The following is a 113721-nucleotide window of genomic DNA, read 5'->3' as shown; positions in this document are numbered from 1 at the left end:
CGTGTGTGAGAAGGGATTCACTAATTCCTCTGACCTTCTGAGACACCAGCGCATTCACACTGGGGAGAGGCCGTTCACCTGCCCCGTGTGTGAGAAGGGATTCACTAATTCCTCTGACCTTCTGAGACACCAGCGCATTCACACTGGGGAGAGGCCATTCACCTGCTCAGTGTGTGGGAAGGGATTCAATCAGTCATCCAACCTGCTGAGACACCAGCAAGTTCACAAGTGACTGCAGAGGTTTGATTCTGCTGTTATTGCTGCTGTTAATCACATCCAGGACTGAACCATGTTCATTCTGACAGTTGGGGTTTGTTTCTGCTGATGTTAATAACCCCTATAACTGGGCTGGATTTTAATATTCTGGATATATAGCTGATAGTTGTTGGGGCTGCAGAGTCCCTTTAAGTACTGCTGTCTGATCTTTCCCCTTAATTTCTGATGTGTGTTCCTGAAATATTTTACAATAAAATTATGAACTTTTACTTCAATCGTATATTAATCTTTGCTATAAAATCTACAATTCATTGTCTGAAAGATTCCATTGATTATCATCTCCAATTAGAAAGTGCTGATTAATCCTCGCTGACAATTCTTACTGACTTACACATTACACACAGTGGCACCTCCATTATCCACCAGAAAGAGGAATGGGAATTGGTGGAGAATCGAGAGTCCCCAAATGTTGCCCCTCCCGTGTGGTACAGCAATCCCCTCGGCACGGGAATGGAGACAAGTCCAGTTATAGTGATGGGATGAGTTAAAGGTATTTACTCAGACGGGCGGAAGGTGGGAAGTGGTGTTCCACGGGGATTGGTGCTGGGACCACTGTTGTTCACCATTTTCATGAATGATTTGGACTTGGGAATCAGAAGTACAATTTCAAAATTTGCTGATGACACTAAATTGGGGGGTGTAGTTAATACTGAGGAAGACTGCGATAGCATCCTTGTAGAATTATTCAGTTGTGTTCAGTAAATAGCAGCATCTGTTAATTTGCTTTGACTGATCACATCACTATATAGTTATGTGAAAAACAGAAATCATTAAAAGCTCCCAATTTCAGAATTGTTAGATTCAAACTCAACTTCTTCCAAGTACAATCTAACATTTCAAAAATTGTAATGGATGTAGGCGAGATATTAGGACTGTTGTCTAACACAATCCAAACACAGTGACACACAGACAGATGGGCAGGTGTAGCTTCACAGCGAATCCTTTCAAGCCTCACTAAAAAGTGGCAGACTGGCAATCCATTGTTCACTAATGGAGTTGTGATCTTTGTAAATTAAGAAATGGAAATGTGTCAAAGAGTTGATTAACAGAGTGGGGCATCATATTCCTTTGATTTCTATTTCTGACACCAGGCAGCAGAAAAAGGTCATTACAACACGACATAAACAGACTCTTCAGGTGTGAGACATCAGACTTCAGAACAACACGTCTGCCAGCTCTGGCCACAAACCTCAGTACAGTCAACCTTTCAGCAGCTGCAGCCCTGATTAAATAACTAGTAGTTTAACATGTCTAGTAGAACTTTTGTATCAAAATAGAAGAAATGTATTTGTGACACACACACAATTAATAATTAAATCACAATGTGATTGTGAGGATCAATTATCGCATCTTGATACCTTCCTCGACTGGTGGACACGGAAGGTATCAAGTGAACCGGTGGACACCGCCTGCTCCCTCTCCAGGGCCACCCGGGCAGGGACAAGACCGCGGGAGAGAGGCAGGCAGCCAGAGTGACACCCCCATGGGCCCTGCCCATCCTGGGCCTACAAATTGCTGTTTTTGCCAGGCCCAAGAGCAGGTCCAGGAGAAGATCCTCCGACTTGCCCACCCCCACTCCGCACCGGGCGGCCAAAGATTAGGAGCGTGGGGCTAAAGTGTAACCAAGAGTTGAGGAGCAGCCCCTTCAGGGAACTATACAGGGGCTGCAACCTCTCACACTGACTATATACACGGCCCATGGACTCCTCTAGGCCACAGAAAACACATCTGACCTTGGAGTCCGGAAAGGAGTTTAAAAACTGTTGCACATGACAGCTCCCTGCAACAGTCTCCACCCCAGATCCCCAATGGTGCTGGGAAGGACTCCCGCATAGAGAGCCCTCCATTGGGGAACCTCGCCTCCGTCAGACAGCAAGATGACCCGCCAGTCTGATTGAGATTCGACAATAAACAAAATGAATCAATAAATGATACAGAAACCCGAGTCCCTGGGTCCTCAGCCCTGGTGTGAAGTACGCTGGCCACCAATTTTCTGTTACTGACTCGCACCTCAGGCCCCACCCAGTCTGGTTTAATTACTGAATGTTTTCTAACTCGGGTTCAGGCCTGTCATTCTGAGGGAAACAAGGCCTCATTTATTGGTGTGTCCCACCCGAGTGTCTGTTAATGGCTTTAATAAACTGGCAGCAAGGTTGTTTTTAAAGGTGGAAAGAGGTGAAAAACACAACGAGCGATGCCTCAAAGCTCGCAGACAGAAAAATCCACTTCATCAGTGCCCCTGCCACAGGACTCAATATCCACCCCCTCCACCACTGGTGCACTGTGTCTGCGGTATGTACGGTCTACAAGATGACCACGGTCAGGCCGTGTGGAGTCAAGGGCCAGGCAGCAGAATGGATGGAAAGATCACAACAAACTTCCCTTAACTCCAATCCTCTGACGTCTGTTTTGTAGCCAGCTTTCCATCCATTCTGCTGCCTGGCCCTTCACTCCACACGGCCTGACCTGGGTCATCTTGTCGATCTTACATACTGTTTATGGATAGCAAGCTGGTCACAAAACAGAAAACAGAGAGTAGGGGTTAAGAGTAGCTACTCAGACTGGCAAAAGGTGGGACGTGGTGTTCCACAGGGATCGGCGCTGGGATCACTATTGTTCACCATTTACAGAAACGATTTGGACACGTGAAGCAGAAGAACAATTTCAAAGTTTGTCGATAACACCAAATTGGGAGGTAGAGTTAATACTGAGGAAGACAAAATGCAAGAAGACATCAATAAATTTCAGAATGGGCGTGTAATTGGCAAATGAATTTCACTGTAGATCAGTGTGAGGTGGTGTGTTAATGAATTTCACTATAGATCAGTGTGAGGTGGTGTGTTAATGAATTTCACTATAGATCAGTGCGAGGTGGTGTGTTAATGAATTTCACTGTAGATCGGTGTGAGTCGGTGTGTTAATGAATTTCACTATAGATCAGTGTGAAGGGGTGTGTTAATGAATTTCACTATAGGTCAGTGTGAGGTGGTGTGTTAATGAATTTCACTGTAGATCAGTGTGGGGGGTGTGTTAATGAATTTCACTATAGATCTGTGTGAAGTGGTGTGTTAATGAATTTCACTATAGATCAGTGTGAGGTGGTGTGTTAATGAATTTCACTGTAGATCAGTGTGAGGTGGTGTGCTAATGAATTTCACTATAGATCAGTGTGAGGTGGTGTGTTAATGAATTTCACGATAGATCAGTGTGAAGGGGTGTGTTAATGAATTTCACTATAGGTCAGTGTGAGGTGCTGTGTTAATGAATTTCACTATAGATCAGTGTGAGGGGCTGTGTTAATGAATTTCACCATAGATCAGTGTGAGGTGGTGTGTTAATGAATTTCACTGTAGATCAGTGTGAGGTGGTGTGTTTTGGTGGGAAGAATAAGGAGGCCACTCACTACTTGGACAAGGGGGTGAAATTGGGTTGCTTTGTGCCTCCCGCGATATTCAGCAGGAGGTTAGCGGCGGATGTTGTCGGTAGCTCCTCGCGGCACTGCACCGCCGGCAATGACGTCATCGCCACGCGCAGCACCCCGGCTGCAACCTTGGGTTGCGACCCCTGACCTATCGCCGGACGATATGTCCAACAGGGTCAGGGGTTGTTTCTGCAGCCGTGGCGACGCCACTTAAAGGGCAGGTGTCGGGCGGCAACTTTTTATTTTGGCCGACAGCCAGCACCTGCCCCCTTCCCCTTTCTTCTTCGGGGTGTCGGCCGCGATCGCACAGCCCGGCGCTCCTCTTGATCTGACACCCCACTCCCTCATGGTCCAGCAGGGCCCCGGTGTGCGCAGTGCTAGGCCCCTCCCCTTTAATCAGGGAGCGAGGTCTGCTATGACATGGTGCTATGTGCCGACGGGCGTGGTGCTGTTACACGAAGCGGCATGAAATTCACTGGTAGCGCCTCAAGAGGGAGGGGAGCGCTTCCAGTAGCACCCTGCCTCCTGCCTGGGGCGCTACCACTGAATTTAATGCGCAGGGGCGCTAACTTTTTCGGGGCGCTAAAATTAGCCCCGGCGCCACCAAATTTCTCCCTAAGAGTCTAAATGGGCTGGAGGAGCAGAGTGATCCAGGGATACAGATACACAAATCACTAAAAGTAGCAACACAGGTTAATAAGGCCATTAAAAAAAAAGCACTGGGGTACATTCCTAAAGGAGCCTTCTGTTCCGTGCCTCGGAGCTCTGAACCATGGCAGAGAGCGGCTGGGACACGTTTCTCACACGCCTCGAGATTAACCCGCACGGCAACTTTGCTGTCAGTGAAGAGAGACAAGAAAGACCAAGGTGCCGTTTGCCTCTCTGTGTGGCCCTGAAGGACTGTGTCCAGGCTGGAGTTCTGTTCCCGCCGTACGATCCTCCCCCAGATTGCCCTTTCTGAGCTCCAGCCAGGTGATGCTAAACACTTAGGTGGGAAAGAAGAAAATCTACAATAATGTGTTTAAAACAAAGCTCGTTTATTTGACATCTATCCAGAATATTAAACTCCAGCCCAGTTATAGGGGTTATTAACATCAGCAGAAACAAACCCCAACTGTCAGAATGAACATGGTTCAGTCCTGAATGTGATTAACAGCAGCAATAACAGCAGAATCCAACCCCTGCAGTCACTTGTGAAATCGCTGGTGATTCAGCAGGTGGGATGAATTAATGAATCCCTTCCCACACTCAGAGCAGGTGAACTCCCTCTCCCCAGTGTGAACTCGCTGGTGATTCAGCAGCTTGGATGAATTCGTGAATCCCTTCCCACACTCAGAGCAGGTGAACAGCCTCTCCCGAGTGTGAACTCGCTGGTGATTCAGCAGGTGGGATGAATTAATGAATCCCTTCCCACACTCAGAGCAGGTGAACGGCCTCTCCCCAGTGTGAACTCGCTGGTGATTCAGCAGGTTGGATGAATTAATGAATCCCTTCCCACACTCAGAGCAGGTGAACGGCCTCTCCCCACTGTGAACTCGCTGGTGTGTCAGCAGGTGGGATGAATTAGTGAATCCCTTCCCACACTCAGAGCAGGTGAACGGCCTCTCCCCACTGTGAACTCGCTGATGTATCAGCAGATTGGATGAATTAGTGAATCTCTTCCCACACTCAGAGCAGGTGAACGGTCTCGCTCCAGTGTGAACTCGCTGGTGTCTCAGCAGGTTGGATGAATTAGTGAATCCCTTCCCACACTCAGAGCAGGTGAACGGTCTCTCCCCGGTGTGAACACGCTGGTGTATCTGAAGTTCAGATGACTGAGTGAATCCCTTCCCACACTCAGAGCAGGTGAATGGCCACTCCCCGGTGTGAACTCGCTGGTGTGTCAGTAGGTGGGATGACTGAGTGAATCCCTTCCCACACTCAGAGCAGGTGAATGGCCTCTCCCCAGTGTGAACTCGCTGGTGTCTCAGTAGGTGGGATGACTGAGTGAATCCCTTCCCACACTCAGAGCAGGTGAACGGCCACTCCCCGGTGTGACTGTGCTTGTGTCTCGATAGGCCAGAGGATCGGCTGAAGCCTCGTCCACACACAGAACATGTGTACGGTTTCTCCCCGCTGTGAACGGTGCTTTTTGCTTCCATGTTCAGAGGCCGATGATATTCAGATCCGATGAGTCGAGTGACTCTGTCAGATCTTGAAGTGATGTTTGGTTTGAGCTTACCGTCTGTAAATCCTCCCCTTCCAGTGCCCTGTAAAATTAATTTAAAACAGGGAGCGTGAGAGACAACCCACAAGAAAACAAAGGCAGGTTGTGAAATTGAGCTCAGTGAATCTGGTCAATTGTGGGGCCGGCACGAGAAAAAAGTGACCACGAAAGCTACCGGATTGTCATAAAAACCCAACTGGTTCACTGATGTCCTTCAGGGAAGGGAATCCACCACCTGGTCTGGGCCTACACAAGACTCTGGCCTCTATGGGAGGAGAGAGAGAGAGAGAGAGGTGGGAGGGGGAGGGGGAGGGGCGAAGGAAAGGAACTTTATACATCTGCAACTCGACCAGAACTTTGATAGAACCTCCAAAACCCACAACCTCCACCACCTAGAAGGACAAGGGCAGCTGTTGTATGGGAACACCATCACATCCAAGTTCCCCGCCAAGTCACACGTCATCCTGACTCAGATATATTCATCATTGCTGGATCATAATCCTGGAACTCCTTACCGAACAACATTGTGGGAATACCTTCACCACACGGACTGCAGTAGTTCAAGAAGGTGACTCACCACCCCCTTCTCAACGGGAAACTGGGGATTGGCAATATTTGCTGCTCTTGTGAGCTACGCCCACATCCCAAGAATGATTAAAACAAATCTGTAGATGTAAACTGGATTAGAAGCCTGTACAGAAATACTTGTTCCTAAAACAATACTCTTTTACATTGTACGGACAGTGTCTGTGTAACAACCTAATCTCCCCCAGAATCCACCTCCCTTGACAGTCTCACATTGGAAATTGTTGGGTCCTCCTGGGCTCAGAAGTACTGGGGGTTAAACCCAGCAGCTTCTCCTCCATCTCCACTCCAGCTCAAACTGAAACATAGAAACACAGAAGATAGGAGCAGGAGTAGGCCATTCGGCCCCTTGAGCCTGCTCCGCCATTCAATGAGATCATGGCTGATCATCCAAATTCAGTACCCTGTTCCCGCCTTCTCCCCATATCCCTTGATCCCTTTAGCCTTAAGAAATATATCCAACTCCTTCTTGAATATATTTAATGAATTGGCCTCTACTGCCTTCTGTGGTAGAGAATTCCACAGGTTCACCACTCTCTGGGTGAAGAAATTCCTCCTCATCTCTGTCCTAAATGGCTTACCCCTTATCCTTAGACTGTGACCCCTGGTTCTGGACACCCCGACCATCGGGAACATCCTTCCCGCATCTAGTCTGTCTAGTCCTGTTAGAATTTTATAAGTTTCAATGAGCTCCCCTCTCATTCTTCTAAACTCCAGCGAGTATAAGCCCAATCGACCCAATCTCTCCTCATACGTCATTCCTGCCATCCCAGGTATCAGTCTGGTGAATCTTCGCTGCACTCCTTCCATGGCAAGAACATCTTTCCTCAGATAAGGCGACCAAAACTGCACACAATACTCATGATGTGGTCTCACCAAGGCCCTGTACAACTGCAACAAGACATCCTTGTTCCTGTACTCAAACCCTCTCACTGTGAAGGCCAACATACCATTTGCCTTCTTAACTGCCTGTTGCACCTGCATGCTTACCTTCAGTGACTGGTGCACAAGGACACCCAGGTCTCGTTGCACTTCCCCTTCTCCCAATCTATTGCCATTCAGATAATAATCTGCCTTCCTGTTTTTGACACCAAAGTGGATGACCTCGCATTTATCCACGTTATATTGCATCTGCCATGCTTCTGCCCAATCACCCAACTTGTCCCAATCATACTGGAGTTTCTCGGCATCCTCCTCACAAAACACACACGCCCACCCAGCTTTGTGTCATCTGCAAACTTGGAGATATTACATCTAGTTCCCTCGTCTAGATCATTAATATATATTGTGAATAGCTGGGGTCCAAGGGCCGATCCCTGCGGTACCCCACTAGTCACTGCCTGCCACTGATTTTAAGGTGATGTCCCCTTGTCCTCGACTCCCCCACCGGCAGAAAAAGTTTCTCTCCATCTACTCTACCAATTCCTTTCAAAATCCTAAAATCCTCAATCACTCCTTAACCTTCTAGATTCCAGGGAATACAAGCCTAGTTTATGTAATCTCTCCCTCATAATCTAACCCTTGGAGCCCGGGTAACATTCTGGTGAATCTGTGCTGCACTCCTTCCAAGGCCAATATATCCTTTCTGAGGTGCAGTGCCCAGAACTGTACACAGTGCTCCAGGGAGTTCCTGGGAGTTAATGTGCGTAGGTCCCTGAAGGTGGCAGGACATATTGAGAGAGTGGTTAACAAAGCATATGGGATCTTGGGCTTCATAAATAGAGGTACAGGAAACTGTTTTTTTATCCGGCACGGACGGGACCGACGTGGTGCCGGTTCATCAAAAATTCCGGATAACCGAACTGCGGTAAATACCTGCGGTACCCCACTAGACACTGCCTGCCACTCGGAAAAAGAGCCGGTTATTCCAACTCTTTGCTTCCTGTCTGCCAACCAGTTCTCTATCCAAGTCAATACCTTGCCCCCAATCCCATGTGCCTTAACTTTACACGCTAATCTCTTATGCGGGACCTTATCGAAAGCCTTTTGAAAGTTCAAATACACCACATCCACTGGTTCTCCCTTATCTATTTTACCAGTTACATCCTCAAAAAATTCCAATAGATTAGTCAAGCATGATTTACCTTTTGTAAATACATGTTGACTTTGTCCGATCCGGTCACTTTTTTCCAAGTTCTCTGCTATTACATCCTTTATAATGGACTCTATTTCTCGCACTACCGATGTCAGGCTTACCAGTCTATAATTCCCTGTTTTCTCTCTACCACCTTTTTTAAACAGTGGGGTAACATTAGCTACCCTCCAATCCATGGGAACTGTTCCAGAGTCTATCGAATTTTGGAAGATGATCAGCAATGCATCTACTATTTCTAGGGCCACTTCCTTAAGTACCCTAGGATGTAGATTATCAGGCCCTGGGGATTTATCGGCCTTCAATCCCATCAATTTCCCCAACACCATTTCCCTACAAATACTGATTTCATTCAGTTCCTCCCTCTCATCAGACCCTATGTTCCCCGACATCTTTGGGAGGTTACTTGTGTCCTCCTTTGTGAAGACAGAACCAAAGAATGTATTTAAGTCCAGGACCAGTGCAAGATAGATTAAGGCGATACTTAGTACAACTAAATCAGGAGGTACAAGCACTAAATAAAGTAGTAAGGAACCAACAACAGATTAAAGATCTAGAAAGGCAGAATGCTGGACTTAAACCCGACGAGTTGCCCAGAATCAGTCAACAAGTAATGACGCAAGTTATCAGAAGAAAGGGAATGGGGCCCGTTGGATGGGGCCATGTACTGTATTAATGACAAGTGATACGTGTGTTTGTCTACAGGAACCGATGGGTATGCGATGGAAGCAATGGACCCAGGTGAAACCATTTAACACTAAAGGCCCCCATTCTACCCTCTCCTCTAGGGGAAAGAGCTCGGAAGACGACCAGACCTCTGTTTAAATTGCAGATAAACATGGATCCAGTCGACCCTTTATATCAGAGGGTCCGTCTCGGGGAGAAGAAGCTCTCCCGGTTTACCCTTACACCTGAGAACTCATGTTTAATGTGGAAGCAAGTCATCCTCGGTTCTGAGGGACTGCCTAAGAAGAAAGAAGAAGATATAATTGGAGTAAGACTTCTTTACTCCTGTACTCAAATCCTCTTGTAATGAAGGCCAGCACACCATTTGCCTTCTTAACTGCCTTTCACGACCACCGGACGTCCCAAAGCGCTTTACAGCCAATGAAGTACTTTTGAAGGGTATTCACTGTTGTAATGTGGGAAACGCGGCAGCCAATTTGCGCACAGCAATCTTCCACAAACAGCAATGTGATAATGACCAGATAATCTGTTTTTTCGTCATGTTGATTGAGGGATAAATATTGGGCTCAAAACACCGGGGATAACTTCTTCAAAATAGCACCACGGGATCTTTTACGTCCACCTGAGGGGGCAGACGGGGGCCTCGGTTTAACGTCTCATCCGTAAGACGGCACCTCCGACACTGCAGCGCTCCTTCATTACTGCCCCTCCGACAATGCGGCTCTCCCGCAGTACTGCCCCTCCGACAGTGCAGCACTCCCTCAGTACTGCCCCTCCGATGGAGCAGCGCTCCCTCAGCACCGCCCCTCCGACAGTGTGGCGCTCCCTGAGTACTGCCCCTCCGACAGTGCGGCGCTCCCTCAGTACTGACCCTCCGACATTATGGTGCTCCCTCAGCACTGCCCCTCTGACAGTGCGGCGCTCCCTCAGCACTGCCCCTCCGACGGTGCGGCATTCCCTCAGTACTGCCGGCCGACAGTGCAGCGCTCCCTCAGTACTGCCCCTCCGACAGTGCGGCACTCCCTCAGTACTGCCCCTCCGAAAGTGCGGAGCTCCCTCAGTACTGCCCCTCCGACAGTGTGGATCTCCCTCAGTACTGCCCCTCCGACAGTGCGGCGCTCCCTCAGTACTGCCCCTCCGACAGTGTGGTGCACCCTCAGTACTGACCCTCTGACAGTGCGGCGCTCCCGCAGTACTGCCCCTCCGACAATGCGGCGCTCCCTCAGTACCGCCCCTCTGACGGCCGTGCCCCCGGAAGCGCCGCCCCTCCGACAGTGCGTCGCTTCTTCGGCGCTGCCCCGGCGCGTCAGCCTAGGTTTATGCACTCGAGTCCCTGGAGTGGGGACTATGTACCCACAACTTTCTGACTCAGAGACGAGGGTGCTCCCAACTGAGCCACTGGCTGGCTCTCAAGGTCTTTCAGATCCTTGCTAAAGTGCGATGGCCGGGGGAATTGTCACCGACCCTTTAATCAGAAGAACACACGAGAGAGGGGAGGGAGTCACTTTAAATGTGGAGGGGGTGGGTGTCCCTTTAAATGTGGAGTGGGTGGGTGTCACTTTAAACGTGGAGAGGCGGGGCCGCACATGCTCATTCGGCCCCCTCCCCACAAATGCGAGGTTATCCACTTTGGTGGCAAAAACAGGAAGGCAGATTATTATCTGAATGGTAATAGATTGGGAGAAGGGGAAGTGCAATGAGAACTGGGTGTCCTTGTGCACCAGTCGCTGAAGGTAAGCATGCAGGTGCAGCAGGCGGTTAAGACGGCAAATGGTATGTTGGCCTTCATAGCGAGAGGATTCGAGTACAGGAGCAAGGATGTCTGCCCTAAATGGCTTACCCCTTATCCTTAGACTTAGAGATGAGGAGGAATTACTTCACCCAGAGAGTGGTGAACCTGTAGAATTCTCTACCACACAAGGCAGTAGAGACCAATTCATTAAATATATTCAAGAAGGAGTTAGATATATTTCTTAAGGCTAAAGGGATATGGGGAGAAAGCAGGGACCGGGTACTGAATTTGGATGATCAGCCATGATCTCACTGAATGGCGGAGCAGGCTCGAGGGGCCAAATGGCCGACTCCTGTTCCTATCTTCTATGTTTTTTCTTTGTTTAATCTGAAGAACACATGAGAGGAGGGGAGGGAGTCCCATTAAATGTGGAGGAAGTGGGTGTTCCTTTAAATGTGGCGGGGGTGGGTGTCCCTTTAAATGTGGAGGGGGTGGGTGTCCCTTTAAATGTGGAGGGGTGGGTGTCCCTTTAAATGTGGAGGGGGTGGGTGTCCCTTTAAATGTGGAGGGTGTGGGTGTCCCTTTAAATATGGAGGGGGGGAGCGAGTCCCATTAAATGTGGAGAGGCGGGGACACGCATGCTCATTCGGCCCCCTCACCACAACACGAGGCTGCCACTGCGCCTGCGCGGGGCCTTGGGCAGCAGATGGAGGGCCGGGCCCGGGGAAGAGGCGGAAGCAGCGGCCGGGGTAAAGTAAAGTGTTTGGGGAATTGATTTAAATCGAGGTGAGGGGGGAGCGGAGAGCGAGGTTATAAAGTAAAAGACGAGAAAACCAAACCTGAGAGGCGGACGGGCGGGACCTCCGCGGACGCCGGACGGAGCGGACGGAGCGGATTCATCCGCGCGGGGTGGCGGAGTGAGCCGGAGCAATGTGATTCTGACTGACGGGAGCGCTGACCAATAGGAAGAGGGCTGAGCTGGGAGGACTCAACTGGGCAGCCTGGTCCCCCAAGCAATGGCGGCGCGGCAAGGGGGCGGGAAATTCCTCAGGGCGCTGAGGCTGGGGCCCGATTGTGACGTCATCAGAGGAAGAGGCCCAATCAGGTGGATGGAGGCCCGGCACCAGCCTGTGACTGACGGGAGCTCTGACCAATAGGACGAGGGCTGAGGTGGGAGGACTGAACTGGGCGGACTGATCCTCCAATCAATGGCGGTGCGGTAAGGGGGCGGGGCCTCCTCTCCAGCTCAGGTGCGCTGGGGCCGATTGTGATGCGCTGCCCCAGGTGAGAGCAGCTCAGTCAGCACAGAGCTGGGGCTGGAATCTGGGAGAGGGACCGCAGGCAGCGGGCCTGGCAAAGGGGCACAAGCTTTACAATACAGGCTTCTTTCAAATGCAAAATTGTTTCCTACAGACAGCCTTGGTCACTCTGCAAAAAAAACTTTAACTTCATCATAACTCCCTTCCTTTAGGAGAGGGGTAGAGTGCAAAAGCAAGAAAGTTATGATGAAACTGTGTAAAAGACTGGAGTCGGCTGTGGCTCAGTGGATAGCAGAGTCAGAAGGTTGTGGGTTCAAATCCCGCTCCAGGGACTTGAGCACATAAAGCGAGGCTGACACTCCAGTGCGGTGCTGAGGGAGCGCCGCACTGTCGGAGGGGCAGGAGTGAGGAAGCGCCGCACTGTCGGAGGGTCGGTACTGAGGGAGTGCTGCACTGTCGGAGGGGCAGTACTGAGGGAGCGCCGCACTGTCGGAGGGGCAGTGCTGAGGGAGCGCCGCACTGTCGGAGGGGCAGTGCTGAGGGAGTGCTGCACTGTCGGAGGGGCAGTACTGAGGGAGCGCCGCACTGACGGAGGGGCAGTACTGAGGGAGCGCCGCACTGTTGGAGGGGCAGTACTGAGGGAGCGCCGCACTGTCGGAGGGGCAGTGCTGAGGGAGTGCCGCACTGTCGGAGGGGCAGTGCTGAGGGAGCGCCGCACTGACGGAGGGGCAGTACTGAGGGAGCTCCGCACTGTCAGAGGGGCCGTCCTACGGATGAGACATAAAACCGAGGCCCCTGTCTGCCCCCTCAAGTGGATGTAAAAGATCCCGTGGTGCTATTTCGAAGAAGTTATCCCCGGTGTTTTGAGCCCAATATTTATCCCTCAATCAACATGACGAAAAAACAGATTATCTGGTTATTATCACATTGCTGTTTGTGGGAGCTTGCTGTGCGCAAATTGGCTGCCGCGTTTCCCACATTACAACAGTGACTACACTTCAAAAGTACCTCATTGGCTGTAAAGTGCTTTGGGACGTCCGGAGGTCGTGAAAGGCAGTTAAGAAGTCAAATGGTATGCCGGCCTTCATTACAAGGGGATTTGAGTACAGGAGTAAAGAAGTCTTTCTCCAATTATATCTTCTTCTTTCTTCTTAGGCAGTCCCTCGGAACCGAGGATGACTTGCTTCCACATTAAAAATGAGTTCTCAGGTGTAAGGGTAAACCGGGAGAGCTTCTTCTCCCCGAGACGGACCCTCTGATGTAAAGGGTCGACTGGATCCATGTTTATCTGTAATTTAAGCAGAGGTCTGGTCGTCTTCCGAGCTCTTTCCCCTAGAGGAGAGGGTAGAATGGGGGTCTTTAGTGTTAAATGGTTTCACCTGGGTCCATTGCTTCCATCGCATACCCGTCAGTTCTTGTAGACAAACACACGTATCACTTGTCATTAATACAGTACATGGCCCCATCCCCTTTCTTCTGATAACTTGCGTCATTACTTGTTGACCTATTCTGGACAACTTGTCTGGTTTAAGTCCAGCATTCTGCCTTTCTAGATCTTTAATCTGTTGTTGGTTCCTTACTTCTTTATTTAGTGCTTCTACCTCCTGATTTAGTTGTACTAAGTATCGCCTTAATCTATCTTGTACTGGTCCTGGTTCTCCCACCCCTCCAGCCAAATCCTCTGGTAGTCTCATAGCTCGTCCTGTCATTAATTCATAGGGGGTCAGTCCGGTCGTTCGTCCTGGGGTGGCTCGCAGCCTCATTAGTATGCTTGGTAATAATTCCGACCATCCCTTCCCTGTTTCTTGGATGGCTTTTGTCAGCACGTTTTTCAGTGTCCTATTCATTCTTTCTACCATCCCCGAGCTCTGGGGGTGATATAGTATGTGGTATTTTTGTGTCACATGTTGCAGCTTACAGATTTCTTTCATTATTTTGCTGGTGAAATGAGTGCCGTTGTCTGAGTCAATTTGCAGAGGCACTCCCCAATCGGGTATAACCTCGGTAGCCAATATTAGTGCAACTGTTTTTGCAGAGCAGTCTCGGGTGGCAAAGGCTTCCACCCACCTGGTAAATTGGTCAAGCATTACCAGGCAATATTTCTTCCCCTGGTCCTGCACTAAGGGGCCGGTAAAGTCAATTTGTAAGTTTTCCCAGGTGTAGTGTCCGAGTATCAATAATACACGGACTGCAGGAGAACAATAATAACAGGTATTTACTGAACAGAGGGTAAGCTTAAACTGAAAGTGCAGAAGCCTGCTATGGCTTTATATACAGGTGTGGTCACTGCCGGTACTACAGTATAAAATCAGTTCTCTCTTAAAGGTACATACACAACAATTCCTCCCCTTTTAGATAAACAGTACATAACATTAATTTAACAATTAAATAATAACTAATTACAATTACAATTTTCTCTGTACTATATACATCAACTGAAATAATCATGTATAAGTTCAGTCTTTGAGGAGGCTTCCTGATCCTGACTGGATAGCACCTTTCTCGAGTATCCTGTTCTTACGGCGGAGTCGATTCTGGCTCATTGTCATTGGTTGGTTCGTCAGCTTCCAATACAACTGATTCTGAGGTAGACGCAATCTGTACTTCGGGTTCATTACCAGGTGCACATGCTCGTGGTATGGGTTTGGCTTGTTCCTGTGACTCTAGAATCTGGTCAGCATGGCGTCTCACGATGCTCTCTCCAACATCCACTGTGTACATTAGTGGTCCCTGCTGTGTGCATATCATTCCTGGCTGCCATTTTTGTGTTCGGTAGTCGCGGGCCAAGACTGGTTGCCCTATCTTGAAGCTCCTGGTTGGCTTCTCATTGATGTGCTGGAATTGCTTATCCTCAACATCTCGTCTTATGTTTGGTTTGAGCAAATCCAGGCGACATCTTAGCCTTTGGTTGAAGAACATTATGGCTGGAGCTTGGTTGGTGACTGCATGTGTCGCATTCCGGTAAGCAAACAAGAACTTATCCACCTTGTGTTGTAGTGGTATGTCGTCGTTATACATCGCCTTTATTGCCTTTTTAAAGGTCTGAACAAACCTCTAAGCCAATCCATTTGTGGCTGGATGATATGGGGCAGATGTGTAATGTTTCACCCCATTATTCCTCAGGAACCTCCGGAAATCCTCGGACACAAACTGTGGTCCATTGTTGGAGCAAATCTGTTCTGGCAAGCCATTCCTGGCGAAGATGGTCCGTAGGATTGCAATAGTTTTCTCCGTGGTGGTGGAGGACATTTTGACGACCTCTGGCCATTTCGAATGGGCATCCACGGCGATTAAAAATATTGAGTCCATAAATGGACCAGCAAAATCTATGTGTACCCGTTGCCATGGAGATGAGGGCCACTCCCATGGGTGTAGCAGGGCCTGTGGTGGAGCGTTTTGGACCTTCTGGCTTCCTGTGCATCTCTTGGTCATATCCTCGATTTCTTTATTGATTCCCGGCCACCACACAAACGCCCTGGCTAGGCTCTTCATTTTTACCCCACCCAGATGACCCTCATGAAGCTCATTGAGCACTCTATCTCTCAACTTGGGTGGAATTACCACTCGGGATCCACACATCAGGGTCACCCGGCACACTGACAGCTGTTCCCTCCTTGGCGAGAATGCTGGCAACAGTGAGTCGCCATGTGCTGGCCATCCCTTCACCGTCAAATCATAGACCCGAGAATGTGTCGGGTCATTTCAGGTTTATTCGACTATGGTCGAATGGAATATCTCAACAGGGTCCACTGCAGGTGCTTCCTCCACCGTAGGCAACGGTAGGCGCGACAGCCCACCAGTGTTTCCATGCTGTTTCGTACCCTTGTACTCTATGTCGTACTGATGTGCCCCTAGAAAAAGTGACCATCTTTGCAGCCGTTGCGCCGTCATCACCGGAACGCCCTTCTTTGGGTTAAAAATGGAGACCAGAGGCTGATGATCAGTCAGTAGGGTGAATTTCTGCCCGTGCAGATAGTGATTGAACTTCTTCACCCCCCACACCAGGCTGAGGGCCTCCCTGTCAATCTGGGCGTAGTTACACTCGGCTGAGATTAACGAGCGCGACGCAAAGGCTATTGGCCTCTCTGAACCATCAAGGAATTTGTGTGACAGCACCGCTCCAATGCCGTAGGGAGACGCATCACATGCCAACCGAATCGGTAGTGTTGGATTGTAGTGGGCCAATACTTCTTTTGAAGTGATTAGGCATTTACATTTCTGAAAGGCACGCTTACACTCATCACTCCATTTCCATGTTACTCCAGTTTGCAGCAGGGCGTTCAGTTGGTGCAGAATTGTAGATAAATTCGGCAAGAACTTATGGTAGTAGTTCACCAAGCCGAGGAACGACCTCAGTTGCGACACATTTTCCGGTGCTGGAGCCTTGACTACTGCCTCAATCTTGTCTGGGGACTTATGCAACCCTTCCTCATCAATCATGTGGCCACAATACGAGATTTGTCTCCTGAAGAACTCGCATTTGGGGCGGTTGGCTCGTAGCCCATATTCTTGTAATCTAGTGAGCACCTGCTCCAGGTTGGCAAGGTGTTCACTGTCATTTTCGCCCGTAACCAGGATGTCATCCAAATAACACTGGGTCCCCGGGATCCCTTGCAGGACTTGTTCCATCGCCCTCTGCCAAATAGCCGGGGCTGATGCTACCCCGAATACCAGTCGGTTGTACTGGTAAAGACCTTTGTGAGTGTTTATCGTGAGGTATTTCCTAGATGCTTCTTCCACCTCCATTTGTAGATACGCTTGGGCCAGATCAATCTTCGTAAAGCGTTTCCCTCCAGACAGTGAGGCGAAAATATCTTCTATCCGTGGCAGTGGATATCGTGTGCAGGACTGGGTTCACAGTTACCTTGAAGTCCCCACAGATGCGAACCTTCTTCGGCTCCCCAGGCGTGCTGCTCAATGATTTCTTCATTACAGGAATGATGGGTGTGGCCCACTCGCTCCAGTCCACCTTGGACAGCACACCCGAACGCTCCAGACTCTCCAGCTCTGCTTCAACGGCTGGGCGGATCGCGTACGGTACCGGTCTGGCCTTAAAACATTTTGGGTTTGCGTTATCTTCGATTTTTATCATTGCCGTTACTCCTTTTAGAGTCCCAAGTCCTTGTTGGAACACCTCTTTCACGTCAGTTGGAATTTTTGACAGTCGTTCAGGTGTGACGTCGTCATCCTTTTTGTCAGTCACAGTTGGTGCCTGAATGGAATGCCAATCCAATTGTATTTTTCGGATCCATTCACGTCCCAATAATGGTGGGCCTCCATCTTGTAGTATATATAGATACAGTTTCTGTGTTTCCTTGCCGTTGTATTTAACTGGCACCCTTATTTTTCCTCTGGGGTAGACTTTTTGCCCCGTGTATGTCTTCAATACAATGGACGTGTCCTTCAAGGGTATGTGGTCACACCTATGAAGTTAATTAATTCAGATGTAGCCCATGGTCAGGGACAGGACGTTGTGACTACGAGTGAGGCAGGTACGGGGATCCAGGAGGTAGAGCTGGAGGAACCGCAGCCTTTGCTCTTGTCCAACAGGTTTGAGGTTCTTACTCCCTGTGGGGACAGGAGCAGGGACTGCAGGGAGGATGAGCAACCTGGCCACAGCACCGTGGAATGGGGTCCATTCAAGAGGGGGGAGTAAATAGGAATGTTGTAGTGGTAGGGGATAGTATTATTAGGGGGATAGATAGAGTTCTCTGCAGCCGAGAGCGAGAGTCCCGAAGGCTGTGTTGCCTACCCGGTGCCAGGGTTAAGGACATCTCCTCTGGGCTGGAAAGAAACTTGCAGTGGGAGGGGGTGGATCCAGTTGTCGTGGTCCATGTTGGTACAAACGACGTAGATAGGACTAGGAAGCCAGTTCTGTTAAAGGAGTATGAGCAGCTAGGGGTCAAATTAAAAAACAGAACCTCAAGGGTAATAATCTCTGGATTATTACCTGAGCCACGAGCGAATTTCGCTAGGACAAATAAAATTAGAGAGTTAAATGCGTGGCTCAAAGACTGGTGTGGGAGAAATGGGTTTTGCTTCCTGGGACACTGGCACCAGTACTGGGGCAGGAGGGAGCTGTTCTGTTGGGATGGGCTTCACTTGGCCAGTGCTGGGACTAGAGTCCTGGCGGATCATATAACTAGGGCTGTAGAGAGGGCTTTAAACTAACTAGTGGGGGGGAGGTTCCTAGAGAGCAAATAATAAAAATGACAATAGAGAAGGTCATAGACTTAGGTAGCAGTGGGGAAATTAAAAACCAGAGCGTGTCAGGAAGGGGCAGAAGGTATGGAGTAAAAGGTAAAGTAATAAAAAGGGCAAAAGCAGGAACTAAGTGTCACAAAACATATTTGAAAGTTCTCTATCTGAATGCACGTAGCATTCGTAACAAAATAGACGAGTTAATGGCACAAATAACTACATATGGGTATGATCTTGTGGCCATTACAGAAACATGGCTGCAGGGTGACAATGCCTGGGAATTAAACATACCAGGTTATTTAACGATCAGGAAGGACAGGCAGGAAGGAAGGGGAGATGGGGTGGCTATGTTAATAAAGGAAGGAATCACTGTAATACAGAAAAATGATATTGGGTCAAAAGATCAGGATAATGAAACAGTTTGGGTGGAGGTAAGGAATAATAAGGGGAAAAAAACACTAGTGGGCGTAGTCTATAGGCCTCCGAACAGTGGCAACTCTGTTGGACGGAGTATCAATCAGGAAATAGTTGAGGCTTGTAATAAGGGAACATCTATAATTATGGGGGATTTTAACTATCATATTAATTGGACAAATCAAATTGGGCAGGGCTGCCTTGAGGATGAGTTCATTGAGTGTATTAGGGATGGGTTTCTTGAGCAGTATGTGTTGTGTATGTACCTTTAAGGGAATAACTGGTCTTAGACTGCAGTACCGGCAGTGACCACCCCTGTATAAAAGGCCCAAGCAGGCTTCTGTAGTTTCAGTTCCAGGTTGTCTCCATTCAGCAAAGACCTGTTATAATCAACTCCTGCAGTCCGTGTCTCAATTATACACGGACATAATAGTATGTAACTGAACCGACCAGGGGGCAAGCAACCTTAGGTCTGGTCCTGTGTAACGAGACAGGATTAATTAAAAATGTCCTAGTAAAGGATCCCCTTGGAATGAGTGACCATAACATAGTTGAATTCCATATTCAATTAGAGGGTGAGAAGGTTGGATCTCAAACAAGCATGCTAAGCTTGAATAAAGGAGACTATGAAGGTATGAGAGCCGAATTGAGTAGAATGGATTGGGAAAATAGATTAAAGGGTAAGACGATACATGATCAGTGGTGTACATTTAAGGAGTTATTTTACAACTTCCAAAAAACATATATTCCACTGAGAAGAAAAGGGTGTAAAAGAAAAGACAGCCATCCGTGGCTAAGTAAAGAAATTAAGGATAGTATTCGACTAAAAACAAGGGCATATAAGGCAGCCAAATCTAGTGGGAGGATAGAGGATTGGGAAAACTTTAAAAGACAGCAAAAAATAACAAAAAGATTGATTAAGAAAGGGAAGATAGATGATGAAAGTAAATTAGCAAAAAATATAAAAACAGATAGTAAGAGTTTTTATAGTTATATAAAAAGAAAAAGGGTGGCTAAAGTAAATGTTGGTCCCTTGGAGGATGAGACCAGGAAATTAATGGTGGGAAATATGGAGATGGCAAAAACACTGAATGAATATTTTGTATCAGTCTCTACAGTAGAAGACACTGAGAATATCCCAACATTGGACAAACAGGGGGCTCTAGGGGGGGGAGGAGCTAAACACGATCAAAATCACTAAGGAAGTGGTACTCGGTAAAATAATGGGACTCGAGGCGGATAAATCACCTGGACCTGATGGCTTACATCCTAGGGTCTTGAGGGAAGTGACAGTAAGGATTGTGGATGCATTGGTAATAATTTTCCAAAACTCCCTGGAAAACTGCTAATGTAACACCCTTATTTAAAAAGGGCAGTAGACAGATGGCTGGAAACTATAGACCGGTTAGCCTAACATCTGTAGTAGGTAAAATTTTGGAGTCCATTATTAAAGAGACAGTAACAGGACATTTGGATAATCATAATTTAATAGGACAAAGTCAGCATGGTTTTATGAAGGGGAAGTCATGTTTGACAAATTTGCTGGAGTTCTTTGAGGAAGTAACGTATAGGGTGGATAAAGGGGAACCAGTGGACGTAGTGTATTTAGACTTCCAAAAGGCATTTGACAAGGTGCCACACAAAAGATTATTGCTTAAGATAAAAAATCACGGGATTGGGGGTTATATTCTGGCATGGATAGAGGATTGGCTATCTAACAGAAGGCAGAGAGTTGGGATAAATGGTTCATTCTCAGACTGGCAATCAGTAACTAGTGGTGTTCCGCAGGGGTCAGTGCTGGGTCCCCAACTCTTTACAATCTATATTAACGATTTGGAGGAGGGGACCGAGTGTAACATATCAAAGTTTGCAGATGATACAAAGATGGGAGGGAAAGTAGTGAGTGAGGAGGACATAAAAAACCTGCAAGGGGACATAGACAGGCTAAGTAAGTGGGCAGAGATTTGGCAGATGGAATACAATACTGGAAAGTGTGAGGTTATGCACTTTGGCAGGAAAAATCGTAGAGCAAGTTATTATCTTAATGGCAAGAAACTGGAAAGTACTGAAGTACAAAGGGATCTGGGGGTCCTGGTGCACGAAACTCAAAAGGTTAGTATGCAGGTGCAGCAAGTGATTAAGAAGGCCAATGGAATGTTGGCTTTCATTGCTAGGGGGATAGAATATAAAAATAGGGAGGTATTGATTCAGTTGTACAAGGTATTGGTGAGACCGCACCTGGAATACTGCATACAGTTTTGGTGTCCATACTTAAGAAAAGACATACTTGCTCTCGAGTCAGTACAAAGAAGGTTCACTCGGTTAATCCCGGGGATGAGGGGATGGACATATGAGGAGAGGTTGAGTAGATTGGGACTCTACTCATTGGAGTTCAGAAGAATGAGAGGCGATCTTATTGAAACATATAAGATTGTGAAGGGGTTGGATCGGGTGGATGTGGGGAGGATGTTCCCGATGATGGGTGAAACTAGAACTAGGGGGCATAGTCTTAGAATAAGGGGCTGCTCTTTCAAAACTGAGATGAGGAGGAACTACTTCACTCACAGGGTGGTAGGTCCATGGAATATGCTGCCCCAAAAAGCTGTAGAAGCTACATCATTACATAAATTTAAAACAGAAATAGAGAGTTTCCTAGAAGTAAAGGGAATTAAGGGTTACGGGGAGTGGGCAGGAATTTGGACATGAGTCTAGGCTCGGATCGGACATGGCCCTGTGGGTAGCGGAGTGGGCCCAGGGGCTGTGTAGCCTGATCCTGCTCCTATTTTGTGTGTCTAATTCTGTTAGATTCAGGAGATGGTTCTGTGATAGTAGATTGGCGGTTAGGATCAGGTCAGCCATGATCTTCTTGAATGGCGGAGCAGGCTCGAGGGGCCGATTGGCCTACTCCTGCTCCTATTTCTTATGTTCTTATGTGTGAGAATAGCCGCTCATAGTCTCGTCAATTCATGACAGTTAGGGCTGATCCTGTGTCCAATTCCATCTTTACTTGGGACCCTGCTATCATGAGGGTGACCCAAATGGTTCGGTGATCCTCCTTTGCGATCACGTTGTGTAACTTTAGACAACTTAGTCTCCTGTTCCCGGAGTCATTATCACTCTCCTGATCATCTGAACTACTGTCTGTCATTTTTTTTACTTTCTTGTACTTTTCCTTAGTAGTTCTTTTAGTGTTGGTTTTCTTTCCCAACCTGCAGACTCTTGTTCTGTGTCCCATTTTCCCACATTGCCTGCATACTTTGTCCTTAAACCAGCAGTCCTTCTGATCATGGGTTGTTCTGCCGCAGCGATAGCACTTTTCTGCTCCATACGCCATTTCATTAGCGCTGTATTCTTGTGGTTTCTGTTGTATTTCCGCAGCTCCCCGTGCTGCTGCTTTGTAGGATACTGCCACGCTGAAAGCCTGTTCTAGCGTCAGGTCCTTTTCCGAAAGTAGTCGTTTCTGGGTTCCTTCACTCTGGAGCCCGCAGACAAACTTATCCCGTAAGGTGTCTGCCAGTCCTGCTCCGAACTGGCAGTGCTTCGATAACTTGCGTAGTTCCGTAAGATAGTCAGCATTGCTCTCATCTTCGTGCTGGTTTCTTTTATGGAACTTGAATCTTTCTGCTATCAGCAGCGGTGTAGGGTTTAGGTGTTCCTGTAAGATATTAACAATCTCTTCAAAACTTTTCTCCATTGGTTTAGCTGGGGTAATTAAATTCCGCAATAGGCCGTACGTTCTCGCACCCATCAAATTTAATAATACCGACGCCTTCTTTCCATCGGCCACCTCATTTGCCTTGCAGTACACTTCAATTGTTTCCACATACGCGGTCCAGTCTTCTACCTCGTTGTTGAAAGCAGTGATACTGCCATTCTTCGGCATCTTGGGTGGTTTAAAATGGCGCCTCCCGCGCTTTTTCTTCTTCCCCAATGGATTAAAATGGCGCCTCCCACGCTTTTCCTTCTTCCCCAATGGAATAAAATGGCGCCTCCTGCGCTTTTCCTTCTTCCCCTTGCTGCCACGCTGCTCCTAGCGTTCTACAGGGTAATGGCGGCGACCCGTCTCACTTTTCCTTCCCCTCGTTTTATTTTCTCTCCGCTGCCCGGTTCTTAAGCACCGACCGCGCCCTGTGCGCTCCACCCTCTCTCTCTCTCTTCACCTCCCGACGACGCTGCACGGCCCCTTTGGAGAGCCGCTCGATTGAGCTCGAGCCCGCTGCAGTCCGGAAGGGTCAGCGCACTACCTGCTACCAGCAGGATTTGCTGGAACACCTTGACTGGGGAGCCAAGCCCAGCTCTCCACAGCCTCCCCTGCGATTCTCTGAACTCCGATGGATCCCTGGGCGGTTGCCCGCGGTCGACGCCCGTTGCTCTGACTTCGACCTCCAAGAAGCTTCTTTTCAGGGAAAGATCCCCGTGAGGTGATGCAGTACTGCAGGTGAGTTCGAACCTGCTCGTCGCCAGTGTAGTGTCCGAGTATCAATAATACACGGACTGCAGGAGAACAATAATAACAGGTATTTACTGAACAGAGGGTAAGCTTAAACTGAAAGTACAGAAGCCTGCTGTGGCTTTCTATACAGGTGTGGTCACTGCCGGTACTACAGTATAAAATCAGTTCTCTCTTAAAAGGTACATACACACCAGGGTCCTTGGGGCCTGGGTTGGTTTGCTACTCTAACTCTACCTCTCTGTCCTACATTATTCTTGCGCATATTATACAGCGGTGGCAATATTTCGCTACTTCCCAACCTATCTTTGGCCACCACCAGTACTGTGTCAGTAGGTGCAACATGTTACTTCTGCCAGTATGTGTTACACCATGGTATAGCGCCATCAGTTGTTGTCTACAACATTCCGGTGCCACCACCTGGTTACGTGGGCCCCATTTCCAAATTCTATCTTGTAATTGCGCGCCAGCTTGTCTCCCTTTCTCCTTTTGCTCTTTACTAGTATTTTCTTGTAGCTCCATTATATTCACTTCCTGTACCCCACTGACTATCATGACCATAGTTATTTCGTTTTTGAACGCGTCCTCTGGTTGCATTTCTTCCGCAGCTAGTTTTGCAGCTAGATCTGCATACCTATTCCCCATAGCGGCCTGGTCCTGGGGTTCATAGAAACATAGAAGATAGGAGCACGAGTAGGCCATTCGTCCCCTCGAGCCTGCTCCGCCATTCAATGAGATCATGGCTGATCATCCAAATTCAGTACCCTGTCCCTGCCTTCTCCCCATATCCCTTGATCCCTTTAGCCTTAAGAAATATATCCAACTCCTTCTTGAATATATTTAATTTATTGGCCTCCACTGCCTTCTGTGGTAGAGAATTCCACAGGTTCACCACTCTCTGGGTGAAGAAATTCCTCCTCATTTCTGTCCTAAATGGCCTACCCCTTATCCTTAGACTGTGACCCCTGGTTCTGGACTCCCCGGCCATCGGGAACATCCTTCCTGCATCTAGTCTGTCCAGTCCTGTCAGAATTTTATAAGTTTCAATATTCAATACTCAAGGGGTGGTCTCGCCAAGGCCCTGTACAACTGCAGCAAGACAGCCTTGTTCTTGTACTCGAACCCTCTCGCTATGAAGACCAACATACCATTTGCCTTCTCAACCGCCTGCTGCACCTGCATGCTTACCTTCAGCGACTGGTGCACAAGGACACTCACGTCTCGTTGCACTTCCCCTTCTCCCAAACTATTGCTGTTCAGATAATAATCTGCTGCCTTGTTTTTGCCACCAAAGTGGATAACCTCGCATTTATCCACATTATACTGCATCAGCCATGCTTCTGACCAATCACCCAACCTGTCCAAATCATACTGGAGTTTCTCGGCATCCTCCTCACAGCACACACACGCCCACCCAGCTTTGTGTCGTCTGCAAACTTGGAAATATTATATCTAGTTCCCTCGTCTAGATCATTTATATATATTGTGAATAGCTGGGGTCCAAGGACCGATCCCTGCGGTACCCCAGTAGTCACTGCTTGCCACTCGGAAAAAGAGCCGTTTATTCCAACTCTTTGCTTCCTGTCTGCCAACCAGTTCTCTATCCAAGTCAGTACCTTGCCCCCAATCTCATGTGCCTTAACTTTACACGCTAATCTCTTATGCGTGACCTTATCGAAAGCCTTCTGAAAGTCCAAATACACCACATCCACTGGTTCTCCCTTTAAATACCCGGGGGGCACCCATTCCCCTTTAAATGGCCAAGCAATTGTTTTTGTTGAAAAGGTCCCCTTTGACTCACCCCTACCCCCCCTCTCACCCACCACAAATACTCACAAGAGAGAGAGAGAGGAGGAAGAATGCTGGTCTTTGTCCCTTTAAAAGTGGCTGCCCACCAAAACGTTCACAGCACCAGGGCTTTTTGTTCTGGATAAAAGTCAAAAAGACAAAAGGTTCACTTATTTTTAAATGAATGCCGTTGATGAATAGCCTTGCAATAAAGGTAATGCAAAGGAATAAACACTCACAAGCTGGGGTTTTTTTCCACCCCCTCCTCCCCTTCCCTTTAACAGCTCCTGCAGACAATGAAAGCAGGAAAGCGGCCTGCAGCCCACCGAGGTCCCGCCCCCCTCCCTCCCGCGCCACCATTGGTTGGAGGACCGTCAGCCCGCCCGGTCCTCCCAGCGTTTTCCGCGCTCCTGATTGGCCGGCGCCTCGCGTCAATCACACCCCCCTCCGATTACGCGCTAACGCCAGCACGCAACGCCTAGGGGTCGGTTGGATCGGCGCACGCCACCGCAAGGTAAAAAAAAGACACCCCACACAAATGAGGAAAACAATAATGATCGCACTTTAGAGGGGAGGAGGTTGGGGGAATTAATGAGTGTTTTCAATTTGTTTCGGAAAAAAAAATATTTGAAAAGCTTCCCAACGGTGCGAGGCGGGCTGCGCATGCGCTCCAGCCAGCCTTTGACTCCACCACGTGGGCCCGGGGCCCGGACACGCCCACTTGCCTTCCCCTGCACCAATCACAGCGCGGGCAGGCGCTTCTATCAATCGTCACCTGTCAATCACCCTCCCTTCCCCCTCGTGGTGTCGATTGACAGCGGTGTCAGCCAATGAGGTGCAGGAAGGGGCGGGACCAGGGCCAGGACTGACAGCAAGCCTGAACTAACTCAATTAAATACCTGCATGCAGCCAAAAAACAACAAAGCAAATGAGGTTTGCTGAGTCAGCAAAGTCTATTTTAGAAACACAGAAACATAGAGGATAGGAGCAGGAGTCGGCCATTCGGCCCCTCGAGCCTGCTCCGCCATTCAATGCGATCATGGCTGATCATCCAAACTCAGTACCCTGTCCCTGCTTTCTCCCCATATCCCTTGATCCCTTTAGCCTTAAGAAATATATCCAACTCCTTCTTGAATATATTTAATGAATTGGCCTCCACCGCCCTCTGTGGTAGAGAATTCCACAGGTTCACCACCCTCTGGGTGAAGAAATTCCTCCTCATCTCAGTCTTAAATGGCTTACCCCTTATCCTTCGACTGTGACCCCTGGTTCTGGACTGACCGGCCATCAGAAACATCCTTCCTGCATCTCGTCTGTCTAGTCCTGTTAGAATTTTATAAGTTTCAATGAGATCCCCTCTCATTCTTCTAAACTCCAGCGAGTATAAGCCCAATCGACCCAATCTCTCCTCATACATCATTCCTGCCATCCCAGGTATCAGCCTGGTGAATCTTCGCTGCACTCCTTCCATGGCAAGAACGTCCTTCCTCAGATAAGGTGACCAAAGCTGCATACAATACTCAAGGTGCGGTCTCACCAAGGCCCTGTACAACTGCAGCAAGACATCCTTGTTCCTGTACTCAAACTCTCTCACTACGAAGGACAACACCATTTGCCTTCTTAACTGCCTGCTGCACCTGCATGCTTACCTTCAGCGACTGGTGCACAAGGACACCCAGGTTTCGTTGCACTTCCCCTTCTCCCAATCTATTGCCATTCAGATAATAATCTGCCTTCCTGTTTTTGACACCAAAGTGGATAACCTCGCATTTATCCATGTTATATTGCATCTGCCATGTTTCTGCCCAATCACCCAACCTGTCCAAATCATACTGGAGTTTCTCGGCATCCTCCTCACAGCACACACGCCCACCCAGCTTTGTGTCCTCTGCAAACTTGGAGATATTACATTCAGTTCCCTCGTCCAGATCATTAATATGTATTGTGAATAGCTGGGGTCCAAGGACCGATCCCTGCGGTACCCCACTAGTCACTGCCCGCCACTTGGAAAAAAAGCCGTTTCTTCCAACTCTTGGCTTTCTGTCTGCCAACCAGTTCTCTATCCAAGTCAATACCTTGCCCCCAATCCCATGTGCCTTAACTTTACACGCTGTCGAACGCCTTTTGGAAATCCATGTACACCAGGTTAACCGCATTGCCCTCATCAACCCTCTCTGTTACCTCATCAAAAACCTCAATCAGAATCAGAGCGGCCGGGCCCGGCGGACGTGCGGCCAGGGCCCCGGCACCAGGAAACCCAGGGTACAGCGCCTCCCCCATCCGAGCCGCCGCTTCCCGGTTTCTTCAGCTGGCTCCACCGAGTCCGACTCGGGACAAAGGACAGGAGCCAGGCTCCCAGAATGGACCGCGGCCCCGGGGAGCATGCGCACTCTCAGTGGGGAAATCAGCGCGTTGGATAGAGCTGTTTCTGGGGCGCGGGGAATTGTGGGTGCTGCGGCCGCCATTAGTCAGCGGCTGTCGGGAAGAATTTTATTGCAGGTGACGGAAGTTGGTCCCTGGCCGCCTGTGTAGGTCTTTTTGCTGCAGCAGTTTGAGCTGGAGTGGAGATGGAGGAGAAGCTGCTGGGTTTTCGATGGAATCTGGAACAGTACCCATGGATTGGAGGGTAGCTAATGTTACCCCATTATTCAAAAAAGGTGGTGGAGAGAAAATGGGGAATTACAGACCGGTAAGCCTGACATCGGTAGTGGGGAAAATGCTAGAGTCCTTTAAAAAAGATGCAATAGCAGAGCACTTGGAAAACAGTGACAGGATCGGACAAAGTCAACATGGATTTACAAAAGGTAAATCGTGCTTGACTAATCTACTGGAATTTTTTGAGGATGTAACTAGTAAAATAGATAAGGGCGAACCAGTGGATGTGGTGTATTTGGACTTTCAGAAGGCTTTCGATAAGGTCCCACATAAGAGATTAGCGTGTAAAGTTAAGGCACATGGGATTGGGAGATAAGCTATTGACTTGGATAGAGAACTGGTTGGCAGATAAAAAGCAAAGAGTTGGAATAAACGGGTCTTTTTCCGAGTGGCAGGCAGTGACTTGTGGGGTACCGCAGGGATCGGTCCTTGGACCCCAGCTATTCACAATATATATTAATGATCTAGACAAGGGAACGAGATGTAATATCTCCAAATTTGCAGATGACACAAAGCTGGGTGGGCGTGAGTGCTGTGAGGAGCATGCCGAGAAACTACAGGATGATTTGAACAGGTTGGGTGATTGGGCAGAAGCATGGCAGATGCAATATAATGTGGATAAATGTGAGGTTATCCACTTTGGTGTCAAAAACAGGAAGGCAGATTATCATCTGAACGGCAATAGATTGGGAGAAGAGGAAGTGCAATGAGACCTGGGTGTCCTTGTGCACCAGTCGCTGAAGGTAAGCATGCAGGTGCAGCAGGCGGTTAAGAAGGCAAATGGTATGTTGGCCTTCATAGCGAGAGGGTTTGAGTACAGGAACAAGGATGTCTTCCTGCAGTTGTACAGGGCCTTGGTGAGACCACATCTCAAGTATTGTGTGCAGTTTTGGTCGCCTTATCTGAGGAAGGATATTCTTGCCATGGAGGGAGTCCAGCCAAGATTCACCAGACTGATACCTGGGATGGCAGGAATGATGTATGAGGAGAGATTGGGTCAATTGGGCTTGTACTCGCTGGAGTTTAGAAGAATGAGAGGGGATGTCATTGAAACTTATAAAATTCTGGCAGGACTGGACAGACTGGATGCAGGAAGGATGTTCCCGATGGTCGGGGAGTCCAGAACCAGGGGTCACAGTCTAAGGATAAGGGGTAGGCCTTTTAGGACAGAGATGAGGAGGAATTTCTTCACCCAGAGAGTGGTGAACCTGTGGAATTCTCTGCCACAGAAGGCAGTAGAGGCCAACTCATTAAATATATTCAAGAAGGAGTTGGATATATTTCTTAAGGCTAAAGGGATCAAGGGGTATGGGGAGAAAGCAGGGACCGGGTACTGAACTTGGATGATCAGCCATGATTTCATTGAATGGCGGAGCAGGCTCGAGGGGCCGAATGGCCTACTCCTGCTCCTATCTTCTATGTTTCTATTTCTTATGTGGGAACTTATCAAAAGCCTTTTGAAATTCCAAATACACCACATCCACTGGTTCTCCCTTATCTATTTTACCAGTTACATCCTCAAAATATTCCAGTAGATTAGTCAAGCATGATTTACCTTTTGTAAATCCATGTTGACTTTGTCCGATCCGGTCACTGTTTTCCAAGTGCTCTGCTATTACATCTTTTATAATGGACTCTAGCATTTTCCCCACTACCGATGTCAGGCTTACCGGTCTGTAATTCCCCGTTTTCTCTCTACCACCTTTTTTGAACAGTGGGGTAACATTCGCTACCTGCCAATCCATGGGTACTGTTCCAGAGTCTATCGAATTTTGGAAGATGACCAGCAATGCATCTACTATTTCTAGGGCCATTTCCTTAAGTACCCTAGGATGTAGATTATCTTCTATGTTTCTATGTATTCAATCTTTCCTTGTAGCTGAAATTCTCTAGTCCTGGCAACATCCTCGTAAATCTCCCGTCTCGAGCAGTCACATCTTTCCTGCAATGGGGCGAGCAGAACTGCACGCAGCACTCTAGCCGGTGGCTTAACTGGTGTTTTATACAGTTCAAGCAGAACCTCCCTGCTCTTACATGATACAGAAAGAGAGAGGCACTGCCCCTTTAAATACCTGGGGGGCACCCATTCCCCTTTAAATGGCCAAGCAATTTTTATTGTTGAAAAGGGGCCGCAGTCCCCTTTGACTCACCCCCCCCACCCTCTCACCCACCACAAATACTCACAAGAGAGAGAGAGAGGAGGAAGAATGCTGGTCTTTGTCCCTTTAAAAGTGGCTGTCCTCCAAAATGTTCACAGCACCAGGGCTCTTTGTTCTGGATAAAAGTCAAAAAGAGAAAAGGTTCACTTACTTTTAAATGAATGCAGTTGATGAATAGCCTTGCAATAAAGGTAATGCAAAGGAATAAACACTCACAAGCTGGGTTTTTTTTCCATCCCCTCCTCCCCTTCCCTTTAACAGCTCCTGCAGACAATGAAAGCAGGAAAGCGGCCTGCAGCCCATCGAGGTCCCGCCCCTCTCCCTCCCGCGCCGCCATTAGTTGGAGGACCGTCAGCCCGCCCGGTCCACCCAGCGTTTATCCGCGCTCCTGATTGGCGGGCGCCTCGCGTCAATCAAACCCCCCTCCGATTACGCTCTGACGCCAGCACGCAACGCCCAGGGGTCGGTTGGATCGGCGCACGCCACCGGAAGGTAAAAAAAAGACACCCCACACAAATGAGGAAAAACAAGAATAATAATAATCGCACTTTAGAGGGGAGGAGGTTGGGGGAATTAATGAGTATTTTCAATTTGCTTCGCAAAGAAAAATCTTTGAAAAGCTTCCCAACGGTGCGAGGCGGGCTGCGCATGCGCTCCAGCCAGCCTTTGACTCCCCCACGTGGGCCCGGGGGCTGGACACGCCCACTTGCGTTCCCCTGCACCAATCACAGCGCGGGCAGGCGCTTCTATCAATCGTCACCTGTCAATCACTCTCCCTTCCCCCTTGTGTGGAGAGGCCGGGCCGCGCATGCTCATTCGGCCCCCTCACCACAAAACGAGGCTGCCAGTGCGCCTGCGCGGGGCCGCCGGGCAGCAGCCGGAAGGCCGGGCCCGGGGAAGAGGCGGAATCAGCAGCCGGGGTAAAGTAAAGTGTTGGGGAATCGATTTAAATCGAGGTGAGGGGGGAGCAGAGCGAGATTATAAAGGAAAATACGAGAAAAACCAAACCTGAGAGTCGGGCGGGCGGGACCTCCGCGGACGCCGAACGGAGCGGGTTGAGCCGCGCGGGGGGGCGGAGTGAGCCGGAGCAATGTGATTCTGACTGACGGGAGCGCTGACCAATAGGACGAGGGCTGAGGTGGGAGGACTAAACTGGGCGGCCTGGTCCTCCAACCAATGGCGGCGTGGCAAGGCGGCGTGGCAAGAGCCTCCTCTCCAGCTCAGGTGCGCTGTCCACAGGTGAGAGCAGCTCAGTCAGCACAGAGCTGGGGCTGGAATCTGGGAGAGAGGCACAAGCTTCACAATACAAGCTGCTTTCAAATGCAAAATTGTTTCCTACAGGCAGCCTTGGTCACCCTGCAAAAAAAAACTGTTTAACAATTCATCATAACTCCCCTGCTTTAGGAGAGGCGTAGAGTGCAAAAGCAAGGAAGTTATGATGAAACTGTGTAAAAGACTCGAGTCAGCTGTGGCTCAGTGGATAGCAGAGTCAAAAGGTTCTGGGTTCAAATCCCGCTCCAAGGACTTGAGCACATAAAGCGAGACTGACACTCCAGTGCAGTGCTGAGGGAGCGCCGCACTGTTGGAGGGGCAGTACTGAGGGAGTGCCGCACTGTCGGATGGGCAGTACTGAGGGAGCGCCGCACTGTCGGAGGGGGCAGTGCTGAGGGAGCGCCGCACTGTTGGCGGGGCAGTACTGAGGCAGCTCCGCACTGTTGGAGGGGCAGTACTGAGGGAGTGCTGCACTGTCGGATGGGCAGTACTGAGGGAGCGCCGCACTGTCGGAGGGGCAGTGCTGAGGGAGCGCCGCACTGTTGGAGGGGCAGTACTGAGGGAGCACTGCACTGTCGGAGGGGCAGTGCTGCGGGAGCGCCACACTGTTGGAGGGGCAGTAATGAAGGAGCGCTGCAGTGTCGGAGGTGCCGTCCTACGGATGAGATGTTAAACCGAGGCCCCCATCTGCCCCCTCAGGTGGATGTAAAAGATCCCGTGGTGCTACTTCGAAGAAGTTATCCCCGGTGTTTTGAGTCCAATATTTATCCCTCAATCAACATGACAAAAAAACAGATTATCTGGTCATTATCACATTGCTGTTTGTGGGAGCTTGCTGTGCGCAAATTGGCTGCTGCGTTTCCCACATTACAACAGTGACTACACTTCAAAAGTACTTCATTGGCTGTAAAGCGCTTTGGGATTTGAGTACAGAAGTCTTACTCCAATTATATCTTCTTCTTAGGCAGTCCCTCGGAACCGAGGATGACTTGCTTCCACATTAAAAATTAGTTCTCGGGTGTAAGGGTAAACCGGGACAGCTTCTTCTCCCCGAGACGGACCCTCTGATATAAAGGGTCGACTGGATCTATGTTTATCTGTAATTTAAACAGAGGTCTGGTCATCTTCCGAGCTCTTTCCCCTAGAGGAGAGGGTAGAATGGGGGTCTTTAGTGTTAAATGGTTTCACGTAGGTCCATCGCATACCCGTCGGTTCCTGTAGACAATCACACGTATCACTTGTCATTAATACAGTACATGGCCCCATCCAATGGGCCCCATTCCCTTTCTTCCGATAACTTGCGTCATTACTTGTTGACCTATTCTGGGCAACTCGTCTGGTTTAAGTCCAGCTTTCTGCCTTTCTAGATCTTTAATCTGTTGGTTCCTTCCTTCTTTATTTAGTGCTTGTACCTCCTAGAACATAAGAACATAAGAAATAGGAGCAGGAGTAGGCCGTTCACCTGCTCTGTGTGTGGGAAGGGATTCACTCAGTTATCCCACCTGCTGACACACCAGCGAGTTCACACTGGGGAGAGGCCGTTCACCTGCTCTGTGTGTGGGAAGGGATTCACTCAGTCATCCCACCTGCTGACACACCAGCGAGGTCACACTAATGAAAGGCCTTTCACCTGCTCTGTGTGTGGGAAGGGATTCACTCAGTCATCCCACCTGCTGAGACACCAACGAGTTCACACTGTTCTGTAGCTGGGGCGACATGAACATGGAATGGATGAATGTTTTAGAAATTCTTGGACTGCTGTTTAATCTTTAAGATTTTTGTGCTGATGATTCCCTTTGTTTGACTGTTCATGGTGTTCCATAGAATGTACAGCACAGAAACAGGCCATTCAGCCCAACTGGTCCATGCCAGTGTTTATGCTCCACACCCACCCTACTTCAATTAACCCGATCAACACATCCTCCCATTCCTTTCTCCCTTGTGTGGCTTCCCCATAAATCCATCTGTGCTGTTCACCTCAACTACTCCCTGTGGTAGCGAGTTCCCCATTCTCACCACTCTCTAGGTAAAGACATTTCTCCTGAATTCCCTACTTGATCTGTCAGAGACTATTTTATATTGATGGCCCCTTAAATATGATGAGATTCTGTTAAGCTGACCAGTATGTTGTTGTACTTTGTCTTTTTCTGATGGATGAAACATTACTGAGCCCCTGTACCCGTGTTATGGGATGAAGTGCCAGACAAGTGAAGGCACAACGTCTGGGTTTGAATCTAATAATAACCTCACGGACCGTATAGTTGTGATAACCCAACGGTCTTGTGGTTATAGTCTGGTCACAGATGGACTAAATTCCCTGAATTAGCAGGAGTTCAGGAGGCAGTCAACAGACGGGTCCAAACAATCCCATTTCCTGAGCGGTAACCAAGCTTGTGTATAAGAACAGGCCACTTAAGCCATTGTCAGTTGGAACAGACTCGAAGGTCCTAGTAAAGGACCTAGAAAGTGTCCTAGTAAATGATCCCCTTGGAATGAGTGACCATAACATGGTTGAATTCCATATTCAATTAGAGGGTGAGAAGGTTGGATCTCAAACAAGCGTGCTAAGCTTGAATAAAGGAGACTATGAAGGTATGAGAGCGGAATTGAGTAGAGTGGATTGGGAAAATAGATTAAAGGGTAAGACGGTACATGATCAGTGGTGTACATTTAAGGAGTTATTTTACAACTTCCAAAAAATATATATTCCACTGAGAAGAAAAGGGTGTAAAAGAAAAGACAGCCATCCATGGATAAGTAAAGAAATTAAGGATAGTATTTGACTAAAAACAAGGGCATATAAGGTAGCCAAATCTAGTGGGAGGATCGAGGATTGAGAAAACTTTAAAAGACAGCAAAAAATAACAAAAAGATTGATTAAGAAAGGGAAGATAGATTATGAAAGTAAATTAGCAAAAAATATAAAAACAGATAGTAAGAGTTTTTATAGTTATATAAAAAGAAAAAGGGTGGCTAAAGTAAATGTTGGTCCCTTAGAGGATGAGACCGGGAAATTAATGGTGGGAAATATGGAGATGGCAAAAACACTGAATGAATATTTTGTATCAGTCTTTACAGTAGAAGACACTAAGAATATCCCAACACTGGACAAACAGGGGGCTATAGGGGGGAAGGAGCTAAACACGATCAAAATCACTAAGGAAGTGGTACTCGGTAAAATAATGGGACTCAAGGCGGATAAATCACCTGGACCTGATGGCTTACATCCTAGGGTCTTGAGGGAAGTGGCGGTAGGGATTGTGGATGCATTGGTAATAATTTTCCAAAACTCCCTGGACTCCGCAAAGGTCCCGGCAGACTGGAAAACTGCTAATGTAACGCCCTTATTTAAAAAGGGCAGTAGACGGAAGGCTGGAAACTATAGCCTAACATCTGTGGTAGGTAAAATATTGGAGTCCATTATTAAGGAGACAGTAACAGGACATTTGGATAATCATAATTTAATAGGACAAAGTCAGCATGGTTTTATGAAGGGGAAGTCATGTTTGACAAATTTGCTGGAGTTCTTTGAGGAAGTAACATATAGGGTGGATAAAGGCGAACCAGTGGACGTAGTGTATTTAGACTTCCAAAAGGCATTTGACAAGGTGCCACACTAAGGATTATTGCTTAAGATAAAAAATCACGGGATTGGGGGTAATATTCTGGCATGGATAGAGGATTGGCTATCTAACAGAAGGCAGAGAGTTGGGATGAATGGTTCATTCTCGGACTGGCAATCAGTAACTAGTGGTGTTCCACAGGGTTCAGTGCTGGGTCCCCAACTCTTTACAATCTATATTAACGAATTGGAGGAGGGGACCGAGTGTAACATATCAAAGTTTGCAGATGATACTAAGATGGGAGGGAAAGTAGTGAGTGAGGAGGACATAAAAAACCTGCAAGGGGACATAGACAGGCTAAGTAAGTGGGCAGAGATTTGGCAGATGGAATACAATACTGGAAAGTGTGAGGTTATGCACTTTGGCAGGAAAAATCGTAGAGCAAGTTATTATCTTAATGGCAAGAAACTGGAAAGTACTGAAGTACAATGGGATCTGGGGGTCCTGGTGCACGAAACTCAAAAGTTTAGTATGCAGGTGCAGCAAGTGATTAAGAAGGCCAATGGAATGTTGGCTTTCATTGCTAGGGGTATAGAATATAAAAATAGGGAGGTATTGCTTCAGTTGTACAAGGTATTGGTGAGACCGCACCTGGAATACTGCATACAGTTTTGGTGTCCATACTTAAGAAAAGACATACTTGCTCTCGAGTCAGTACAAAGAAGGTTCACTTGGTTAATCCCGGGGATGAGGGGATGGACATATGAGGAGAGGTTGAGTAGATTGGGACTCTACTCATTGGAGTTCAGAAGGATGAGAGGCGATCTTATTGAAACATATAAGATTGTGAAGGGGTTGGATCGGGTGGATGCGGGGAGGATGTTCCCGATGATGGGTGAAACTAGAACTAGGGGGCATAGTCTTAGAATAAGGGGCTGCTCTTTCAAAACTGAGATGAGGAGGAACTACTTCACTCAGAGGGTGGTAGATCCATGGAATATGCTGCCCCAAAAAGCTGTAGAAGCGGGCAGGAATTTGGACATGAGTCTAGGTTCGGATCGGTCATGGCCCTGTGGGTAGCGGAGCGGGCCCAGGGGCCATGTAGCCTGATCCTGCTCCTAATTCTGTTCGATTCAGGAGATGGTTCTGTGATAGTAGATTGGCGGTTAGGATCAGATCAGCCATGATCTTATTGAATGGCGGAGCAGGCTCGAGGGGCCGATTGGCCTACTCCTGCTCCTATTTCTTATGTTCTTAAGGTCGCGCGTGAATCCACTGTACTTCTATTCTCCAGATTGAGGGCATTATCACCTGATCTGTGTTATGCAGCGCTCTTAATAAAGCCTGGAGAGACAATTTGTGTTCTTGTGAGCTTGGTTATCTGGTATCTGAAACCCTGGGACTCCCGATCATTAGAGTCAACCTCAGTGTGTGGAAAGGGATTCCCTGGTGTATCCCACCCACTGACACACCAGAGTGTCCACATTGTGACTGCGGTGGGTCGATTCCACTGTTTCCGATGCCTTTATTCACATCCAGGACTGAACCATGTTAATTCAGGCAACTGGGGCTTGTTAATGTTAAGAGCCCCCAATAACTGGGCTGGATTTAAAGATTATTCCCTGTTCTCTCAGTGCTAGTGGGCAGAGAGAAGCTGATGTTATAGAATCATAGAGCACAGTGGGATGCCTTTCGGCCCATCATGCTGGTGCTGGCTCTCTGAAAGAGCGATGCAGTTAGTCCCACTGCCCTGCTCTTTCCCCACAGCCCTGCAAATTTCTGCTTCTAGTATATATCCAATTCCCTTTTGAAAGTTACTATTGAATCTGCTTCCACCTCCCATTCAGGCAGTGCATTCCAGATCATCACAATTCGCTGTGTAAAAAAAGTCTCCTCATTTCCTCTCTAGATTATTTTGCCAATGATCTGAAATCTGTGTCCTCTCGTTACCGACCCTCCTGCCAGTGACAACAGCTTCTCCTTGTTTGCTCGATCAAAACCCCTCATAATTTTGAGCACCTCGATCACAGCTCCACTTAACCGTCTCTGCTCCAAGTTATATTGCAAGTGTTTTGTGAATTGTTGCTGTGATCGAGGTGCTGGATGTCCGTGCCTGGGGAATGGGACATTCTATCCTCGTGAGCACCGAGTGTCAGCATCCAGCAATCTCTGGTCAGGGACTGTCTTTTTAAACTGCCTCACCTGAGCTTTTTGACTCCCTGATTTCATTATTAAACATTTCAGAGTTTTTGCAGAGTGACCAAGGCTGAACAGATAAATGTGAGGTATTACATTTTGGTAGGAAGAATGGGGAGGTCACTTATCACTTGGAGGGTGCGAGTCTAGGTGGGGTAGAGGAACAAAGGGATCTCGGAGTACAAATACACAAATCACTAAAAGTTGCGACACAGGTTAGCAAGGCCATAAAAAACAAAACAAACACTAGGGTTTATTTCTAGAGGTATAGAATTGAAAAGTAGTGAAGTTATGCTAAACCTGTATCGAACCTTGGTTAGACCACACTTAGAGTACTGCGTACAGTTCTGGTCGCCATATAAAAAGGATATAGAGGCACTGGAGAGGGTGCAGAGAAGATTTACAAGGATGATACCAGAAATGCGAGGGTATACATATCAGGAAAGGATGAACAGGCTGGGTCTCTTTTCTCTTGAAAACAGAAGGCTGAGGGGTGACCTAATAGAGGTCTTTAAAATTATGAAAAATGTTGATAGAGTGGATACAGAGAGAATGTTTCCACTTGTGGGGAAGAGCATAACTAGAGGCCATCAATATAAGATAGTCACCAAGAAATCCAATGGGGAATTCAGAAGAAACTTCTTTACCCAAAGAGTGGTGAGAATGTGGAACTCGCTGCCACAGGGAGTGGTTGAAGCGAATAGTATCGATGCATTTAAGGGGAGGCTAGACAGGCATATGAGGGAGAAGGGAATCGAGGGTTATGCTGATAGATTTAGATGAGGAAAGACGGGAGGAGGCTCGAGTGGAGCATAAACACCGGCATAGACTGGTTGGGCCGAATGGCCTGTTTCTGTGCCGTATATCTGATGTAATCCTATGTCAAGTATCCCAGCTGGCTTAGCTCCAGGCACTTTAGCTCAGTGGGCAGCACTCTCACCTCTGAGTCAGAAGGTCGTGGGTTCAAGTCCCAGTCCAGAGACTTGAGCATAAAAATCTAGGCTGACACTCCAGTACTGAGAGAGTGCTGCGCTGTCAGAGGTGCCGTCTTTCGGATGAGATGTTAAACCGAGGCCCCCGTCTGCTCTTTCAGGTGGATGTAAAAGATCCCATGGCACTACATTGAAGAAGAGCAGGGGAGTTCTCCCCGGTGTCCTGGGGCCAATATTTATCCCTCAATCAACATCACTGAAATAGATTATCTGGTCATTGTCACATTGCTGTTTGTGGGAGCTTGCTGTGCACCAATTGGCTGCTGCGTTTCCTACATTACAACAGTGACTACACTTCAGAAGTACATCATTGGCTGTAAAGCGCTCTGGGATGTCCTGAGGTTGTGAAAGACGCTATATAAATGCAAGTCTTTCTTTCTCAGCAAGAGGGTGAGTGTCAGTGGTTGGAGGGAGGAGCTCAGTGTTGTCACTGCATGGACACAGACAGATTGAAGCTAAAAGACAGAGAATGCTGAAGTTTGGAATGAGATGAGCCCTTTGCCTCGATAAGGGAGGTGGTTGCTAAGAGACCCACAGACCTAATAACACTGCAAACTGCTCAGGCAGCAGACTTGTTGCAACATGTGAGGTCACGAGTGAGTTGGTGGACAGACAACAGAGACTTCCGCATTCCTGAGAGACAAACTGGTTCTGTAACCGGGAGAACAGGTTGAGGGAGTCACCCTATGTGGGACGGCTCGCCTGAGGTGTTAACACAGAGTCAGCTTGGGAATGGGATGATCAATGAATCATAGAATCAAAGAAATTTACAGCACACAAGGAGGCCATTCGGCCCATCTTGTCCGTGCCGGCCAACAAAGAGCTATCCACCCTAATCCCACTTTCCAGCACTTGGTCCGTAGCCTTGTAGGTTACGGCACTTCAAGTGCATATCCAAGTACTTTTTAAATGTGATGAGGGTTTCTGCCTCTACCACCCTTTCAGGCAGCGAGTTCCAGACCCCCACCAACCCCTGGGTGAAAACATTTCTCCTCAAATCCCCTCTAAACTTCTGACCAATTACTTTAAATCTATGCCCCCTGGTTATTGACCCTTCTGCTAAGGGAAATAGGTCCTTCCTATCCACTCTATCTAGGCCCCACATAATTTTATACACCTCAGTTAAGTCTCCCCTCAGCCTCCTCTGTTGCAAAGAAAACAACCCCAGCCTATCCAATCTTTCCTCATAGCTAAAATTCCCCAGCCTAGGCAACATCCTCGTAAATCTCCTCTGCACCCACTCTGGTGCAATCACATCCTTCCTGTAATGTGGTGACCAGAACTGCACGCAGTATTCTAGCTGTGGCCTAACTAGTGTTTTATACAGTTCAAGCATAACCTCCCTGCTCTTATATTCTATGCCTCAGCTAATAAAGGCAAGTATCCCGTGTGCCTTCTTAACCACCTTATCTACCTGTCCTGCTACCTTCAGGGATCTGTGGACATGCACTCCAAGGTCCCTCTGATCCTCTGCACTTCTCAGTGTCCTACCATTGATAGTGTATTCCCTTGCCTTGTTAGCCCTCCCCAAATGCATTACCTCACACTTCTCCAGATTGAATTCCATTTGCCATGGTGTGGAGATGCCGATGTTGGACTGGGGTGGACAAATGTAAGAAGTTACACAACACCAGGTTATAGTCCAACAGCTTTATTTGAAATCACAAGCTTTCGGAGCGCTGCTCCTTCGTCAGGTGAAGTGAAGAGATGCATATAGACCCAGCTTATATAGTCAGAGAATAATCCCAGATGATTACAGGTAATCTTTCTAACTGCCATTTATCACAACTCGGCAGCCATGGTCTCATTGAAAGGCGGAGCAGGCTCGAAGGGCCGAATGGCCTACTCCTGCTCCTATCTTCTATGAATCAAAGGTGTGAATGGTGTCCAAACAGGTCAGTCAGGAAAACATTACATCAAAGAACAATGAGGTGGGGTCACAAGGGGTCAAATGTTGCAGATGCTGGGGTCTGTATGGAAAACAAAAAACAGACAAAAAACATTTTTTTTGCTGGAAATCACATCAGGTCCAGTCGCATCTGTGTAGAGAGAACAAGCCAACGACGACTCGAGTCTGGATGACCCTACGTCAGGTGGGGTTACATGTAGTGTGACATGAACCCAAGATCCCAATTGAGGCCGTCTTCATGAGTGCGGAACTTGGCTATCAGTTTCTGCTCGACGATTTGGCGTTGTGTGTCTCGAAGGCCACCTTGGAGAATGCTTACTCGAAGATCGGAGGCTGAATGTCCTTGATTGCTGAAGTGTGCCCCGACTGGGAGGGAACACTCCTGCCTGGCGATTGTTGCGCAGTGTCCGTTCATCCATTGTCGCAGTGTCTGCATGGTCTCGCTGATGTACCATGCTCCGGGGCATCCTTTCCTGCAACGTATGAGGTAGACAACGTTGGCCGAGTCACATGAGTATGTACCATGTACCTGGTGGGTGGTGTCCTCACGTGTGATGATGGTATCTGTGTTGATGATCTGGCATATCTTGCAGAGGTTGCCGTGGCAGGGTTGTGTGTTGTCGTGGTCGCTGTTCTCCTGAAAGCTGAGTAATTTGCTGCGAAAGATCGTCTGTTTGAGGTTAGGCGGCTGTTTGAGTGCGAGCAGTGGAGGCTTGGGGATGGCCTTAGCGAGGTGTTCATCGTCATCAATGATATGTTGAAGGCTGCGAAGAACATGGCATAGTTTAACATCCCTGTAGCCTTAAGAAATATATCTAACTCCTTCTTGAATATATTTCATGAATTGGCCTCTACTGCCTTCTGTGGTAGAGAATTCCACAGGTTCAACACTCTCTGGGTGAAGAAATTCCTCCTCATCTGAGTCCTAAATGGCTTACCCCTTATCTTTAGACTGTGACCCCTGGTTCTGGACTCCCCCACCATCGGGAACATCCTTCCTACATCTAGTCTGTCTAGTCCTGTTAGAATTTTATAAGTTTCAGTGAGGTCCCCTCTCATTCTTCTAAACTCCAGCGAATAAAAGCCCAATTGACCCAATCTCTCCTCATACGTCATTCCTGCCATCCCAGGTATCAGTCTGGTGAATCTTCACTGCACTCCCTCCATGGCAAGAACATCCTCAGATAAGTTGACCAAAACTGCACACAATACTGAAGGTGTGGTCTCACCAAGGCCCTGTACAACTGCAGCAAGACGTCCTTGCTCCTGTACTCAAATCCTCTCGCTATTAAGGCCAACATACCATTTGCCTTCTTAACCGCCTGCTGCACCTGCATGCTTACCTTCAGCGACTGGTGCACAAGGACACCCAGGTCTCGTTGCACTTCCCCTTTTCCCAATCTATTGCTGTTCAGATAATAATCTGCCTTCCCGTCTTTGCCACCAAAGTGGATAAACTCGCATTTATCCACGTTATATTGCATCTGCCCAATCACCCAACCTGTCCAAATCATACTGGAGTTTCTCGGCATCCTCCTCACAGCACACATGCCCACCCAGCTTTGTGTCATCTGCAAACTTGGAGCTATTACATCTAGTTCCCTCATCTAGATCATCATTAATATATATTGTGAATAGCTGGGGTCCTAGGACTGATCCCTGCGGTACCCCACTAGTCACTGCCTGCCACTCAGAAAAAGACGCGTTTATAGATAGGGCATTCTGGGTAACAACCACCGCCATTGTCTCGGCCGGCTGAGTAGCGCAGAGATACATTTGGAGCAAGCAATAGGAGGAGGATGAGAAGATCAATGAAAGTTGATTCCTGTGATTTCAGATACTGGGATGAGCCACGCGGTGTCCATTGGAGCAATGCTCGGATACACTCAGCGCATGGGCAACTAGCACAATTTTAGAAAGGGTTAGAAGATGAGATTAAATTGTTATAGTTTATTATTCTATTAAAAAAATTAAGTGGATGATTAGCATGGGTTAGATACAGATTAAGACTCCCTCCGCACTGCCCCATTAAACACTCCCAGGACAGGTACAGCAGGGATGAGATACAGATACAGAATACAGCTCCCTCTACATTCATGGGATGTGGGCATCGCTGGCAAGGCCAGCATTTATTGCCCATCCCTAATTGCCGTTGAGCAGGTGGTGGTGAGCCGCCTTCTTGAGCCGCTGCAGTCCTTGTGGTGAAGGTGCTCCCACAGTGCTGTTAGGGAGGAAGTTCCAGGATTTTGACCCAGTGACGACGAAGGATCGGCGATATATTTCCAAGTCAGGATGGTGTGTGACTTGGAGAGGAACTTCTAGGTGGTGGTGTTCCCATGCGCCTGCTGCCTTCGTCCTTCTAAGTGGTAGAGGTTGTGGGTTTGGGAGGTGCTGCCGAAGAAGTATTGGCGAGTTGCTGCAGTGCATCTTGTAGATGGAACACACTGCAGCCACGGTGCGCTGGTGGTGGAGGGAGTGAATATTTAAGGTGGTGGATGGGGTGCCAATCAAGCGGGCTGCTTTGTCCTGGATGGTGTCAAGCTTCTTGAGTGCTGTTGGAGCTGCACTCATCCAGGCAAGTGGAGAGTATTCTATCACACTCCTGACTTGTGCCTTGTAAATGGTGGAAAGGCTTTGGGGAGTCAGGAGGTGAGACACTTGCCACAGGATACCCAGCCTCTGACCTTTGGAATTCTCTTCCCCAGAGAGCTGTGGAGGCTGGGTCATTGAGTGTGTTTAAGGTGGAGATAGACAGATTTTTGAACGATAATGGAGTCAAGGGTTATGGGGAGCGGGCAGGGAAGTGGAGTTGAGGCCAAGATCAGATCAGCCATGATCTTATTGAATGGCGGAGCAGGCTCGAGGGGCCGAATGACCTACTCCTGCTCCTACGTCTTATGTTCTTGTGTCTCTCATCAGCTCCGGCCGCCACGCTGAGTTGTGGCTGACACCGCGCATGCGCCCCATGGCCCCGCCCTCTCCTGCTCCACAGGCGCCCGTCCCGTACTGCGCATGCTCAGCACACACCCTGGGCCCCTGTCAATCATCCTCCCCTGCGCCTGCGCGCTGGGCCCGAGCTCCAGGCTGCCATGCAGGGCTTTCTTTGTAAAGTCGGTGTTGGTGGAGAGCCGCAATCAGTGAGGGGGCGAGGGGGCAGAGTGAACCACAGCACGTGATCGCGGGGCCTGTGACTGACGGGAGCTCTGACCAATAGGAAGAGCGCGGGCGGAGCCGACTGGCGGCTGGTCTTCCAACCAATGGCGGCGTGGCAAGGGGGCGGGGCCTCCTCTCCAGCTCAGGTGCGCTGGGGCCGATTGTGACGCGCTGTCCCCAGCTGAGAGCAGCTCAGTCAGCACAGAGCTGGGGCTGGAATCTGGGAGAGGGGCCGCAGGCAGCGGGCCTGGCAAAGGGACAGAGCTACAGCAGCTTCACTAAAAAAAATATAATAAATTTTAAAAAAGCTTATTTAAAGACAAATTTCCTGCAGTTTCAGAGACAGCCTTTGTCACTGCAATAATTTCTTAAATGTTTAATAATTAAATCAAAAGCATCAAAAAGAGAGTAGCATAAGTAAAGAAAGACTTGCATTTATACAGCGCCATTCACGACCACCGGACGTCTCAAAGCGCTTTACAGTCAATGAAGTACTTTTTGAAATAACAACAGAAAATGCTGGAAAATCTCAGCAGGCCAGGCAACATCCGTGGAGAGAAAATCGAGTCAACATTTCGGGTGAAAACCCCTTTGTCAAGCCTAAAGAAGCACAGGAAATGAAATGGATTAAGAGGCCAGGCTGAGAGAGAAGTACTTTTTGAAGTGGAGTCACTGTTGTAATGTGGCAGCGCACAGCAAGCTCCCACAAACAGCAATGTGATAATGACCAGATAATCTGTTTTTGTTATGTTGGTTGTGGGATAAATATTGGCCAGGACCCCGTGACCAGAGCATCAGACCTGTGATGCGGCAGTTTAAAACCGGCGGCACCAGCGAGGCCCGGCCAGAGCATCGGACCTGTGTGGGAGCAGCGACCGGCGGCAGTTTAAAACCGGTGGCAGCAGCGAGGCCCGACCAGAGCATCGGACCTGTGTGGGAGCAGCGACCGGCGGCAGTTTAAAACCGGTGGCAGCAGCGAGGCCCGACCAGAGCATCGGACCTGTGTGGGAGCAGCGACCGGCGGCAGTTTAAAACCGGTGGCAGCAGCGAGGCCCGGCCAGAGCATCGGACCTGTGTGGGAGCAGCGACCGGCGGCAGTTTAAAACCGGTGGCAGCAGCGAGGCCCGACCAGAGCATCGGACCTGTGTGGGAGCAGCGACCGGCGGCAGTTTAAAACCAGTGGCAGCAGCGAGGCCCGACCAGAGCATCGGACCTGTGTGGGAGCAGCGACCGGCGGCAGTTTAAAACCGGTGGCAGCAGCGAGGCCCGGCCAGAGCATCGGACCTGTGTGGGAGCAGCGACCGGTGGCGGTTTAAAACCGGTGGCAGCAGCGAGGCCCGACCAGAGCATCGGACCTGTGTGGGAGCAGCGACCGGCGGCAGTTTAAAACCGGCGGCACCAGCGAGGCCCGACCAGAGCATCGGACCTGTGTGGGAGCAGCGACCGGCGGCAGTTTAAAACCGGCGGCACCAGCGAGGCCCGACCAGAGCATCGGACCTGTGTGGGAGCAGTGACCGGCGGCAGTTTAAAACCGGCGGCACCAGCGAGGCCCGACCAATTCAACAGCGGGGGAGAGAGGTAAAAAGTAATCAAAGTGTGACATCAGCAGGAAGCAGGTAAGTGATTGGTTGGTGAGTATTTCTCTCTTTTTTAAACTTTAACTCTGGTTTATAGTTTCTAAGGTCTCTCTGGTGTAGCGGGGACTGTTGGTAAACTATTTAACTGTAGTGTAATTAGTGGGATTGATTGATTTAATTTAAATTCAATTAATTAAAGGGTAAATCATGGCAGGACAGTCCGGCCATGTGATATGCTCCTCTTGCGATATGTGGGAACTCAGGGACACTTCCTGTGTCCCTGACAACTGCATGTGCAGGAAGTGCATCCAGCTGCAGCTACTGACAGACCGCATTGCAGCGCTGGAGCTGCGATTGGATGCATACTGGAGCGTTCGCGATGCTCAAGACATCTTGAATAGCACGTTTAGGGAGTTGGACACACCACAGGTAGAGGTTGGACAGGAAGAAAGGGAACGGGTGACCAACAGGCAGAGTACTAGGTGCAGGCAGGTAGTGCAGTGGTCCCCTGTGGTCATCCCCCTCTCCAACAGATACACCACTTTGAGTACTGTTGGGGGGGATGGCTTATCAGAGGAAGGCAGCAGCAGCCAACTTCCTGGCACCAGGGGTGGCTCTGCTGCACAGAATGGGAGGAAAAACAGTGGTAGAGCTATAGTAATAGGGGATTCTATTGTAAGGGAAATAGATAGGCATTTCTGCGGCCGCAAACGAGACTCCAGGATGGTGTGTTGCCTCCCTGGTGCAAGGGTCAAGGATGTCTCCGAGCGGCTGCAGAACATCTTGGAAGGGGAGGGTGAACAGCCAGTTGTCGTGGTGCATATAGGCACCAACGATATAGGAAAAAAGCGGGATGAGGTCCTAAAAACGGAATATAGGGAGTTAGGAGGTAAATTAAAAAACAGGACCTCAAAGGTAGTAATCTCAGGATTGCTACCAGTGCCACGTGCTAGTCAGATTACAAATAGAAGGATACTTCAGATGAATACGTGGCTAGAGGAATGGTGCCAGGAGGAGGGATTCAAGTTCCTGGGACATTGGAACCGGTTCTGGGGGAGGTGGGACCAGTTCAAACCGGATGGTCTGCACCTGGGCAGGGCTGGAACCGATGTCCTAGGGGGAGTGTTTGCTAGAGCTGTGGGGGAGTGTTTAAACTAAAATGGCAGGGAGTTGGGAACCTGAGCAGGGAGACAGAGGAAAGGGAAACAAGGATAAAAGCAAAAGATAGGAAGGAGAAAAACAAAAGTGGCAGTCCGAGAAATCAACGGTTTAAATCAAACATGGCCACAGTGAATAATAATTCTAATAGGTCTAAGAGTGCATTAAAAAAACAAGCCTGAAGGCTTTGTGTCTTAATGCGAGGAGCATTTGTAATAAGGTGGATGAATTGGCTGCGCAAATAGAAGTAAACAAATACGATTTGGTTGGGATTACGGAAACGTGGCTCAAGGAAGGCCAGGACTGGGAACTCAACATCCAGGGGTATTCGATATTCAGGAAAGATAGGCAAAAAGGAAAGGGAGGTGGGGTAGCATTACTGGTTAAAGAAGGGATTAACACAATTGTAATGAAGGATATTAGCTCTGATGAGGTGGAATCTGTATGGGTAGAATTGAGAAATACAAAGGGGAAAAAAGCGTTAGTGGGAGTGGTTTATAGACCTCCAAACAGTAAGGCGGAGGTTGGGGATGGCATTAAAAGGGAAATTAAAGAAGTGTGCAATAAGGGCACAGCAGTCATCATGGGTGACTTTAATCTACATATAGATTGGGCCAACCAAATTAGTAACAATACTGTGGAGGAGGAATTCCTGGAGTGTTTACGGGATGGTTTCCTGGACCAATATGTCGAGGAACCAACCAGAGATCAGGCCATCTTAGACTGGGTATTATGTAACGAGGAAGGATTAATTGGCAATTTTGCTGTACGAGGCCCCTTGGGTCGGAGCGATCATAATATGATCGAATTCTTCATTAAGATGGAGAATGAAGTAGTTGACTCGGAGACTAGGGTCCTCAATTTAAATAAAGGAAACTACGATGGTCTGAGGAGCGAGTTGAGTAGGATTGATTGGGGAATTGCGCTCAAAGGGTTGACGGTGGATAGGCAATGGCAAACATTCAAAGACCGAATGGATGAACTACAGAATTTGTTCATCCCAGTTTGGCATAAAAATAAAACAAAAAAGGTGACCCAACCGTGGCTAACAAGGGAAATTAGGGATAGCATAAGGTCCAAGGAGAGGACATATAAATTGGCCAGAAAAAGCAATAATGCTGAGGATTGGGAGCAGTTTAGGATTCAACAAAGGAGGACAAAGGGATTAATTAAGAAAGGGAAAATAGAATATGAGAGTAAGCTTGCAGAGAACATAAAAACTGACTGTAAAAGCTTTTATAGATATGTGAAGAGAAAAAGATTGGTGAAGTCAAGCGTAGGTCCCTTACAGTCAGAATCAGGGGAATTTATAATGGGAAACAAGGAGATGGAAGACCAACTAAATACATACTTTGGTTCTGTCTTCACAAGGGAGGACACAAATAACCTCCCAGAGATGCTGGGGAACATAGGGTCTAATGAGAGGGAGGAACTGAAAGAAATCAGAATTTGTAGGGAAATGGTGTTAGGAAAATTGATGGGACTGAAGGCCGATAAATCCCCAGGGCCTGATGGTCTACATCCCAGGGTACTTAAGGAAGTGGCCCTGGAGATAGTAGATACATTGCTGGTCATCTTCCAGAACTCGATAGACTCTGGAACAGTACCCATGGATTGGAGGGTAGCTAATGTTACCCCACTAGTCAAAAAAGGTGGTAGAGAGAAAACGGGGAATTACAGACCGGTAAGCCTGACATCGGTAGTGGGGAAAATGCTAGAGTCTATTATAAAAGATGTAATAGCAGAGCACTTGGAAAGCAGTGACTGGATCGGACAAAGTCAACATGGATTTACAAAAGGTAAATCATGCTTGACTAATCTACTGGAATTGTTTGAGGATGTAACTGGTAAAATAGATAAGGGAGAACCAGTGGATGTGGTGTATTTGGACTTTCAGAAGGCTTTCGATAAGGTCCCGCATAAGAGATTAGCGTGCAAAATAAAGGCACATGGGATTGGGGGCAAGGTATTGACTTGGACAGAGAACTGGTTGGCGGACAGAAAGCAAAGAGTTGGAATAAACGGGTCGTTTTCCGAGTGGCAGGCAGTGACTAGTGGGGTACCGCAAGGATCAGTCCTAGGACCCCAGCTGTTCACAATATATATTAATGACCTGGACGAGGGAATTGGATGTAATATCTCCAAATTTGCAGACGACACAAAGCTGGGTGGGAGGGTATGCTGTGAGGAGGATGTCGTGAAACTCCAGTACAATTTGGACAGGTTGGGTGATTGGGTAGAAACATGGCAAATGCACTATAATGTGGATAAATGTGAGGTTATCCACTTTGGTGGCAAAAACAGGAAGGCAGATTATTATTTGAATGGCAATAGATTGGGAGAAGGGGAAGTGCAAAGAGACCTGGGTGTTCTTGTGCACCAGTCGCTGAAGGTAAGCATGCAGGTGCAGCAGGCGGTTAAGAAGGCAAATGGTATGTTGGCCTTCGTAGCAAGAGGGTTCGAGTACAGGAACAAGGATGTCTTGCTACAGTTGTACAGGGCCTTGGTGAGACCGCACCTTGAGTACTGTGTGCAGTTTTGGTCGCCTTACCTGAGGAAGGACGCTCTTGCCATGGAAGGAGTGCAGCGAAGATTCACCAGGCTGATACCTGGGATGGCAGGAATGACGTATGAGGAGAGATTGTGTCAATTGGGCTTATACTCACTGGAGTTTAGAAGATTGAGAGGGGATCTCATCGAAACCTATAAAATTCTGTCAGGCCTGGACAGATTAGATGCAGGAAGGATGTTTCTGATGGCCGGGGAGTCCAGAACCAGGGGTCATAGTCTAAGGATAAGGGGTAAGCCATTTAGGACTGAAATGAGGAGGAATTTCTTCACCCAGAGAGTGGTGAACCTATGGAATTCTCTGCCACAGAGGGCGGTGGAAGCAAGTTCATTAAATATATTCAAGAAAGAGTTGGATATATTTCTTAAGGCTAAAGGGATCAAGGGATATGGGGAGAAGGCAGGGACAGGGTACTGAATTTGGATGATCAGCCATGATCTCATTGAATGGCGGAGCAGGCTCGAAGCGCTGAATGGCCTACTCCTGCTCCTATCTTCTATGTTTCTATGTTTCTATAAAAGTGTGAGGTGATGCATTTTGGGAGGACTAACAAGGCAAGGGAATACACAATGAATGGTAAGACTCTAGGAAGGACAGAGGATCAGAGGGACCTTGGTGTGCATGTACATAGATCCCTGAAGGCAGTGGAACAGGTAGATAAGGTGGTTAAAAAGGCATATGGGATACTTGCCTTCATTAGCCGAGGCATAGAATATAAGAGCAGGGAAGTTATGATAGAGCTGTACAAAACGCTAGTTAGGCCACAGCTGGAATACTGTGTGCAGTTCTGGTCGCCACACTATAGGAAGGATGTGATTGCATTGGAGAGGGTGCAGAGGAGATTCACCAGGGTGTTACCTGGGCTGGAGCGCTTCAGCTATGAGGAGAGACTGGACAGGCTGGGGTTGTTTTCCTTAGAGCAGAGAAGGCTGAGGGGGGACCTGATTGAGGTGTACAAAATTATGAGGGGCATAGATAGGGTAGATAGAAAGGAACCTTTCCCCTTAGTAGAGGGGTCAATAACCAGGGGGCATAGTTTCAAAGTAAGGGGCAGGAGGTTTAGAGGGGATTTGAGGAAAAACTTTTTCACCCAGAGGGTGGTTGGAATCTGGAACTCACTGCCTGAAAGGGTGGTAGAGGCAGGAACCCTCACAACATTCAAGAAGCATTTAGATGAGCACTTGAAACGCCATAGCATACAAGGCTATGGACCAAGTGCTGGAAAATGGGATTAGAAAAGACAGGGCTTGATGGCCGGCGCGGACACGATGGGCCGAAGGGCCTCTTTCTGTGCTGTATAACTCTATGACTCTAACTCTGAGCCGAAGTTCCTTGAGCTGCAGACACTTCTGGTCACCACACTTTAGGAAGGATGTGAAGGCCCTTGAGAGGGTGCAGAGGAGATTTACCAGAATGGTTCCGGGGATGGGGCATCTTAGCTCCAAGGACAGGTTGGAGAAGCTGGATTTGTTTTCGTTAGGGCAAAGGAGGTTGAGGGGTGATTTGACAGAGGTGTACAAGATTATGACCGGTTTGGATAGGCTAGACGGGGAAAGGCTGTTCCCACTAGTTGATGGTACAAGGACTAGGGGACACAGATTTAAGGTTTTGGGCAAGAGGTACAGGGGGGACGTGAGGGAAAACTTTTTTACACAGCCACTGGTGAGGACCTGGAACTCGCTGCCGACGGAAGTGGTGGAAGCCGAGACACTCAATGTTTTCAAGGGGAGACTGGATAGGCACTTGGGGGAAATAAACTTGCAGGACTACGGGGATAGAGCGGGGGAGTGGGACTGACTGGATTGCTCTACAGAGAGCTGGCACGGACTCGATGGGCCGAATGGCCTCCTCCTGTGCCTCTATGACTCTCTGCGGTTGCTGTGGATCACACTGGGGTCCACCAGCTCCCACATGCTACAGCTGCAACACATCACCTGCCCGGCCATCTCTATTGTATTTTATTTAACTAATTATCTTTCCAAGTTTTGAAATACCCAATTGTCTATTAATAGTTTTTAAGCTAGGTAATAACCTTGTTTAATTTATTACATTGAGCTATATGCTTTAGGTCTTTACTGTAACTTAGCCCACAGTCCTAATTAAACCCGAGTTGTTTATATTTTTTCACGTATCAAGCAGCACCTCTTAGCCCCACCTCATCGAATTCGCTCACTCACCCAATTCCCGAGTTAAGTACTCTGTAGAAGCCGTACTCCGTAGAACTGGACTCCGTGCTACTTACCTCCCAAACATTTCGCCTTCGCACTCAAAAGGCCGATGAATTTCAGGTCCTGATGAATGGAGTGACTCTCTGAGCTCTCGATGTGAAGTTTGGTTTGAGTTTCCCCATCTGTCAATCCTGCCCTTCTCACAGCCGGTGAAAGGAGTTTCCAAAAGCCATCACCGAGAGTCCAGGACAGAAATTGACAACATTCTCCCCCAGCAACAATTCTCTTGTCCTCACCCAATCACGTTCCCTTAGCAACAAGGTATTGAAACTTCTTTTATACATTCTCGCAAAATATTACACACAGGTGTCTTCAACCAATCTCGCTCCCCCAGCAACAACTCCCCGGTCCTCACAGGATACTAGTTTGGCAACATAAAATGATATGGAACCTTCCAGAACTTTGGGCACTTTTTAATGGTTAATTACAAAATGGGCAGTTTTGCAGCTACCAATTACTGTAACTCATCAATACTCACAATTCTGATTCATCGACTCTGCATTATAGAATAGTAGAATTACATTAATACATCCAAAGGGCTTCCAGCAAATAGTTTGCAGAAGGCTGCACCACTGAATAAATGTGAAATATTTAGTGTTTCCCACATTCAATAACTGTTCATTTTATTTTGCCTCATTTGAATACATTAATCTGACTGGCTGAAGGGCACTGATGTAATTTGATTGGAGGCCTTCTATCAATTATCTTGCCTACCCTCAATCTGGCAAGAAACTACTTAAAAATGTCGACTATTCCTCAATTCAATTAATGTCAAGCACAATGGTTTTAATGGGAACAGACACAAACAGTTAATTCCTGCCCCTTGCCCACCACAACAGCACTTAGACACACTATGGGGAATCCTCATGGGACAAAGATGGAAGCTTTGTGAATTTAACACAAAATGAGGGCAGCTAATGTTGTAAAGCCGAAGGGGGAATTACAGTTTGTGTCCCAAGCTGAGCCGCCCCGTCTTAAGCTGAGTTTGTTTTGTCTTGTTTCTTATTTACAAGTTCACTTCTTACAAAACATTCTTTAATTCTTTATGTTGCTGCTTTAAGCTATATAATTTTCACCCTAACAGATATGTACTTGAAGTGCCGTAACCTACAAGGCTACGGACCAAGTGCTGGAAAGTGGGATTAGGGAGGATAGCTCTTTGTTGGCCGGCACGGACAAGATGGGCCGAATGGCCTCCTTCTGTGCTGTAAATTTCTATCATTCTATGATTCATTGATCATCCCATTCCCAAGCTGACTCTGTGTTAACACCTCAGACGAGCCGTCCCACGTAGGGTGACTCCCTCAACCTGTTCTCCCGGTTACAGAACCAGTTTGTCTCTCTCAGGAATGCCCAAGGCTCTGTTGTCTGTCCACCAACTCACTTGTGACCTCACATGTTGCAACAAGTCTGCTGCCTGAGCAGTTTGCAGTGTTATTAGGTCTGTAGGTCTCTTACCAACCACCTCCCTTATCTAGGCAAAGGGCTCATCTCCTGACTTTGGGTGTTATCATTCCAAACTTCAGCATTCTCTGTCTTTTAGCTTCAATCTGTCTGTGTCCACCCAGTGACAACACTGAGCTCCTCCCTCCAACCACTGACACTCACCCTCTTGCTGAGAAAGAAAGACTTGCATTTATATAGCGCCTCAACCTCAGGACGTCCCAGAGCGCTTTACAGCCAATGAAGTACTTCTGAAGTGTAGTCACTGTTGTAATGTAGGAAATGCAGCAGCCAATTGGCGCACAGCAAGCTCCCACAAACAGCAATGTGACAATGACCAGATAATCTATTTCAGTGATGTTGATTGAGGGATAAATATTGGCCCCAGGATACCGGGGAGAACTCCCCTGCTCTTCTTCAAAGTAGTGCCATGGGATCTTTTACATCCACCTGAAAGAGCAGACGGGGGCCTCGGTTTAACATCTCATCCGAAAGGCGGCACCTCTGACAGTGCAGCACTCTCTCAGTACTGGAGTGTCAGCCTAGATTTTTACGCTCAAGTCTCTGGACTGGGACTTGAACCCACGAGCTTCTGACTCAGAGGTGAGAGTGCTGCCCACTGAGCTAAAGTGCCTGGAGCTAAGCCAGCTGGGATACTTGACATAGGATTACATCGGATATATGGCACAGAAACAGGCCATTCGGCCCAACCAGTCCATGCCGGTGTTTATGCTCCACTCGAGCCTCCTCCCGTCTTTCCTCATCTAAATCTATCAGCATAACCCTCGATTCCCTTCTCCCTCATATGCTTGTCTAGCCTCCCCTTAAATGCATCGATACTATTCGCTTCAACCACTTTCTGTGGCAGCGAGTTCCACATTCTCACCACTCTCTGGGTAAAGAAGTTTCTTCTGAATTCCCTATTGGATTTCTTGGTGACTATCTTATATTGAGGCCTCTAGTTATGCTCTTCCCCACAAGTGGAAACATTCTCTCTGTATCCACTCTATCAACATTTTCCATAATTTTAAAGACCTCTATTAGGTCACCCCTCAGCCTTCTGTTTTCAAGAGAAAAGAGACCCAGCCTGTTCATCCTTTCCTGATATGTATACCCTCGCATTTCCGGTATCATCCTTGTAAATCTTCTCTGCACCCTCTCCAGTGCCTCTATATCCTTTTTATAATATGGCGACCAGAACTGTACGCAGTACTCTAAGTGTGGTCTAACCAAGGTTCGATACAGGTTTAGCATAACTTCACTGCTTTTCAATTCTATCCCTCTAGAAATAAACCCGAGTGCTTGGTTTGCTTTTTTATGGCCTTGCTAACCTGTGTCGCAACTTTTAGTAATTTGCGTATTTGTACTCCGAGATCCCTTTGTTCCTCTACCCCACCTAGACTCGCACCCTCCAAGTGATAAGTGACCTCCCCATTCTTCCTATCAAAATGTAATACCTCACATTTATCTGTTCAGCCTCGGTCACTCTGCAAAAACTCTGAAATGTTTAATAGTGAAATCACGGTGTCAAAAAGCTCAGGTGAGGCAGTTTAAAAAGACAGTCCCTGACCAGAGATTGCTGGATGATGACACTCGGTGCTCACGAGGATAGAATGTCCCATTCCCCAGGCACAGACATCCAGCACCTCGATCACAGCAAAAAATCACAAAACAATGGCAATATAACTTGGAGCAGAGACGGTTAAGTGGAGCTGTGATTGAGGTGCTCAAAATTATGAGGGGCTTTGATCGAGCAAACAAGGAGAATCTGTTGTCACTGGCGGGAGGGTCGGTAACGAGAGGACACAGATTTCAGATCATTGGCAAAAGAATCTAGAGAGGAAATGAGGAGACTATTTTTACACAGCGAATTGTGATGATCTGGAATGCACTGCCTGAATGGAAGGTTGATCGTAAGAAGTCACACAACACCAGGTTATAGTCCAACAGTTTTATTTGAAATCACAAGCTTTCGGAGCGCTGCTCCTTCGTCAGGTGAAGTGGAGAGATGCATAAAGACACAGCTTATATAGTCAGAGAATAATGCCAGATGATTACAGGTAAAGATGATTACACATACTCATGTAACTCGGCCAACATTGTCTACCTCATACGTTGCAGGAAAGGATGCCCCGGAGCATGGTTCATCGGCGAGACCATGCAGACACTGCGACAACGGATGAACGGACACCGTGCAACAATCGCCAGGCAGGAGTGTTCCCTCCCAGTCGGGGAACACTTCAGCAGTCAAGGACATTCAGCCTCCGATCTTTGGGTAAGCATTCTCCAAGGCGGCCTTCGAGATACACGACAACGCAAAATCATCGAGCAGAAACTGATAGCCAAGTTCCGCACTCATGAGGACGGCCTCAACCGCGATCTTGGGTTCATGTCACGCTACATGTAACCCCACCTGACATACAGTCACCCAGACTCGCGTCGTCATTGGCTTGTTCTCTCTACACAGATGCGGCCGAACCTGCTGTGATTTCCAGAAAAAAAAATGTTTTTTTGTCTGTTTTTTGTTTTTCATTCGGACCCCAGCATCTGCAACATTTGACCCCTTGTGACCCCACCTCATTGTTCTTTGATGTAATGTTTTCCTGACTGACCTGTTGGGACACCATTCACACCTTTGATCGCTGTGATTATCTCTCTGCCTAGGTGTGATAAATGGCAGTTAGAAAGATTACCTGCAATCATCTGGCATTATTCTCTGACTATATAAGCTGTGTCTTCATGCATCTCTCCACGTCACCTGATGAAGCAGCAGCACTCCAAAAGCTTGTGATTTCAAATAAAACTGTTGGACTATAACATGGTGTTGTGTGACTTCTTACATTTGTCCACCCCAGTCCAACTCCGGCATCTCCACACCATGAATGGAAGGTGGAAGCAGATTCAATAGTGACTGTCAAAAGGGAATTGGATATATACTAAAAGCAGAAATTTGCAGGGCTGTGGGGAAAGAGCAGGGCAGTGGGACTAATTGCATCGCTCTTTCAGAGAGCCGGCACCAGCACGATGGGCTGAAAGGCATCCTACTGTGCTCTATGATTCTATAACATCAGCTTCTCTCTGCTCACGAGTACTGAGAGAACAGGGAATAATCTTTAAATCCAGCCCAGTTATTGGGGGCTCTTAACATTAACAAGCCCCAGTTGCCTGAATGGTTCAGTCCTGGATGTGATTAAAGGCATCGGAAACAGTGGAATCGACCCACCGCAGTCACACTGTGGACACTCTGGTGTGTCAGCGGGTGGGATACACCAGGGAATCCCTTTCCACACACTGAGGTTGACTCTAATGATTGGGAGTGCTAGGGTTTCGGATACCAGATAATCAAGCTCACAAGAACACAAATTGTCTCTCCAGACTTTATTAAGAGCGCTGCATAACACAGATCAGGTGATAATTCCCTCAATCTGGAATATAGAAGTACAGTGGATTCGTGCGCGATCTTCTCGAGTCTGTTCCAACTGACAATGGCTTAAGTGGCCTGTTCTTATACACAAGCTTGGTTACCGCTCAGGAAATGGGATTGTTTGGACCCGTCTGTTGGCCGCCTCCTGAACTCCTGCTAATTCAGGGAATTTAGTCCATCTGTGACCAGACTATAACCACAAGCCCGTCTGGTTATCACACCTATACGGTCAGTGAGGTTATTATTAGATTCACACCCAGACGTTGTGCCTTCACTTGTCTGGCACTTCATCCCATAACACGGGTACAGGGGCTCAGTAATGTTTCATTCATCAGAAAAAGACAAAGTACAACAACATACTGGTCAGCTTAACAGAATCTCATCATATTTATGTGGCTATAAATATAAAAGTCACTAATAAATCCAGGAGGGAATTCAGGAGAAACTTCTTTACCCAGAGAATGGTGAGAATGGGGAACTCGCTGCCACAGGGAGTAGTTGAGGTGAACACCATAGATGGATTTATGGGGAAGCCACACACGGGAGAAAGGAATGGGAGGATGTGTTGATCGGGTTAATTGAAGTAGGGTGGGTGTGGGGCATAAACACCGGCATGGACCAGTTGGGCCGAATGGCCTGTTTCTGTGCTGTACATTCTATGTAACACCATGAACAGTCAATCGAAGGGAGTCATCAGCACAACAACCTTAAAGATTAAACAGCAGTACAAGAATTTATAAAACATTCATCCATTCCATGTTCATGTCACCCCAGCTTCCTGCAGGGCCCTGCACTACAGAACAGTGTGACCTCGCTGGTGTCTCACCAGGTGGGCTGACCGAGGAGTGAATCCTTTGCCACAAACGGAGCAGGTGAACGGTCTCTTTCCTTCTCTCTCCAGCTGGTGTCTCTTCAGGGCCCTCGACCATTTAAATGTCTTCCCACAGTCAGAACATTTAAATGGTCTCTCATCAGTGTGAACTTGCTGGTGTGTCAGTAGGCTGGATGACTGAGTGAATCCCTTCCCACACACGGAGCAGGTGAACGGGCTCTCTCCTGCTCTCTCCAGCTGGTGTCTCTTCAGATCCTGGGACCTTTTAAACCTCTTCCCACAGTCAGAACATTTAATGTGAACAAGCTGGTGTCTCAGGAGGGTGGCAGAATGAGAAAATCACTTCAAAAACACGGAGCAGACCAATAGTCTCTCATCGGTGTGGTCAAGCTGGTGTCTCAGCAGCACAGAGGGTGCAATTAATCCCGTCCCACACACGGCGCGGGTTAAAGGTCCCTCCCTAGTGCGAACTTGCTGGTGTATCATTGGAGCGGATGGCTGAGTGAATCCCTTCCCACAGACGGGGCCCGAGTTTCCCCCAGTTTGTGGCCACTGGTGTCGCTTGAGGTATTTGTAGATTTTGAAGCTCTTTCAGAACATTTAAAAGGTCTGTCCCCAGTGTGAACTCACGGGTGTGCCAGCAGATTGGAGGAGCGACTGAATCAGGTCCTGAGCAATCATGTAACTCTGTTAGATCTTGAGGTGATGTTTGGATTGAGCTTCCTGTCTGTAAATGCTCCACTTCTAAAACCCTGTAAAAGGAGTGTAGAAAGGGTAAGGGGGGAAGCAGGAATTTTTTTTGGCTTATTTTGCCTCAAAGAACAAACAGGGCAGAGCCGGTCCCACTGGTGTCCAGCCGTGCCCACAATAACCAGTGGGCCAGAAACAGCCCAATCCACCTCACTGACTTGGCCCTGAAGTCAAATCAAGTCTCATCAAAGTCTCATCAAATGACATCCTTTGTGACTGTGACAAAGGTAAACTATCCCTCCTCGTCCTTCCTGACTTGTCTGCAGCCTTTGACACGGTTGACCACTCCATCCTTCTCCAACGCCTCTCCACCATCGTCCAGCTGGGCGGGACTGCACTCGCCTGGTTCCATTCTTATCTATCTAATCGTAGCCACAGAATCACCTGCAATGGCTTCTCTTCCCGCTCCCGCATCGTTACCTCTGGTGTCCCCCAAGGATCTATCCCTGGGCCCCTCCTATTTCTCATCTAAATGCTGCCCCTTGGTGACATCTTCTGAAAACACAGCCTCAGTTTCCACATGTACGCCGATGACACCCAGCTCTACCTCACCACCACTTCTCTCGACCCCTCCACGATCTCGAATCCGGTTCTGGGTGAGCAGAAATTTTCTCCAATTAAATATTGGGAAGACTGAAGCAATTGTTTTCGGTCCCTAGCCACTGACTCCATCCCTCTCCCTAACATCTCTCTGAGACTGAACCACACTGTTCACAACCTTGGTGCCATATTTGACCCTGAAATGAGCTCCCAAACACATATCTGCAGCATAACAAGGACTGCCTATTTCCACCTCGGTAACATCGCCTGTCTCCGCCCTTGCCTAACTCATCCGCTGCTGAAACCCTCATCCAGCCTTTTGTTACCTCGAGACTCGACTATTCCAACGCACTCCTGGCTGGCCTCCCACATTCCAGCCCACGTAAACTTGAGGTGATCCAAAACTACCCGTGTCGTAACTCAACGCCAAGTCCCGTTCACCCATCACCCCTGTGCTCATTGATCTACGTTGGCTCCCGGTTAAGCAATGCTTCGATTTCAAAATTCTCATCCTTGTTTTCAAATCCCTCCATGGCCTCGCCCCTCCCTATCTTAGTTATTCCCTTCAGCCTCACAACCACCCGCCCCCCGCGATAGAATCACAGAAAAATTACGGCACAGGAGGCCATTCGGCCCATCTTGTCCGTGCCGGCCGATTAAATGCTATCCACACTAATCCCACTTTCCAGCACTTGGTCCGTAGCCTTGTAGGTTACGGCACTTCAAGTGCATATCCAAGTACCTTATTTCTGCCTCTACCGCCCTGTCAGGCAGTGAGTTCCAGACCCCCACCACCCACTGGGTGAAAACATTTCTCCTCAACTCCCCTCTAAACCTCCGACCAATTACTTTAAATCTATGCCCCCTGGTTGTGGACCCCTCCGCCAAGGGAAATAGGTCCTTCCTATCTGGGCCCCTCATACTTTTCTACACCTCAATCAGGTCTCCCCTCAGCCTCCTCGGTTCCAAAGAAAACAACCTCCTCCCCCCCACCCCGAGACATCTGTGTTCCTCCAATTCTGCCCTCTTGAGCATCCCTGATTATAATCGCTGCACCATCAGTGGCCGTGTCTTCTGTTGCCTCGGCCCTAAGCTCTGGAATTCCCTCCCTGAACCTCTCCACCTCGCTATCCTCCTTTAAGACATAGAAACATAGAAGGTAGGAGCAGGAGTAGGCCATTCGGCCCCTCGAGCCTGCTCCGCCATTCAATGAGATCATGGCTGATCAACCAAACTCAGTACCCTGTCCCTGCCTTCTCCCCATATCCCTTGATCCTTTTAGCCTTAAGAAATATATCTAACTCCTTCTTGAATATATATTTAATAAATTGGCCTCCACTGCCTTCTGTGGTAGAGAATTCCACAGGTTCACCACTCTCTGGGTGAAGAAATTCCTCCTCATCTCTGTCCTAAATGGCTTACCCCTTATCCCTAGACTGTGACTCCTGGTTCTGGACTCCCCCGCCATTGGGAACATCCTTCCTGCATCTAGTCTGTCTAGTCCTGTTAGAATTTTATAAGTTTCAATGAGATCCCCTCTCATTCTTCTGAATGCAAGAGAATACAGGCCTAGTTTGCTCCATCTCTTCTCATACGACAGTCCCGCCCTCCCAGGAATCAATCTCGTGAACCTTCATTGCACTCCCTCTATGGCAAGTATATCCTTCCTTAGGTAAGGAGACCAAAATTGTACACAGTACTCCAGGTGTGGTCTCACCAAGGCCCTATATAATTGGAGTAAGACTTCTTTACTCCTGTACTTATATATTTCTTAAGGCTAAAGGGATATGGGGAGGAGGCAGGGACAGGGTACTGAGTTTGGATGATCAGCCATGATCACATTGACTGGCGGAACAGGCTCGAGGGGCCGAATGGCCTACTCCTGCTCCTATCTTCTATGTTTCTATGTATTCAATCTTTCCTTGTAGATGAAATTCTCTAGTCCTGGCAACATCCTCGAAAATCTCCCGTCTGGAGCACAGTCACATCTTTCCTGCAATGGGGACGACCAGAACTGCACGCGGTGGCCTAACTGGTGTTTTGTATAGTACAAGCAGAACCTCCCTGCTCTTACATGATACAGAGAGAAGCACTGCCCCTTTAAATACCTGGGGGGCACCCATTCCCCTTTAAATGGCCAAGCCATTTTTTTTGTTGAAAAGGGGCCGCAGTCCCCTTTGACTCACCCCACCCACCCTCTCACCCACCACAAATACTCACAAGAGAGAGAGAGAGAGAGAGAGGAGGAATAATGCTTGTCTTTGTCCCTTTAAAAGTGGCTGCCCACTGTGGTGTATGTGCCTTTAAGAGCAATTATGGTGTATGTGCCTTTAAGAGCAATTATGGTGTATGTGCCTTTAAGAGCCCCAGGTGTGCGTAATGCCGGTAATTGCCACTTGGGCTATATAAGCCTGTGTATGGTGTATATCCTTTAGACCCCCCCCCCCCAAGACTTGCTTAGTAAATACCTATGAACCAACTCCTGTCTTCAGTGTCTTTATCTACACACGGACACTACAGTGGTGACGAAGTGGAAACGGACTTACCTGCAATTCGGCAGCACCTCAAGGACATCGATTCCTCCAGCGTCCAGAAGACTCAAGGAAGTAATAGAAACTGTGGTTTCACCAGCTGGCCAAGCTGGTGACAGGTACTGCGCTAATCCTTCCTGGGCGTCAGGCTGGGTCTCCAGCGTCGGGCTCTACAGCTGAGACAGGCAGCGAAATCGGAGGCAAGCAATAACGGACTGGGAGGGTGCACTCGGGAGACGGCCGGCGCGGCAAGCAGGTCAGCGTTTAGACCTCCGTCGGGAACGAGTCTCCAACGGTGAATAAACGGAAACCACAGTAAAACAGCGTTGTTATCGGTAGCAGCGGCCAGAAAGTGCAGGAAGCGCCATATCGTTGCTACAGAGAGGAAAAAAAAAAAAAAAGCGCGGGAAGCGCCATATCTTTTTTGAAATGCCTCAGTCTGGCAATATTGATGCTTTTGATAACGAAACAGAGCCTAACTTTGGCAATATTGATGTTTTTGATAACAAGATAGAGGATTGGACCACATATGTAGAAAGAGTGGAGGTGTTTTGCACCGCAAATGGAATAGAAGATGAAAAAAAAGCTTCAGTGCTTCTGGATCTAATGGGCGCAGAAACATACAAGCTGTTACGCAACTTAATCACTCCAGCCGAACCGATGGACAAGAATTTTGAGGAGATTGTTGATACCCTACACTGCCAATTCGAGGCAGGACTGGCAGATTCTCTGCAAGACAAATTCATCTGCGATCCCCTAAGTGTAGAAACACAAAAAAAAGGTATCTTCTGGAAAAGATTTAACACTGGACAAGGCTTTCAGTGCAATAGGAGCGGCAAAGATACAGCAAAGGCCGCAGGACTTCGGCACCCATGAAATGACACGGGGTTTCGAGAGATGTTATCGCTGCAGCAGATCCAACCATGACCAGAGGGATTGCTGGTTCAAAGAAAAAGCATGCAGGCGATGCGAAAAGATGGGACACATTCCACGTGTATGCCGATCTGAAAATAAAAAATCCACTAACGGGAAAAGAATCAATAAGGAAAAGCACAGAAAGGTACAAATGATGACGGACAGTAGCTCCAAAGACCAGAAGAGCGATAGCGACTCCGGGTACAAGAGACTAAGCTCTCTCAAATTACATAATGTAATTGCCAATGAAGATTACCAGACCATTTGGGTTACCCTCATAATAGCAGGGTCCCCAGTTAAAATGGAGCTAGATACAGGATCAGCTCTAACCGTAATAAATCGACGAGATTACGAGAGGCTATTTTCGCATATACCTCTAAAAGACACATCCATTATCTTAAAAACATATACGGGGCAGAAAGTATACCCCAAAGGAAAAATAAAGGTGCCTGTGGTATACAGCGGCAAAGAAATACAAAAGTTGTATTTATACATTCTACAAGATGGTGGTCCACCGTTGTTGGGACGTGAATGGATAAGGAAGATATGTTTAGACTGGCACTCCATTCAGGCACTGACGGTGACCAGTAAGGAAAAAAACAATGAGGACATCATACCTGAATGATTAAAAGACATCTTGGCCAATGCCAAAGAAGTGTTTCAAGAGAAACTAGGAACCTTGAAAGGCATCACCGCCTCAATAAAAGTGGAAGATGCAGCAATTCCAAAAATGTTTAAGGCAAGACCGGTGCCATACGCAATACATCCGGCAGTCGAGGCAGAGCTGGAGAATTTGGAAAAGGCAGGCGTATTATCCAAAATAGATTGGAGCGAATGGGCAACACCCATCGTTCCAATCATGAAAAAAGCATTGAAAAATAACTCTGAGGAACAGAGAAAAATTCGCATCTGTGGGGACTTTAAGGTGACTGTAAACCCGGTCCTTCACACGGTACAGTATCCTCTTCCGAGGATAGAAGATATTTTCGCCTCACTATCCGGGGGAAAACGTTTCACAAAAATTGACTTGGCACAGGCATATCTACAGATGGAGGTTGAGGAGACCTCTAAAAAGTATCTCACAATAAACACACACAAAGGCCTGTACCAGTACAATCGACTGGTTTTTGGAGTAGCATCAGCTCCAGCTATCTGGCAAAGAGCTATGGAGCAAGTCCTGCAAGGGATTCTGGGGACTCAGTGTTACCTAGACGACATCCTTATAACAGGAGAAAACAACAACGAGCACCTTGCCAATTTGGAGCAGGTGCTCACTAGGCTGAAAGAACGGGGCCTACGAGCAAATCGCCCCAAGTGCGAATTTTTCCAAAATCAGATATCATATTGTGGCCACATAATTAATAAGGAAGGGTTGCATAAGTCACCTGAAAAAATTGAAGCAGTTATAAAAGCCTCAGCACCTGAAAATGTTTCACAATTGAGGTCATTCCTGGGATTAATAAATTACTATCATAAATTTTTACCGAACTTATCAACTATTCTACACCCTCTTAATGATCTTCTACACACAGGAGTGATTTGGAAATGGAACGAAGACTGTAAACGTGCCTTCCACAAATGTAAAGACTTAATCACATCCGAGAAAGCTTTGGCTCATTACAACCCATCACTACCAATCAGACTGGCGTGCGATGCATCCCCTTACGGCATAGGAGCGGTATTGTCCCATAGATTCCCTGATGGCTCGGAACGGCCGATAGCTTTTGCGTCACGCTCATTGAACTCAGCTGAGCGTAACTATTCCCAGATAGACAGGGAAGCACTCAGCCTGGTATGGGGAGTGAAGAAATTCAACCATTACCTACACGGACAAAAATTTACCTTGCTGACTGACCATCAACCCCTCATCTCCATATTCAACCCTAAGAAAGGTGTCCCCATTATGACAGCACAAAGACTAAAGAGGTGGTCCCTTTTTCTAGGGGCACACCAATACAACATTGAATACAAAGGGTCAAAACAGCATGGGAATGCTGACGGTTTATCGCGCCTGCCGTTGCCAACGATAGAAGAGGCACTTACAGTAGACCCAGTAGAGATATTCCATAGTGGAATGTCTACTGGTGACAAATTCTGCCATTGAAAGGGAGACCAGAAATGACCCTACTCTCTCACGGGTCTACGATTTAACAATGAAGGGATGGCCAGCACATGGCGAACCACTGTTGCCAGCATTCTCACAAAGAAGAGAACAGCTGTCAGTGTGCCGAGGAACCTTGATGTGTGGATCCAGAGTGGTGATTCCACCCAAACTCCAGGATAAAGTGCTAAAGGAGCTTCACGAGGGGCATCTGGGTAGAGTGAAAATGAAGAACCTAGCTAGGGCGTTTGTATGGTGGCCAGGTATCGATGGAGACATCGAAGACATGACCAAGAGCTGCCTAGGATGCCAGAAGGTCCAAAATGCTCCGCCACAGGCCCCTCTACATCCATGGGAGTGGCCCTCATCTCCCTGGCAAAGGGTGCACATCGACTTTGCTGGTCCATTTATGGACTCAATGTTCTTAATCGCAGTTGATGCACACTCCAAGTGGCCGGAGGTAATAAAGATGTCCTCCACCACCACGGAAAAAACCAGCACAGTATTAAGGACCATATTTGCCAGGAATGGGCTGCTGGAACAGATATGTTCTGATAATGGACCGCAATTTGTGTCCGAAGAATTCAGAAAGTTCTTAAAGAACAATGGGGTAAAGCACTACACGTCCGCCCCATACCATCCCGCCACCAATGGATTGGCTGAAAGGTTTGTCCAGACCTTTAAGAAGGCCATAAAGGCCATGGGTAATGAAGACATAAAACTTCAGCACAAGGTGGATAACTTCTTATTTGCATATAGGAATGCAACACATATGGTTACAAACCAAACTCCCGCCATGATGTTCTACAATAGAAACCTAAGATGCCGGCTGGATTTGGTCAAGCCCAACATCCGAAGGGACGTGGAGAACCGGCAGTTTCAGGGCATGAATGAAAGGCCAACTTGGGCCTTCCAGATGGGCCAACCGGTTTTGGCCCGGGACTACCGTACCGAGAAATGGCAGCCTGGAACTATCTGCACACGACTAGGACCACTGATGTATACCGTGGACATCGGAGAAAGCATAATAAGGCGCCATGCTGACCAAATCATCAAGTCATCCGAAAAGGGACAACCTACACCACCACGCTATACATCTAACGATGAAGTAGAGATACCCATATCTACCTCCGATCCGGTGATACTGGAACCCGATGAACCCGACACTGGCCTTCAAGCCGAATCAGCCTTGCCAGAAGAACCTACTACACCACCAGAAACTACTACACCCGTGAGGCGTTATCCGGACCGAGTCAGGAAGCCTCCTGAGAGACTAACTTATAATTAATTAATACAGCAATGTATATTATTTTGCATATAACATGTAATTAATAATTACTTAAAATATGATGTACTAGTTAGCTAGAAGGGGAGGAATTGTGGTGTATGTGCCTTTAAGAGCAATTGTGGTGTATGTGCCTTTAAGAGCCCCAGGTGTGCGTAATGCCGGTAATTGCCACTTGGGCTATATAAGCCTGTGTATTGTGTATATCCTTTAGAACCACCCCCCCAGACTTGCTTAGTAAATACCTATGAACCAACTCCTGTCTTCAGTGTCTTTATCTACACACGGACACTACACTTTAAGCTATATAATTTTCACCCTAACAGATATGCACTTGAAGTGCCGTAACCTACAAAGCTACGGACCAAGTGCTGGAAAGTGGGATTAAGGAGGATAACTCTTTGTTGGCCGACACGGACAAGATGGGCCGAATGGCCTCCTTCTGTGCTGTAAATGTCTATGATTCTATGATTCATTGATCATCCCATTCCCAAGCTGACTCTGTGTTAACACCTCGGATGAACCATCCCATGTAGGGTGACACCCTCAACCTGTTCTCCCGGTTACAGAACCAGTTTGTCTCTCTCAGGAATGCCCAAGGCTCTGTTGTCTGGGCACCAACTCACTCGTGACCTCACATGTTGCAACAAGTCTACTGCCTGAGCAGTTTGCAGTGTTATTAGGTCTGTGGGTCTCTTAGCAACCACCTCCCTTATCTAGGCAAAGGGCTCATCTCCTGACTTTGGGTGTTATCATTCCAAACTTCAGCATTCTCTGTCTTTTAGCTTCAATCTGTCTGTGTCCACCCTGTGACAACACTGAGCTCCTCCCTCCAACCACTGACACTCGCCCTCTTGCTAAGAAAGAAAGACTTGCATTTATATAGTGCCTTTCACAACCTCAGGACATCCCAGAGTGCTTTACAGCCAATGAAGTACTTCTGAAGTGTAGTCACTGTTGTAATGTAGGAAACGCGGCAGCCAATTGGTGCACAGCAAGCTCCCACAAACAGCAATGTGACAATGACCAGATAATCTATTTCAGTGATGTTGATTGAGGGATAAATATTGGCCCCAGGACACCGGGGAGAACTCTCCTGCTCTTCTTCAATGTAGTGCCATGGGATCTTTTACATCCACCTGAAATAGCAGACGGGGGCCTCGGTTTAACATCTCATCCAAAAGACGGCACCTCTGACAGCGCAGCACTCTCTCAGTACTGGAGTGTCAGCCTAGATTTTTATGCTCAAGTCTCTGGACTGGGACTTGAACCCACGACCTTCTGACTCAGAGGTGAGAGTGCTGCCCACTGAGCTAAAGTGCCTGGAGCTAAGCCAGCTGGGATACTTGACATAGGATTACATCGGATATACGGCACAGAAACAGGCCATTCGGCCCAACCAGTCGATGCCGGTGTTTATGCTCCACTCGAGCCTCCTCCCGTCTTTCCTCATCTAAATCTATCAGCATAACCCTCGATTCCCTTCTCCCCCATATGCTTGTCTAGCCTCCCCTTAAATGCATCGATACTATTCGCTTCAACCACTCCCTGTGGCAGCGAGTTCCACATTCTCACCACTCTCTGGGTAAAGAAGTTTCTTCTGAATTCCCTATTGGATTTCTTGGTGACTATCTTATATTGAGGCCTCTAGTTATGCTCTTCCCCACAAGTGGAAACATTCTCTCTGTATCCACTCTATCAACATTTTTCATAATTTTAAAGACCTCTATTAGGTCACCCCTCAGCCTTCTGTGTTCAAGAGAAAAGAGACCCAGCCTGTTCATCCTTTCCTGATATGTATACCCTCGCATTTCTGGTATCATCCTTGTAAATCTTCTCTGCACCCTCTCCAGTGCCTCTATATCCTTTTTATAATATGGCGACCAGAACTGTACGCAGTACTCTAAGTGTGGTCTAACCAAGGTTCGATACAGGTTTAGCATAACTTCACTACTTTTCAATTCTATACCTCTAGAAATAAACCCTAGTGCTTGGTTTGCTTTTTTTATGGCCTTGCTAACCTGTGTCGCAACTTTTAGTGATTTGTGTATTTGTACTCTGAGATCCCTTTGTTCCTCTACCCCACCGAGACTCGCACCCTCCAAGTGATAAGTGACCTCCCCATTCTTCCTACCAAAATGTAATAACTCACATTTATCTGTTCAGCCTTGGTCAGTCTGCAAAAACACTGAAATGTTTAATAATGAAATCAGGGAGTCAAAAAGCTCAGGTGAGGCAGTTTAAAAAGACAGTCCCTGACCAGAGATTGCTGGATGCTGACACTCGGTGCTCACGAGGATAGAATGTCCCATTCCCCAGGCACGGACATCCAGCACCTCGATCACAGCAAAAATTCACAAAACACTGGCAATACAACTTGGAACAGAGATGGTTAAGTGGAGCTGTGATTGAGGTGCTCAAAATTATGAGGGTCAGCTGGGAAGGACAAGCGTACCAACTGGAGTATACTTGAAGAGGCCAATATCTACAGCATCACTACGCTCATCATGCAGCATCAACTCCGTTGGATTGGACATGTCATTCGCATGTCAGACTCACGTCTCCCAGTTGAAGGAAGGGCAGAGGTCTCCTGGTGGTCAAAAGAAGCGTTACAAAGATAACATCAAAGTAATCCTTAAAAAGTTTCATATCGATATTAATAACTGGGAGGAAATCGCACTGGATAGAGACAATTGGAGAAAATGCATCCACAACGGTTCCGCACTACATGAAAAGAATCTCCAGCGTGCCGCTGAGGATAAACACCAGCGCCGTAAGGAGAGACAACAACATAAGACCACCCATACTCCAGTCACTACCAATAGTCTTACATGCCCACACTGTAGTAGAGTCTGTGGATCTCGGATTGGCCTCCACAGCCACCTGAAGACCCACAAGTAGATGACTGATGAAGGACATACCATACTCGAATTCGAGTGGTCGCCGATGATGATGATGATTTTACCAGTTACATCCTCAAAAAATTCCAGTAGATTAGTCAAGCACGATTTACCTTTTGTAAATCCATGTTGACTTTTTCCGATCCTGTCACTGTTTTCCAAGTGCTCTGCTATTACATCTTTTATAATGGACTCTAGCATTTTCCCCACTACCGATGTCTGTAATTCCCCGTTTTCTCTCTACCACCTTTTTTGAACAGTGGGGTAACATTAGCTACCCTCCAATCCATGGGTTCTGTTCCAGAGTCTATCGAATTTTGGAAGATGACCAGCAATGCATCTACTATTCTAGAGCCACTTCCTTAAGTACCCTAGGATGTAGATTATCTTCTATGTTTCTATGTATTCAATCTTTCCTTGTAGCTGAAATTCTCTAGTCCTGGCAACATCCTCGTAAATCTCCTGTGTCGAGCAGTCACATCTTTCCTGCAATGGGGCGACCAGAACTGCACGCAGCACTCTAGCCGGTGGCTTAACTGGTGTTCTGTACAGTTCAAGCAGAACCTCCCTGCTCTTACAGGATACAAAGAGAGGCAATGCCCCTTTAAATACCTGGGGGGGGGGCACCCATTCCCCTTTAAATGGCTATGCAATTGTTTTTGTTGAAAAGGGGCCGCAGTCTCCTTTGACTCACCCCCCAACCCTCTCACCCACCACAAATACTCACAACAGAGAGAGAGAGAGAGAGAGAGAGTGGAGGAAGAATGCTGGTCATTGTCCCTTTAAAAGTGGCTGCCCACCAAAATGTTCACAGCACCAGAATTCTTTGTTCTGGATAAAAGTCAAAAAGAGAAAAGGTTCACTTATTTTTAAATGAATGCAGTTGATGAATAGCCTTACAATAAAGGTAATGCAAAGGAATAAACACTCACAAGCTGGGTTTTTTTCCACCCCCTCCTCCCCTTCCCTTTAACAGCTCCTGCAGACAATGAAAGCAGGAAAGCGGCCTGCAGCCCACCGAGGTCCCGCCCCCTCCCTCCCGCGCCGCCATTGGTTGGAGGACCGTCAGCCCGCCCGGTCCTCCCAGCGTTTTCCGCGCTCCTGATTGGTGGGCGCCTCGCGTCAATCAACACCCCCTCCGCTTACGCGCTGACGCCAGCACGCAACGCCCAGTGGTCGCCACCGCAAGGTAAAAAAAAAAGACACCCTACACAAATGAGGAAAAACAAAAATAATCGCACTTCAGAGGGGAGCTTGTATTGTGAAGCTTGTGCCCCTTTGCCAGGCCCGCTGCCTGCGGCCCCTCTCCCAGATTCCAGCCCCAGCTCTGTGCTGACTGAGCTGCTCTCACCTGGGGACAGCGCGTCACAATCGGCCCCAGCGCACCTGAGCTGGAGTGGAGGCCCCGCCCCTTTGCCGCGCCGCCATTGGTTGGCGGGCACGGCCCGCCCTCATCCTATTGGTTAGAGATCCCGTCAGTCACAGGCCGGGCTGGCCTCCATCCCTCAATGGCCTCTTCCTGTGATGACGTCACAAACGGGCACCAGCCTCAAAGCCGCCCCTTAGCCGTGCTGCCATTGCTGGAGGACCAGGCCGCCCAGTTCAGTCCTCCGAGCTCAGCCCTCTTCCTATTGGTCAGCGCTCCCGTCAGTCAGAATGACATTGCTCCAGCTCACTCCGCCACCCCGCGCGGGTCAACCGCTCCGTTCGGTGTCCGCGGAGATCGATCCCGCCCGAATCTCAGGTTTGGTTTTTCTCGTATTTTACTTTATAATCTCGCTCTCTCCCCCTCGATTTAAATCGCTTCCCAAACACTTTACCCCGGCCGCTAATTCCACCTCTTCCCCGGGCCTGGCCTTCCGCCTTCTTCCCGGAAATCCCGCGTAGGCGCACTGGCAGCCTCGTTTTGTGGTGAGGGGGCCGAATGAGCATGCGCGGCCCCACCTCTCCACATTTAAAGGGACACCCACCCCCTCCACATTTAAAGGGACATCCACCACCTCCACATTTAATGGGACATCCACCCCCTCCACATTTAAAGGGACTCCCTCCCCCGCTCTCATGTCCTCTACTGTGGAGGAGGAATTCCTGGAGTGTTTACGGGATGGTTTCCTGGACCAATATGTCGAGGAACCAACCAGAGATCAGGCCATCTTAGACTGGGTATTATGTAACGAGAAAGGATTAATTAACAATCTTGTTGTACGAGGCCCCTTGGGTCAGAGTGATAATAATATGATCGAATTCTTCATTAAGATGGAGAATTAAGTTGTTGACTCAGAGACGAGGGTCCTAAATTTAAATAAAGGAAACTACGATGGTCTGAGGAGCGAGTTGGGTAGGATTGATTGGGGAATGTCACTCAAAGGGTTGACGGTGGATAGGCAATGGCAAACATTCAAAGACCGCATGGATGAACTACAGAATTTGTTCATCCCAGTTTGGCATAAAAATAAAACAAAAAAGGTGACTCAACCGTGGCTAACAAGGCAAATTAGGGATAGCATAAGATCCAAGGAGAGGACATATAAATTGGCCAGAAAAAGCAGTAAAACTGAGGATTGGGAGCAGTTTAGGATTCAACAAAGGAGGACAAAGGGATTAATTAAGAAGGGGAAAATAGAATATGAGAGTAAGTTTGCGGGAACATAAAAACTGACTGTAAAAGCTTTTATAGATATGTGAAGAGAATAAGAACATAAGTAGGAGCATAAGTAGGCCGTACGGCCCCTCGGGCCTGCTCCGCCATTCAATAGGATCATGGCTGATCTGAACCTAGGCTCACGTCCACTTCCCTGCCAGCTCCCCGTAACCCCTAATTCCCTTATCAGTTAGGAAACTGTCTATCTCCGTTTTAAATTTATTTAATGTCGCAGCTTCCACAGCTATCTGAGGTAGCAAATTCCATAGATTTACCACCCGCTGAGTGAAGAAGTTTCTCATCTCAGTTTTGAAACGGCAGCCCCTTATTCCAAGATTATGCCCCCTAGTTCTAGTCTCACCCATCAGTGGAAACATCCTCCCCACATCCACCCGATCAAGCCCCCTCACAATCTTATATGTTTCAATAAGATCTCCTCTCATTCTTCTGAATTCCAATGAGTAGAGGCCCAACCTACTCAACCTTTCCTCATAAGTCAACCCCCTCATCTCCGGAATCAACTGAGTGAACCTTCTCTGAACTGCCTCAAGAGCAAGTATATATTTTCTTAAATATGGAAACCAAAACTGTACGCAATATTCCAGGTGTGGCCTCACCAGTACCCTGTATAACTGAAGCAAGACTTCTCTGCTTTTATACTCCATCCCCCTTGCAATAAAAGCCAAGATTCCATTGGCCTTCCTGATCACCTGCTGTACCTGCATACTAACCTGTGTTTCATGCACCAGGACCCCCAGATCCCTTTGTACTGTAGCACTTTGCAGTTTCTCTCCATTTAGATAATAACTTGCACTTTGATTTTTTCTGCCAAGGTGCATAACCTCACACTTGCCAACATTATATTCCATCTGCCAAATTTCTGCCCACTGACTTAGCCTGTCTATGTCCTTTTGCAGGTTTTTTATGTCCTCCTCACTCACTGCTTTCCCTCCCATCTTTGTATCGTCGGCAAACTTGGATATGTTGCACTCGGTCCCCTCCTCCAAATCGTTAATATAGATTGTAAAGAGTTGGTGTCCCAGCACTGACCCCTGCGGAACACCACTAGTTACTGATTGCCAACCCGAGAATGAACCATTTATCCCAACTCTCTGTTTTCTGTTAGATAGCCAATCTTCCACCCATGCCAGTATATTACCCCCAATCCCGTGATTTTTTAATCTTTTGCAGTAATCTTTTGTGTGGCACCTTGTCAAATGCCTTATGGAAGTCCAAATACACCACATCCACTGGTTCCCCTTTATCCACTCTGTTTGTTACATCCTCAAAGAATTCGAGCAAATTTGTCAAACATGACTTCCCCTTTATAAAACCATGCTGACTCTGTCCGATTAAATTATGCTGATCCAAATGTCCTGTTACTGCTTCCTTAATAATGGACTCCAACATTTTACCAACCACAGATGTTAGGCTAACTGGTCAATAGTTTCCAGCCTTTTGTCTACCTCTCTTTTTAAATAAGGGCGTTACATTAGCAGTTTTCCAATCTGCTGGGACCTTCTCTGAATCCAGGGAGTTTTCGAAAATTACCACCAATGCATCCGCAATCCCCACCGCTACCTCTCTCAAGACCCTAGGATGTAAGCCATCAGGTCCAGGGGTTTTATCTGCCTTAAGTCCCAGTATCTTACTGAGTACCATCTCCTTAGTGATTTTAATCGTATTTAGCTCCTCCCCCCCCCCCCCATAGCCCCCTGTTTGTCCAGTGTTGGGATATTTTTAGTGTCCTCTACTGTAAGGACTGATACAAAATATTTGTTCAGTGTTTTTGCCATCTCCATGTTCCCCACTACTAATTTCCCGGTCTCGTCCTCTAAGAGACCAACATTCACTTTAGCCACCCTTTTTCTTTTTATATAGCTGTAGAAACTCTTGCTATCTGTTTTTATATTTTTTGCTAGTTTACTTTCATAACCTATCTTCCCTTTCTTAATTAAACTTTTAGTTATTCTTTGCTGGCTTTTAAATGCTTCCCAATCTTCTATCCTCCCACTAGATTTGGCTACTTTATATGCCCTTGTTTTCAGTCGGATACTATCCTTTATTACTTTACTTAGCCACGGATGGCTGTCTTTTCTTTTACGCCCCTTTTTCCTCATTTACTGTCTTACACCTTAATCTATTTTCCCACTCCACTTTAGTCAACTCTGCTCTCATACCTTCATAGTCTCCTTTATTTAAGCTCAGTACGCTGGTTTGAGATCCAACTCTCTCACCCTCCAACTGAATTTGGAATTCAACCATATTATGGTCACTCATTCCAAGGGGATCCTTTACTAGGACATATTTTATTAATCCTGTCTCATTACACAGGACCAGATCTAAGATTGCCTGCCCCCTGGTTGGTTCAGTAACATACTGCTCAAGGAACCCGTCCCTATTGCACTCTATGAACTCTTCCTCAAGGCTGCCCTGCCCAATTTGATTTGTCCAGTCAATATGAAAGCTAAAATCTCCCATGATTATAGCTGTTCCCTTATTACAAGCCCCAACTATTTCCTGATTTATACTCCGACCAATAGGGTTGCAACTGTTAGGAGGCCTATAGACTACGCCCACTAGTGACTTTTTCCTCTTATTATTCCTTATTTCCACCCAAACCGTTTCACTATCCTGATCCTTTGACCCAATATCATTTCTCACTATTGCAGTGATTCCATCCTTTATTAACACAGCCACCCCACCTCCTTTTCCTTCCTGTCTGTCCTTCCTAATAGTCAAATACCCCTGGATGTTTAGTTCCCAGTCATGGTCACCCTGCAGCCATGTCTCCATAATGGCCACCAGATCATACCCATGTGTAGTTATTTGTACCGTCAACTCGTCTATTTTGTTACGAATGCTGTGTGCATTCAGATAAAGAACTTTTAAATATGTTTTGTGACAATTTATTCCTGCTTTTACCCCCTTTACTACTTTACCTTTATCTTTATATATTCTGTCCCTGACACGCTCTTGTTTTTAATTCCCCCACTGCTACCTTGCTCTATTGCCTTCTCCGCTGACATTTTTATTTTTCGCTCTCTTGCAACCTCCCCCGCACTAATTAGTTTAAAGCCCTCTCTACAGCCCTAGTTATTCGATTCACCAGGTTCTAGTCCCAGCACTGGCCAAGTGAAGTCCGTCCCAACAGAACAGCTCTCCCCTGTCCCAGTACTGGTGCCAGTGTCCCAAGAAGCAAAACCCATTTCTCCCACACCAGTCTTTGAGCCACGCCTTTAACTCTCTAATTTTATTTACCCTAGCCAAATTTGCTCGTGAGGGCAGGTACAGCACGGGTTAGAAACAGAGTAAAGCTCCCTGTAGACTGTCCCATCAAACACTCCCAGGGCAGGTACAGCACGAGTTAGATACAGAGTAAAGATCCCTCTACACTGTCCCATCAAACACTCCCAGGGCAGGTACAGCACGGGTTAGATACAGAGTAAAGCTCCCTCTACACTGTCCCATTAAACACTTCCAGGGAAGGTACAGCACGGGTTAGACACAGAGTAAAGCTCCCTCTACACTGTCCCATCAAACACTCCCAGGGCAGGTACAGCACGGGTTAGATACAGAGTAAATCTCCCTCTACACTGCCCCATGAAACACTCCCAGGGCAGGTACAGCACGGGTTAGATACAGAGTAAAGCTCCCTCTACACTGTCCCATCAAACACTCCCAGGGCAGGTACAGCACGGGTTAGATACAGAGTAAAGCTCCCTCTACACTGTCCCATCAAACACTCCCAGGGCAGGCACAGCAAGGGTTAGATACAGAGTGTCAGCCATGGCTCAGGCGGCAGCACTCTCTCCTCTGAGTCAGAAGGTTGTGGGTTGAAGTCCCACTCCAGAGACTCGAGTCTAAAACTCTGTGCTGCCCCTCCAGTGCAGTGCTGAGGGAGTAAAGCCCAGTGCAGAGTAAAGTTCCCTCTGCACTGCTCCACTAACAGGCCTGAGCCCCAAACTCAGAAGAGCGCCCTCTGCTGCATTCCACTTGTCTCAGCAGCGGGAGAAGCAGGCGGCGGAAGTCCCGCCCCTCGGACACTCCGATTGGTTGGAGGACCCGCCGCCACCTCAGTCCTCCAAGCTCCGCCCGCTCTCTCCCTATTGGTCGGAGCTCCCGTCAGTCACCGCCGTGCAGTTGATGACGTGCCCCAGTCCGGCTCCCTGCAGAAGACAGGGGGCTGCGGCCGCTCAATCCGCTCCGCTCGGTGCCGGGAGGGCGCTGGGACGGTGCGGTTTGTATTTTCTTTTTATTTATCTCCCCGCCCGCGCTTCTCTCCGCTATATATAAAAAACCCTGATAAAACTCACTTTCCGCCGGTGATCCGGACTCTGGCGGTTGCCCGGGCTGACCCAGAATGCGGGGTCTGTGCGCAGGCGCGGTGCCGGCTGATCCTCGGGAGCCGGTGTCCTGCCGAGCATGCGCAGTGTGGCGGCGGGCAGCACATGTGGAGTAGGGGGAGTGGGCGGGGCCACAGCACGGGCAGTTTTGGATGAGCTCAAGGTGACGTGGGCTGGAATGTGGGAGGCCAGCCAGGAGTGTGTTGGAATAGTCAAGTCTAGAGGTGACAAAGGGCCGGGGGAGGGTTTCAGCAGCGGATGAGCTGAGGCAGGGGGCCAAGACGGGCCATGTTACCCAGGTGGAAGGAGGCGCTCTTAGTGATGCTGCGGATATGGGGCCGGAACCTCATTTCAGGGTCAGATGTGACACCGAGGTTGCGAACGGTCTGGTTCAGCTTCAGACAGATGTTAGTGAGAGGGATGGAGCCAGTCAGTCTGCCTGATATTTAATTGGAGAACATCTCTGCTCATCCAGAACTGGATGTCGGACAAGCAGTCTGACAGTTTAGACACTGTGGAGGGGTCGAGAGAAGTGGTGGGGAGGTCGACCTGGGTGTCATCAGCATACATGTGGAAACTGACGCTGTGTTTTCAGATGTCGCCAAGGGGCAGCATTTAGATGAGAAATAGGAGGGGCCCCAAGCATAGATCCTTGGGGGACACCAGAGGTAACGATGCGGGAGTGGGAAGAGAAGCCGTTGCAGGCGATTCTGTGGCTACGATTAGATAGATAAGAATGGAACCAGGCGAGTGCAGTCCCACCCAGCTGGACGACAGTGGAGAGGTGTTGGGAGAAGGATGGAGTGGTCAACCGTGTCAAAGGCTGCAGACAAGTCAGGAAGGACGAGGAGAGATAGTTTACCTTTGTCACAGTCACAAAGGATGTCATTTGATCAGACTTTGATGAGACTTGATTGGACTTCAGGGCCAAGTCAGTGAGGTGGATTGGGCTGTTTCTGGCCCGCTGGTTATTGTGGGCACGGCTGGACACCAGTGGGACCGGCTCTACCCTGTTTGTTCTTTGAGGCAAAATTAGCCCAAAAAAACGCGGTTAAGAAGGCAAATGGCATGTTGGCCTTCATAGCGAGAGGGTTTGAGTACAGGAACAAGGATGTCTTGCTGCAGTTATACAGGGCCTTGGTGAGACCACACCGTGAGTATTGTGTGCAGTTTTGGTCGCCTTATCTGAGGAAGGATGTTCTTGCCATGGAAGGAGTTCAGCGAAGATTCACCAGGCTGATACCTGGGATGGCAGGAATGACGTATGAGGAGAGATTGGGATGATTGGGATGATTGGGCTTGTACTCGCTGGAGTTTAGAAGAATGAGAGGGGATCTTATTGAAACTTATAAAATTCAGACAGGACAGGACAGACTAGATGCAGGAAGGATGTTCCCGATGGTCAAGGAGTCCAGAACCAGGGGTCACAGTCTAAGGATAAGGGGTAGGCCATTTAGGACAGAAATTAGGAGGAATTTCTTCACCCAGAGAGTGGTGAACCTGTGGAATTCTCTACAGTAGAGGCCAATTCATTAAATGTATTCAAGAAGGAGCTGGATATATTTCTTAAGGCTAAAGGGATCAAGGGATATGGGGTGAAGGCAGGGACAGGGTACTGAATTTAGATGATCAGCCATGGTCTCATTGAATGGCGGAGCAGGCTCGAGGGGCCGAATGGCCTACTCCTGCTCCTATCTTCTATGTTTCTATGAATCCCAGGACCAGGCCCCAGATCTAGCTGCCAAACTAGCTGTGGAAGAAATGCAACCAGAGGACGCGTTCAAAAACGAAATAAATATGGTCATGATAGTCAGTGGGGTACAGGAAGTGAATATAATGGAGCTACAAGAAAATACTAGTAAAGAGCAAAAGGAGAAATGGAGACAAGCTGGTGCGCAATTACAAGATGGAATTTGGAAATGGGGCCCACGTAACCAGGTGGTGGCACCGGAATGTTGTAGACAAGAACTGATGGCGCTATACCCTTTCTACACTCCTTTTACAGGGTTTTAGAAGTGGAGCATTTACAGACAGGAAGCTGAAACCAAACATCACGTCAAGACCTAACAGAGTTAGTGATTCCTCAGGACCTGATTCAGTCGCTCCTCCAATCTGCTGGCACACCCGTGAGTTCACACTGATGAGAGACCTTTTAAATGTTCTGAAAGAGCTTCAAGATCTACAAATACCTGAAGCAACACCAGTGGCCACACACTGGGGGAAACCCGGGCCCCGTGTGTGGGAAGGGATTCACTCAGCCATCCGCTCCAATGATACACCAGCAATTTTACACGAGGGAGGGACCTTTAACCCGCTCAGTGTGTGGGCAGCGATTAATTGCACCCTCCATGCTGAAGAGACACCAGCTTGTCCACACCGATGAGAGACCGTTGACCTGCTCCGTGTTTTTGAAGCGATTCTCTGATTCGGCCACCCTCCTGAGACACCAGCTTGTTCACAGTGATGAGAGACCAATTAAATGTTCTGACTGTGGGAAGAGATTTAAAAGGTCCCAGGAGCTGAAGGGACACCAGCTGGAGAGAGCAGGAAAGAGGCCGTTCACCTCATCCATGTGTGGGAAGGGATTCACTCAGTCATCCACTCCAATGATACACCAGCAAGTTCACACGAGGGAGGGACCTTTTACCCGCTCTGTGTGTGGGAAGGGATTCATTGCACCCTCCATGCTGAAGAGACACCAGCTTGTGCACACCAATGAGAGACCGTTGACCTGCTCCGTGTTTTTGAAGCGATTCTCTGATTCGACCACCCTCCTAAGACACCAGCTTGTTCACAGTGATGAGAGACCGATTAAATGTTCTGACTGTGGGAAGAGATTTAAAAGGTCCCAGGATCTGAAGAGACACCAGCTGGAGAGAGCAGGAGCGATTCTGTTCACCTGCTCCGTGTGTGGGAAGAGATTCACTCGGCCCTCGAATCTGCTGGCACACCAGCGAGTTCACACTGGGGAGAGGCCGGTGAAACATTCCGACTGTGGGAAAAGCTTTCAAATGTCCCAGGAGCTGAAGGGACACCAGCTGGAGAGAGCAGGAAAGAGACCGTTCACCTGCTCCGTGTGTGGGAAGGGATTCACTCGGCCATCCCACCTGGTGAGACACCAGCGAGTTCACACTGGGGAGAGACCATTCACCTGCTCCGTATGTGGGATGGGATTCACTCTGTCATCCCACCTGGTGAGACACCAGCGAGTTCACACTGATGAGAGACCATTTAAATGTTCTGTCTGTGGGAAGAGCTTTAAAAGCACTGGGGATCTGAAGGTACACCAGCGAGTTCACACTGATAAGAGACCATTTAAATGTTCGGACTGTGGGAAGAGCTTTAAAACCTCTGGGGATCTGAAGGTACACCAGCGAGTTCACACTGATGAGAGACCATTTACATGTTCTGTCTGTGGGAAGAGCTTTAAAAGCTCCGGGGAGATGAAGAGACACCAGCGATTTCACACTGGGAAGAAGCCGTTCACCTGCTCCGTGTGTGGGAAGGGATTCACACAGTCCTCGACTCTGATCGAACACCAGCGAGTTCACACTGATGAGAGACCATTTACATGTTCTGTCTGTGGGAAGAGCTTTAAAAGCTCTGCGAACCTGAAGAGACACCATCGAGCTCACACTGGGGAGAGGCCGTTCACCTGCTCCATGTGTGGGAAGGGATTCACTCTGTCCTCGACTCTGCTCGATCACCAGCGAGTTCACACTGATGAGAGACCTTTTCACTGTTCTGACTGTGGGAAGAGCTTTAAAAGCTCCGGGAACCTGAAGAGACACCAGCGAGCTCACATTGTTCTGTAGAGCAGGGCCCTCTAGACAGCTGGGGTGACATGAACATGGAATGGATGAATGTTTTAGAAATTCTTGTACTGCTGTTTAATCTTTAAGACTGTTGTGCTGACGGTTCCCTTCGATTGACAGAGGTGTACAAGATTATGCTGGGTTTGAATAGGCTAGACGGGGAAAGGCTGTTCCCACTAGTTGATGGTACAAGGACTAGGGGACACAGATTTAAGGTTTTGGGCAAGAGATACAGGGGGGATGTGAAGAAAAACTTTTTTACGTAGCGAGTGGTGAGGACCTGGAACTCGCTGCCGACGGAAGTGGTGGAAGCGGAGACACTCAATGTTTTCAAGGGGAGACTGGATAGGCACTTGAGAGAAATAAACTTGCAGGGCTACGGGGATAGAGCGATGGAATGGGACTGACTGGATTGCTCTACAGAGAGCCGGCACGGACTCGATGGGCCGAATGGCCTCCTACTGTGCCGTTATGACTCTATGAGACCATATCATGAGTAGAGAATACAGTTTACTAAATTGCAAGAAGTACAAGTAAATCGCTGTTTCACCTGAAAGGAGTGTTTGGGGCCCTGGACAGTGGGAAGGGAGGAGGTAAAAGGGCAGGTGTTGCATCTCCTGCGCTTGCACGTGAAGGTGCCGGGCGAAGGGGAAGGGGTGTTGGGGGTGATAGAGGAGTGGACCAGGGTGTCGCGGAGGGAGCGGTCCCTTCAGAATGTTGAAAGGGGAGGTGAGGGGAAGATGTGTTTGGTGGTGGGATCACGCTGGAGGTGGCGGAAATGGTGGAGGATGATCCGTTAAATGTGGAGGCTGGTGGGGTGAAAGGTGAGCACAAGGGGAACCCTATCGTGGTTCTGGGAGGGAGGGGAAGGGGTGAGAGCAGAAGTGAGGGAAATAGAATGGACTACACTACATCTACTGGTTCCCCTTTATCCACCCTGCTCCTTACATCCTCTAATAAATTTGTCAAACACGATTTCCCTTTCATAAAACCATGTTGACTCTGCTTGATTGTATTATGATTTTCCAGATGTCCTGCTACTACTTCCTGAATCATGGATTCCAGCATCTTCCCAATGGCAGATGTTAGGCTAACTGGCCGATAGTTTCCTGCTATCTGTCTCCCTCCTTTCTTGAATATGGGCATTACATTTGCAGTTTTCCAATCTGCTGGAACCTTTCCAGAGTCTAGGGAATTTTGGAAGATTACAACCAATGTATCCACTATCTCTGCAGCCACTTCTTTTAAGACCCCAGGATGCAGGCCATCAGGTCCAGGGGACTTGTCAGCCTGTAGTCCCATTAGTTTGCCCAGTACTTTTTCTCTAGTGATAGTGAACGTTTTAAGTTCCTCCCTCCCTTTTGCCCCTTGATTTTCCACTATTATTGGGATGCTTTTAGTGTCTTCTCCCTTGAAGACAGATACAAAATATTTGTTCAGAGTCTCTGCCATTTCCTTGTTTCCCATTATTAATTCCCCACTCTCATCCTTTAGGGGATCAACATTTACTTTAGCTACTCTCTTCCTTTTTATATACTTGTAGAAGCTCTTACTGTCTGTTTTTATATTTCTTGCCAGTTCTTTGCTGAGAGTTATGAAATATCTCCTTAAAAGTCTGCCACTGCTTATCTACCATCTTACCTTTTAATCTCTTTTCCCAGTCCACTTTACCCAACTCTGTCTTCATACCCTTGTAATTGCTTTTATTTAAGTTTAAGACACTAGTTTCAGACCCAAGTTTCTCACCCTCAAACTGAATGTGAAATTCTATCATGTTATGAGCAGGTTCCCTAGAGGATCCTTTACTATGAGATCATTAATTAATCCTGTCTCATTATACATTATCAGATCTAAAATAGCCTGTTCCCTGGTGGGTTCCACAACATATTGTTCCAAGAATCTGTCCTGAATATATTCTATGAACTCGTCCTCAAGGCTACCTTTGCCAATTTGATTTGTCCAATCTATATGAAGATTAAAATCGCCCACGATTATTGCAGTACCTTTCTTACAAGCCCCCATTATTTCTTGATTTATACTGTGTCCTACAGTGTAGCTACTGTTAGGGGGGCCTATAGACCACTCCCACCAGTGACTTCTTTCCCTTATTATTTCTTATCTCAAACTGATTCTACATCTTGATCTTCCGAGCCAAGATCATTTCTCACCACTGTACTGATCTCATCCTTTATTAACAGAGCTACCCCACCTCCTTTTCCTTTCTGCCTATCCTTCCGAAATGTCAAATACTCCTGAACATTCAGTTCCCAGCCTTGGTCACCTTGTAACCACGTCTTTGTAATGGCGATCAGATTATAACCATTTATTTCTATTTGTTCCATCAACTCATCTATCTTGTTACGAATGCTGCGTGCATTCAGATAAAGAGCCTTTAATTTTGTCTTTTTATCATTTTTCCCGACTCTGACCTTATTTGCTGGTACACTCTTATGCTTGTATGCTCTGTCCCTTCCTGTCACACTCTGGTTATCATTACCCCTATCGCTACCCTGCACTATTGCCTTGTCCTTTCTCTTTAACTTTCTAGGTTTTCCCTCACCTGAACCCCCCCCCACCCACTATTTAGTTTAAAGCCCTATCTACAGCCCTAGATATTCGATTCGCCAGGACACTGGTCCCCGCACACTTCAAGTGAAGCCCGTCCCAACGGAACAGCTCCCTCTTTCCCCAGTACTGGTGCCAGTGCCCCATGAATTGAAACCCATTTCTCCCACACCAATCTGTGAGCCACTCTTTGATCTTATTGACCCTATGCCAATTTGCTCGTGGCTCATGTAGTAATCCAGAGATGACTTTGTGGTTCTGCTTTTTAATTTAGCCCCTAGCTGCTCATACTCCCTCAGTAGAACCTCTTTCTTAGTCCTACCTATGTCCTTGGTACCTGTGTGGACCACGACAACTGGATCCTTCCCCTCCCACTCCAAGTTCCTCTCCAGCCCAGAGGAGATGTCCTTAACCCTGGCACCGGGGCAGGCAACATAGCCTTCTGCACTCACGCTCTCGGCTACAGAGAACAGTATCTATCCCCCTAACTATACTGTCCCCTACCACTACTACATTCCTTTTTATTCCCCCAACTTGAATGACCCCCTGTACCACGGTGTTGTGGTCAGTTTGCTCATCCTCCCTGCAGTCCCTGCTCTCGCCCACACAGGCTGCAAGAACCTCGTACCTGTTGGACAAGTGCAAGGGCTGAGGCTCCTCCAATGCTACCTTCTGGATCCCCATTCCTGCCTCACTCATAGTCACACCCTCCTGTCCCTGACCACGGACCAAATCTGAAGGATTTAACCGAAGGGGTGTGACTGCCTCCTGGAACAAAGTGTCCAGGTAACTTTCTCCCTCCCTGATGTATCGCAGTGTCCGAAGCTCGGACTCCAGCTCATCAACTCTGAGCCGAAGTTCCTCGAGCTGCAGACACTTCTGGTCACCACACTTTAGGAAGGATGTGAAGGCCCTTGAGAGGGTGCAGAGGAGATTTACCAGAATGGTTCCGGGGATGGGGGATCTTAGCTACAAGGACAGGTTGGAGAAGCTGGATTTGTTTTCATTAGAGCAAAGGAGGTTGAGGGGTGATTTGACAGAGGTGTACAAGATTATGGCGGGTTTGGATAGGCTAGACGGTGAAAGGCTGTTCCCACTAGTTGATGGTACAAGGACTAGGGGACACAGATTTAAGGTTTTGGGCAAGAGATACAGGGGGGGATGTGAAGAAAAACTTTTTTACGCAGCGAGTGGTGAGGACCTGGAACTCGCTGCCGACGGAAGTGGTGGAAGTGGAGACACTCGATGTTTTCAAGGGGAGACTGGATAGGCACTTGAGGGAAATAAACTTGCAGGGCTACGGGGATAGAGCGGGGAGTGGGACTGACTGGATTGCTCTACAGAGAGCCGGCACGGACTCGATGGGCCGAATGGCCTCCTTCTGTGCCTCTATGACTCTGCGGTTGCTGTGGATCACACTGGGGTCCACCAGCTCCCACATGCTACAGCTGCAACACATCACCTGCCCGGCCATCTCTATTGTATTTTATTTAACTAATTAAGTTTCCAAGTTTTGAAATACCCAATTGTCTATTAATAGTTTTTAATCTAGTAACCTTGTTTAATTTATTAAATTTAGTTATATGCTTTAGGTCTTTACTGTAACTTAGCCCACAGTCCTAATTAAACCCTTGTTGTTTATTTTTTTTACGTATCAAGCAGCAACTCTTACCCCCACCTCATCGAATTCACTCACTCACCCAATTCCCGAGTTAAGTACTCTGTAGAAGCCGTCCTCCGTAGAACTGGACTCCGTGCTACTTACCTCCCAAACATTTCTCCTTCCGCACCCAAAAGGCCGATGAATTTCAGGTCCTGATGAATGGAGTGACTCTCTGAGATCTTGATGTGAAGTTTGGTTTGAGTTTCCCCGTCTGTCAATCCTGCCCTTCTCACAGCCGGTGAAAGGAGTTTACAAAAGCGATCACTGAGAGTCCAGGACAGAAATTGACAACATTCTCTCCTCCTGCACCCTGGCCCAAGGGGGCCGCGCACGCACCCCACTGCACACTCGGCCTCTCAAGATGGCGGCCGTTGAGCCGGGCCTGTCACCGGGAGAAATCCCCGCAGTCGCCGACCCACTCAGGGCAAATGCGGGACCCGTAGGTTCTTATTCGGGGGCTTGAGGCCTACACCGGGCGTTTATAAAGCCTCCCCGCCGGTTCCATTGCTCCCCTGCGCCCCTCCACCTCCCCGCTCCGGAATCTTCTCTCCGCCTTCCGCCGCCATCACCCGACTGGTGGCACTGACTGCGCACGTGCGGGACCCGCCCCACCTCAAGCCGCGCCTGCGCACCAGGCCACTGCAGCATTGATAGGGCCTATTTTACCGCGCGGAGCATTCTGGGTAACAACCACCGCCATTGTCTCGGCCGGCTGAGGAGCGCAGAGATACATTTGGAGCAAGCAATAGGAGGAGGATGAGAAGATCAATGAAAGTTGATTCCTGTGATTTCAGACAATGGGATGAGCCGTGCGGCGTCCATTGGAGCAATGCTCGGATAAACTCAGCGCATGGGCAACTAGCACAATTTTTGAAAGGGTTAGAAGATGAGATTAAATTGTTATAGTTTATTATTCTATTAAAAAATGAAGTGGATGATTAGCATGGGTTAGATACAGATTAAGACTCCCTCCGCACTGTCCCATTAAACACTCCCAGGACAGGTACAGCAGGGATGAGATACAGATACAGAATACAGCTCCCTCTACATTCATGGGATATGGGTGTCACTGGCAAGGCCAGCATTTATTGTCCATCCCTAATTGCCCTTGAGCAGGTGGTGGTGAGCCGCCTTCTTGAACCGCTGCAGTCCTTGTGGTGAAGGTCTCCCACAGTGCTGTTAGGGAGGAAGTTCCAGGATTTTGATCCAGTGATGATGAAGGATTGGTGATATATTTCCAAGTCAGGATGGTGTGTGACTTGGAGGGGAACTTACAGGTGGTGGTGTTCCCATGCACCTGCTGCCCTTGTCCTTCTAAGTGGAAGAGGTCGTGGGTTTGGGAGGTGCTGCCGAAGAAGCCTTAGCGAGTTGCTGCAGTGCATCTTGTAGATGGTACACACTGCAGCCACAGTGCACTGGTGGTGCAGCGAGTGGATATTTAAGGTGGTGGATGGAGTGCCAATCAAGCGGGCTGCTTTGTCCTGGATGGTGTCAAGCTTCTTGAGTGCTGTTGGAGCTGCACTCATCCAGGCAAGTGGAGAGTATTCTATCACAATCCTGACTTGTGCCTTGTAAATGGTGGAAAGGCTTTGGGGAGTCAGGAGGTGAGACACTTGCCACAGGATACCCAGCCTCTGACCTTTGGAATTCTCTTCCCCAGAGAGCTGTGGAGGCTGGGTCATTGAGTGTGTTTAAGGTGGAGATAGACAGATTTTTGAACGATAAGGGAGTCAAGGGTTATGGGGAGCGGGCAGGGGTGTGGAGTTGTGGCCAAGATCAGATCAGCCATGATCTTATTGAATGGCGGAGCAGGCTCGAGGGGCTAAGTGACCTACTCCTGCTCCTACGCCTTATGTTCTTGTGTCTCTCATCAGCTCCGGCCGCTATGCTGAGCTGTGGCTGACACCGTGCATGCGCCCCATAGCCCCGCCCTCTCCTGCTCCACAGGCGCCCGGCCCACACCGCGCATGCTCAGCGCACACCCTGGGCCCCTGTCAATCATTCTACCGCGCACCTGCGCGCTGGGCCCCTGAGCTCCAGGCTGCCGCGCGGGGCTTTCTTTGTAAAGTCGGTGTTGGTGAAGAGCTGCAATCAGTGAGGGAATGTGAGTTTTGCGAGGGGGGCGGAGTGAACCGCAGCACGTGATCGCGGGGCCTGTGACTGACGGGAGCTCTGACCAATAGGAAGAGAGCGGGTGGAGCCGGCTGGCGGCGGGTCCTCCAACCAATGGCGGTGTGGCACGGGGGCGGGGCCTCCTCTCCAGCTCAGGTGCACTGGGGCCGATTGTGATGTGCTGTCCCCAGGTGAGAGCAGCTCAGTCAGCACAGAGCTGGGGCTGGAATCTGGGAGAGGGGCTGCAGGCAGCGGGCCTGGCAAAGGGACAATCACTGATTGAATAATAAACAGGGGTAAGGGGTTCCCCCCCAGTCGCTCGCTCTCTCTTCCCCCCAGTCGCTCTCTCTCTTCCCCCCGAGTCGCTCTCTCTCCCCCCCCCGAGTTGCTCTCTCTCTCTTCCCCCCCGTCGCTCTCTCTTCCCCCCAGTCGCTCTCTCTCTCTTCCCCCCGAGTCGCTCTCTCTCTCTTCCCCCCCGTCGCTCTCTCTCTCTTCCCCCCCAGTCGCTCTCTCTCTTCCCCCCCAGTCGCTCTCTCTCTTCCCCCCCCCAGTCGCTCTCTCTCTTCCAACAACAACATGCCCTCGAAAAAGCCTCGGCACCGCCGGGCACTCCAGCTAGTATATATAAATAAAGCAGTTGGTTTGTCTGTCTGTCTATCTGTCTGTCTGTCCGCTATACACTCAAAGTTATAGAGCGTACCTACACATATGTTATATCAAAAGGGTATGATCAGGGGAGTGTCATAGGCATATTTACATTTTGGTCAGACAAAAATTGTTCGGACAGTAGACCAAAAATGTTCAAAAAACATTTAAAAATCCGCTCATTAGCGGTTGACCAATCCTACCGCTCATTAGCGTTGAGTGACGTGATGGTTGACCAATCGTACAGGGGATAGTGTTGACTGATGTGATGGTTGACCAATCCTACACTTCAGTGACCTGATGGTTGACCAATCAGTGCGTCACGGAGGGCGTTTCATTCCGTGTGTGGGCGGGCCTAATCCTGCAGCCTCCCGAAACTTTGCCGCCATTTTTTTTATACCGACAGCGACAGCACCAGCACAACAAACCCCCACATTGTGGCTCCGGCACAGTATCCCGCTCCCGGCCCGCCAGAGCGGCAGGTGAGTTGGGGTCACTCGGGCCGGGCCTGACAACCGCTCGGTCCCAGACACAGAGTGGGGGAGCGGCAGTGGCCGGCCGTAAACCGCGCGGCCCAAAAAAGCCCTGGCAACGCCGGGCCCCCACAGCTAGTCATATATATATTAATGAATACTTTACCTCTGTTTTCACAAAAGAGAGGGACGATGCAGACATCACAATCAGGGAGGAGGAGTGTGAAATATTAGATGAAATAAACATAGTGTAAGAGGAAGTATTAAGGGGTTTAGCATCTTTGAAAGTGGTTCAATCCCCAGGCCCGGATGAAATGTATCCCAGACTGTTAAGAGAAGTAAGAGAGGAAATAGCAGAGGCTCTGACCATCATTTTCCAATCCTCTCTGGCTATAGGGGTGGTGCCGGAGGACTGGAGGACTGCTAATGTGGTACCGTTGTTTAAAAAGGGAGAAAGGGATAGACTGAGTAATTACAGGCCAGTCAGCCTAACCTTGGTGGTGGGAAAATTATTGGAAAAGATTCTGAGGGACAGGATAAATCTTCATTTAGAATAATCAGGGACAGACAGCATAGATTTGTTAAGGGAAGGTCATGTCTGACTAACCTGATTGCATTTTTTGAGGAGGTAAGAAGGAGGGTCGATGAGGGTAGTATGTTTGATGTAGTCTATATGGATTTTAGCAAGGCTTTTGATAAGGTCCCACATGGTAGACTGGTCACGACAGTAAAAGCCCATGGGATCCAAGACAAAGGGACAAGTTGGATCCAAAATTGGCTCAGAGGCAGGAAACAAAGGGTAAAGGTCGAAGGGTGTTTGTGACTGGAAGGCTGTTTCCAGTGGGGTTCAGCAGGGCTCAGTACTGGGTCCTTTGCTTTTTGTGGTATAAATCAATGATTTGGACTTGAATGTAGGAAGTATGATTAAGAAGTTTGCAGATGATGCAAAAGTTGGCCGTGTGGTTGATAATGAAGAAGAAAGCTGCAGACTGCAGGAAGATATCAATGGACTGGTCAGGTGGGCAGAACAGTGGCAAATGGAATTCAATCTGGAGAAGTGTGAGGTAATGCATTTGGGGAGGGCTAACAAGGCAAGAGAATAGACTATAAATGGTAGGACACTGAGAAGTGCAGAGGATCAGAGGGACCTTGGAGTGCCTGTCCACAGATCCCTGAAGGTAGCAGGACAGGTAGATAAGGTGGTTAAGAAGGCACACGGGATACTTGCCTTTATTAGCCAAGGCATAGAATATAAGAGCAGAGAGGTTATGCTTGAACTGTATAAAACACTAGTTAGGCCACAGCTAGAATACTGCGTGCAGTTCTGGTCACCACATTACAGGAAGGATGTGATCGCACTAGAGAGGGTGCAGAGGAGATTTACGAGGATGTTGCCTGGGCTGGGGAATTTTATATATAAGCAGAGATGGCTGGGGTTGTTTTCTTTGGAACAGAGGAGGCTGAGGGGAGACTTAATTGAGGTGTATAAAATTATGAGGGGCCTAGATAAAGTGGATAGAAAGGACATTTTTCCCTTAGCAGATGGGTCAATAACCAGGGGGCATAGATTTAAAGTAATTGGTCAGAAGTTTAGAGGGGATTTGAGGAGAAATTTTTTTCACCCAGAGGGTGGTGGGGGTCTGGAACTCACTGCCTGAAAGGGTGGTAGAGGCAGAGACCCTCATCACATTTAAAAAGTACTTGGATATGTACTTGAAGTGCCGTAACCTACAAGGCTACGGACCAAGTGCTGGAAAGTGGGATTAGGGTGGATAGCTCTTTGTCGGCCGGCACGGACACGATGGGCCAAATGGCCTCCTTCTGTGCTGTACATTTCTATGATTCTATGATTCATTGATCATCCCATTCCCAAGCTGACTCTGTGTTAACACCTCAGACAAGCCGTCCCACAGGGTGACTCCCTCAACCTGTTCTCCCGGTTACAGAACCAGTTTGTCTCTCTCAGGAATGCCCAAGGCTCTGTTGTCTGGGCACCAACTCACTCGTGACCTCACATGTTGCAACAAGTCTGCTCCCTGAGCAGTTTGCAGTGTTATTAGGTCTGTGGGTCTCTTAGCAACCACCTCCCTTATCTAGGCAAAGGGCTCATCTCCTGACTTTGGGTGTTCTCATTCCAAACTTCAGCATTCTCTGTCTTTTAGCTTCAATCTGTCTGTGTCCACCCAGTGACAACACTGAGCTCCTCCCTCCAACCACTGACACTCGCCCTCTTGCTGAGAAAGAAAGACTTGCATTTATATAGCGCCTTTCACCACCTCAGGATGTCCCAGAGCGCTTTACAGCCAATGAAGAACTTCTGAAGTGTAGTCACTGTTGTAAAGTAGGAAACGCGGCAGCCAATTGGCGCACAGCAAGCTCCCACAAACAGCAATGTGACAATGACCAGATAATCTATTTCAGTGATGTTGATTGAGGGATAAATATTGGCCCCAGGACACCGGGGAGAACTCCCCTGCTCTTCTTCAATGTAGTGCCATGGGATCTTTTACATCCACCTGAAAGAGCAGACGGGGGCCTCGGTTTAACATCTCACCCGAAAGACGGCACCTCTGACAGCGCAGCACTCCCTCAGTACTGGAGTGTCAACCGAGATTTTTATGCTCAAGTCTCTGGACTGGGACTTGAACCCACGACCTTCTGACTCAGAGGTGAGAGTGCTGCCCACTGAGCTAAAGTGCCTGGAGCTAAGCCAGCTGGGATACTTGACATAGGATTACATCGGATATACGGCACAGAAACAGGCCATTCGGCCCAACCAATCCATGCCGGTGTTTATGCTCCACTCGAGCCTCCTCCCGTCTTTCCTCATCTAAATCTATCAGCATAACCCTCGATTCCCTTCTCCCTCATATGCTTGTCTAGCCTCCCCTTAAATGCATCGATACTATTCGCTTCAACCACTCCCTGTGGCAGCGAGTTCCACATTCTCACCACTCTCTGGGTAAAGAAGTTTCTTCTCAATTCCCTATTGGATTTCTTGGTGACTATCTTATATTGAGGCCTCTAGTTATGCTCTTCCCCACAAGTGGAAACATTCTCTCTGTATCCACTCTATCAACATTTTTCATAATTTTAAAGACCTCTATTAGGTCACCCCTCAGCCTTGTTTTCAAGAGAAAAGAGACCCAGCCTGTTCATCCTTTCCTGATATGTATACCCTCGCATTTCTGGTATCATCCTTGTAAATCTTCTCTGCACCCTCTCCAGTGCCTCTATATCCTTTTTATAATATGGCGACCAGAACTGTACGCAGTACTCTAAGTGTGGTCTAACCAAGGTTCGATACAGGTTTAGCATAACTTCACTACTTTTCAATTCTATCCCTCTAGAAATAAACCCTAGTGCTTGGTTTGCTTTTTTTATGGCCTTGCTAACCTGTGTCGCAACTTTTAGTGATTTGTGTATTTGTACTCCGAGATCCCTTTGTTCCTCTACCCCACCTAGACTCGCACCCTCCCAGTGATAAGTGACCTCCCCATTCTTCCGACCAAAATGTAATACCTCACATTTATCTGTTCAGCCTTGGTCACTCTGCAAAAACTCTGAAATGTTTCATAATGAAATCAGGGAGTCAAAAAGCTCAGGTGAGGCAGTTTAAAAAGACAGTCCCTGACCAGAGATTGCTGGATGCTGACACTCGGAGCTCACGAGGATAGAATGTCCCATTCCCCAGGCACGGACATCCAGCACCTCGATCACAGCAACAATTCACAAAATAACGGCAATATAACTTGGAACAGAGACGGTTAAGTGGAGCTATGGTCGAGGTGCTCAAAATTATGAGGGGTTTTGATCGAGCAAACAGGGAGAAGCTATTGTCACTGGCAGGAGGGTCGGTAACGAGAGGACAGATTTCAGTTCATTGGCAAAAGAATCTAGAGAGGAAATGAGAAGACTTTTTTTAGCCAGTGAATTGTGATGATCTGGAATGCACTGCCTGAATGGGAGGTGGAAGCAGATTCAATAGTAACTTTCAAAAGGGAATTGGATATATACTAAAAGCAGAAATTTGCAGAGGTGTGGGGAAATAGCAGGGCAGTGGGACTAATTGCATCGCTCTTTCAGAGAGCTGGCACCAGCATGATGGGCCGAAAGGCATCCTACTGTGCTCTATGATTCTATAACATCAGCTTCTCTCTGCTCACTGGTACTGAGAGAACAGGGAATAATCTTTAAATCCAGCCCAGTTATTGGGGGCTCTTAACATTAACAAGCCCCAGTTGCCTGAATTAACATGGTTCAGTCCTGGATGTGATTAAAGGCATCGGATACAGTGGAATCGACCCACCGCAGTCACAATGTGGACACGCTGGTGTGTCAGCGGGTGGGATACACCAGGGAATCCCTTTCCACACACTGAGGTTGACAAATGAGCGGGAGTCCCAGGGTTTCGGACACCAGATAATCAAGCTCACAAGAACACAAATTGTCTCTCCAGGCTTTATTAAGAGCGCTGCATAACACAGATCAGGTGATAATGCCCTCAATCTGGAGAATAGAAGTACAGTGGATTCACGCGCGATCTTAAGAACATAAGAAATAGGAGCAGGAGTAGGCCAATCGGCCCCTTGAGCCTGCTCCACCATTCAATAAGATCATGGCTGATCTGATCCTAACCGCCAATCTACTATCACAGAACCATCTCCTGAATCTAACAGAATTAGGAGCAGGATCAGGCTACATGGCCCCTGGGCCCGCTCCGCTACCCACAGGGCCATGACCGATCCGAACCTAGACTCATGTCCAAATTCCTGCCCCCTCCCCATAACCCTTTACTTCTAGGAAACTGTCTATTTCTGTTTTAAATTTATGTAATGATGTAGCTTCTACAGCTTTTTGGGGCAGCATATTCCATGGACCTACCACCCTCTGAGTGAAGTAGTTCCTCCTCATCTCAGTTTTGAAAGAGCAGCCCCTTATTCTAAGACTATGCCCCCTAGTTCTAGTTTCACCCATCATCGGGAACATCCTCCCCGCATCCACCCGATCCAACCCCTTCACAATCTTATATGTTTCAATAAGATCGCCTCTCATCCTTCTGAACTCCAATGAGTAGAGTCCCAATCGACTCAACCTCTCCTCATATGTCCATCCCCTCATCCCCGGGATTAACCGAGTGAACCACCTTTGTACTGACTCGCGAGCAAGTATGTATTTTCTTAAGTATGGACACCAAAACTGTATGCAGTATTCCAGGTGCGGTCTCACCAATACCTTGTACAACTGAAGCAATACCTCCCTATTTTTATATTCTATCCCCCTAGCAATGAAAGCCAACATTCCATTGGCCTTCTTAATCACTTGCTGCACCTGCATACTAACCTTTTGAGTTTCGTGCACCAGGACCCCCAGATCCCTTTGTACTTCAGTACTTTCCAGTTTCTTGCCATTAAGATAATAACTTGCTCTACGATTTTTCCTGCCAAAGTGCATAACCTCACACTTTCCAGTATTGTATTCCATCTGCCAAATCTCTGCCCACTTACTTAGCCTGTCTATGTCCCCTTGCAGGTTTTTTATGTCCTCCTCACTCACTACTTTCCCTCCCATCTTAGTATCATCTGCAAACTTTGATATGTTACACTCAGTCCCCTCCTCCAATTCGTTAATATAGATTGTAAAGAGTTGGGGACCCAGCACTGAACCCTGTGGAACACCACTAGTTACTGATTGCCAGTCCGAGAATGAACCATTTATCCCAACTCTCTGCCTTCTGTTAGATAGCCAATCCTCTATCCATGCCAGAATATTACCCCCAATCCCGTGATTTTTTATCTTAAGCAATAATCTTTTGTGTGGCACCTTGTCAAATGCCTTTTGGAAGTCTAAATACACTACGTCCACTGGTTCCCCTTTATCCACCCTATATGTTACTTCCTCAAAGAACTCCAGCAAATTTGTCAAACATGACTTCCCCTTCATAAAACCATGCTGACTTTGTCCTATTAAATTATGATTATCCAAATGTCCTGTTACTGTCTCCTTAATAATGGACTCCAATATTTTACCTACCACAGATGTTAGGCTATAGTTTCCAGTCTTCCGTCTACTGCCCTTTTTAAATAAGGGCGTTACATTAGCAGTTTTCCAGTCTGCCGGGACCTTTGCAGAGTCCAGGGAGTTTTGGAAAATTATTACCAATGCATCCACAATCCCTACCGCCACTTCCCTCAAGACCCTAGGATGTAAGCCATCAGGTCCAGGTGATTTATCCGCCTTGAGTCCCATTATTTTACCGAGTACCACTTCCTTAGTGATTTTGATCGTGTTTAGCTCCTCCCCCCCTATAGCCCCCTGTTTGTCCAGTGTTGGGATATTCTTAGTGTCTTCTACTGTAAAGACTGATACAAAATATTCATTCAGTGTTTTTGCCATCTCCATATTTCCCACCATTAATTCCCCGGTCTCATCCTCTAAGGGGCCAACATTTACTTTAGCCACCCTTTTTCTTTTTATATAACTATAAAGACTCTTACTATCTGTTTTTATATTTTTTGCTAATTTACTTTCATAATCTATCTTCCCTTTCTTAATCAATGTTTGTTATTTTTTGCTGTCTTTTAAAGTTTTCTCAATCCTCGATCCTCCCACTAGATTTGGCTACCTTATATGCCCTTGTTTTTAGTCGAATGCTATCCTTAATTTCCTTACTTATCCATGGATGGCTGTCTTTTCTTTTACACCCTTTTCTTCTCAGTGGAATATATATTTTTTGGAAGTTGTAAAATAACTCCTTAAATGTACACCACTGATCATGTATCGTCTTACCCTTTAATCTATTTTCCCAATCCACTCTACTCAATTCCGCTCTCATACCTTCATAGTCTCCTTTATTCAAGCTTAGCACGCTTGTTTGAGATCCAACCTTCTCACCCTCTAATTGAATATGGAATTCAACCATGTTATGGTCACTCATTCCAAGGGGATCCTTTACTAGGACATTTTCTAGGTCCTTTACTAGGACCTTCTCGAGTCTGTTCCAACTGACAATGGCTTAAGTGGCCTGTTCTTATACACAAGCTTGGTTACCGCTCAGGAAATGAGATTGTTTGGACCCGTCTGTTGACTGCCTCCTGAACTCCTGCTAATTCAGGGAATTTAGTCCATCTGTGACCAGACTATAACCACAAGACCGTCGGGTTATCACAACTATACGGTCCGTGAGGTTATTATTAGATTCAAACCCAGACGTTGTGCCTTCACTTGTCTGGCACTTCATCCCATAACACGGGTACAGGGGCTCAGTAATGTTTCATCCATCAGAAAAAGACAAAGTACAACAACATACTGGTCAGCTTAACAGAATCTCATCATATTTAAGGGGCCATCAATATAAAATAGTCTCTGACAGATCAAGTAGGGAATTCAGGAGAAATGTCTTTACCTAGAGAGTGGTGAGAATGGGGAACTCGCTACCACAGGGAGTAGTTGAGGTGAACAGCACAGATGGATTTATGGGGAAGCCCCACAAGGGAGAAAGGAATGGGAGGATGTGTTGATCGGGTTAATTGAAGTAGGGTGGGTGTGGGGCATAAACACTGGCATGGACCAGTTGGGCCGAATGGCCTGTTTCTGTGTTGTACATTCTGTGTAACACCATGAACAGTCAAACAAAGGGAATCATCAGCACAACAGTCTTAAAGATTAAACAGCAGTCCAAGAATTTCGAAAACATTCATCCATTCCATGTTCATGTCGCCCCAGCTACAGAACAGTGTGAACTCGTTGGTGTCTCAGCAGGTGGGATGACTGAGTGAATCCCTTCCCACACACAGAGCAGGTGAAAGGCCTTTCATTAGTGTGAACTCGCTGGTGTGTCAGCAGGTGGGATGAATGAGTGAATCCCTTCCCACACACAGAGCAGGTGAACGGCCTCTCCCCAGTGTGAACTCGCTGGTGTGTCAGCAGGTGGGATGACTGAGTGAATCCCTTCCCACACACAGAGCAGGTGAAAGGCCTCTCCCCAGTGTGAACTCGCTGGTGTGTCAGCAGGTGGGATAACTGAGTGAATCCCTTCCCACACACAGAGCAGGTGAACGACCTCTCCCCAGTGTGAACTCGCTGGTGTGTCAGCAGGTGGGATGACTGAGTGAATCCCTTCCCACACACAGAGCAGGTGAAAGGCCTTTCATTAGTGTGACCTCGCTGGTGTCTCAGCAGGTGGGATGACTGAGTGAATCCCTTCCCACACACAGAGCAGGTGAACGGCCTCTCCCCAGTGTGAACTCGCTGGTGTGGCAGCAGGTGGGATGACTGAGTGAATCCCTTCCCACACACAGAGCAGGTGAAAGGCCGCTCCCCGGTGTGAACTTGTTGGTGTTCTAGCAGTGTTGAGGACCGAGTGAATCCCTGCCCACACACGGAGCAGGTGAACAGTCGCTCCCCAGTGTGAACTCGCTGGTGTGCCGTCAAATGTCCAGAGCGTTTAAAGCTCTTCCCACAGTCAGAACATTTAAATAGTCTCTCATCAGTGTGAGCTCGCTGGTGTTCTTTCAGATCCCCAGAGCTTTTAAAGCTCTTCCCACAGTCAGAACACTTAAATGGTCTCTCATCAGTGTGAACTTGCTGGTGTCTCAGCAGATTGAATGACCGAGTGAATCCCATCCCACACACGCAGCAGGTGAATGGCCTCTTTCCTGCTCTCTCCAGCTGGTGTCCCTTCAGCTTCTGGGAGATTTTAAAGCTTTTCCCACAGTCAGAATGTTTCACCAGCCTCTCCCCAGTGTGAACTCGCTGGTGTGCCAGCAGATTCGAGGACCGAGTGAATTCCTTCCCACACACTGAGCAGGTGAACATAATCTCTCCTGCTCTCTCCAGCTGGTGCCTGTTCAGGTCCTGGGACCTTTTAAATCTCTTCCCACACTCAGAACATTTAAAAGGTCTCTCATTAGTGTGAACAAGCTGGTGTGCCAGCAGATTGGAGGAGCGACTGAATCAGGTCCTGGTGAATCGAGTGACTGTCTGATCTTGAAGTGATGTTTGGTCTGAGCTTCCTGTCTGTAAATGCTCCACTTCTAAAACCCTGTAAAAGAAGTGTAGAAAGGGGTAAGAGGGAGAATGTTACCTCATGTCCCCCTTTCCCAGCCCAGGGGCAGTGAAGCTGATTTTCAGGCCCCAGCTGCTGCACAGGTTACATACGAACATACGAATTAGGAGCAGGAGTCGGCCACTCGGCCCCTCGAGCCTGCTCCGCCATTCAATAAGATCATGGCTGATCTGATTACTCCACATTCCCGCCTACCCCCGATAACCTTTCACCCCCTTGCTTATCAAGAATCTATCTACCTCTGCCTTAAAAATATTCAAAGACTCTGCTTCCACCAGCCTCTGAGGAAGAGAGTTCGAAATACTCACGACCCTCTGAGAAAAGATTTCTCCTCATCTCTGTCTTAAATGGGCAACCCCTTATTTTTAAACAGTGACCCCTAGTTCTAGATTCTCCCACAAGAGGAAACATCCTCTCCACATCCACCCTGTCCAGACCCCTCAGGATCTTTATATGTTTCAATCAAGTCACCTCTTACTCTTCTAAACTCCAGCGGATACAAGCCTAGCCTGTCCAACCTTTCCTCATAAGACAACCCGCCCATTCCAGGTATTAGTCTAGTAAACCTTCTCTGAACTGCTTCCAACGCATTTACATCCTTCATTAAATAAGGCGACCAATACTGTACACAGTGCTCCAGATGTGATCTCACCAATGCCCTGTAGAACTGAAGCATAACCTCCCTACCTTTGTATTCAGTTTCCCTCGCAATAAACAATAACATTCTATTAGCTTTCCTGATTACTTGTTGTACCTGAATACTAACCTTTTGCGATTCATGCATTAGGATACCCAGATCCCTCTGCATCTCAGAGCTCTGCAATCTCTCACCATTTAGATAATATGCTTCTTTTTAATTCTTCCTGCCAAAATGGACAACTTCACATTTTCCCCACATTATACTCCATTTGCCAGATCTTTACCCACTCACTTAACTGATCTATATCCCTTTGTAGCCTCCTCATGTCCTCTTCACAATTTACTTTCCTACCTATCTTTGTGTCATCAGCAAATTTAGCAACCATGCCTTCGGTCCCTTCATCCAAGTCATTTATATAAATTGTAAAAAGTTGAGGTCCCAGCACTGATCTCTGTGGCACACCACTCGTTACATCTTGCCAACCAGAAAATGACCCATTTATGCCTACTCTCTGTTTCCTATTAGCTAGCCAATCTTCTATCCATGCCAACATGTTACCCCATACAACATGAGCTTTTATTTTCCGCAATAGTCTTTGATGTGGCACCTTATCAAATGCCTTCTGGAAATCTAAGTACAGTACATCCATCGGTTCCCCTTTATCCACAGCACATGTTACTTCCTCAAAGAACTCCAATAAATTGGTTAAACATGATTTCCCTTTCACAAAACCATGTTGACTCTGCCTGATTACCTTGAACTTTTCCAAGTGCCCTGCTATAACGTCTTTAATAATAGCTTCTAACATCTTCCCTGTGACAGATGTTAAGCTAACTGGCCTGTAGTTTCCTGCTTTCTGTCTCCCTCCCTTTGAGTAAAGAAGTTACATTCACTATTTTCCAATCTAATGGAACCTTCCCCAAATCACGGGAATTTTGGAAAATTAAAACCAATGCATCAACTATCTCACTAGCCACTTCTTTTAAGACCCTAGGATGAAGTCCATCAGGACCCGGGGACTTGTCAGCCCACAGCTCCAACAATTTGCTCAGTACCACTTCCCTGGTGATTGTAATTTTCTTGAGTTCCTCCCTCCCTTCCATTTCCTGATTTACAGTTATTTCTGGGATGTTACTTGAATCCTCTATAGTGAAGACCGATGCAAAATACCTGTTCAATTCAACTGCCATCTCCTTATTTTCCATTATTAATTCCCCAGTCTCACTTTCTATAGGACCAATGCTCACTTTGTTAACTCTTTTCTTTTTAAAATATCTATAGAAACTCTTACTATCAGTGTTTATATTTCTAGCTAGCTTTCTCTGGTACTCTCATTTTTCTCTCCTTATTAATCTTTTAGTCATTCTTTGCTGTTTTTTATATTCTGTCCAATCTTCTGACCTCCCAGCCATCTTTGCACAATTATATGCTTTTGCTTTAAGTTTGATACTATCTTTAACTTCTTTAGTTAACCACAGATGGTGGGTCCTCCTCTTGGAATTTTTCTTTCTCGTTGGAATGTATCTATTCTGTGTATTCTGAAATATCCCCTTAAATGTCTGCCACTGCGATTCTATTGACCTATCCCTTAACCTAATTTGCCTGTTCACTTTAGCTAGCTCTGCTTTCATGCCCTCTTAATTGCCCTTATTTAAGTTTAAAATACTAGTCTTGGACCCATTCTTCTCTCCCTCAAACTGAATGTAAAATTCAATCATATTATGATCGCTGCTACCTAGGGGTGCCTTCACTATGAAGTCATTAATTAATCCTATCTCACTGCACAATACCAGGTCTAGTATAGCCTGCTCTCTGGTTGGCTCCAGAACGTGCTGTTCTAAGAAACTATCCCGAAAACATTCTATGAACTCCTCATCTAGGTTACCTTTGCCCATCTGATTTTTCCCGTTTATATGTAGATTAAAATCCCCCATGATTATTGCCATACCTTTCTGACAAGCTCCCATTATTTCTTCCTTTATACTCCATCCTACCGTGTGGTTACTGTCAGGGGGCCTGTACACCACTCCCACAAGTGACTTCTTGCCTTTATCATTTCTCATCTTAACACGTTGGTGCAGCAAGCAATTAGGAAAGCAAATGGTACGTTAGTCTTTATTACAAAAGGATTGTAGGGACTGAAGGCGGATAAATCCTCCGGACCTGATGGCCTACATCCTAGGGTCTTGAGAGAAGTGGCGGTAGGGATTGTGGATGCATTGGTGATTATTTTCCAGAACTCCCTGGACTCAGGAAAGGTCCCGGCAGATTGGAAAACTGCTAATGTAACACCCTTATTTAAGAAGGGATGTTCTGCCCTCGCAACGCGCTTCTATGCAGAGCTAGACAGATAGCGAACAACTCGATATCTTCCAATAAAATCACAAGGCTTGACTTTTCTTGTAACGCTTTACTGAACGATTCTAATTGTAAAACTGAAATACAACACAGAAATGGAAGCACACATTAGTATACAGGCGCATAACTGATATGTATACACAGATTTAGGTACGCCTGAGCAACACAGTACATTTAGTAAACTGGGAGGCATTCTCTTTAAATTAGCCCTGTACATAGTGTATGAAAATACAGCTACTAGTTAATCAGCTAGACAGAGAAAAGTTACAACTAAACATTTTCTACAACATGCAGTGCACATTAATCATCCATAGCATTCTAAAATACTTACAGACAAACAATTTCCAAGACTCAAGCATGGGGACAATACAACTGCCCGGAGCCTGTGCTGCTGTAGGAGCACCGTGGTGTAGGTCTGTGTCCCAGCGAGGACTCCACGAGGACTACGTAGCAGTCCTGTGGGGAGCGTGATGACCTCATCACGCTCGGTAGCGTTGTACGCGCTTGGGGCGTCACATGATGCGCGTGGTCGCGTTTCTGGCCGTGGAGGCCGAAGTCGGGAGCGGGAGCTGGAGGCCAGGCTGAGCCGATGCTTGCCGCGGGAGCGGAAGATCGCGTCGCTCCCGGCGGCTGGTAGATGCGGCCGAAGACGCTAGGCCGGGCTGTGCCGGCAGCCTTTCTGGAAGGCCGAGTCAGGCCGGCAGCCACCTCACGCACGTCACGTTGTACGTGCCGTGACGTCAGCACGCTACGTTGTACGTGACGTGACGTCGGCACGCTAAGGCGCGTCTTAAAGGGGCAATGGCCCTAAAAGGTAAGTTAAAGGGGCAACGGCCCCAACAGGTAGGTTATACATATATAAGTAAGTTAAATACATACAGTGAGGTTAAGTTAGAGGGAGAGGCAGCACAAGGGAAGTAGACAAAAAGCTGGAAACTATAGACCAGTTAGCCTAACATCTGTGGTTGGCAAAATGTTGGAGTCCATTATTAAGGAAACAGTAACAGAGCATTTGGATAAGCATAATTTAATAGGACAGAGTCAGCATGGTTTTATGAAGGGGAAGTCATGTTTGACAAATTTGCTTGAATTCTTTGAGGGTGTAACATACAGGGTGGATAAAGGGGAACCAGTGGATGTGGTGTATTTGGACTTCCAAAAGGCATTTGACAAGGTTCCACACAAAAGATTACTGATCAAGATAAGAAATCACGGGATTGGGGGTAATATACTGGCATGGGTGGAAGATTGGCTATCTAACAGATAACAAAGAGTTGGGATAAATGGTTCATTCTCGGGCTGGCAATCAGTAACTAGTGGTGTTCCGCAGGGGTCAGTGCTGGGACCCCAACTCTTTACAATCTATATTAACGATTTGGAGGAAGGGACCGAGTGCAACATATCCAAGTTTGCCGACAATACAAAGATGGGAGGGAAAGCAATGAGTGAGGATGAGATAAAAAACCTGCAAAAGGACATAGACAGGCTAAGTGAGTGGGCAGAGATTTGGCAGATGCAACATATGTTGGAAAGCGTGAGGTTATGCACTTTGGCAGAAAAAATCAAAGAGCAAGTTATTATCTAAATGGAGAGAAACTGCAAAGTGCTACAGTACAAAGGGATCTGGGGGTCCTGGTGCATGAAACACAAAAAGTTAGTATGCAGGTGCAGCAGGTGATCAGGAAGGCCAATGGAATCTTGGCTTTTATTGCAAGGGGGATGGAGTATAAAAACAGGGAGGTCTTGCTGCAGTTATACAGGGTATTGGTGAGGCCACACCTGGAATACTGCGTGCAGTTTTGGTTTCCATATTTAAGAAAAGATATACTTGCTCTCGAGGTGGTTCAGAGAAGGTTCACTCGGTTGATTCCGGAGATGAGGGGGTTGACGTATGAGGAAAGGTTGAGTAGGTTGGGACTCTACTCATTGGAGTTCAGAAGAATGAGAGGCGATCTTATCGAAACATATAAGATTGTGAGGGGGCTTGATCGGGTGGATGCGGGGAGAATGTTTCCACTGATGGGTGAGACTAGAACTAGGGGGCATAATCTAAGAATAAGGGGCTGCCCTTTCAAAACTGAGATGAGGAGAAACTTCTTCACTCAGGAGGGTAGTAAATCTATGGAATTTGCTACCCCAGAGAGCTGTGGAAGCTGCAAAATTAAATAAATTTAAAATGGAGATAGACAGTTTCCTAGCAGATAAGGGAATTAGGGGTTACGGGGAGAAGGCAGGGAAGTGGACGTGAGTCTCGATTCGGATCAGCCATAATCTTATTGAATGGCGGAGCAGGCCCGAGGGGCCGTATGGCCTACTCCTGCTCCTACTTCTTATGATTGGAGTATAAGAGTAAAGTCTTACCGCAATTATACAGGGCCTTGGTGAGACCACACCTGGGGTATTGTGTACAGTTTTGGTCTCCTTACCTAAGGAAGGATATACTTGCCTCAGAGGGAGTGCAACAAATGTTCACCAGACTGATTCCTGGGATTGGGGGGGATTGTCCTGTGAGGAGAGATTGAGGAGACTGGGCCTATATTCCCAGGAATTTTGAAGAATGAGAGGTGATCTCATTGAAACATCTACAATTCTTACAGGGTTTGACAGGGTAGATGCTGGGAGACGGTTTCCCCTGGCTGGGGAGTCTAGAACCAGGGGTCACAGTCTCAGAATAAGGGGTCGGCCATTTAGGACTGAGATGAGGAGACATTTCTTCATTCAGAGGGTGGTGAATCTTTGGAATTCTCTGCCCCAGAGGGCGGTGGAGGCTCAGTCATTGAGTATAATCAAGGCTGAGATCGATAGATTTTGGGACTCATGGGGAATCGAGGGATATGGGGATCGGGCGGGAAGGTGGAGATGAGGTAGAAGATCAGCCATGATCTTATTGAATGGCGGAGCAGGCTCGAAGGGCCGAATGGCCTGCTCCTGCTCCTATTTCTTATGTTCTTAAGAAAGCTATTTGCTATAGCCTGCTCCACCACGACAAACACAGAGGATTTCAGTCACATGCAGAGACTGGAGAAGCTGGGATTGTTCTCCTTGGAGCAGAGAAGGTGCAGCGGAGATTTAATAGAGGTGTTCAAAACATGAAGGGTTTTGATAGAGTAAATAGGAGCATGGGAACAGGAGGAGGCCATTCAGCCCCTCCAGCCTGTTCCACCATTCAATGAGATCATGGCTGATCTGTGTCTTAACTCCACCCACCTGCCTTGGCTCCATATCCCTTTGCTCCCTCGTCTAGCAAAAATCTATGGCTCTCGGATTTAAAATGATTAATTGAGCTGGCATCGACTGCTTTCTGCGGGAGAGGGTTCCACACTTCTACCACCCTTTGTGTGAAGAAGTGTTTCCCAACTTCTCTCCTGAATGGCCTGGCTCTGATTTTAAGGTGATGTCCCCTTGTCCTCGACTCCCCCACCGGCAGAAAAAGTTTCTCTCTATCTACTCTACCAATTCCTTTCAAAATCCTAAAATCCTCAATCACTCCTTAACCTTCTAGATTCCAGGGAACACAAGCCTAGTTTATGTAATCTCTCCCTCATAATCTAACCCTTGGAGCCCGGGTAACATTCTGGTGAATCTGTGCTGCACTCCTTCCAAGGCCAGTATATCCTTTCTGAGGTGCGGTGCCCAGAACTGTACACAGTGCTCCAGGGAGTTCCTGAGAGTTAATGTGCGTAGGTCCCTGAAGGTGGCGGGACATATTGAGAGAGTGGTTAACAAAGCATATGGGATCTTGGGCTTCATAAATAGAGGTATTGAGTACAAAAGTAGAGAAGTTATGCTGAACCTTTATAAAGCGCTGGTTAGGCCACAACTGGAGTATTGCGTCCAGTTCTGGTCACCACACTTTAGGAAGGATGTGAAGGCCCTTGAGAGGGTGCAGAGGAGATTTACCAGAATGGTTCTGGGGATGGGGGATCTTAGCTACAAGGACAGGTTGGAGAAGCTGGATTTGCTTTCATTCGAGCAAAGGCGGTTGAGGGGTGATTTGACAGAGGTGTACAAGATTATGACAGGTGTGGATGGGCTAGACGGGGAAAGGCTGTTCCCACTAGTTGATGGTACAAGGACTAGGGGACACAGATTTAAGGTTTTGGGCAAGAGATACAGGGGGGTGGTGAGGAAAAACTTTTTTACGCAGCGAGTGATGAGGACCTGGAACTCGCTGCCGACAGAAGTGGTGGAAGCGGAGACACTCAATGTTTTCAAGGGGAGACTGGATAGGCACTTGAGGGAAATAAACTTGCAGGGCTACGGGGATAGAGCGGGGGAGTGGGACTGACTGGATTGCTCTACAGAGAGCCAGCACGGACCCATGACCAGCGAGGCCCGAGAGCACTCGGAGCAGCGGGAGCAGAGGAGGAGCAGTCGGGTATAAAAACCCACGACCAGCGAGGCCCGAGAGCACTCGGAGCAGCGGGAGCAGAGGAGGAGCAGTCGGGTATAAAAACCCACGACCAGCGAGGCCCGAGAGCACTCGGAGCAGCGGGAGCAGAGGAGGAGCAGTCGGGTATAAAAACCCGCGAGGCCCGAGAGCACTTGGAGCAGCAGAGAGCAGCGAGGAGGAGCCCAGCTTAAAAACCGGCGGCAGTTGCGAGGCGTACCAAATCAACAGCAGAGGAGAGGGGTAAATAGTAATCAGTGTGTGACGTCACCAGGGAGCAGCTGGTGCAGTCGGGAGAGCAGGAGGCCAGTAACTCTTATATAAGTGGAGCTGTTGCTAAACCCGAAACACTACATTGTAGTGTCTCCCACCCTTCCACCTCCTCTAACCTTTTAGGGGTTAGGGGAAGTTGAAAAGGTAGGTTCAATTTATTTTATTTCAGGAGCCTAACCTAGGTGGAAAAGGTTCCAGGACAGGAGGCGGCAGTGAAAATACAACACCAGAAAACAGGTAGGTGACTGGTTGGTGAGTACTTTCACAAACTTATTCTAAGTAGAATTCAATAATTAAGCTAAATCGTAGTAAATAAAAGGGTCTTGTAAGGGTTAAGTCATGGAAGGGCAGCTCAGACCCGTGTCATGCTCCTCCTGTGCCATGTGGGAAATCAGGGACACTGTCCCTGACAACTATGTGTGCAGGAAGTGTGTCCAGCTGCAGCTCCTAGCGGACCGCATGGCGGCGCTGGAGCTGCGAATGGACTCACTCTGGAGCATACGCGATGCTGAGGATCTTGTGGATAGCACATTCAGTGAGTTGGTCACACCGCAGGTAAAGGCTAGCTCAGACAGTAAATGGGTGACCAAAAGGCAGGGTAAAGGCAGGAAGGTAGTGCAGGAGTCACCTGCGGTCATCTCCCTCCAAAACAGGTTTACCGTTTTGGGTACTGTTGGGGGAGATGACTTATCAGGGGAAGGCACCAGCAGCCAGGTTCAGGGCACCATGACTGGCTCTGCTGCACAGAAGGGCGGGAAAAAGAGGGATAGGGCTATAGTGATAGGGGATTCAATCGTAAGGGGGATAGACAGGAGTTTCTGTGGCCGAGACCGAGACTCCAAGATGGTATGTTGCCTCCCTGGTGCAAGGGTCAAGGATGTCTCGGAGCGGGTGCAGAGCATTCTGAAGGGGGAGGGGGATCAGCCAGTTGTCGTGGTACATGTAGGTACCAACGATGTAGGTAAAAAGAGGGAGGAGGTCCTACAAGCTGAATTTAGGGAGTTAGGAGCTAAATTGAAAAGTAGGACCTCAAAGGTAGTAATCTCTGGATTGCTACCAGTGCCACGAGCTAATAAGTTTAGAGAGAGTAAGATAAATAAACTAAATACGTGGCTTGAGCAGTGGTGCAAGGGAGAGGGATTTAAATTCTTGAGGCATTGGAACCAGTTCTTGGGGAGGAGGGACCTGTACCAAGGGGACGGTCTACACCTGAACTGTGAGGGAGCCGATGTCCTCGGGGTAATATTTTCTAGGGTGGTTCGGGAGGATTTAAACTAATTTGGCAGGGGGATGGGAACCTAGGTAGTGGAAAAGAGGGAAGTCATATGAAGTCAGAAATAGATGGTAGAAAGGTGAGAAGCAATAAGCAAAGGAGAGAAACACAAAGGGCCAAACTAATTCATAATGAGAGTGTGAAAAAAGCAAGCCTGAAGGCTTTGTATCTTAATGCTAGAAGCATTAGGAACAAGGTGGATGAATTAGTTGTGGAAATAGAGGTAAACAAGTATGATTTGATTGGGATTACAGAAACGTGGCTGCAGGGTGGGCAAGACTGGGAACTTAACATCCAGGGATATACAATATTTAGGAAGGATCGGCAAAAAGGTAGGGGAGGTGGGGTAGCATTGCTGGTAAAGGAGGGGATTAATGCAATGGAAAGGAAGGATATTAACTCGGATGAAACGGAATCTGTATGGGTAGAAATGAGAAATAGCAAGGGGAGGAAAACGTTAGTGGGTGTGATATATAGGCCTCCAAATAGTAATATGGAGGTGAGGGAAGGCATAAAAAGGGAAATTAGAGAAGCGTGCGATAAGAGCACAGCTGTCATCATGGGTGACTTTAATTTACATATTGATTGGACTACCCAAATTAGTAAAAATTCTGAGGAGGAGGAATTCCTGGAATGTTTTCGGGACGGTTATCTGGACCAATATGTCGAGGAGCCGACTCGAGATCAGGCCATTTTAGACTGGGTATTGTGCAATGAGAAGGGACTTATCAGCAATCTTCTTGTACGAGGCCCCTTGGGTCAGAGCGATCATAATATGATCGAGCTCTCAGTCGAGATGGAGAGTGAGGAAATTGAATCAGAGACTAAGGTCCAGAACTTAAATAAAGGGAATTACGAGGGTCTGAGACGGGAATTGGGTAAGATTGATTGGGTGGTGTTTCTGGGGGGATTGACAGTAGAGAGACAATGGCAAGCATTCAAAGATAAAATGGAAGAATTCCAGAACATGTTTATACCGGTTTGGCATAAAAATAAACCTAAAAAGGTGACTCAACCGTGGATAACGAGGGAAATTAGGGACAGCATAAAATCAAAAAAAAGGGCATATCAACTGGCAAAAAAAAGCACCAGACCGGAAGATTGGGGGCAGTACAGGATACAGCAAAAGAGGACAAAGGGATTAATCAGGAAGGGGAAAATAGAATACGAAAGTAAACTTGCAGCAAACATAAAGACAGACTGCAAAAGCTTTTATCGGTATATCAGGAGGAAAAGACTGGTAAAATCCCAAGTCGGTCCCTTGCAGTCCGATTCGGGAGAATATATAATGGAGAATAAGGAAATGGCAGACCAATTAAACTCATACTTTGGTTCTGTATTCACAAAGGAGGACACAAATAACCTCCCAGGAATATCGGCAAACATGGGGACTAATGAGAGGGAGGAGCTGACAGAAATTAGTATCTCTAGGGATATGGTGTTGGGTAAGTTGAGGGGACTGAAGGCCGACAAATCCCCGGGGCCTGATAAACTACATCCTAGGGTACTTAAGGAGGTGGCCCTGGAGATAGCAGATGCTCTAAGGATCATCTTCCGGAACTCCATTGACTCGGGAACAGTGCCCGTGGATTGGAGGGTAGCTAATGTTACCCCAATATTTAAAAAGGGGGGTAGAGAGAAAGCAGGGAATTATAGACCAGTAAGCCTTACATCGGTTGTGGGCAAAATGCTGGAGTCCATTATTAAGGATAAAATAGCGGAGCACTTGGCAAATGGGGAAAGGATCGGACAGAGTCAACATGGATTTACAAAGGGTAAATCGTGTTTGACTAATCTGCTGGAATTTTTTGAGGAAGTAACTGGTAAAATAGATGGGGGAGAGCCAGTGGATGTGGTGTACCTTGACTTCCAGAAAGCATTCGATAAGGTTCCACACAAAAGATTATCATGCAAAATTAAGGCTCATGGAATTGGGGGCAAAGTATTAACGTGGATAGAGAACTGGCTGGCGGATAGAAAACAGAGAGTGGGAATAAACGGCTCGTTTTCGGAGTGGCAGGCAGTGACCAGCGGGGTGCCGCAAGGATCTGTCCTGGGACCCCAGCTGTTCACAATATATATAAATGATCTGGATCAGGGAATTGGATGCAATATTTCCAAATTCGCTGACGACACTAAACTAGGAGGAGGGGTGGGCTCTGATGAGGATGTCAGGAGGCTACAGTCCGATTTGGACAGGTTGGGGGAATGGGCGGATACGTGGCAGATGCACTATAATGTGGATAAATGCGAGGTTATCCACTTTGGGGGTAAAAACAGGAGGGTAGATTATTATCTAAATGGCAATAGATTGGGAGATGGGGAAGTGCAGAGGGACCTGGGTGTTCTTGTGCACCAGTCACTGAAGGAGAGCATGCAGGTGCAACAGGCGATTAAGAAGGCAAATGGTATGTTGGCCTTCATATCAAGGGGGTTCGAGTATAGGAATAGGGATACCTTACTACAGCTGTACAAGGTGCTGGTGAGACCGCATCTGGAGTATTGTGTACAGTTTTGGTCGCCCCATCTGCGGAAGGATGTTCTTGCCATGGAAAGAGTGCAACGGCGATTCACCAGGCTGATACCTGGAATGGCGGGAATGACCTACGAAGAGAGATTAAATAGTTTGGGCTTGTACTCACTGGAGTTTAGAAGATTGAGAGGGGATCTCATCGAAACATATAAAATTATGGCAGGCCTGGACAGGCTGAATTCAGAGAGAATGTTTCCAATGGCCGGGGAGCACAGAACCAGGGGCCACAGTCTAAAAATAGTGGGCAAATCATTTAAAACAGAGATGAGGAAGAATTTCTTCACTCAAAGAGTGGTGAGCCTGTGGAATTCCCTGCCACAGAGGGCTGTGAAGGCTAATTCAATAAATATTTTCAAGAGAGAATTGGATATATTTCTGAAGGCTAAGGGGATTAAGGGTTACGGAGAAAAGGCGGGGACGGGGTACTGAACTGGTAAGATCAGCTATGATCTCATTGAATGGCGGAGCAGGCTCGAAGGGCCGAATGGCCTACTCCTGTTCCTATCTCTATGTATCTATGTATCTATGTTAGAACCGGGTTTTCCTGGTCCTCGTCTTGAGTTCCGTAGTACGAAGAATGATTTCAGGCTCGAGGGTTCGGAGAGTTAAAACAACATTTTATTACTTCCAACTGTTCGCAGTGGTCACACAGTATATTGAGGTCTTTTACAGTACATTCGTGTCCCGAGAGTCACACCGGGTTAGGCACGTGTTGCCAGCATTTACGTCCCTGGGAGGTGTCTGACTCTCTTGATGATCCACACGTCTTCTGGCTAAGAGTGAATACCGGTAGGGAAGCCCCTTTTATACAGTGGGACAAGGGTCATTACATCACTTCCCTGGCAACAAGCGTTCTCCAATGGGGATCACTTAAGCCCTTTCTGTTTGGCCATGATCTGGTCTTCAGTCTGGCGGGCAAGTCCTGACTTATCTCACTGCTGCATATGCCTTCCTGAAGTAGCGGATCGTGATTGGGCACCGCACAATAGCTAGTCAATCATCTTCTAGCTAGCAGTTAAGGCCTTTCAGTGACCTTTATTGCTCGTTAACACTTGGCCGCAGGCTGGGGCAGGTGTCTCTCTTTTCTGCTAGCTTTGCACTTTGCAAAGCTGGGGCTGCTCTTTAATCTAATCTAGACTTTCCTTGTGCGAAGCCATTTTTGTAAGCCAATTCATCGTCCATTTTATTCACATTTCTACAGGCCGAATGGCCTCCTGTTGTGCCGTTATGACTCTGTGACTCTCTGGGGTCTATCCAGGGCTTTGTATAGCTGTAGCTTATAAGGAGAAACTGTTTCCAGTGGCAGGAGTGTCGGTAACCAGAGGACACAGATTTAAGGTCATTGACAAAAGAACCAGAGGCGAGGTGAGGAGAATTTTATTGACGCAGCGAGTTGTTGTGATCTGGAATGCGCTGCCTGAAAGGGCGGTGGAAGCAGAGTCAATAATAACGTTCACTGGGGAATTGGATAAACACTTGAAGGGGAAAAATTTTCAGGGCTATGGGGACAGAGCAGGGGGAGTGGGACTAAATGGAGAGCTCTTTCAAAGAGCCGGCACAGGCACGATGGGCTGAATGGCCTCCTTCTGTGCTGTATGATTCTAGGAGCCACTCCTAGAGTGGAGTGGTGCCCGCAGGGATCGCTTGGCAGGAAATTGGGAGGAGGTGGTTCACACGCAGACAGCACCTGATTTCGAGACGCTGTCCTTTTAAAATTGGTCCTCCACAGGCAAGGAGGGACTCGGACCCTTTAATGAAAATCACATTGAAAAGGAGAGTCCCTGTCCCTTTAAGAGCCCTCCGCCCACCACTCCCACCTTTTTCTTAAAGTCTTTGAAATTAATAATAAAAGTTAATGCAGAAAAAATGTGAGTGTGTGTCTGACTGTATTTTAGTGAGTATCTGTGTCTGTCTGACTGTATGTGTGTGTGTCTGTGTAGAATAGCATCATAGAATGATACAGCACAGAAGAAGGCCATTCGGCCCATCGTGCCTGTGCCGGCTCTTTGAAAGAGCGATCCAATTAATCCCACTCCCCCTGCTCTTTCCCCAAAGTCCTGTAAATGTTTTCCCTTCAAGTATTTATCTCAATCTCTTTTGAATTATAATATTGAATCTGCTTCCACCGCCCTTTCAGGCAGTGCATTCCAGATCACAACAACTTGGTGTGAAAATATGTTTCCTCATGTCACCTCTGGTTCTTTTGCCAATCGCCTTAAATCTGGTTTCTGTCCCTTCAGCCATTGGAAACGGTTTCTCCTTATTTACTCTCTCAAAATCCATCCTGATTTTGAACAACTCTATCAAATCTCCTCTTAATCTTCTTTGCTTAAGGAGAACAACCCCAGCTTCTCCCGTCTCTCCACGTAACTCAAGTCCCTCATCCCTGGTCCCATTCCAGTAAATTTCTTCTGCACCCTCTCTAAGGCCTTGACATCCTTCCTAAAGTGTGGTGCCCAGCGGAAGCCGAGCCAGTGTTTTATAAAGGCTTAGCATAACCTGCTTGCTTTTGTACTCTATTCCTCTATTAATAAAGTCAAGGATCCTGTATGCTTTTTTAACAGCCTTCTCAACTTGTCCTGCCACCTTCTAAGATTTGTGTACATACACCCCGAGGCCTCTCTGTTCCTGCACCCTCGTTAAAACTGGACCATTTAGTTTATATTGCCTCTCCTCATTCTTCCTACCAAAATGAATCACTTCACACTTCTCTACATTAAATTTAATCTGCCACGTTTCTGCCCATTTCACCAGTCTGGCTACATCCTCCTGAAGTCTGTTACTATCCTCATTGTTTGCTACATTTCCGAGTTTCATGTCATCTGTAAATTTTGAAATTTTGCCCTGGATCCCCAAGTCCAGGTCATTGATATATATCAAAAAAAGCAGTGGTCCGAATCAATGTTCACGTTAAGTTGCGCGGCCACACAGTGGTCTGGAGGTCCCGCGCAGCCGGCTCACCGCCCTATAAATGGAATAAACGCGCATGCGCGGAAATTTGAATGGGCCGTGCAGCCCGTTAAAGGGGCCACGCACCTCAAAAAAAGAGGGAACATTGGTCCTAATACCGACCCCTGGGGAACATCACTGTTTACCTCCCTCCAGTCTGAAAAGAAACCGTTCACCACTACTCTCTGCTTGCTGTCCCTTGGCAGAAAATTGGGAGGGGGCGAGAGCAAACAGCACCTGATTTCTCACCAAGCACTCAGGGGAGCAGGGGATTAGCCCTACTTTAAATGTCAGTCTCTTACATATACATTATAAAAAGGGAGACGCTGTCCCTTTAAAATCAGTCATGCACGGGGACGCGGTCCCTTTAATGAAAATCATATAGAAGAGAGCGCCTGTCCCTTTAAGAGAACCCCCACCACTCCCATATTTCTCTTAAAGTGCTTGAAATTAATCATTAAAAATGCTGAAAATTAATATTAAGAAAATGAATTCAGGGAGAAGAAATATTTTTACTCACAAGTATTTGTTCCACAGGGTTTGTTATTTCATCAATTTAAAAGCGAACTTCTTTTATTTAATAAAAAGTATCTACTGCAAAACAAAATTAGTTTGAGCTGTAAAATGTGAAAGGAACATTAAAAATAAACTTTTGCGGGCTCACAGATCCTGAGCCACTTTACAAAATGGCGGCGGGCCGATCCGTCCAATCAGCCGGTTCCAGGTCCCGCCTCCTCCTTCGCCGCGATTGGTTGGAGGACCAACGCACCTCGGTCAGTCCTCCAGGCTCAGCCTCTCCTCGCTCATTGGTGGAGAGCTCACGTCTATCATTGTACGACGGCGACGTCTTGACGTGACTGGTTGGGCGAAGAGCGGGGTGGGCGCGCGGGGCGCCGGCTCGCTCCTCCAGCCGCACCCCGCTCGCTCCCTATTGGTCAGAAGTTCCCGTCAATCAAGCCCTGGGCCCGGGTCACGTGTCCCTGGAGCGCGCTCCGCCAAATTGAAGCAGCTCCGCTCGGGGCCCGGATCCGCGGACTCTCAGGTTTGGATTCCCCTTTATTCTCTCCCCTCCTCTGATCTCAATCGGATCTGGGGGAAAACTCACTTTCCCTCACTGATTGCAGCTCTTCACCAACACCGACTTTACAAAGAAAGCCCCGCGCGGCAGCCTGGAGCTCGGGCCCAGTGCGCAGGCGCGGGGGAGGATGATTGACAATGGTACAGGGTGTGTGCTGAGCATGCGCGGTGCGGGCCCGGCGCCTGTGGAGCAGGAGAGGGCGGGGCCATGGGGCGCATGCGCGGGGTCAGCCACAACTCAGCGCGGCGGCCAGACCGCTTGCTGGAGCGCGGGGGCTTGTGGGGATTGCAGCCGCCATTACTGCTGATCCTTTCAACCAACCTGTGCAGCAGCTGGGGCCTGAAAATCAGCTTCACTGCCCCTGGGTTGGGAAAGGTGGAGATGTAAAACTGTGACCCCTGGTTCTAGAAACATAGAAGATAGGAGCAGGAGTAGGCCATTCGGCCCCTCGAGCCTGCTCCGCCATTCAATGCGATCATGGCTGATCATCCAAATTCAGTACCCTGTCCCTGTCTTCTCCCCATATCCCTTTAGCCTTAAGAAATATATCTAACTCCTTCTTGAATATATTTAATGAACTGGCCTCAACTGCCTTGTGTGGTAGAGAATTCCACAGTTTAACCACTCTCTGGGTGAAGAAATTCCTCCTCATCTCTGTCCTAAATGGCTTACCCCTTATCCTTAGACTGTGACCCCTGGTTCTGGACTCCCCAACCATCGGGAACATCCTTCCTGCATCTAGTCCTGTTAGAATTTTATAAGTTTCAATGAGATTCCCTCTCATTCTTCTAAACTCCAGCTGGAATACTGTGTGCAGTTCTGGTCGCCACACTACAGGAAGGATGTGATCGCGTTGGAGAGGGTGCAGAGGAGGTTCACCAGGATGTTACCAGGGCTGGAGCGCTTCAGCTATGAAGAGAGACTGGGCAGATTGGGTTTGTTTTCCTTGGAGCAGAGGAGGCTGAGGGGGGACATGATTGAGGTGTACAAAATTATGAGGGGCATAGATAGGATGGATGCTGAGGAGCTTTTTCCCTTAGTAGAGGGGTCAATAACTAGGGGGCATAGATTCAAGGTAAAGGGCGGGAGGTTTAGAGGGGATTTGAGAAAGAACTTTTTCACCCAGAGGGTGGTTGGAGTCTGGAACTCACTGCCTGAAAGGGTTGTGGAGGCAGGAACCCTCACAACATTTAAGAAGCATTTGGATGAGCACTTGAAATGCCACAGCATACAAGGCTACGGACCAAATGCTGGAATATGGGATTAGATTAGACAGGGCTTGATGGCCGGCGCGGACACGATGGGCCAAAGGGCCTCTATCCGTGCTGTATAACTCTATGACTATGTATAAGCCCAATCGACCCAATCTCTCCTCATACATCATTCCTGCCGAGACGCTCCTTAAAACCCACCTCTGTGACCAAGCTTTTGGCCATCTGCCCTAATTTCTCCTTGTGGCTCGGGGTCACACTTTTCAATGTCTTACAATACTCCTGTGCAGCGCCTTGGGATGTTTTCCTACGTTAAAGGCGCTATAGAAATACAAGTTGTTGTTGTTCTCATTGTTGGATGTGAGCTCTGAACAGGCCCCGCCCCCTCCCCTACTCCGCATGCGCCGCTCCAAGGTGAGCGCGGGCTCTGAACAGGCCCCGCCCCCTCCCCCTACTCCGCATGCGCCGCTCCAAGGTGAGCGCGGGCTCTGAACAGGCCCCGCCCCTCCCCCGACTCCGCATGCGCCGCTCCAAGGTGAGCACGGGCTCTGAACAGACCCCGACCCCTCCCCCTACTCCGCATGCGCCGCTGGGCCCCGCTCCCGAGGATGAGTCGCTACCGCGCCTGCGCAGGGCCTCGCATTCTGGGGAAGGCCCGGGGTCACCGGCGGAAAGTGAGTTTTATCAGGGGTTTCTTATATAGCGGAGAGAAGCGCGGGCGGGGAGATAAATAAAAAGAAAATACAAACCGCACCGTCCCAGCACCCTCCCGGCACCGAGCGGAGCAGATTGAGCGGCCGCAGCCCCTTGTCTTCTGCAGGGAGCCGGACTGGGGCACGTCATCAACTCCACGGGGGTGACTGACGGGAGCTCCGACCAATAGGGAGAGAGTGGGCGGAGCTCGGAGCACTGAGATGGCAGCGGGTCCTCCAACCAATCGGAGTGTCCGAGGGGCGGGACTTCCGCCACCCGCTTCTCCCGCTGCTGAGACAAGTGGAATGCAGCAGAGGGCGCTCTTCTGAGTTTGGGGCTCAGGCCTGTTAGTGGAGCAGTGCAGAGGGAACTTTACTCTGCACTGGGCTTTACTCCCTCAGCACTGCACTGGAGGGGCAGCACAGAGTTTTAGACTCGAGTCTCTGGAGTGGGACTTCAACCCACAACCTTCTGACTCAGAGGAGAGAGTGCTGCCACCTGAGCCACGTCTGACACTCTGTATCTAACCCGTGCTGTACCTGCCCTGGGAGTGTCTGATGGGACAGTGTAGAGGGAGCTTTACTCTGTATCTCACCCGTGCTGTACCTGCCCTGGGAGTGTTTGATGGGACAGTACAGAGGGAGCTTTACTCTGTATCTAACCCGTGCTGTACCTGCCCTGGGAGTGTTTGATGGGACAGTGTAGAGGGAGCTTTACTCTGTATCTAACCCGTGCTGTACCTGCCCTGGGATTGTTTGATGGGACCGTGTAGAGGGAGCTTTACTCTGTATCTAACCCGTGCTGTAACTGCCCTAGGATTGTTTGATGGGACAGTGTAGAGGGAGCTTTACTCTGTATCTAACCCGTGCTGTACCTGCCCTGGGAGTGTTTGATGGGACAGTGTAGTGGGAGCTTTACCCTGTATCTAACCCGTGCTGTAGCCGCCCTGGGAGTGTTTGATGGGACAGTGTAGAGGGAGCTTTACTCTGTATCTAACCCGTGCTGCACCTGCTTTGGGAGTGTTTGATGGGATAGTGCAGAGGGTGCTTTACGCTGTGTCTAACCCGTGCCGTACCTGCCCTGGGAGTGTTTGATGGGACAGTGTAGCGGGAGCTTTACTCTGTATCTAACCCATGCTGTACCTGCCCTGAGAGTGTTTGATGGGACAGTGTAGAGGGAGCTTTACTCTGTATCTAACCCCGTGCTGTACTTGCCCTGGGAGTGTTTGATGGGACAGTGCAGAGGGAGCTTTACTCTGTATCTAACCCGTGCTGTACCTGCCCTGGGAGTGTTTGATGGGACAGTGTGGAGGGAGCTTTACTCTGCATCTAACCCGTGCTGTACCTGCCCTGGGAGTGTTTGATTGGACAGTGTAAATGGAGCTTTACTCTGTATCTAACCTGTGCTGTACGTGCCCTGGGAGTGTTTGATGGGACAGTGTAGAGGGAGCTTTACTCTGTATCTAACCCATGCTGTACCTGCCCTGGGAGTGTTTGACGGGACAGTGTAGAGGGAACTTTACTCTGTATCTAACCCGTGCTGTACCTGCCCTGGGAGTGTTTGATGGGACAGTGTGGAGGGAGCTTTACTCTGTATCTAACCCGTGCTGTACCTGCCCTGGGAGTGTTTGATGGGACAGTGTAGAGGGAGCTTTACTCTGTATCTAACCCGTGCTGTACCTGCCCTGGGAGTGTTTGATGGGACAGTGTCGAGGAAGCTTTACTCTGTGTCTA

General features: G+C 48.0%; 1 protein-coding gene across 1 annotated transcript; it reads right to left on the bottom strand.

Moving 5' to 3' along the window:
* Positions 1 to 4721: 4721 nt before the first annotated feature.
* LOC147083646 (uncharacterized) lies at positions 4722 to 94503 on the bottom strand. Its single transcript, XM_085980147.1, has 2 exons — positions 93253 to 94503; positions 4722 to 5812 (listed from the first exon to the last, which is right to left on the bottom strand). Exons 1-2 carry the CDS (start codon positions 94338 to 94340, stop codon positions 4885 to 4887), a joined length of 2016 nt encoding a protein of 671 aa, XP_085836273.1. The 5' UTR covers positions 94341 to 94503; the 3' UTR covers positions 4722 to 4884.
* Positions 94504 to 113721: the final 19218 nt, after the last annotated feature.

The sequence above is a fragment of the Somniosus microcephalus genome, unplaced genomic scaffold (genome assembly GCF_052327205.1).
Source record: "Somniosus microcephalus isolate GS21.2 unplaced genomic scaffold, FLI_Smic_1.0 scaffold48, whole genome shotgun sequence".
Classification (NCBI taxonomy): Eukaryota; Metazoa; Chordata; class Chondrichthyes; order Squaliformes; family Somniosidae; genus Somniosus; species Somniosus microcephalus.
Note: the sequence above shows the minus strand (reverse complement) of the source record. Positions and strands in the feature narration are given on the sequence as shown.

Excerpts from the sequence above, each read along its gene's own strand:
- LOC147083646 (XM_085980147.1), bottom strand. The coding sequence starts at position 94,340 with ATGTTCACCTGCTCAGTGTGTGGGAAGGAATTCACTCGGTCCTCGAAT. Across the intron at positions 5,813-93,252 it reads CAACGAGTTCACACTGTTCT|CGGGGAGAAACCGTACACAT; the intron begins GTAGCTGGGGCG and ends CACCGTTCACAG.